Here is a 121,896-nt window from a genome sequence, read left to right as displayed (position 1 = left end):
CAAAGATGTGTTACGTTCGTTTGATTAAATGAAATTAACCTGGGGTCGGGAGGCTGCGTCTATAACCAGCTGACAGGAAGAGGTATCAAGGAGGAGCAAGAAAGAGGAGGAAGAGGAGGAGGAGGAGGAGGAGGAGGAGGAGGAGGAGGAGGACTCCACAGGGCCAGGCACCCAGCTGCACAGCAAGCCACAGAGTGAGAAGTGAAGAAAGAAATACAGAAAAGAGAAAGGCAAAAGCCCAGAGGCCAAAGGGATCATTTTTAAAAAGCTGGCAAGAAATAAGCCAAGCTAAGGTCGGGCATTTAAAGTAATAATAATCCTCCATGTGTGATTTATTTGGGGGCTGGGTGGTGGAAAGAGCAAAGAGTAAGAGTAAAAAGAGTAAAAACAACCAACAACAATTTGTTAAATCACTGCTTACAAAATACCTAACCTGGCAGATGTTCATAAATGATTTCAAGCAACTTATTTAAACAACCCAGCACTATAACAGATGAAGACACAAGAAATGAATGCAAATAGTAGTCCATAGATGAGCAGGCAGCAAGAATTTTAAAAATGTATGTTTTGCCTACATGTATGTCTGTACACCATATGCATACAATGTCTGTGGAGGTCAAAAGAGGGTGTCAGATCGGAAACTAGAATTACAGACCGTTGTGAGTGCTGGGAATGGAATGGAACCGGGGTCCTCTGGAAGAGCAGTTAGTGTTCTTATCCACCGAGCCATCTCTCTAGCCTCTAAAATAAATTTATTTTTCAAGACAGGATTTCTCTGTGTAGCCTTGGCTGTCCTGGAACTAGACCAGGCTGGCCTGGAACTCAGAGATCCCTCTGCCTCAGCCTCCTGAGTGCTGGAATTAAAAGCATGCACCATGCTGCCAAGCTTCCCTAAAAGAATTTTTTCCCTAAAAGAAATTTTAAAAGCATGCATATATATATATTTAACCGAAATTCAAAAGTAAGGTTTATTGAAGCAGTTCAAGCTACGTGGCAGGGACCTCGTCAAGCCATCCAACACAATAGAGGCTGGAGGAGGTACCTGCCCCTCTGCAAGCTCAGTTTAAAGGCAAAAACCATAAGGTTACATCATTTAGGGTGCTAGTATGGGTACAATTCTGATTGGCTCAAGTTTTAGGGACTTTCCAGAATTTCTGTGTTATCTTACTATGTAGTTTAAAGTTGTTTGTCAAACTTTATAGACTACCTCCGGCACTGGGACATTCTGTGGTTAATCAATTGCTACCAGATAGTCCTTCAAACATCCTGACTTTGTACTTAAAAGTATATTTCTTTTAAAATTCTGCTTTGTTATTTGAATTATTAAGAATCTATTACTGCCAGACGGTGGTGGCACACGGCTTTAATCCCAGCACTCAGGAGGCAAAGACAGGCGGATCTCTGAGTTTGAGGCCAGCCTGGTCTACAGAGTGAGTGAGTTCCAGGACAGCCAGGGCTACACAGAGAAACCCTATGTCGGAAAAAAAAAATTACTAGGGTGAGGCAGAGTTCTTGTCTAGTGTACAAAGTTATGAGTTTGATCCCCAGTACCCCATAAATTGGGTTTGGGGATACAAGCCTGTAATTAGTAGGAAGGTAAGAAGATCCAGGTCTTCCTCTGTTTGGTTAACAAGAGACCTTATGTCCTGGACTGGAGAGATGGCTCAGCAGTTAGGGGCATTTGCTGCTCGCCACAGGACCAGAGTTCAGTTCCTAACATCCATGTAGATGTTTGAAACCGCTTGTAGCTCTAGCTCTGGGGGATCCGACGTCCTCGGCTGGCCTCCAAGGGCACCCGCGCACAGGTGGTACACACAAATGAAAAAATCTTTGCTATCGTATGTCTTAAATAAATAAATGGCCCGAGAGGGGCGTGGTGAGACACATGTAATCCCAAGCACTTCGGAGGCAGGAGCTTGAGGCTAGCTAGCCTGTCTACAAAGCAATACCGTCTCAGACACAAAAATTTAGGAAAAAAAAAATCCATCCGTGGTAAATTCAGAGGGCCCTAGGTACCCTCAAGAAAGGGATTAGGACCGGGAACGAAAGTGACGAAGTGTTTGTTTCTAGACGGGAAAGACCCGAACAGATTACATTTTTGTGTGGCGTGAGACAAGCACCACCAGCATCGGAGAAGCCAGGAACACCGGCAGACGACGCAGCGAAGCGGCTCCCGGCCCCGCGACCCCACATCACGAGCCACGAGGGGTGATGCAGTGCCTGCCGGTCAGAACAGTTTCCAAAGCACGTGGACCAGTAAACAGGAGAGGGACTGCGGGGCCCGTCAGAGAGCTGAGAAAAAGAGGAAGGCAGAGCGGACCTGACGCCCGGCACACTAGCGGAACCCCATAGCCCCGCCCCGGGGCGGGGCTGCGCCGGAAAAGGAACAGCCCACCGGAAAGGGAGGGGCCACGCGCTCCAAGTCCCTTGCGCCGCTCTCACGTCAGCAGTAGAGGGCGGAAGCGCAGACTACAGGATGCGGTTCCTGGTTGCGTTGCTCCTGCTGAATGTCGCAGTGGCGAGTAAGACCCCCCCCGTCCCTCCCCAAGCTCACCCCACTCTCTCCCTTAGGTTCCCCCGTCTTCCCCTGGGCGGGTCGCTACCGGAGCTGGCGTCCTCCTTGCCTGACCCGACTCTGGCCATCTCCGCTCTTCTCCCATTCGGCCATCACCACGGAGCTCTTCCAGCTCGGAGACGTCAAGCCCCCTTCTCTTCTCCCGGCCTTGTCTTCCGAGGACTTACTGCTTTTTCTGTTTCAGGAACTGACTCGCCGCCTGCTTCTACGACACGCGCCACCCCAAGTCAAGATAATCCTCCGGCTCAGCCTTCTATAGAAAAAGACTCCGGTCAGCCCCCCGCGTCCCCGCCGCCTGAGAAAAAAGCGTCTTCTAAGCAGGAAGAGCCTGGCGGGCAGACCGCGCAGGGGCAGACCGCGCAGGGGCAGACCGCGCAGGGGCAGACCGCGCAGGGGCAGTCGTCCGCTAACGGAGGCCCGGAGACTCCGGTGGAGCCGACTGCGGCAGCAGTTGCCAGTTCGGCGGGATCTGGACAGCAGGTCGCTGCAGCCGTTCCCCCCGCAAGAGAGCCGGTTGGTCCCAAAACTCAGCCCGAGAAAGCACAAACCAAGTCAACTGGGACTGCACAGCAGCCCCCGCCAGCCGACCCCAAACAGGAGGCGCCTGAGCAGAAGCCCGCAAAAGATGATCCCGAGAAGTCCACAAAAGCTAATTCGGACAAGCCCATCTCCAAACCCTCCTCAGATAAGGAGACTCCCAAGATTGACAAAACCGACCTAGCTGAACAAGGACAGAAACCGACGCTTACTTCCAAAACTGAATCTGGGGAGAGACCGGCAGGGGACTCCGACTTCTCTTTAAAGCCAGAGGTAGGAGACAAGTCTTCAGAGCCTACTGAAGATGTGGAAACCAAGGAGACTGATGAGGGTGATACAGAGCCAGAAGAGGGCTCACCACTTGAAGAAGAGAATGAAAAGGTGTTGGACCCTTCCTCCAGTGAGAACCGAGAGGGGACACTTACGGATTCTATGAATGGGGAGAAGGAGGACTCTTATAAGGACAATTCTGGAAACACCAGTGCAGAAAGCAGCCATTTCTTTGCATATCTGGTGACCGCAGCTGTTCTTGTTGCTGTCCTCTATATTGCTTACCACAACAAACGGAAGGTAAGAGGAGACTGGGATTTCCCTAACCCTGAGAGCTTGGCGCATGGGCAGCTGTCTGTCACTCATCGGCGTGTGAGCTCCAAGCATTTGAAGAGCGACTTCAGTTTTTCCTCAGACCCTGTTAGGGCTTACAAAACTCTAGTTTTGTAAGTCATGTGTTTTCATCATGTGACCTGTTTCCTGTGACTTCTGCTGTAAAGTGCCAAGTTGGACATGAATCATGACCTGACCTAATTGAGATTCTCCTCCCACAACTTGGAACTCAGATCTTTCACAGCCTTTGCGGACCTGAGTTCTTGATATGTAGACCTCTTCCCTTTTTCCCATGCTTGAGACAGTTACCACTTCTAGCTTCCATCCCAACTGTCTTCCATCTGTGGACAGAATGTTTTCAGTTACATGGGCTCTAATACCAGCAGCGGAAAGCCCACGGACAGCTCTTCTGCCAACCAACAAGAGTTGGAGGCAAACCTAGAAACTGCTTACATGTCTTTGAGGTTAAAGTGGCACCCATGTCCTTTAGAAACAACTCCGATGAGAAAATGATTGTATTTCCTAATGAGCCAAGAGATTTAGAAGATAATTCCAGTAACCTGATTTAATTAGGGAATTCAATTTGTGATGGCCATTGGGCGTATGGCTATAAAGAATGAGGGAAGACCATTAGTAAAAATGCATTCTTCATTCTCCATCCAAATGTTTATGATGAGTGCGGTAAATCAGAGTGAAGTTGTTGAAGCAACATGTAGGATAAAAACATGTATTTGTAGATAGGAAGCAATCGGTGATTATGAGCTTCCCCACCCCCACCCCCCCCACCCCCCCACCCCTCGCAAAGACCTGACCTAGAGCTCTTTGGCAAGGGGACTGACAGACCTTTGATTCTGTCCCTGCAGTTAAATCATACAGATGCCCATAGGCTACACCCTCCATCTGTTGATCCCTATTAAATAGTATAAAGGAGTTTCTTGTAACCGAGCTCCTTTTAAAATCTTTACAATTTTATTACTTTTGTGGTGCTGGAGGTTGAACTCAGGTATGTGCATGCTAGGCAAGCAATCTACTACAGTGCTATATCCTGTGCTTGATAAAGCATTTGCCTAGTATGCACAAGGCCTTATTTGAACTCCAGCACTGAAATGAGAGAGAGGGAGAATGCATAGACAATTTAAATAGGCCTCTTTGTGAATCTAGGTAGTTGCCTCTGATTTCAGGAACTGAAGAACATCATTACAGAGCCAAGTGTTCATTTGTTTTCTTTTTCCTTTCCTCAGATTATTGCTTTTGCCCTAGAAGGAAAAAGATCCAAAGTCACTCGGAGGCCAAAGGCCAGTGACTACCAGCGTTTGAACTTAAAGGTAAGGAAGGGGGAGCCAGGTCTAGGAGGGATGTGGAACTGGAGTTGGGCCAGTTCTGGGGATGCTGCTGTCAATGTCCCCAGCCCTTGGAGACTGCAAATAGGACCATCCATAGACTATATATTTATCTACAAATTTAGAGCTAGAAGAGGCCTTTCAGTACTTCTCACATTTGACAGATAAACAGATCTGCTTGGAAATGTGATTTTGTTTGTTTGTTTCTTTTATTTGTTTTTGTCCTGAGTTTCCACTCAGAGGCAACACCAGCACCTGATAGTAATTCCATATACTTTTAAACACTTTTGTACTAGTTTAGCTCTTGATACATGAGCATTGCAATAGACATTGAGCATTGTGATAAAAAGCCAAATCTGGAGCTGGAGGGATAGCTCAGAGGTTAAGAGCACTGGCTGCTCTTCCAGATGTTCTGAGTTCAATTCCCAGCACCCACATGGTGGCTCACAACCATCTGTAATAAGATTTGGTGCCCTCTTCTGGCCTGCAGGCAGAACACTGTAAACATAATAAATAAATCTTAAAAAAAGATCTGATTCACTAAGTGTGGGCTATGTCCTCATTTCTGGGGATCACCAGATGCTTCCAGACTACACTATGGGCAGCAAAGTCCCAGATCACAACTCTCTCAAAGCAGATGAGCCCAGAAGCACATAGACCTCACGTAACCCCACACGCAGGTCAACACTACAGGCTTCGCCTCCTTATTGTGGCCACTCTGTCTCTGCCAGGGAGAGGAGCCTTCCTTCCATCCCTCAGTAGCAGGAGCTGAGGAAGGTTCTCCCCACAGGTAACTGTATAGTCAGTCATATTAGCTGCTACCACAGGCACCTGCCCTGTTCTGTTAAGCAACAGGAAGGATATGGGCAAAGAAGAGTGGGTGACCCAGACAGGAACGATTCCGAGACTTCCTGCAGGGAACAGTTCACCTGTCCATTTCACAGCACCATAGACTAAGTCACTGCTCAGAGATCTGTCATAACTAGGTCAACTTCACAGGTAGCTCTAGCCTGCTACTTTCCTTGATAACTGACTTTTAAGGATTTTTCCTCCTGAATTTTGTTTTAGTTGGAAAGAAAACAATACACATGAAAATTACTCAGAACAATACAGGAGAGTATAAAGTAGAAGCCCTAATTCTACCTACCTGCCATCATTTGTTTCTTTATTAGCAGGTATTAATTACACAGTTTTACTACATGTTTTTGTGTGTGTGTGGTTTAGATAATATTTACCATCACCTTGTTACCCTTTCTTGTCCCCCTCTACATTTGTAACATTTTGGGGGTTTATTTGTTTCGCTTTATGTGTGTGTTTTGCCTGCGTGTATGTATATGTACCACAGGTGTGCCTGGTGCCAGTAGCAGTCATTGAATCCCCTGGAACTGGAATTAAGGATAGTTGTGAACTATTGTGTGGGTGCTAGGAAACAAACCCCACTCCTTGCAAGAGCAACATGTGCTCTTAACTGCTCAACTGTCTTTCCAGCACACTTTAAAAAAAAATTTATTTATTGGATATGAGTGACCTGTCTCCAGGCACACCAGAAGAGGTAATCAGATCCCATTACAGATGGTTTTGAGCCCCCATGTGGTTGCTGGGAATTGAACTCAGGACCTCTGGAAGAACGGCCAGTGCTCTTAACTACCGAGCCATTTCTTGAGCTCACAGTAGACTTTTTTAAAATGACCCAGTGAGTTTCCTTAGGAGTTGTTCACAGGAGCATGGGCACCTTACCAGTGGCTGCCCTGCTGAAGGAAGTATCTCTCATTCTCCTGTCAATCACTAGCTTATTTTGTTTTGTTTTTGTTTTTTAAGACAGTCTTTCACTGTATCTCAGGACTCATGATGTAATCTATGCTGGCCTCAAATTCATAATCCTTCTGCCTCAGCCTCCTAAGTGCTGGGATTACAGGTATGAGCCACCACATTAGCTAAATGTCTAACTTTCTAGTACATACTTTATTTCGAATTGATTTTAATATTCACTAATGTGACTCCTGTATTTTTATTCACTCTGTTTCGTGGTGGTGGATGAGTTTAATTCTGACATTTCGGGTTGGGGATTTAGCTCAGTGGTAGAGAAAGGCCCTGGGTTCGGTCCTCAGCTCCAGAAAAAGAAAAAAAAAAAGCCAATTCTGACATTTCACCTAAACCTCAGTTTCAAAATCATAACACTAGTATATTTCCCTGAAAAAGGTGAATGTTACCAATGGAATGTGTTGCTCTCATTTCAGCTTTGATTATTTTCTTGTCTGCAAGAACCTTGTCCTCCCTGCTGATTTGTTTCTGAATCAAGAGAATGAAAAGACTGACCTCCTCTGGGGTCTGGTGGCCAGTCTGGGCTGGCAGAGACGGGATTGCTTCAGGTGTTGCACCTGCACTTTGGTGACATTGTATTCTGGTGATGTTTTATTTACTTCTGTGTTCCCTTTTTGCTGATGTGTTCCATCATCCTTTCTTTCTGTGAGTGTGAGGAGGGAACATGTGGAAACGTGGCTGTGAACAAAGGAAGACCCCACCCTAGGCAGGCCACACGATGGACCACCCTCCCATAGCCTCTTTATCTTTGCAACTCTAGGAGGAAACTGCAGGGAGGTGCTTTCTAGACAAGGTGTAGAAGGTGGGATGCTTGTGGGCAGAGAGGGCTTTGAACACTTATTCTCTACAGAGGCCTCAGCTGCAAACCAGAGTAGCAAGTTTAAAGAGTGTTAAAGTCTGATCCATCTGACAGTCTGTATATTTTTCTGAAAGTTTGCACTCTTTGGTTGTACTAGCATAGAAGGGAACTTGGGGTTTCTGAAAGTAAAAACACTGTTCCATGGGCTTTCGTTTTGTTTTGCTTAATAAGGTGGTAATCATTGAACCAGTATGTTCTTGCATACAGTCACCCCAATAGGAAGGCACTCCTCGGAAAGGGGCAAGTTCCTGCTTTGTGGAAGGAAATACATAGAAGGGATTTGGTCTGCGTGAAAGAGAGTTTCCACAAACTCCATTTCCTTTATTGCCCACAGCAGATAGATAGATATTTAGGAACTACTACACTCTCCACATTTTTCCTTGCTCGGTTTAATGGTCCTCCCATCCAAGATGCCAAGTTAATGAGTAAAATCTTTTCTCTCCTGTGACACCTGGTCATGAAACTGTAAGAAACCAAGCAGGTTCCCTGACGTAACTGAGGATGTCTTGGATTATGCTGTCTGAAGTTTTATTCCAGTCTATATGGTCATGCCTAAAGAAAGAAGAGTCTCAGCTAATCTCAGGGATGTGGAAAGAATGGCAAGAGGGAAAATACGATGGGAGAAGTCAGTCTGAAGAAGAAACAGTCTGGAGTTCTTTCCCTGTGCTGACTGCAGCTTGTGCTTGAAGTAGAAGTTTGTATTCTTGGCAGGTTGCCTTCTGGAAATAAGATCATTGCTACCATTCTCTCAGCTGCGCACAAGTCTACTATTAACTTTCCAAGCTGAGGAAGCCTTTCTCAGTCTCCTTCAGCTTTCCCTAGCATCTCTTTAGCTCCCCTTTCCCGTTTTCTCTTCCTCTTTAGACCTGTTTGTACGCCTCGGCAGGCTTCCCTCCAGCCTGTCTGCACGCCCATACTTAATCCTGTCCTAGTTGCTCTTGCTTCCATCACTTGCTTCCTCCTCCTGACATTAGACTCGCCTTGGTCTGTTTTCCTCCTGTTTCTCAAGGTTACTCAGTTAACAGAGCTCCAAATTCAACAGCTCAGTCTCACCTTGTTCTTACACTTGGGAATAGTGGATGCTGGGGTCCATGCATGTTGACAGTTTGGGGGTGTCTCGCAAATTTGGCCTTATGGTGGGAAGGGAATAGGGTGCCCAAAGCCAGGTCTCTATTGCTTTGACTGTCTCCTCAACAAATCATCCATTTATCCTTTCTGACTCATCTTTATCTTTAGGATCTTAGGAAGCCTACTTCCCAAGAACCCACTTCTGCTATATGCTAAATAACTCAGCTACATTGTCTGGTTTTCACCCAACCAGAATTTCTCACTTGTACCTATGAAGTTCCTCTACCTATTGTTCAGTTTCTTTAATCATCTGAAAACTCCACACTGCAAACTAATAACATTTTTCTTATCACAGAAGTCCCTCCCCCCCCCTTTTTTTTAAAAAAGAAAGTATCTAAATATACTCTTCATTTTGTTCTCCTGACCTTTTCTCATGCCAGTTTTGGAAACATTGATCTTTCCAGAATGTGTGCCCTGGTCTGAAGCTTCTGTCTGAAGTTGTATTCTAGACTAGATTCTTTGGCTTCATCATTTAGGCCCACACTGCTTCTCTGCTTCTGCTCTCATCATTGCCTCTGTATTCCAGCTTCTCATGGTTGCTCTATGATTAGGCTTTCCCCTTCCTTTCAGCTTACCCAGGTCCTTGTGTTTTGAAGGACTCAGCTCACATGCCTATGTTCCTTCCTAGCTTCAACAGTGGATTGGCTTTTCTCATTCCACATTGATAGCTCTTTTTGTCTCCCTCATCTTGGAACTTCAACATGACTAGTTCTGATGTTGCTGTGGTCTCCCCAAGAAAACTAAGCCCTGAGAGACAGCCATTGTCTTTCTTGTATCTGTATAGTGTTGTGAAAACCCCCAGGGACTTAAGGGGTCAAATTTCTTTTTGGAGGTGTAACTGAAACCGGGGCTCACACAGCTCTTCCTGGCTACTGGTTCTGTGACCTTATACTTGTTGACTTTGCTTTTGAGAGGCAAGAAGATTGATTTTCAGGATCCAAGATTGCCAGCAAGTGGACATACACATGAAATATTGCCAGAGTCTACAAAGCCTCCCCCCTGGACTGCTGACAAATGTTTCTTGTGCTGACAGAGTACAGTGGAATTTGTTTCACTTGAAAAGCTCCACTGTAAGGAGATGGCTCCCACCAAAGAAAAGTCAGTTTCAGGACTGTTCTTTAAAGGTAGAATACTTGAAGCATATTTTCCTAGAGTGTGTAGCTGGTGATGGCCCAGCTGAGGCATCCATACCAGGGGCTGGGCTGGCATGTAGGAAGCCTCAAGCAGCACTCCTGTAGACTATTCTGAGCTTGCTCTCCTGCTCAGCTTTTGGCTGAAGGGCAATTTCTTAAGGGGAACCTGCTTGTCCTCGATGGTAATAGTTTATTTTCCTGCTATGGATTATAGAAGCCACTTCTGGACCAATCTAAGTGTGTTACTGTGTTGTTCCCTGACATAAACTCTTGCTAGGAAGGTTCAGTTTGGCATTGCCATAAGAAACCTGTGAGGAGTCAGGCGTGGTGAAGGAAGTCTTTAAACCTAGCACTCAGGAGGCAGAGGCAGGAGGATCACTGTGAGTTTGAGGCCAGCCTGGTCTAGAATAGCAAGTTCAAGGCAGCCAGAGTTATACACAGTGAGAGCCTGTCTCAAAAAACAAAAGAAAGCTGTAAAGAGATGTTGAGGTTTAATCTAGCTACATCAGGATGACTCGATTCCTTTAGTTCCCTGCTCAGATGTGACTCTCCTAAGTATTTTAGCTTAGAAACTCTGTAGTTTGAGAAACTCCTCAGCTTGCATAACATAGCAACCTAGCCATGAAGGTGGCCTCCTCACACTGTGATCGGAATTTAATTCAAACCACCATGTTAAGTAAATGAGTGACTGTTGAAATTATTTTCCTTGTTTTGTTTACTCATTAGTAGACTGCCACTGTTAGTCATGTTTTGTATTTTCACCTTTTTTGTAACTTAATGGTTTAATTTTATTTTTTTAAAGCTTATTGTGGTATAATAAGTATTTTTCAGTATATTTTACTGAGCTTCTGTAAATGGCATCTCAGTGTTTCATGTCATTATTGAGCAAAAACCAAAATAAACTTCAGATATCAAAGCATTGAAACATTACATGTATTAATTCTATATTTAAATGAACTAAAATTGGTACCTGTTTAACATAAGTGAAAGGTTTTACACTTTTACCCACTTTCCCATTTATTCATATAGTTGAGAATCCCTATTCTAAAATCCAAAGCAAGCTTTTTTAATAACATGAACTCATATGACAGGTCATAGAATGCTCATAAATTTTCAAAATATAAGATATCATGCCTGGTCTATGTATGTGAAACTAATGAAATTGAGGTTAGTCCTGGATCCCATTCCCCAAGTTATCGCATCAGTATGCAAATACTACAAAATCTTAAGGAATTCTGATTCCAAGCATTTTGGGAAACAATACTCGGTTTTTACTATATGCCAGCAACTACAAATGCCATCTCTAGGCTCTGTGCACATTGGGCTTCCTGTATTTGGGCCCAGTGTTTCCACTCTTGTCCCCTCCCTACCAGGCTGGCCATTCTCTAGTCAAAATCTCATTTTGTTGGTGCAGTGGTGTCTTTTGGTATGTCTTTGATTGGAACGCTCCTTCAGCCTGCTTCTATCAGAGGACAAAGCTTAAGGCTGAGAGCTTCTTGGCTCACTTTGAGAGAGCTGGCCCCCAAACCCATGCTAGTCATCCTTCCCATTGACAGACGGACAGCAGCATAACACTGTAGGAGCACAACAGGGTAGGAGCAAAAAACTTCAGGGAGGACTCGACCAATAGCCTACTGGACCTACTCTACCAGCCAACACCCTCAGGGGTTCTGGGAGCCTGACCCTTGCTCAGTGTTGTGTGCGGAAGGCATGGGAGCATTCTTCATCGTGAGACAATGCAGCCCACACTAGGCCTTCAGTAGAAACGAAAGGTGCAAAGGAGAAGAGCTACTAGTTTTTTTTAGTATTTGACATGGGATTGGATTTTTTTATATTGCATACAAATTATATATATTTATACAAATTTGAGATTGATTTTGTTAGAAAATGCTGTACATATATTTCTAATCTTGTGTAAGATATTGTACCTATACAGTTCATTTAACAGTGTAATGCAATTTGCTAATCCTTGAGTGATATTATTATCAACTACTAGGATATAAAGAAATGAAAGTTAGTTAGACATTACAATCAAACTTGTAGTAATATTAGGTGTGTTTACAAGGTTAAGCAGAGATATATTTTATGCAGCCCACACTAGGCCTTAAGTAGAAATGCAAGGTGCAAAGGTGAAGAACTCCATTTACAGCAGTTATAGAAACAAAGTGGTTTTGGGTATATGCACAAGGAAGTGCTGCAGGAGGACGCCACGAGAAAGGCGTTGGGGAAGGTGCCATTCCTCTGGCCTATCTCTGACTACTTCTTCTTCTTTTGTGCCCGGACCTTTGAGCCAAGAGCCCGCAGATCTGAGTACAAGTTCCGCTTCAGGATGGCGCTGCTGCACAGAATGGCCCCTTGTAGGGCCCCCATCAGCCCACAGGTGAAGATATCTTGGCCTAGAAGGCAAAAACGGTGACCCATGAAATGTCTACCCATATGAGGATAGAGCAAGGGTTCTTGTGTTCATCCCTCCACATCAAGGCCACCCAAAGAGAGACAGCTTCAGCACGACCCCAGGACTGTAGTCGGCCAAGGCAGCCCAGCTCCTGGCATGGGAGCTGAAGGGGACAAGGAGCCCTGAGGATGGGAACAGAAGACTGCCAGGGAAGCCCAGATTCTAGCAAAGTGAGGCACTGTACCTGTCAGGTAGAGGTTGGGGATGGGGGTTTGGGCTCTTAGGGAAGCCACTGCACGAGGATGCAGACGAGCCAGGTCGTGGTCAGCCCCATAGGTAGCACCTCGGGGAGCAGCCAGATAATACTGGTTGGTCAGTGGGGATCCTCCAGTCACACTGTCCACCTAAGGAGGCAAAAGAGCAGGGCAGAGTGAGCAAGGGAACTGCAGGGGCTGCGCCTTCCTTGGGACTCTTGTTACCTCAGGCTTTATCCCTGAACCCAAGAAAAGACAAAGCACTACCTTGCCCTCCAGCTGCGGGAACAGTTTCATGACCACGGACATAGAGGCTTCCAGGAAGGCGCTTTTGAGTGTCTCGTAGTCAGCACTCCGCTTGCCCTTCGGCTCCTCCTGCCACTCCTCAAACCACTCAAAGGCCATGGGTACCAGCATAGTCATTGTGGACCGGTCTGCAGGTGTAAGGCCATGTTACTGCAGCCTGGCCCTCCCTTGCCCCACACCCAACTCCCCCTGGACCTAGAGCCCTACCTGGGAATCGGTCCTCCCAGGTTGGGTCTTTGCTTGATGGGAAGGCAATGAAAATAAGGGGAATGTGTTCTGGAGCCTTTTCCTTGGGCATAGAGACATAGCGTTTCATCCTGTGGATGAGGGGGTGTGTGATTGCCAATCTCTAGGCCACCCCCCTACCCCACCCCTGCCCAAAGCCACCAGCACCACCTAAAAGATGGTTCATACTCCCCACGGGGTGAAACAGACACAGCTTTGGGATAAAAAGCCTTTCTAGGAGTAAACGGGGGACTGTGCACCTCCTCCCTCAACACATATCCTCCTGTTTATCCCTAGAACCGTGTCGAGGGTGGAAGCGGGGTGTTGTGGTTAAGGTCCAGTGCCATCAGTCCTCCCCAACCCCTCACATCTTACGCCTTGTCCATGTCTGTGTCAAAATAAACATAGTAGTTGGTGCACGGAAGCTTCAATTCCTCCTTGGTGCCTCTCAGGCAGACGAAAACGGAGAACATGCTCATGCCGGGCCGAACCATTGCCAGCTGCTTCTTCACATCTGGAGAGAGCCAGTGCGGATTGCACTGCAGGAGCTGTGGCCAGACCGCTACTCCCTGCCAGGACAGCCTTTATCCTTTAAAAGATGTTCCCTTTTCTGATCTGCAGCTTGCTACTCAGCTGCCAGCTAGGGTAGAGACCTAGCCATTTTTATAGCTATTTCTCCAGGGACCTGCTCTTCTGTCTCTTCCTGACCATGTCAAACAGAGCCTCAGACTCTTTCCACCTCTGCTCTGTGCACCTTTAGACATAGGTGCTGGCTCCCAGCACAGCTAACTCAGCACCTCTGGACAATCAGGCTGTCTCCATCCTCTTCTTTAGATGTTTAGATTTTTTCTTTTTTTTAATTGTAGGTGTGCATGGATAAGTGCATGTCTGGATGTGCAGGGTGAAGTCAGAGGACAACTTGGTTATCTTCTTCCACTCTTGAGGATCTAACTCAAATCACCAGACTTAGCAGAAAGTGCTTTTTTACCCTTTGAACCATCTCAATGGCCCTTGTTTTGTTTGTTGAGGCAGGGTCTCATGGAGCCAAGGATGACCTTGAATTTCCTATCTTCCTGCCTCCACTTTCAGGGTGCTGGGATTACAGCCAAATCCACCACCGCTGTCTTGCCTGGTTCTGGGGATCAAACCCAGGGCTTGATGCATGCTAGGCAAGCGCTCCTCAACTGAATTTCACCCCCAGCCCTCTTCCGCCCTTTAAGTGAGTCCCTTTCTGTTAAAATCCCAGTTTCTCAGGCAAAGGAAGGCAAATATACAGGCTTTGGTTTCTCAGCCTGAAGTATAGAGTCCAGACATTTGCATCTGACAGAACAGGGCCCTCAGAGCTCTGCCGTTGCCTCTGTGAAGGGCCTATTCCCCTGTGTGGTCCTGGGTTCCCCATATGTAAATGTTATGGTGCTGGTAACACAGACCAGAGATAGACAGTCAGAGAGGTGCCCAAGAAGAGTTATAACCCAGGCTGAGTTGTAAGCTCCACAGATGAAATGTCAGTTCGGAAGACCAGCCTCTTACCTGGCAGACAGCGGACACTCTCGGGCAGTAAGTGCTGGTAGGTGTTGAACAGTCCTGCACTGGAGATGACAATGGGACAGTGGATGTTCACCAGCTCGTGTCCCTTCTTCACGCTGACACCTGCAGGCACAAGAAGTTGGCTGAGCTGCTGGGAGTGCAAGAAGAAAAGGGCCTGCACCCTTCTCCAGATCTCTCTTAAGTGTTGTGGGATATTTGATCACACTATTGCGACTGCATTAATTAAATAAAATCAACTTTGGGTCAGGAGGCCGACTGAGCAACTAGCTGACAGAAAGTAATCACAGAGAGTCATAGGGTGTCTGTAAGATGATAAACGCACGGGAAGTAGTAGGAGGGGCTTAGTGTAGCATGGGTTCTCTTGTTTTGGTAGAGCAGAAGAATGCTCTCTTTTGGAGATGCCAGCAAAGAGAGGTCGGCTAGCTGCTACTCAACCTCTCTGAGCTTACCCCAGCCTTTGACCCCCAAGTCTCACTGATAAGTAGAACGATACAGACTTAGTTAAACGCTGTATTTAGTGGCAGCAACATAGCCAGTGTCTGCGGGAACAGAATTCCTGCCAGGCCGCGGTGTGAGTAGCTGGGCTGCTGCCAGAGAAGAGGGCCAGGAACTTCGGAGCCACGTTTGCTGGCTAAAACAGCGGCAGATTAAGCGCAGCCTCTGTGCCAATGGAAAAACACTTAAGGGCTGGGGATGTAGCTCAATGGTATAGCCCTTGTCTAGCATGTGTGAGGTCCTAGGTTCAGTGCACCCCTACCCCCCATAAAACAAATAAAATCCAGGAAAGCCTCAAATACATTTCTAAAAGGCTATAGTTGTAGTCATGGCATGGTGACATATGCCTGTAACGCTAACATTTAGGAGGTAGAAGCAGGACAATCAGGAGTTCTAAGGACAGCCTCAGCTAGCTAGTGAATCTGAGGCTAGCCTGGACCACATGAGACCCTGCCTCAAAAGATGAGTTCTGTCTATAGCCACACTATCCAGATGTCTCCTGGGGCAGACCCTACTTTCTCAGCCCTGGAAGTTCCACAGCAAAGCGGGCCTGGGCTCAGCTGCGTCTGTGCTCAACTTCTCCTCCAGCTCTTCCCGCCCACCCGTATGGACTTGCTTATCTTTAGCCAGGTCTTGCCGTCCCAAGAACACTGGTTCTATGGAGTCCCGGGCCTTCCTTCACTGCTGCCAAGTTCTATGTCCACAATACTCCCCAGATGACTCAACCTTCATGAAACACCAAAGTTTCTGTGATCTGCTGTAGCCTGTGTGTCCAGCGTCATCTCTGGCTATTCTCATAAAACCATTATGCCAAACCTGATCTTTTGTAAAAATTGTATTTTTCTTCCTTTATTTTGTGTGGGGGTGAGGTGCTGCAGTCCACATGTGGAGCTCAGAGGACAGCTGGCAGGGTCAGTTCCCTCCTTCCAACATGTAGACTGCAGGAATCAAACTGAGGTCATCAGGTCTAGTGGCTGGAACATTATCCACTGAGCTATCTCAGCAGCCTAGACTCCAGCCTCTTACCTTGTATGAACAGGCTGGCTCATCTATAGGGAGACCCCAAGTCTCCTTCACCCCAGCCCACGGACCCCATGGCCCAGTGCAGCTCTCTTACCACAGGCTCGCCCATCAGAGTCCAGCAGCACACTCTGTACAGTGGCATGGGTGAGGACTGCACCCCCGGCCCGCTGAATCACGGGGATGATATGGAAGGCAATCTCACTGGAACCTCCTCGGGGGTAATATGCCCCTTGTAGGTAGTGGTCAACCAGCAAAGCATGCAAGGAAAAGGTCGTGTGGCTGGGGGTTACTCCTACAGAAGGAAGAAGGAAAGCAAAGGTGAGCAGGCAAAAGCAGTCACTTGGCGCCATGCAGGAAGAAACAGGACTTCCTGTGAAGGGCCACCTGAGTCCATCCCAGGACCCAAATGCTCCCGAAGGCCCAGGGAAGATACACGTTTATTGGGAATATAAATAACACTCCCCGAAAACCACTACCCTGCCAAGACCAAGGAAGTCACTGACACTGTTGGCTAAAGAGACAAATTGCCCTGGAGCAGTGTGACAGTACATGCCTACAATCTCAACACTCAAAAGCTAAAATGGAAGGATCACTGATTCAAAGCCAGACTCGGCTACGGAGAGTTCCAGACCAGCCTGAACAAAGTCCGAACCTGTCTCAGAGGAGTGAGGGATGTGGGGGAGAAAATGTACTAGGAATGTAGCTCAATTAGCAGGATGCTTTCCTAGCATGCAGGAAGGTCTGATTTGATCTCCAGCACCACATAAACCAGGCATAGTGGCAAATACCTATAATCCTAGCACTAGCGAGGTGGAGGCAGAAGGATCAGGAATTTAAAGGCATCCTTGACTACAAGAATGCAAAGCTTGCCCAGAAGACAAAAAGGAAGAGAAAAAGGAAAAAGAAAAGGGAGAAGAAAAATCTACAAAGTAGAAAAAAGAGAATTTCTACCAGAGTCCAGCAGGGGTCAGACTTCTCAGCCCTTATCCACAAACTCCAGCAGACCTTAGTCTATTCTGGCTTGTCAGCTAGGCACATGGGAAAGAAAGACCAAACGTTGGGAGGGCAGCAGCTTAGAAGAGCCTGGGCCAGTAGCCACCCACCATAAGTGGGGAAGATGTAGCTGAGAACAGCCTGGAGCTCGGGGGAAGCCCCGAGCTGCTGCAGGACCTCGGCCAGGCTCTGGGTAGATGCTCGGCAGAAGGGAGAGAAACGAGTCAGCAGCCCAAGCTTGTTGAGGAGCTGAGTCAAGGTCAACGGGAGGAATTTCAGTAGGATGGCATGGAAGACTCCACGGGATACCACCTGGGGAAAAACGGGTAGAGTGAGTCTTCGAACCGCTGTACCTAGTGTGCCTAGCCACCACTCCAACAGCCAGCACTGCCTGCAGGCCCAGCAACACTTACTTGTGGCTGAATTTCTGGACTTAAAAAAATTTAAGCTGGGCAGGCATGGTGGCTCAGGCTTGTGATCCCAACAGTTGAGAGGCTAAGGCAGGAGGACTGCCATGAGTTCAAAGGCAACCAGAGCTACACACTGACACCCAAGCCAGGACTACATAGCAAGACTGTCTCCCTCCCCAAAAGCAATAACAGCAAATAAATGGACCCTAAATTTTTCTCATTCTTCACACTACAATGAGACTATATTTGCTCTTCCATTTCTTGCTCAAAAAAAAAAAAATGGTTTTTCACATGGAGTCCCATATATATCCCAGTGACCTTGAACTCCTAATCCTCCTGCTTCTGCCTCCTGAGTACTAGGATTACAGGATACACCACCAGGTCCAGTTTAAGGGGTGCTGGGGATCTACTTCAGAGTCCTGTACATGCTAATAAGCATGAGCCATTTCCAGCCCTCAAATTCCTTTCAAACATCCTGGTCCATGTGTGATTGATGGCATACACCCAGCAGAAGCAGGGGGATCTCTCTAAGTTCCAGGCCAGTGAGGGCTACATTGTGAGACTCTGTCTCAAAATTCACAAACAAGGAGTCTGGTTCATCTCAGGACTCCCTCAAAGCCTGACTTCCCAGGGGTACCATCTAGAGGCCAGAGTGAGGGTAGCAGCTGAAGAGTCTGGCAGGGTGCAGGCATATACAAGTCTACACTAGATTCAAGACAGACATGACTAGTCCTGCCTGCCTCCCCAACTCGGTCCCTCCCAACCAGTTACTTCACCAATGAAAAAGTCAGTCTTGTTGGACATAAACTGGGGATGCTGATCATGGTGCACGCTACCTTGACTAGCTCCATGTACTTGTCAATGACAGCTTCTTCCTTGGGGAACTTCTCCTTAAGGCCCTGGATGTATTCTTTCCTCCCACTGTACATGGGAAACTCCTTTCGGCCATCGGGCCCTTCTAGTATCATCATGTCAAAAGGGGAGGCCATGGGGGCCCAGTCCAGCTGCCCTTCAGTGATCTGGTCCAAGATAAAACGGCCAGGGTTGCCTTCCTGCATGTTTCCAATGTAATGGATTCCTGTTGGGAGGTGGAAAGAAAAGGAGGCACAGAGATAAGGGGGTCGGGCCCTGGAAATGTGCCAACCAAGGAAGAGGTTGCCCTGCCTGGCCAAGTTCATGCCCAGAGAGGGCTGCCCACCCTTTCTACAGGAATGTGCCAGAACATATACCACCCAATGCTTGCCAGGCCAGACAGAAATGGAGATGCCCAGAAAGAAGTTGGGACCTCCAAAACATAGAGGTGCCCCCATATTACTCCACAGTGCCCATTCCTAGCCTTCTAAAGACAGCCATGATCCCAACCCTTTTCCACATAAGCCTTACCAGTGTCAAATTCAAGGCCATTTTCCCCGAAGGTATGACAGCAGCCTCCTGCCTTGCTATGTTGTTCCAGTACAAGGACTCTTTTGCCAGCTTTAGCCAGAATCGCAGCTGAGGCCAGCCCCCCAATGCCACTGCCGATCACCACGGCATCGAGCTTCTCTGGTACTCGCTTGACTGAGAACGCTGTAGAACGGAGGAGACAGAGGTGGGCTTCTCAGATGAGAAGCCGGAGGGGACTTCTCTAGCTTGTACTATGTACAAGGCAAGCTGGGCATGGTGGTGCACTCCTGTGATGCCAGCACTTGGAAGGTGGATTAGGAGTTCAAGGTCATCCTGAGTTATACTGAACTGGAGGCCAGCCTGAGCTCATTAGACACAGTCTCAAAACAGGACAGACCCGTCTAGGGCAGTTCAGCACAGAATTCTTGGTTAAGATGTCTCAAAATACTTTATCAGGGAATACTCAGGACCAGGCAGGCAAAATAAACAGTGATGAGCTGGGTCTTAACCCCTACTATGTACTTGGGGATTTTTATGCCTTTCAAAGAAAGTAGGAATCAGCTAACTACTGTAGAACAAAACCAGAAAGATGGCACCAGTACACGCATTGTAATCTAAGTGGAGACATTTCTATGAATGCAAGCAAGGAGAGGAAACAACGGGTGTGCGTGCGTGCGTGCGTGTGTGCGTGCGTGCGTGCGTGCGTGCGTGCGTGCATGCCTGCGTGCATGCCTGCGTGCATGCCTGCGTGCATGCCTGCGTGCATGCCTGCGTGCATGCCTGCGTGCGTGCGTTGGTGGCTCAGGGAACTGAGTTTCTTTGGAAGAGGCAAGGTCAATGCATGCCAATGGAGGTGGGGCAGGCAGGGCTGCTCAGAGCTGTTATTCTGAGAAGTCACACAGCACCAGCCACAAAAGGAGGACCGCTGGTGTGGCAGGACACCGAACAGACCCAAACTGGGAAGCACATCCAACACAAGACTTGGTTTTTGTTGTCTTCTCCTGTTCTCTTCCTTCATTTCCCCCTTGATTTATTTTCTTTCCTTGATGTGGGTTTTTTGGAGACAGGGTTTCACTATGTAGCCCTAACTGGCCTGGAACTCCCTATGTAGAGATCCACCTGCCTCTCCTCCCCAGCACTGGGATTACAGGAATGTGCCACTATGTCCAGCAAAACCTGTTCATTAAAAATCACTGCCCAGTTACAATTGAAAAAAAAAATTAAAAAAAAAAAGAAGAAAGAATAAAGTCAGGCTGAATCGATGGCTCAGCCATTAAAAGCAACTGGCTGCTCTTCCAGAAGACTCGGGTTCAATTCCCAGCACCCACATTGCAACTCAAAACTGTCCGTAACTCTAGTTCCAGGGGATCCAACACCTCCACACCAATGTTCATAAAATAAAATTAAATAATTTTTTTTTTTTGGCTTTTTCAAGACAGGGATTCTCTGTGTAGCCTTGGCTGTCCTGGAACTCACTCTGTAGACCAGGCTAGCCTCATAGACTCGCAGAGATCTGCCTGCCTCTGCCTCCCAAGTGCTGGAATTAAAGATATTCACTGCCACCACCATGATAAATTAAATAAATTTTTAAAAATAAAAAAGTTCTTTCAGTGTTAAAAAAAAAAAAAATCACTGCCCAAGGCCAGGTATAGGGGCTCACAGCTTTAGTCCTAGCACTCAGGAGGCAGAGGAAGAAGAATCTCAGTGAATTCAAGGCCAGCCTGGTCTGTATAGCAAGTTCCAAGACAGCCAGGACTACATAGAGACACTGTCTCAAAAACAAAACAAAACAAAACAAAACAACAACAACAAAACCCAAAAAACACTGCTCAAGGCATGGTGGTTTATATCTGTAATCCCACCGTCTGTAATCTTGCTGATGGCAGGAGAATCACTATGAATTTGAGGTATGCTTGGCCTACGTAGCAAGTTCTACGCTAGCCTGGAATACAAGTATAAGATCTTCACCCCTCCCCAAATACACAAACAGTAACAATAAAATAACTGGGTGTGGTATGCCTTATGAAGTAGACACACAAGGACCAGGAGTTCAAGGTCAGTCCCCAGTAGTGAGTTGAGGCTAGCCTAGGCTAAAATTTACAAGCAAGAGGCCCCTGGAGGTCAAACAAGAGATCCTTGTTTGTTTTCTGAAGGCTTTACATTTGAGGTTTTTGGTTGTTTTTGGTGTAGAGACAGGTCTCATTGTATAGTTCAGGCTGGAATTAAAATGTTATACCACTTTTCCCAGCTCCAACATTTCCTTAAAACCCTGAAGGCCAGGCATGTTGATGCATGCTTGTGATCCCATTATCCTGTAGGCAAAAGCCAAAGGACTGCTCCGAGCCTGACCCTGGGCTTCATAGTGAGTTTGAAGCCAGCTCTGGTGCAAAAGGGAGCCCTGTCTCAAAAACACAAAAACCAAAAACCTTGGAAGCAACTCTACACGTGTTTTAATGATGGCTGGTTGACTGAAGGGTAAGATTCTTATCCCGAAGCAGTAGTGAAACACAGAAGTTTTATAGTCAAGTTTCAATCCTATTAACTGAGACTACTACACTTTTCCTGTCAAACCGCTTGCTGGGAAAATTTTCTGTGCTGCTCCTCAATACCCCCGAGCTTGCACAGGAGCATAGGAAAAAGTTGGTTCTAGAACCAAGTAGGGGAAAGGTGTCTTATTCTGTGTGAGCTGTTAGCTGAACAGATTCCAACGGGACGAGCTGGGACTAGGTTATGCCAACATCTTGGCGTGCCAAGGGTAATTAATGCCTGCACCCAAACCTTCAGGAGCAAAGAACACTGAGAAGTGGAGCCTCCGTGTGTGAGTTTTCCCCGTACTTTTTTTTTTTAATGGGGAGACGGAGGTCCGTGCCCTGCATGAGCAGAAGGCCCGAGAGCAGTCCTGGAACCCACAGTCCCTCCAGCTGACCTTGTTTGATAACCTTCTTCCTGGCCTCCTTGTCGGTCACCAGGGGTTCAGGTGGCCGCTTGACATCCTTGGCGAAGGGGTTCGGGGAGCTTCCGCCGAAGAGACCCACGTAAACTCTGCGGAGGGCCGCCAGCAGCAGCACGGCCAGCAGTAGTACGGCGACCCACATCTTGCTTCGTGGGCTCGGAAGAATGCGTCCTTTCCGTCTGAGCTCGGTTTTTATGACTGAAGCTCCGCCCCACTAGTTTGTTGTTGGAAGAACACCAAAGGAGGGTCCAGGAACTTTGACCAATGCCCTCGCAAAACTGATGAAGTTTGTCCATCCTGGCTCTTCATATGACGTTTGAGGCGCGGGATTTCCATTGCCTGCTGGGAAATGTAGTTCTAGCACGGGACAGGAGGCGCTGAGCGCCTGCGCGATGAGGCCCCGCAGGGGATGTGGGATCCCAACCGGAACGCTGGGGACGCGTCCGGTGAGCCAGGGCTGGGGTGAGGGAGATGAGGGTGAAGGGGACGATATGGGATGGAAATGGTCGCCGCGGAGACACACAAAGCTGAAAGTTGCAAGTCTGAGAGAGATCCCGCCTGGGAGGCGGAGAAGACCTGGGTCCTGGTGTCAGTTCTGCGATGGATTCGCTGAAACCTCGGAGGCAATTCATTGCTTTCCTCCACTTTCCCCTTACAAGCAGTGAGAAAGTTTCTGTCCCCAAGTCCCCACAGCCTCCGCCTGTCTGGGTTTTTTGATGAATTGAGACCCCTGTTGAGAACTGCGCAGGCGCTCTCCTGATTTTGTCTGTCACTACCCCAGGGCTGGCAGCCGAACACTGGTCCCTGAAGTTGCCCCTACCTGGATCCCCTAATCGCAAGCAGTTTGTAGGAGCCTCAAAGTACAGAGCCACCTAGGAACAAGCCTCAAGAAAGACCGTCAAGGATCATCATACCGATGTGTGCGTTTGCCTTTAAGGATAAACCAGCTTCTAAATCACCTCTTTAGGTTAGCTCCAGCGGACAGTCTAGATATCCTACCCTCTTAACGTTGCCCTTTGAAGAAAGTAGGTCTGAAATAAGTACTTGATTTGAGACTGATTTTTTTTTTTATAGGAAGTTCATTTCCTCAAATACCAACTATCAGGAAGAGTGACTTCATAACTTTGAGTATTTTGTCCCTTTTACAGGTCCCAGCAGGGCTCCAGTCGACTGTGTAAAGCAAGTCATGCTTCTGTGCTACTTGGTTTGTTTCCCACACAGTAAGAGGAAAGCCTTCCTGAGACTGCCGCTGTCCTACCTGCCTGTTACTCTGCCAGGTTAGCCGATGTGTGTGTTATCCTGTGCTGTCATCCAGGCCAAGATGGAGGAAAGGAAAAGAGAGGTAGATGCTGAGGTTCCAGGGAGAAAAAGCTAGTTCCTGGGGTGCTACAGGTAAAGGATTACCACATCCTTCCTAGATCACAGACAGTCAGGTGTCCAGCCCAAAAGTTGACAATGAGTCCAGTGTATTACTGGCAGTCAGTCCTTGGAGAATATAGATCATATTCCCCCAGTCGAGAGCTGACTCTGTGGAGATCCTGCCTTAGTCCTTTGAGCCTGTGAAGTATGATTTTTCAATTGTATGAAAACCCTCCACCCACACTTTCTTTCCCTCAGTATTAAGGGTTGAATCTAGTGTCCTGCCACTATACACCAATGCCAGCCTTTCCACCTGACTATTCGGGTGTGTGGGTGTGAGTATGCATGCCCATACAGAAACAGAAAGACCAGAGGAGGACTGCCAAATGCCCTGTTCTGTGCTTTATACCTTTGAAGTTGGGGCTCTGCTGGAACTAGGCCCAGAAACAGCAGTCATTTTATCTTCATCCCCCATAATGCTAGGGAGCCAAACTCAGGTCCTCACACCTGAAGCAAGCTCTCTTGCCCACTGAGCCATCTTTCCAGTCCCTTGTTTGGTTTTGTATTAATTTTATGTAGTAGGGGGTGAGTGGAATGGTGTGCACCATGGTGCATGTGTGGAGGTCAGAAGACAACTTGTTTCTCTTCTTCTACCATGTGGGTCCCTCTGGGGATTGAACCCAGGTCACCAAACTTGCTGGCAAGCACCTCTACCTATTGAGCCATTTCACCTGCCCTTATTTTGTTTTTTATTGAGACAAACTCTTGCTATGTAGCCTCAGCTGGCCTGGAACTCTAGGTAGATCAGGCTGCCCTCAAACTTAAAGTGATCCTCCTGCCTCTGCCTCCAGGGGCATACACTACCATATTGAAAATGATCTCTGATCTTCTTTTTCCTGCTTGCTTTTTCTTTTCTTTTCCTTTTTTTCTTCAGTGTTGGGAGTTGGACCCAGGACCTCACACATGATAAGTAATAGCTTTACTTCTGATCTAGATCCCAGGCCTCATGTTTTTATCTTGAGCCCCACATATCAATCCCTGCCACTAAGATCTTGGAAGCTCTTGTCCATGAGAAGACTGTCTCTGCTTGACACAAACATCTGGTGTGATAGGCATCCATGATGTCTAGTTCCCTCATGATTAAGATATGATCTTTGTCCCGCCCTAGTCCTGAGGCAGGCATGAGAGGAGGGTAGAGTTCTGAGCTTTTCCACAGCATTTCGTCCCAGCCCTTGAGAAGTAGAAGCAAGCCTTAGCTACATAGCAAGTATGAGGCCAGACTGAACTACGTCTATATCCTGTTCTGTTTATCTATATCCCTATCTCAGAGGTGGGGAGGGCTCATCAGTTAAGAACATTTGTTGCCCTTGCAGAGGAACAGGATTTGGTTCTCAGCACCTACATGGCAGCTTACAACCATCTATAACTCCAGCTCCAGGGGATCTAATACCCTGTGGACATCTGTACATACATGGCAGACACACACATCCACACGAATAAAAATAATATCTTTTTAATTGGGTGTGGTAGTGTGGGAGCACATACTTGTAATCCCAGCGTTAGGACAGTGGAGATAGGCAGATCTCTAAAGTTCACTGGCCTGCCAGCCCAGCCTGCTCATTGGGTTCCAGGCAAATCAGAGATCCTATCTCAAAAAACTAAGGTGACAGGATCCTGAGGAACAACAGCTGAGGTTGTCCTCTTAACCCTCTCACACAGACAGATGTACACCTACACACACACAGGAATGTGCATGTGTGTGCACACACATAAGTTGAGCTGGAGATGTAGCTCAGTGGTAGAACACTCACCTGACATGTATGAAGACCTGAATTTGATCCCCAGCACCACAACTACACACAGGTACACACACACACACACACACACACACACACAGGTATACATACACACACACACACACACATACACACACACAGAGTCTCACACACAGAGAGTTGACCATTTTGGTTTGGCAAGGTTAGGATATCATGCATTTTGAGTTTTTCTATCATTCTAGGAAGCAGGTTCAGGATCATAAGCCTCAGAGCTCCACCTATGTCTAAGATCTGAACAAAGCTAGAGCTCTTCAGTAAAGTGCAACCACCACTTAGCCTCACCCCTATAAGCCAGCTAGGTCTCAGTGACATCATGGCCAGAAACAGACCCCACTACTTAGAATAGACACTGACAGTCCACCCCTGCCCCCCAGTACCCTGTATGGCCCATCCAGTCCTGTGGTGTGGGCAGTAAACAGTAGACATCTGGCTAAGCATCTTGTTTATTTAGAATAGATTCACAGTTGATGAGAGATTTTTAAAGTCCTTTCCCCCTTGAATGGAGGCATAACTGACGAAGCCAGTTTTTTCTTCTTCTCCCCACCCTTCCCCCCATCTCTATTTTTCCAGAGTGAGGCTTCACAGTCCCCAGGGGCTCCTTTCAAGACTCACAGAAACCTGCACCTTGGTGATGGCACAAAGGGACTGTTTTCTTACTTGTAGCCTGAATGACTGCCAAAAAGGAAGGCAAAGGTAGAGCACTTGGGCCCGTGGCTCTCCTGGTAGCTGTGGACCTCAGCCCAGCATATCAAACCCTTCCAGAGCCCGAGGACACAGCTCATCGGAACCAGTGATCTGGAGTCATGAATGAAAAACCTTGCTCTTTCGGGACGGAGAGCGAACTCCAAGATGGACAGGTGAGGACTCCTACTTGGAAAAGAAGGTGTGGTTTGGGGCTCTACTGTTCATGAGCCAGAGAATGTGGGGTTTTAGAAATATTTAGGGAAAATGATCGTATATCTTTGTTGTAGGAGAGTCTGGGCTGAAGGTTCAGCAGGAAAGCACTTGCCTAGTGTGCCCACAGCTATAGTTCCATTCCCTGGATGAGACAGACAGACAGACAGGCAGAGACAGGACACACTAAGCCATCATGGGGGACAGCTGTGAACTTAACACTTAGGAGGTAGAGACAAAAGGATCAGGAATTCTTGGTCATCCTCAGCTACATACAGGTTCAAGGTCAGCCTGGGCTACAGAGACCCTGTCTGAAAAGCAGAAGATTCTGTCCAACTGTAGGTGGTAGCTTGTTTTCTGGGTGACTCAGAGAACCTTGTTTCCTTTTGCCTGGGTTGGGGGAGGTGGATGGTGTCTGAAATTCCCTAAGAAATCACTATTGCTTGGACTCACATCAATTAACTTACTATTTTCTTCCCTGTCGATCATTGGCTTTGGCTGACTGTCTTACTTAGCTTTTATTTATTTGTTTGTTTTATGTGCATTGGTGTTTTGCCTGCATGTATGTCTGTGTGTCAGATCTTGGAATTACAGACAGTTGTGAGCTGTCATGTGGGTGCTGGGAACTGAACCTGAGTCCTCTGGAAAAGCAGTCAGTGCTGTTAATTGCTGAACCCTCTCTTCATCCCCCTTACTTAGTTTTTTGTTGTTGTTGTTGTTGTTGTTGTTGTTTATTGCTGTGATAAACACCATGACCAAAAGCAACTTGGGGAGGAAAGGGTTTATTTCATCTTACAGCTTCCAGCCCATCCCTGAGGGAAGTCAAGGAAGAAACCTGGGGGCAGGAAAAGAACCATGGAGGGAACACTGCTCACTGACTTGCTCCTCAGGCTCACATTCAGCCCGATTTCTCATACCTGGTTCTTACACCAGGACCGCCTGACCAGGTGTGGCACTGCCCACAGTGGCTGGGCCCTCCCGCATCAGTTGTTAGTCAAGAAAATACCAGTCAGGCAGAGTAGCACACGTGTTTAATCCCAGCACTCAGGAGGCAGAGACAGGCAGATCTCTGTGAGTTCAAAGTCACCTGGGTCTGCATAGTGAATTCCAGACCAGCCGGGGATAGAAAGTGAGACCCTGTCTCAGAGCAGCAACAAAAGCAACAGACTTGTCCAAAGGCCAGTACGACTGAGGCATTTTCTCAGGGGAGGCATCTTTCCCCGATGACACCTGTTTTGTGTCAAGTTAACAGAAACATAAGCAGCACACTGACACCCTGAGCCCTCCTGGATCAACACAGTCACAGTGTGTGTCCGTGTGAGCCTGGCAGCTCACCTACTTTCTGGACCTTCCCCTCCGACTTGCTGGCCAGAAATGAGATTTAGGGGCCAGAGTAGAGACAAAGCATTTGCTGAGCTCTCCAGGGAGATTTCCTCATTCTCAGAAGAGGACAGACTGTTCTTCCAAAGGGAAGTCTCTGGAAGTCCCTGAAATGTAGACAGGGAAGAGTGAAGTGAATCTGGTTTTTTATATATAACACCAGGAATCACCAAATATTATTGAGATAGAATTTCAATAAAAATTATAGACGGATTTTGTGTCTTGTACTAGGCTGATGGTTGTGGAAAACGTCAGAGACGTATAAGAGGAGGTCTGGAGCCTTTTGCAGGGAAACTTGGGTTGCATGCAGGGGAGTCCTAAGACTGAAAGAGCAGGCTTAGAGAGATGGCTCGGTGGGGGACATCACTGGCTACTCCTCTAGGGGACCCGCGTCAGGCCCCTACCGCCCAGCGCTGTGTATTTTTTTTAAACAGTGGGAAAGAGGGGAGGAAAGAGAAGGAAGGAGAGAATGGTAAGGTCAGTGAAACAAATTGGTAGCATACGGTGACATTCCCCCACCTCACCAGACACAGTGGTACACATCTGTCACCTCAGCACTCAGGAGGAGGTAGAGGCAGAAGGATCACCGCACGTTATAAGCCAACCAGAGATACAAAATCAAACAAGATTCAAAACAAGCAATAGTGATGAAAAATAAATGTAAAAGCAAGAGAGGAGTCTCTTTTAAACCCAAAGAAAAGGAAAGCAAAGTTCCACAGGCCACGTGGAAAATAGTCTCTCAGGAGGACATGCAGTTGGCCCACAGATGGAGCGGTGTGGTACTCTGTAGTAACTCCCAGAGACTAGCGCTTCCTGGGGGTGGGGGTGGGGGTGGGGGGGCTGCATTTATCTCAATGAATGGACATACTTTAAGGTTTTGGGTTTGTTTACTTTTCTTTTTTTTTTTTTTTTAGTTTTTTGAAACAGGGTGTCTCTGTGTAACAGTCCTGGCTGTCCTGGAACTCTCTTTGTAGACCAGGCTGGCCTTGAACTCACAGAGCTCTGCCTGCCTCTGCCTCCCAAGTGCCCAGCTACCCTACATTCTTTAAGAAGACATTTACAGCATTAGAACATTTTTCTTGCAATTTTCTCTTTTTTTAATCACTTGATTGTGTGGTTCTTGAGTGTGAATTTTATAGATGACAGTATCTATTGCAAGGTCAAAAGGTTAGATATATTTGCATTTGGTGAGCTGTAACCCTTGACCCTCTAGTCAAAAAAAAAAACCAATTTTTTTTTTAATCACATTTTTTGACCTTTGGTAACCTAACAACTGAAACATTATCTCAGAATAATTCATACTTATCAGTCAGGGTTCTCTAGAGGACAGAACTGGGGTGTGTGTGTGTGTGTGTGGTCCTGCCAGTCTAACAGAAAGTCCAAGAATCCAGCAGTTGTTTAGTCCCTGAGGCTGAATGTCTCAGCTGGACTTCAGTCTACACCAGAATCCTGAGAAAGTGGGTCAAATGCCGTGAAGGGGTGGACTTGCCAACAAGGGCAAAGGTCAACAGGCAGGCAAAACCAAAGCTTCCTTCTTCCTGTCCTTTATGTAGGTTGCCAGCAGCTGCTGTGGGCCAGATTTAAGTGGGTCTTCCCCCTTCAGATGATATAGTCAAGAAAACGCCCTCATGTGTATCTAGCATCTTAGATTGTAGTTAATTCCAGGTGTGGTCAAGTTAAAAACCAAGAATAGTCTTCAATCTATGTTTTTTAAAAAAATGCTTGGGGCTGGAGGGATGGCTCAGCAGTTAAGAGTACTTACTGCACTTGAGAGGACCTGGGTTCAGTTCCCAGCACCTATGTCAGAGGGCTCTCCTGGCCTCACTGAGCACCTGCATACACATGGCAGACTCTCAGATACATAGAAAGACACACACACACAATAAAAGCAAGATAAAATGTGAAAATAATGTGCTTTTGAGCCAGGGAGATGGCTCAGTGGGTAAGACACCTGCTGTGCAGCATGAGGATGTGAACTTGGACTCTAGGAACCCATGGAACCAGATGTGGGATGTGGTGGCCTGTGCCTGTAGCCCCAATGGAGAGATGGGAGGTAGACGTGGAATCCCCTCAAGGGCCCAGCTAGCCTGGCACACCAGCAGGGAAGAAGAGACCCTGCCTCAAAGCAAGATGGGAAGTGAGGACAGATGCTTTAGGTTGGCTTCTGACTGTCACGCATGCGCATACACACACCTCACACTTCAGATTATTCAAACTAATAGTTCCTCTTGTGTAAATCATGCATTTTCTACTGGGTTTAGCTTTGCAATGTGTGTGTGTGTGTGTGTGTGTGTGTGTGTGTGTGTGTGTGTGTGCCTGCCCCAGTCTTGCTTTGTAGCCTAGGCTAGTCTCCAAAGCGACATCCTCCTGCCCGCCTCCTGTGTGCTGGGATTGCAAGGCTGTACTACCACTGTTGGCTTGTTTTGTTTGTTTGGTTTGTGGATATGGTTGAGTGGTTGGTTGGCTTGCGACAAAATTTCCTGTGTATGTTTTAAAATTCATTTTTATTAATTCTTTAAGAATTTTGACGGGGTGGTGGTGGAACATGCATTTAATCCCAACACTCAGGAGGCAGAGCCAGGTGGATCTCTGTGAGTTCGAGGCCAGCCTGGGCTACAGAGCGAGATCCAGGAAAGGCACAAAGCTACACAGAGAAACCCTGTCTCGGAAGAAAAAAAAAAAAAAAGAATTTTGTATATGTATACAATATATACATTTGATCATATTTGGCCCCTACTTCTGTCCCTAACTCTTCCCAGAGCCACTCCCAACCCCTCCCAAATCCATGACCTCCCCTTAATTAAAAAACAAAACAAAACAAAAACAAGTCCAGTTTGTTCTGCTCAGGTGTTTGTGGGTGTGGAGGGAGCCCCTGGGCACTGGGACCTTCCAGGCCACACATTTAGAGAAAACTGACTCTCCCTCCCTGTCACATGCTTGCTTGCTTTCTTTCTTTCTTTCTTTCTTTCTTTCTTTCTTTCTTTCATTCATTTATTTATTTTGGTTTTTTGATATAGGGTTTCTCTGTGTAGCCCTGGCTGTCCTGGAACTCACTCCATAGACCAGGCTGGCCTCAAACTCAGAGATCCGCCTGCCTCTGCCTCCAGAGTGCTGGGATTAAAGGCCTGTGCCACCACCGCCCAGCTGTTTTGTTGTTTTTTTGGGTTTTTTTTTTTAAACACTATTAGCGGAAAGGTTTGCTGAGGGAAAGGGCTGGGCAAAGTGCCTAAATGAACTTCACCGACACAAGTTCCAAGACTTGTAACAATAGAGAAACCGACGTAAGATTTCTCAGGGGCTGGTGAGATGGCTCAGCAGTAAAAGTGCTTGTGGCCAAGCCTAATGAACTGAGTTCAATTCCCCAGACTCACATGGTAGAAGGAGAGACCTAACTCCTACAAATTGCCTTCTGACTTACACACACATGCTGTGGCACAGTGTCCCTCATACATACATATATACAAGTGTATATACATACATACACACATATATATACAAGCATATATACATAAAGTGATTTCTTGAGTAACATCCAGTAATCCCTTTATAGTTTTTTCCTCCCCTCTTCTACCCTTATCCTCCCTTCCTTTCTCTTGTGGTGGTACCCTAGTCTATTCATGCTGCAGAGTGCTGTACCGGCTAGCTACGTGCTTATCTTAAGATCATATGAACCCAGTGTCTCAAGCAAAAGCCTGCATCACCACCCCCTCTGTGGGAGTTGAGGGTTGAGATAGGCTCTTCTGTAGCCCAGGCTGGCCTCAGACATCTTGATCCTCCTGCCTCTGCCTTCCAAGGACACCACCATGCCTAGTGGTTTGTCTTTATAGTTTTGTGTCTGATTTCTCTGAAGTTCATATCTTTGTGAATCTAGGAAAAGACAAGAAATTTAAACTATGGTCTGAGGGAGATTGCTGCAGGAAGTTGACCCTGGTCTGTCTGTCTGTCTGTCTGTCTGTCTTGCAGGGGGAAAGTGTCTCTGCTGGGCACTCTTCATTGTACACGGACAACGGTGCACTCATGGCTTTCAGAGGAATTCCTGTACGTATCACCCCCTCTTCAGAGCCTCTCCTGCCAACATAAACTTTAGTGTGCTGGGGACACAGGAGGGCATAGACTCCAGGGGTTCACATCTGGGAAAGCACACACCCGCCACACAAGTCTGCCTGATAAGCTCCTGCCACCCAGAGGGTGAGCATAGAGTGCACTAGGGATGCCAAGGGCACACCACGGTCTCAGAGGATTGTGGGCATTTGTGTCTATTTATCGCTCAACAAGGGCAGTCCTTTGTTCCGCATGTTAAAGACCTGCAACTTCACAGTCAAGGTTTTCCAGGAGCTCCACTTTAAGAATAACTTTTAGGCTGGAGGAGGTGGTGTAGGCCTGTAAGTCCCAGCATTTGAGAATCTGAGGCAGGAAGACAAGAGTTCAAGGCCTGCCTGTACTACATAACTATACTCTGTCTTGAACAAAAACAGGGTTGAATTTGGAACTGGGCTGTAGCTCGGTGTAGAATGAGTGCTTAGTATGCACTAGGCTCTGCGTTCAATCCCCAGCATTCGCTCACGTGAGTGAGTGTACACACACACAATTAGGATCGCGGAAATAGTCAGTAAAGTGGTTGTCTTGCCCACATGAGGACCTGGGCTTGATCCCTAGGAATGCACATAAAAGGCCAGGCATGGTGACATGTGCTTCTAATACTAGTGCTGTGGAGGTGGAGGCAGGAGGATCTTGGAGTTCACTGGGCAGCTAGTCTAGACAAAGCAGGGAGCCCCAGGTACTAGAGAGACTCTGTTACAAAAAGCAAAGTGGAAGTCTCCTGAGAAACAGCACCCAAGATTGACTTGTGGCCTACATGAGTGTGCCACACATACACACAAATTTTTAATCAGCCCATCAAAGCAGACTGTATTCTTCCAGCCTCTGATTTCCAGGATATTTTACATACAGTGGGTGGGAAGAGTTGTGTGTGGGGAGACAGAGAGTCTACCCTCACTCTAAAGGTCACGTGCCTCTGCAGATCTCAGAGCTGAAGAACCATGGCTTTCTCCAGGCCCTGACCACAGAAACCAATGGATGGCAGCCAGGTGGTAAGAACTCTGAGGGCCCTTAGGGTTTGAGTGGGACCCAGGTCAGAGCTGCAGAATTTTGTATATGTATCATTCCCCAACAAAAATTAGAAGCAACGCTGGGTTAGGAGCCAGTTTATTTGGTAGTGGTTTGCTGTGTGCTTCTGGGCAAGTCATGTAATAATGTCTGTTTACAGTGAACAAAAGTAATGCTCTTAGCTGATTTCCATTTACAGGATGACTAAATCAGTGCTAGTTGATGGTTAATAAGAGAGGCAAAATAGCCGGGCGGTGGTGGCGCACACCTTTAATCCCAGCACTCGGGAGGCAGAGGCAGGCGGATCTCTGTGAGTTCGAGGCCAGCCTGGTCTCCAAAGTGAGTTCCAGGAAAGGCGCAAAGCTACACAGAGAAACCCTGTCTCGAAAAAAAAAAAAAAAAAAAAAAAAAGAGAGAGAGAGGCAAAATAAAGAATTCAATTAAGTAGTAAAAGAAAAAAAAGAGAAAAATGTGAACTGCATGAGTTATCGTAAAGATTTTTGCTTCACACACACACACACACACACACACACACACACACACACACGTGCGCACTCCTGTGGGTTCCTATGTCAGGATCATCTTCAGAGCCAGGAGGCTTGGCCTGGCTGCAAGAGGACAGCGACAGTGCGTCCATGGTTTGGCTATCTCTCTCCAGATTTTAGGCACCAGCTGGATAAGGCTAGCTGAGATCTTGAACTTTCGGTTGCATAACGGTTGTAATGGTCAGTTCCCTTGCCCTCTGGCCAAGGTTTCTTCTGCTCCTGACTCACAGATGTGGTCAAATTGCTTGTAGGTGAGGGAGCATGGGGTGAGAGATAGGTCTATTAATGATAAAGATGCTTGGACGCCAGGGTCGAAGGTAGGAAGGCTGTGTTCAGCCCCACCACTTTTCCTGTGTTCCACACTCCTTGCTTGTTTTTATTTTCTGGTTGTTGAGACAAGGTCTTGTGTAGCCCTGTCTGTCCTAGAGCTCGCTCTGTAGCCCAGGCTGGCCTCGAACCTGCTGTGATCCCCTTGCCTCTGCCTCCCTAGTGCTGGGATTCTAAGAGTGCATCACCTGGCTTACACACTCTTTTTTTTTTTTTTTGGTTTTTCGAGACAGAGTTTCTCTGTGTAGTTTTGGCTCTGCCTCCTGAGTGCTGGGATTAAAGGCGTGTGCCACCACCGCCCAGCTTTCACACACTCTTTTTTAAAGAATTATTTTTTATGCCTACGTGTGTGTGTGTGTGTGTGTGTGTGTGTGAGTATTTGTGAATGTTACTGGGTGCCTGTGGAGGCCAGAAGAGGGTGTTGGATGCCTCGAAGCTAGAGTTACTGTCAGCTGTGAGCTCCAGTATGGGTGCTGAGAACCAAACTCAGGTCCTCTGGAAGAGCCACAAGTGCTCCTAACTGCTAAGCCATCTCTCCAGCCTGTCCTCTCTTGGAGGGGAGCTGAGGACCAAACCCATGGCCTTCCGCTTGCTAGGCAGATGCTCTGAGCCAAATCCCTAACCCCTCATTTGTCTCTTTGTTCAGCCCCTTTGCCCCTCATTTTTATCCCCCATAGTCTTGAATGCTGAAGGTTGTACTTCATTTTCTCTACTCATGCAAGACCAAGTCCTGTGGACATTGTATAGCTCAGTCATTCTGAGTCTCCGTGTCTGCCACCCCAAGTCTGGAAGTAGCAAGATGGAATTTCCTAGCAGTCCATTCCTTTGGACCCTGCATCATTCCCCCTGATCCCACTAACCTGCTGGCCTTAACCGTGGCTGTGTCAATAACAATAGTGAACATTTGTTAAACCCTTCCCTCTAGACTGCATACCCATGTAAGACGCTGGAGAGTTGCCTCATGCTTACAACAGTCTCATGAGAACTCGCACATGGTTAAGTAATTTGGCCAAAAAAAAAAAAATACAGTTAGTAAGCAGCAGCAATGAAGCCTGTCCTCTCCCAGCCGCTTTCTCCTCCGTTTTCATTAGCATCCGGTAGTGTTTTATTTCATCTGCAAGTCTCTTCTGCCAATGCATCCTTCATTACTACAACAAAGTACCAGAGGCTGGGTAATGTTATGTGGAATAGGGGTTTAAGCAGGCACCGTGGCACATGCCTGTATCTCCAGCACATGGGAAGTGGAGGTAGAAAGGCCAGAAGTTTAAAGGTTATTCTTGGATAGATTGTAAGTTCAAGATAGCCCAGGGCTACATGAGACCCTACCTAAAAACCAAAGAAGCAGACAACCTGAGGTTCACTGAAGTTCAGGAGGGGCTGTATCTGGTGTCCTACCTGCCGTTGGTGCAGGATATCCCACGACAATAGAGAGGTTACATACACAATGTCTCTTCTAGTTCCTGTCCTTCCTGTTTGGTTTTGAAACAGTCTAAGTAGACCAGGCTGGCCTCGAACTCAAAGAGATCCACCTGCCTCTGCCTTCTAAGTGCTGAGATTAAAGATTGCCGCACTGCTTGGCATTTTTTTAATTGCATGAATCATAATTTTCATCAAAGTCAAAATGAAGTCTTCTGGAGAGGACAAAAGATATACCCAAGCAGCAGACCCTGTTTGCACAAGGTCACTGAAAGTCGCGAACACACATGATAAACCAAAAGAAGTCTGACTCTGTGGCAGACTGAGCAATGGCTTGTTTAGTATTCTTTTCACTCTTTTTGTTATTAAAAATTTTCCCGCCGGGCGGTGGTGGCGCACACCTTTAATCCCAGCACTCGGGAGGCAGAGCCAGGAGGATCTCTGTGGGTTCGAGGCCAGCCTGGGCTACCAAGTGAGTTCCAGGACAGGCGCAAAGCTACACAGAGAAACCCTGTCTCGAAAAACAAAAACAAAAACAAAAAACAAAAAAAAAAACAATTTTCCCATCACTATTACTATTTTTAAGGCAAGGTCTCACCATAGCCCAGGCTAGCCCTAGACTCACAGCAGTCTTCCTAAGTGCTGGGGTTACAGACATGAACCCCCCATGCTTGGCTTCAGGTTGGTACCATACCTGTCTCACTTTTCTGTTATCCATGCTGCAATCCCCAGAATTAAAATACTTTTGCCCTCTCTGCAACTATTTCCTGAAAAAAATCTGACACACCAGACTTTTGTCCCAAATGAAGATACGTCACTTAATTTTTTTTTTTTTTTTTTGTTGAGGCTGGAGAGATGGCTCAGTGGTTAAGAGTGCTTGCTGCACCAGGCGGTGGTGGCACACGCCTTTAATCCCAGCACTCGGGAGGCAGAGCCAGGAGGATCTCTGTGAGTTCGAGGCCAGCCTGGGCTACAGAGTGAGATCCAGGACAGGCACCAAAACTACACAGAGAAACCCTGTCTCAAAAAAAACAAAAAATTAAAATTTAAATTTGAAAAAAAATGCTTGCTGCTATTTCAGAGCACTAGATTTCAGTTCTGCGCGCCCTGGGCAGGTGGCTCACAACTACCTATGATGCCAACTCCAGAGAATCCAACACCCGCTTTTGGCCATTACCGACACCTGCATGCACACACAGATATACACATAAATAAGTAATAAAGAAACAGCATATTTTTATTTGATTAGTTTTTTTGGTTTTTGGTTTTTGTTTTTTTTGTTTTTTTGTTTTTTTTTGGGTATTTTTTGGTTTTTTTGAGACAGGGTTTCTCTGTGTAGTTTTGTGCCTTTCCTGGATCTCGCTCTGTAGACCAGGCTGGCCTTGAACGCACAAAGATCCACCTGCCTCTGCCTCCCGAGTGCTGGGATTAAAGGCGTGCACCACCACCTCCCGGCTTTGATTAGTATTTTAAAGACAGGTCTCCTGTGTCCCCAGCTGCCTTCTGATTCCCTGCCTCTCACGTGCCTGGTGTGTGCAGTATTAGGACTGAACCAACGGCTTCGTGCGTGTTAGGCCAGCACTCTCCCAACTGAGCCATACCCCAGGCCAGAAACCTGACTTTCAAGATTGCTTCTTCAGCTTTCTCTGAGCTACTTGGTTTTCCGTTGCCCTTTGCTCCTGTGCTGAGGCCTCCCTGGGGATCCCTGTGGGCATGGTGCTCCCTATACCCTTTTTCTCTGGCTCTGCAGTGTCTGAGCACTTCCTTTTCCCTTCCTGGTCTCTCTAACGAAGCCACCAGGATTCAGACATGACCACCTCCTGAAGGCCGTCTGGCCAGAAGGACAGCTATGGTTTGGAGGGAAGGGCTGTGTGAGAGCGGCCTCACAGACCCCGACCTCACAGACCCCCTTTTCTCGCTGCTGCAGTTGTAAATCCGGAGGTGCTCAGAGCCGAGGAAGAGTGGGAAGTGGTGGACACCATCCATCCAGACACAGGTCGGTGTGGAGAGGGCGCCATCCAGCACAGCTGCCTGCAGAATCCATGTGCACAGCTGGTGCAGCTGTGACTGGGATTAGAAGCTTAGTTTTTAGTTATGGGACACAGTACAGTCTCCTCCACAGATCCGGAAATGACATCTACATGACGTAGGGAAGGAACACCACAGGGCAAGGCTGCCGATGCTACCCACCCTCCACCCAGTGCTGAGGGAAGATAAGAGAGCCTTGGTCCGAGTTAGCCCCGGAAGGGGACAGGGATGGAGGCAGGCAGTGAGGGCCCCTGTGGAAGCCATCTGCTGGCAGTCTCTGAAGGTTGGGGAGAATTGCCTCAAGTCCTTTTCTGACAGATTTAGATGGAGCTGGAGAAGGGTAGAGACCATCTGGGTCTCACCCAAGCTTCACCAAGCTCAGGAGAGATGTCACAGTGAGTGACAAGTTGGTAGCCAGTGCTCGGTTCAGAGGTGACAGCCAGCTGCCATCAGTGGGTGTTGGCTGTTAGGACAGCTACCTTCTCAACTCCTCAGGTGTCTTCTCTTTTCACCCAGAGAGTGGAGTCAGCTCCCAGCAGCCTGGCCAGCTTGTGTCCTTCAGTGAGGCCCTGCAGCACTTCCAGACCGTGGACCTCTCCTCCTTCAAGGTATGGCCGTAGGAAGGTATGGGCCTGCGGCATGCTCCTGCTTCCTAAACTTACAGGGCACTGGACCCTTCCTCACCTAAGAAAGCTTGGGCTACAGGATCTCAGGTAGCCAAAGAACCAGGTTTGTTGGCTCACACCTCCAATCCCAGCATGGAGACACTGAGGCAAGAGGGTTGCCTCATGCTTACAGCCAGCTCCAGTGTGTGCTCCAAACTAAGAACCCATGCCTGATTGACTGATTGACTGATGATTGGTTGATTATGTGTGTGCAGGTGCCTTGTGGTGGCCAGAGGCTGTTTGGTCCTCTGGAACAGGTAGTTGTGAGTCGCCTGATGTGATGTCGGAGCTGGGAACCGGACCTAGGTCTTTTAGAAGAATAAGTGTTCTTATTAACCCGTGAGCTGTCTCCCAGAACCGTGTAGGGCCCTGCCAGCCTTTGTGGGACTGGGCCTGAGGAGCTCTTGCAGTCCTGTGATTCAGAACGTGCAGATTCTCCTGACTTTTCCCTCTTCGAGGAGGAAGTGTGGAGTCAAAGACCAGGCAGCTCCTTGGGGAGGCAAGATAGACTGTCTAGGGAGCGGGGTACTAAAGATTCATGGCAAATGAAGGAAATTAATTCCCCATAGGAGCCAGGAGCTGTTTGGGAATTGAATTGATTCATTAATGTTTGAAGCAGAGTCTTGTTATGTAGCCCTGGCTGCACAGTACTCACTTTGTTACTGGGGCTGGTGATAAACACCAGGCAATCCTCCTTCCTCACCTCTCAAGTACTGGAGTTATAAGCATGTACCACCACACCCCAGTATAATTTAGAAATTTAGGAAAGATGCTGGGGGCTGGAGAGATAGATGAATTAGCAGTTGAGAGCACTTTTTTTTTTTGCAGAGGACTCGTGTTTGATTCTCAAAACGTGCATGTCAGCTCACAACCATCCATTACTTCAGGGCCAGGGGATTCGACACCCTCTTCTGACCACCTCAGGCACCAGGCACGCACGTGGTGCACAGACATACGTTCAAGCAAAACACTCGTACACATAAGATTAACTGTTAAAAAGGATGTTGTGATTCTAGCACTCAGGAGGCTGAGGCAGGAGATCACAAGTTCAAGGCCAGCCTGAGCTACCTAGAGAAACCGTGTCTCAAAAAACGTTGTATGGGAGCTGGGTGGTGGTTATGCATACCTTTAATCCCAGCACTTGGGAGGCAGAGGCAGGCGGATTTCTGTATTCTTTTTTTCCCCCCCGGACCTGAGGACCAAACTCAGGGCCTTGTGCTTGCTAGGCAAGCGCTCTACCACTGAGCTAAATCCCCAACCCCTGGCAGATTTCTGAGTTTGGGGTCAGCCTGATCTACATAGCGAGTTCCAGGATGGCCGGGGCTACACAGAGAAACCCTGTCTAGGAAAACACATAGTTGTGTGGGGCAGCAAGATGACTCGGTGGGTAAAGGCTCTTGCTGCACGAGCCGCATGGCCTAAGTTTGATCCCCAGAACCCATGGAAAGGTGGGAAGAGAGAACTGACCTCCACACACGAGTCATGACACGTGTGCCCCTCACACACATCATGCACACACACACACACTAAAAATAAAGTGGGGTGGGAAGGAGGATTGGGGGAGTAAGCACACTGAGGGGTTTGTGGGACCTGTAGTAAGTTTAGCAGAATGTGGTTTGGGTCAGCCTAAAGCCTGGATCCTGAGAGAGGCTAAAGAGACAGACGCTGGCCGGGCGGTGGTGGCGCACGCCTTTAATCCCAGCACTCGGGAGGCAGAGCCAGGCGGATCTCTGTGAGTTCGAGGCCAGCCTGGACTACCAAGTGAGTTCCAGGAAAGGCGCAAAGCTACACAGAGAAACCCTGTCTCGAAAAACCAAAAAAAAGAAAAAAAAAGAGACAGACGCTGACACAGATGTCAACCAGAGCCTTGTGAGGCACACCGCGGTGGCCCTGACTTTCAGGAGCCAGCATGATCTAGTTTAGAAGGGACATCTAACTCATGAATGCCCACTGGCCCTAGCATCATGGAAGCAGAGAAGGAACCGTATTTTGGAATTCATATCCTCAAAGAAACAGATTGCCGTATGAAAGGTAGATACAACCTTGCTAAGAATACTAGCCTGGCGTTTACCTGACCGTAGCTGAGATTCCATGTGGCCACAGCTCAGCCTCCCTGGTTGTCAATAACTAGTTCTGAAAAAGTCCAAGAGACCAAATGCAGAGGACTGGCCGGGACATCTTGTAGAGAATCTGGGAGCTGGACACGCTTGTCTCTGCCGTCTGACTGCTCCTCCTGGCCCAACACTAACTGGGGGAGAGCCCCTGCCTGACAGAAGGTTAGTAATTGTCTGTGCTTTTCTTCCCAGAAAAGAATCCAGCCAACTGTTCGAAGGACTGGACTCGCCGCTCTCCGGCATTGCCTCTTTGGGCCGCCAAAGCTGCACCAGGGCCTCCGGGAAGAAAGAGACCTGGTCCTCACCATTGCTCAGTGTGAGTGCCAGGGGCAGCCCCAGGGCACACGCGGAAGCTCCTGCCTGTTCAGATTGCCTTGAGACCAGGAGTGGTCGTAGCATGTCTTGATCATAGTCCAGTTTCCCATTCTCCAGGAAGCGCTGGTTTCTCCCTGGGGACGGCCTAGCAGAAAGTGTGTGTGTGTGTGTGTGTTTTGGGGCAGGCGGCCTGGACAGCCAAGACCCAATGCACGGCCGAGTGCTCCAGACCATCTACAAGAAGCTGACCGGCTCCAAGTTCGACTGTGCCCTTCATGGAGACCATTGGGAAGACCTGGGCTTCCAGGGTGAGAAAAAAGCGCCTGTTGTCTTGCTTTCCTGGTCTGATTGATTCCAGATTCCAGAGGGAGAGGCCGTCTTGAGTGAGGAGGAACATCCAGGAGGGGACAGAAGAGTCACGGGCCCTAGGGGAGCACACAGGAGTGTCAGCATGGCTGAGGGAAGAAGAGAGGGGCAGAGCACAGGCCGCTGGGAGCTCTGCTGTCTGTTAGGAAGCGCTGCTGTGCTGTGAGGTGGAGCATACGGAGTGACGTCATTGGAATCTGGTTTGCCTGTGTTCCTTCCTCTTTCTAAATGAGGATGGAAACAGTTATTGCACTTGCTTTGGGATTACACTTTTTTTTTGTTTGTTTGCTTTGTTTTTCATGACAGGGTTTCTCTGTGTAACAGCTGTAGCTGTCCTGGAACTCACTCTGTAGACCAGGCTGGCCTCGAACTCACAGAGATCCGCCTGCCTCTGTGAGTGCTGGGATTAAAGGTGTGCGCCACCACCGCCTGGCTTTTATTTTTTTGTTTGTTTGTTTTTGAGACAGGGTCTCTTATAGCCTAGCCTGGCCTGAATTTTGATCCTCCTGCTTCCCCCTCCCTAGCTGGTAGTCCCACCACACCCAGTTTATATAGTACTGGGCATCCAGCCCAGAGCCTTTTTGCATGCCAGATAAGCGGTCTATCCACTGCATCCTCCACCTATACTGTTTTTTCCTCGAATCCTATCACATTTGTAAAGAATAAGAAACTATATTGCAGGGCGCAATTCCAGCACCCAGGAGGCATAAGGAGGCAGATCTCTGTGAGTTTGAAGCCAGCCTGTTCTACATAGAGTTCCAGGCCAACTGGGATGCCGTAGTTTTCTATAGTTGCAGTAACAGATTTCTACTGACCAAGAGATGTGTAGTTCAGTTGTTAGAGTGTTCAATCCCCAGCACCCCATAAAATAACAGTTTCACAGGGCTGTGGTGGCGCACGCCTTTAATCCCAGCACTCAGGAGGCAGAGGCAGGCGGATCTCGGTGAGTTCGAGGCCAGCCTGGTCTACAGAGTGAGTCCCAGGACAGCTAGGGTTACACAGAGAAACCCTGTCTTGAAAAATAACAACAAGGGGCTGGAGAGATGGCTCAGAGGTTAAGAGCACCGGCTGCTGTTCCAGAGGCCCTGAGTTCAATTCCCAGCAACCACATGGTGGCTCACAACTATCTAGGACAAGGTTCCAAATTGAGGCGGAGGTTCCAAAGTCGTGCTGAGCTACATAGCAGGTTGGAGACCAGCCTGGACTCCACGGGACCCTGTCTCAGACATGAAGAGAGTGACCAGGAGGTCAGCAGTGCTGACTTCATTGTAAGGGACCTGGGGGAAAATCCATTTCCTTAACCTTTTGAGCTTCTAGAAACTTCCTGCAGACCTTATAGGCAGAAGGGCATCCCTGAGCTTGCTCCTACTGTGTTTCCGCCTCCTTCTGCCTTCATGGGCCCCTCTCCTCTGCACCCAGCCCACCAGATACCCCAAGACGCTCGCCTCTCTGCTGAGAGCAGCCTTGATTTTGCATGCATCTTTATCTCCTTGGCTGTGTAGTGTGTCCCTACATTCTGACGTTTAGAGTGTGGACGTCTTTGGAAGCGGGGATTGTTCTGACCACCAGAACAGCTTTCTTTTTTTTTTTTTTTTTTAAAGATTTATTTATTTATTATGTCTACAGTGTTCTGTCTGCACATATCCCTGCAAGCCAGAAGAGGGCACCAGATCTCATTACAGATGGTTGTGAGCCACCATGTGGTTGCTGGGAATTGAACTCAGGACCTTTGGAAGAACAAGCAGTGCTCTTAACCTCTGAGCCATCTCTCCAGCCCCAGAACAGCTTTCTAATCTCTCGGGTACTTGGAGCATCTGCCTTACCTCAGGCGTTGTTCAGGTTGAGATTATCCTTGTTCTTGCTACAGTGCATGTTCAGTCGTACCCTGGGCATTCTGGCCATTACGTTCTCAGTCTCTGGGTCTTGTTTATCTCTTCTCTTCCAGCAGGCCTCCTCCGGTACTGGGGTCAGGGAGTAAGGACCGACATCATTCACTGTAATGCGTTCAGCTTCGATAACAGGACTCTGTTATCATCCCCCCCCCCCCCCCCGTGTCCCCTCCACTGGAGGATGGGGACGGGGGTCCTTAACACTAGACAGGGTAAATGCCGAGCTCCACATTTGGCTTTCTCTAATGCGGCTAAGACCTGCCTGGTTCAGTCAGACAACCTGGGCCCTCACTGGGCCTTTGCCGAGAAAGAGGAGGAGGCGGCAGTGTGGGGCCACATGGATCTCTATAGTGTTTGCTTGGAGTAGGTTAGATGTTATCTAAATTGGATCTGTCTTCCTGGCTGCCCTTCTCCTATCCCTTTGGCTAAAGAGCCAGCTTTTCTGGGGCCTTTTTGATCTGCTCTTAGTCTATTGTCTGTTGCTATCACAACAGGGTAATGTGTAGAAATGAGAAGCTTACTTGGCTCCTGATTCTGATGTCTGTGAAGTCTAAGAGTATGACTCCAGAATCCTCTCGGTGTCTGTTGAGAGCCTTCTTACTGTGTCTTAACATGGTGGAGATACAGGAGAAAGGACAGGCCTGTGTCAGCTTGAGTCTTTCTTCCTCTTTTTCCCTTCCGGAGATGGTCTCTCTGCTGGCCTTGAACTTGCTATACAGACAAGGATGACCTTGACCGTCTTATCCTCCTGCTGGGATGACAGGCATGTTGACGCACATGCCCAGTTCACACCCTGCTGGAGATGGCGCCCAGAGCCTCGTGTATGGCCGGCAATCACTCTGCCTGCTAACTAAGCTCCACCCCAGCCCTATCTGTGTGAAGATCATGCCGGTAGTTGTGTGGGGAAATGACTACAGAAGGCTGTGGGAACGGAAGACTGCTGCCAGGGCAGTCCCGAGGGCCGAAGGATGGGCTTGTTTGGTCCCACAGAGCCCATCGGGGTGTGTCTGGAAGCGGGCTGTGCCTCGAATCCTCTTCTAGTCCAGCAGGGTCAGTCTCAGAGCAGTCTCCCAGCCAAGTCCTGGGAGCTCAGGGGATCCTCGCTTACTGTTGTCACACCCTGGTCTCTGGCACAGGAGCAAATCCAGCTACGGACCTGAGGGGGGCAGGCTTCCTGGCCCTGCTGCACCTGCTCTATCTGGTCATGGACTCGAAGACCTTGCTGATGGCCCAGGAGATCTTCCGCCTGTCTCATCACCACATCCAGGTAGGGTTCTGGTGGGAAGGCAGAGGGGAAGGCTACGGGATGAGGACCTGAGCAGCCAGGAGGACTGCGCAGCTGAGTGTCAGCATGGCTTCTCTGTCAGAGGCCTTAGAATCTGAGCGCCACCGTTCGTTAGCTGTGGGTCTTCAGCAAATCCCTCAGACACGGAGCCTTGATTTCCTCATGTGCTGGATGGAAATCCTGGAGACTTATTTTCTCTTCTCTGTCGCTGTGGTGAAGGTCTCTGGCAAGAGCTACTGAAGAAGGAAAGGGTGTTTGTTTGTTTGTTTGGTTGGTTGGTTGGTTGGTTGGTTGGTTGGTTTTTCAAGACAGGGTTTCTCTGTAGCCCTGGCTGTCCTGGAACACTCTCTGTAGAACAGGCTGGCCTCAAACGCACAGAGATCGGCCTGCCTCTGCCTGCTAAGGAAGGGTTTGTTTTTGCCCACAGTTTGATGTTAGTGTGTCAATGCCAGGGAGCCACAGCAGCAGGAGCTTCAGGGGGCAGCTGGTCACATTGTGTCACAGTCAAGAAACAACAGTAACTGCCAGAATGCTAGTGGACAGCTCACTTGGTCCGTTTCACGTGGTCTCAGATCCCCTGCCCAGGGGATGGTCCTGCCCACAATTAAGATATGTGTCTCCATGTCAACAACATAATCAAGGCCCATATCCCAGGTGACTCCAGACACTGCCATTTGTCGGCACTGACCATCATAACTGTTAGCTGCCCACTGGGAGTATTCGATTGTCTATGATCATATTCACTAGGCCCACAGAGGGGTTGCTGCTTCCGGTATTGGTAACCTCTTTCAACTCTGAAGGGACAGGGTTAGTTTTGGGGTGACCCATGGTCTTAACCATCAGCCCAGTGATGGCTTTGGTAGCCCCTTAGTATCTCCTGCCCTTCGGGGATAGGTCTGATGGTTTCCCATGTAGCGAAAGATAGTGTTCACCCCAAAAGAAGACAGATGCAGCCTGCTTCCTCCCATTTGTCCACCCAAATTTGTCCACCTGGGGCTAGAGATTACTTCATTCAGTGAACAAAAAACAAAGATCCCTTCCACATCCCCGCCCACCCCACTGGTTATTTCTCATGGTGCTTGGGATGTGTCAGAGAACAAACAGACGAAGCTCTTCAGCAGAGGTGACAGGATGATATTCTAAATGAACTCCAGAACTCATTCGAAAGTAAGGGGGCTGGTGAGGCAGGGACACGGTGTTGAGTGGAGGAGGCAGGTTAACCATGGGCTGGTTAGTGGGGACACGGTGTTGAGTGGAGGAGGCGGGGTTAACTCTGGACTGGTTAGTGGGGACACGGTGTTGAGTGGAGGAGGCGGGGTTAACTCTGGACTAGTTAGTGGGGACACAGTGTTGAGTGGAGGAGGTGGGGTTAACTCTGGACTAGTTAGTGGGGACATGGTGTTGAGTGGAGGAGGCAGGTTAACTCTGGGGCTGGTAAGGTGGGGACACGGTGTTGAGTGGAGGAGGCGGGGTTAACTCTGGACTGGTTAGTGGGGACATGGTGTTGAGTGGAGGAGGCGGGGTTAACTCTGGACTGGTTAGTGGGGACACGGTGTTGAGTGGAGGAGGCAGGGTTAACTCTGGGCTGGTTAGGTGGGACACGGTGTTGAGTGGAAGAGGCGGGGTTAACTCTGGACTGGTTAGGTGGGGACACGGTGTTGAGTGGAGGAGGCAGGTTAACTCTGGGCTGGTAAGGTGGGGACACGGTGTTGAGTGGAGGAGGCGGGGTTAACTCTCAGGGGATAAACTGAGTCTGGAAGGCTGTGGCATGGCAGCCAAGCCTGTGCCTAGGGTCCCTGGTGTTCCAGGCAGAGGGTACAACAGAGGCAAAGGTCACAAGAAACAGAGCATGCTGGGAGTGAGTAGAAGGAACAGGGCACACAGTGGGAGAAGAAGCCACCGAGGAAGCAGACCAGGCAGTAGGCCTCGTCAGTCACATGGTGGTTCCGGGTTTGTCCTCTGTTGCCTCAGGAATAACTGCAGAGCTGGAGCAGCACGGTGGCATGTACAGGGACCTCACCTGCTGCCAGGTAAACAGCAGTTTCTAGGGAGGTCCCTGTGGTCACCCCAGTTCGGGGAGGTAGGGGCTTGGAACAGGGACATTTCAGAGGAGGTGAATAAAATAAGACTCGTGTGTGCGTCTAAGAGAATAGAAGCATTGTGGGTGTTGATGGACTGGACAGAGGCTTAGGACTTAGGACAAGGAGGAAGTCAGTGATTTTTTTTTTTTTTTTAAACTAAGAAGAACTAAGGGGAAAAAAGAGGCATTGTGGCGCACGCCTTTAATCCCAGCACTCGGGAGGCAGAAGCAGGCAGATCTCTGTGAGTTTGAGGCCAGCCTGGTCTACAGAGCGAGATCCAGGTCAGCTAGAACCACATAGTTAGACCTTTTCTAAAAAAAAAAAAAAAAAAAAAAGTACCATAAAGAAAAAGCAGGAGTAGGACTGGAGAGTCGGCTCAGTGGTTAAGAACACTGACTGCACGGGGCGGTGGTGGCACAGGCCTTAAGCCCAACACAGGGGAGGCAGAGGCAGGGGAATCTCTGAGTCTGAGGCCAGCCTGGTCTACAGAAATTGTTCCAGAACAGCCAGGGCTACACAGAGGAACACTGACTGCTCTTTAGAAAGCCCGGGTTTGATTCCCAGCACCCATATGGTGGTTCACAATGGTCTGTCACTCCAGTTCTAGGGGATCTGACACTCTCCTGCCCTCCTCAAGCACCAGGCATGCATTCGGTGCACAGACATACATGCAAAACACCACACACATAAAAAAATAAATAAGAATAAGTGCACATTCTGAGCTCCGTGTGGTGACACACAACAGTAATCCCAGCACTCAAGAGGCTGAGGCACCAGTTCAAGGCCCCATGTTGCGACTTCCAGGGGTTGGAAATGTAGCTATGAAAGAGCACTTACCTAGCAGGCTCAGGGTGCAGGCTCAGTCCCCAGCACTACCATAAAATAAATACCTGTAGTGAGTTGCACATAGCCTGGGCTACATACCAAGTTCAAGGCAAGCCTGGGCTATCTAGCTAGAAAGAAAAGAGAGAGAGGAGAAGGGAGGGAATGAAGGAGAGGGAGGAGAAGGATGATGATGGGGGGACGGCAGCCATTCCAGTACCCCTCCCAGACCCTCTGTGGGTCCTAGAAGCCTGTGTTGTAAGAAGCTCTGCAAGCAATTCTGAAAATTCGTCAGTGGTAGAGGCCATGCTTTCAGTCATGGAGGTGGAGTGAGATGCCCTGGGACTGAGTGACAGTGCTTCCAATGTTACATGAGTAGGAGCCCAGGAGACAGAGCACCTGGGAAGTCACTGGAAGGAGGATGCAGCGTTGGCCTTGGCCTGGGGTCAGATGGTGCTGGCTGGTAAGACCTAAGGATTGCCAGGCTGTCACTGGGAACGAAAATAGGAGGTTTTCAGTGGATATAAGAGACAAAGAGCCTTGGCTTGGATTAAGTTTAAAAGGGAGTAGAGTGGGAGGAATGAATTTGAGACGGTAAATGTAGACTCAGTTTTCAGAGGATTTCGTGGCAAAGAGAAGCCAAGAAGGGTGTGTGTGTGTGTGTGTGTGTGTGTGTGTTTTCTTGTTTTTCAGTTTGCTTTTTTGTTTTTAAGATTTTATTTTTATTTATGTGTATTTGTGTGTATGTGTGTATGTGCACATAAGTGCAGTGCCCGTGGAGGCCCGAAGAGGGCGCTGGATCCCCAGGAGCTGGAGTTACAGGAGGTTGTGAGCTGCCTGACATGGGTGCTGGGAACCTTCGAGAGCAACCAGTGCCTTAACCACTGAGCCACTTCTCCAGCCCCTTATTTTGTTCTGTTTTGTTCTTAGTTTTTGAGTCAGCATTTCACTCTGTTGTCCGGGCTGTCCTGGAACTCACTGTGTAGCCCAGATTGTCCTTAAATACATAGTGATCCTCCTGCTTCAGCATTCCAAGGGCTAGGATTACAGGTGTGAGCCCCCATCCATGACAAGTGGTTATTTTCATGAAATTTCAAGTGTACAGAAAAGTTGTAAGTGGGTAATATTATCTAATAACGTAGAAAAAAAATCAAAGTTAGAGCCTGGGGATGCAGCTCAGTTGGTAGAGTGCTTGCCTGGGGTACACAGAGCCTTGGGTTCAGTTCTGTTCTATCCAGAGGACGGTGTATGACAGCCATATTTTCCGTTTTGAATGAGTGAGTTTATTAACCATATAGTAAGCAAAAGTAAAAGAATAACTATCAGACTGGAGAGATGACATAGCATTAAGAGAACTGACTGATCTTCCAGAGGTCCCGAGTTCAATTCCTAGCACCACATGGTGACTCACAACCGTCTATGGTGGGATCTGATGCCCTCTTCTGCAGACAGTGCACTCATATAAGTAAACAAACAAACAAACAAATAAATAAATAAATGGTTTTTTTTTTTTAAAAGAATAAATATCAAGTAACAGATAAGAATGTTCATCAAATCAGGCAGTTACCACATCCAGCAGAAACGATGGGAAAGACCCTGCTCAAACACTCGTGCTGAAGTGCCTGACTGAGAGAGTTCTGGGCAAAGCAGGGTGGTCTCCATGGAGGAGCTTCCAGCTTCTTGGTCCCGCTGCAGGCAGTTGAATGCCATGGGCTAAACAATAGTAACCCCTGTTGGAAATGGTTTGCCTTCTAGCTGGTCTCAGAGGTGCAATGTCTTTAATGCCCTCAGCTCTTTGCTGCTCTCCTCCCTTCCCCCCACCCCCCACAGGGCTGGGACATCAGCCTGCCTCAGGACAAGGAGTCTCAGAGGACACTTGAAATAAACAGGCTTGAGTCTGAGACAAGGAGACTCTTGTCCTCAAGAGTCAGCTCTCAACATGCACAAACAGCACGTGACAATTTACCAATATAATATGTATTACAGGTCCCCAGGACCTGGCATGTTAGGGCACTCCTGTAAAATCAAGGTCATCCTAAGCTGCATAGCAAGTTCAAGGCCAGCCTGGGTTCCAAGACACCCTGTTTAAGAAGAAAGGAATAAAAAAAAATTTTTTTTTTATGTGAGTGTGGTAGCTCACACCTTTAATCCCAGTGCTCTAGGAGTCAGAGGCAGATGGATCTGTTGTGAGTTCAAGGCCAGCCTGGTCTACATAGAGAGTTCCAGGTCAGCCAGGGCTACACAGTAGAACCCTGTCTCAAAAGTGGGGCAGGGGCTGGGAAGGTGGCTTCATTGGTAGAGTGCCTGCTTTGTATCCACAGGCCTCGTGTTCAATCGTCAGCACAAAGCAGGCTTTGTGGTGCACACCTGTAACTCCAGCACTCGGAGGTAGTCAGGACAGTCACAAGTCAGCGCCATCCTCAGCTACATGATGACTTAGAAGGCAGTAGGGAAAAATGGGGAGGATGATTTAAAAGCGGGCTGCACCACCCTTCCACATACACACATACTCTGGCCCCAGGGATAGGAAATGGCCATTGGTGCTTCACAGCGCTGCCTGGAAACTATGTCCCCAGCAGAGGGCCAGGTCCACAAATAGAGCGAGTATTTATTTATTCACAGGAACATTTGCTGTAATTGGATGCTTATCATCGTCCTATGCGCATCACACATTGAGTACGACAGCTGTGCCAGGAGCACAGTGGCACATTTGGGAAGTAGGGGAAAGGTAAAAGATAGGCACAGACCAAGGGTTACACAGAGCTTGTTTGGGGTGGAGTGCAGGAAGCCAGTCACAGCCCTGGAGTCTGGCAAAGGGGGTCCTGCAACCACATGAAAAGGTGCAAAGAACAAATAAAGCTAGGTGAGATCAGCATCCATCAAGTGGTGGAGGCAGGAAAATCGGTAGTTCAAGGTCACCCTCCGTTACAGAGTACGTTCCAGGCCAGCCTGGGCTACATGAGACCCCATTTCAAAAAGGCAAAACACACAAACAGAACCAAATGAGATTGGCCCTGGTATTTTCAAGATAATAAGTGGAGGTGTATTAGTTACCTTTCTGTTGCTAGACAGACTACTTCCCAAAAGCAGCTGAAGGGAGGGAGGGTGTAAGTGACCCAGATGGGCAGTCACATGGCATCCACGATGGTCAGTCACATGGCATCCACAGTCACAAGCAGAAAACAGTGAATGCTGCTGCTTGCCTGGCTTTTTATTCAGTCCAGGACACCAGCCCAACACCAGTATTTAGGGTGGCTTTCCCACCTCAGTTAACTAATCGAGAGAATCCCTCACCGACCTGCCCAGAGGCTTGTCTCTGGGGAGTCTAGACCCTGTCAAGTTGACAGTCAAGAGTAAATATCAACTCTCCTCACTTCTGCTCACACAGCACTCCTAATTAAATGCAGTGGATACAAGAAAAGACGGGGAAGTAGGAAGGGGCTTGCTAGAGAGAATGTGGTAAGGTAGGGTGTTGAGGGGGATGTGATCAAAGTACAGTGTGTGGTGTGTGTGTGTAATTGTGAAAAGTTAAATAAAAACTCCTAAAAGTGAACCACCACACAGAACAAAGAGCCAAGTTTAGGATGAAAGGAAGGGCAGGTGGTTGGGACCCTGCCTCCACCCTATCACGGGGCCAGATTGACTTGGATCATCATTGGCTTGGATCAATGCACTTTTTAAAAATTACGTTATTTTTTATTTTTATGTGTGTGGATGTTTGCCTGTATGTATGTCTGTGTGCCCAAGGAGGCCAGAAGAGGGCATCAGCTCCCCTGGAAATGTAGTTACAGAGGTTGTGAGCCCCCATGTGGGTGCTGGGAGTCACACTCGTGTTCTGGAAGAGCAACCACCACTCCCGACCACGAGCCGTCTCTCTAGCCCCTACCTTATTTTACATTCTTTGTATACACGTGTGTCTGTGTGCAGGTATGTTCACGTGAGTGCAGGTGCCTGTGGAGGCCAGAATAGGGCTCATGATCCCATGACGGAGAATGTGATTGTGAGCCTCCTCATGTGGGTGCTGAGAACCAATGTGAGAACAGTAGTGTGTGTGTGTGTGTGTGTGTGTGTGTGTGTGTGTGTGCACACGTGCGTGCGTGCGTGTGTGTGTGTGTGTGTGTGTGTGTGTGTACATGCTTGTGTGCATGCACAAGTACACCAGAAGAGGACATCTTGTAGGAGTTCGTTCTCTCGGGGGCTGAAGAGATGGCTCAGAGGTTAAGAGCACTGGCTGCTCTTCCAAAGGTCCTGAGTTCAATTCCCAGCAACCACATTGTGGCTCACAACCACCTGTAGTAAGATCTGATGCCCTTTAAAAAAAAAAAAAGAAAAGAAAAAGAAAAAAAAAAAAAAAAGAAAGAAAGGAGTTCGTTCTCTCCTCTTGCCATGTGGGTCCTGGGGATCAATTCAGGTCTTCCGGTTTGGCGGCAAACCGGCTGAGACATCTCACCAGCTCCATTATAGGCTTTCTGGTAGAGAGACTGGCCTCAAACTCACTCTGTAGCCAGCACTAGCCGAGAATTCCTGATCCTCCTGCTTCTGCTTCCTGACCAATGCACTTTAACATTTTATTTTGTAATGATTTTTGAAGGGGACTCCCACACAGTGGGGGCTCCCTTCCAGACCCCGTATTAGGCACAAACCACACCCAAACACCTGTTTTCACAGAGAGATCCTTTATTAAGTGGGGAAGAAAAGTTAAAGTGGCTGCTTCCTGACTCAGGCAGAAAAACAGCAGCCAATGACCTTGCAGGTGTCATTCTCAAGAGGGGAAGAAGGGGAGGCCTGTGTTAGAATGGGCTAGGATGGGGTGGGAAAGGAGATGGGGACAGGAAAAGGGGCAGGGGTATTTGTCCCCGAGGGACAAAGAACTGTCTCTGGATAGAAAGGAGACAGATGTGGCCCATAGGAAAATGGCCGTCTATAAAGGTAAAGGGGAAACCCAGTGTTAGGATGACGTGTTTAATTTTGATTGATCACGTTAATTAGGTGAACCAAAGGGGACTTTCGATTGCTGGACTTTGGTAGTCAGCCTCCGGAGGAGGAAGCGGCCAAATAAGGGACTAGACCTTGGTGGCTAGTTTCAGGAGTGTAATCTAATGGTAAGCGAGGCAGAGGGAAGGGCAAGGCCTGCCAGAGCCACGTGCTCTAGGGGGCTCGTGTCCCTTCAACTTTAAAGTTACAGAAAACTTGCCAAAGGACGTCAGAGAGAGCAGCATCTGCCGTTCCTTCCACTTCCCCAGCAATCTTCCCTCTGCCTGTTATGCAAACAGTGACTGCCAGTGCACATCTGGAGACCTTTGCTCTGGTCTCCTTCATTTTCTGCTGTCCCTCTTTTGCACGTGGATCATTGCATCTTGTCTCGTCTCCTTGTCTCCTCCAGCCTGTAGGAGTCTTTGTCTTTCACAACCTTGACACATTAAAGGACCCGTGCTCAGTTCTTTTGTAGACTATCCCTCAGTTTAGGTTTGTCTCTCTTTTTTTTAAATTCAGCTGGAGGTTTGCATTTGGGGCACAGTGGCTCCATGTATGTAACGTGTTTTCCTGGGTGCCTGGTACCAAGGCGCACACACTGTCTTCTGTGTGTCATTCCTGTGGTGTTAGCTTTGGTTAAGATAGTGTCCTCTGGTCCATGTCCATTTAAATAAGGTTTCCATTTCCCCCTTACAATCAATAACCATCTTACCAAAAAATACTTTGAAATTATGCAAATGTCCTGTTTACCCTCAAATTTTTACCCATCCACTTTTTAAGACGAGATTTATTTTTAAAATAATGCATATAAGTATGTGTGCATGTGAGTGTGTGTGCCTGCAGAGCTAGAGACTTCAGATCCCCTGGCACTAAAGTTAAGGTGGCTGTGAGCCACCTGATGCCTCCTAGGCTTCAGTGACCCTCCACTGCCTCCCAGGCTGTTAGCAAGTGTATACCACCACCCCTGACTATAATCCCAGTGTTTCAGGGTGAAACCTGCACGGTGGGAGGCTGCAGAGTTCAAGGCCAGCTGGGCTACACAGTAAGACCTGGCCTCAAAACAAGAAACAATGTGAAGTTTGTTTGTTTTGTTTTGTTTTGTTTTGTTTTGTTTTGTTTTGTTTTGTTTCGAGACAGGGTTTCTCTGTATAGTTTTGGTGCCTGTCCTGGATCTTGCTCTGTAGACCAGGCTGGCCTCAAACTCACAGAGATCCACCTGGCTCTGCCTTCCGAGTGCAGGGATTAAAGGCATGTGCCACCACTGCCCGCCACCATGTGAAGTTTGACCTCCAAAACATGGAGTTTTCCAGATGCAGTCTCTGTGACATGTCGAACCAGAAGCCATGTCTGTTTCCTCCTAAAAAGATGGCTGAGGGCCATGGAGATGGCTCAGCAGATAAAGGCCCTTGCTGCCCAGGAACCACGCAGTTGAAAGAAAACTGATTCCTACAAATTGTTCTCTGACCTTGACACATGGGCCGCTGCGTGTGCACCTGCCACACAAAAGTAAATGAGTATAATCAAGAAAACCTATTATGGGATAGAGCGATGACTCAGCAGTGAAGAGCACTGGCTGCCCCTCCAGAGGACCCGGGCTGGTTCCCAGCACCCACACGGCGCTTGCAGCTGTCTGTAGCTCCAGTCCCAGGAGATTGGCGCCTTCTCTTGACCTGCCAGGCACACGTGGGACACAGACATACATACAGGCAACATGCCCATACACGTAAAGTTAAAAATATTTTTTAAAAAAGAAAGGACTTAAGAGAGAGCTTAAGTTTCAGGTGCCTGTCATGCCTCCTGCTGAAAGAGAATCGACTCAAGCAGGGTGGTGGTGGCACACATCTTTAATCCCAGCACTCAGGAGGCAGAGGCAGATCTCTGAGTTCGAGGCCAGCCTGGTCTATAGAGTGAGATCCAGGACAGCCAAGGTTATACAGAGAGGGGGGGGGGGGGGGGGGAGAGAGAATTGACTCAAGCCTCCAGATGCTGAGAGACCCCAGCCTCCGTGCATCCCAAGGCTTTTAGCACTTTGTCCCAAAAAGCAGCGCTGTCCCGAGAGAAGTGGGACATGCCAGTCTCCTTTATTGAGGCACCTTGTAGCTATGCTGACAGTGATTGACCAGCTTTCCAGGAGGCGTCTCTTCAGCACTGTGTGTGCAGTTCTGAGAGGTCCAGCATTATGCACAGAGCAGGCATTCAGAAGCGGTAGGGCTGGGCCTAGAGTCCACATCAGTGGTCCCAGTCAGCACCTCACTCCAGAATCACCTGGGATGTGGTACCCATGTCACACCCCAGAATCTTCAGGAGTGAGGCCAGCTGAGCCTCAAAAGATGCTTGGATCACCCTGCTTTGGTATTCAGAAATATTCAAGCCCAAAAGAAAAACATGGGTGCAAATGAAAATGCAAAAAGATGCCCAGGAGGAACACAAGTTCGAGGCCAGCCTGGTCTACATCGCAGGTGCCAACACAGCCCGAGCTGCATAGTGAGACCCTGTGTCAAAACACGAAAGTGATGGGATGTAGTAGAGTTGGTTGAATGCTTGCTTAGCCTTCACGAGGCCCTGGGTTCGATCCCCAGCCCCACACAATAGGCATGGTGGCACATGACTGTAATCCCAGTATTCGGCAGGTGGATGGAAGTTCAAGAACAAGAGTTGGAGAGATGATGGCTCCATGGTTAAGAGTACTGGCTGTTCTTCCAAAGGACTAGGGTTCAATCCCCAGCACCCACATGGCAGGCCACAACCATCTATAATTCCAGTTCCAGGGGTCCAACACCCTCTTCTAGCCTCCTCAGGCACTAGGTACACACATGGTACACAGACATTCATGCAGACAAAAGAGTCATATCATACACATTAAATAAGTAATTAAAAAGTTCAAGGTCGACCTTGGCTACAAAGAGTTTATGTCAAGCATGCGATCTGTGAAACCCGGTCCAATGTGAAAAAAGAGGGAATTGGATGCAGATCTAGTTTGGACTAACCTCATATGGAGTCCTAGATTCCAGCCTTAAGTTACCGTTAAGGATTTTGGTATGTAAGGTGGAAAGCAGGGCCAGTAACAGCGGCAGCCGCTCCTGCCAGCCACATGCGGCAGAAGCAGCACATAAGGCAGAGCCGGCCGCCACTGACCTTCGTTCCTCCATTCCAGCAATTCCCTTTCTGTGTGATGTCTGTGAACATCACCCGCATTGCCATCCAGGCCCTGAGGGAAGAGTGTCTCTCCAGGTGAGTCCCTGTCAGATCAGAGTGACCCGGCAGAGCCTGGTCCATTCCCATCCACGCCTCATTCTCCACGGCTCTGCTGGGTCTCAGATCTGGGCACGTCCCCATGCACCAGCCACCTCGCTTCCCTAAGCTGACCAAACGCCAGGCTGCTTGGGGAGTGGTGGGGTGGGGCACCCTGACTGGGTGGGCACTGGAGTCAGGTTCATCTGCGGCTGAGCAGGTCACCTCTGTCCTGCAGGGAATGTAACCGGCGGCAGAAGGTCATCCCGGTGGTGAACAGCTTCTACGCGGCCACTTTCCTTCATCTGGCGAGGGAGTGGAGGACCCAGCAGAGGACCATCTCAGACTCGGGCTTTGTCCTCAAAGGTGCGCACTTTCTCCTGTGGACTACTGCCTTTCCCTCCCCCCTCCTCCCCTCCCCTCCCCCAGAACCCCTGGGGCCTGCTGTCTCTCCTTCTCTGCCGCCATGCCCCTCCCGTCTGTCTGTCCATGCACTTCCGTCCCCTTTCCTGTTATCTGTTTGCGTGTCTGAGCAGGGTCTCCCTATAAGGCCCTGGCCAACCTGGAACTTGCTGCGTAGACCAGAATGGCCTTGAATTTGTGGCAGTCCATCTGCCTCTGCTTCCTGACTGCAAAGATTACAGATGTCCAGCCTGCTCTTCAGAGGGAGTTCCGGGACTGTAGTCCTGGACTCAGAGAAACCCTGTCTCAAAGAAGAAAAAAAAAAAAGATTACGGTGTGCTTGGTGGGCCGGCCGTATGTCTGATGACTGGTCGTTGTTATTTTTGTTTAGATTTTTGAGATAGTCTCACCCTGTAGCCAGGCCACAGTCCTGATCCATTCCCCTGTGTTGGGATTACAGTCTTGACCATTCGTGGTTCTTCATGATCACATCACACAACAACAAAAACCCACATCTTCTGAACCAAAAATTTGAAGCTCAACAGGCAGATCTCTGTGAAGTCAAGGCCAGCCTGGTCTGCATGTGAGTTTCAGGCAGTTCTCTGTGAGGTCAAGGCCAGCCTGGTCTACATGTGAGTTTCAGGCAGTTCTCTGTGAAGTCAAGGCCAGCCTGGTCTGCATGTGAGTTTCAGGCAGTTCTCTGTGAGTTCAAGGCCAGCCTGGGCTACATGTGAGTTTCAGGCAGTTCTCTTTGAGTTCAAGGCCAGCCTGGTCTACATGTGAGTTTCAGGCAGTTCTCTGTGAAGTCAAGGCCAGCCTGGTCTGCATGTGAGTTTCAGGCAGTTCTCTGTGAGTTCAAGGCCAGCCTGGGCTACATGTGAGTTTCAGGCAGTTCTCTTTGAGTTCAAGGCCAGCCTGGTCTACATGTGAGTTTCAGGCAGTTCTCTGTGAGGTCAAGGCCAGCCTGTCTGCATGTGAGTTTCAGGCAAGCCAGAGCTACATAGTAACAAACAACAAAACAGGACCGACAAAATGGCTTAGTGGTTAGAGGGCCTACTGCTCTTGCAGAGAACCCATTTGGTTCCCAGCACCCACGCTGGGCAGCTCACCTCTGCTGTAACTCCAGCTCTGGAGAGATACTGACCTCTGACCTCTGAGGCACTCACACTCACGTGCACATATCCACACTCAGACTTATATGCATATCTTGAAAAATAATAAGTCTTGAAAACACACAGTCAATAAAAGTTGGGGCTGGGATGTGGTGCTGTTGTTAAAGCTCCTGCCTGGCATGTGGGAGCCCTGGGTTCAATTCCCGGAGCCGCACAAGCCGTGTGGTGGCTCAAGCCTGTAATCTCGGCACTTAATAGGTGGAGACAGGAAGGTAAGAAGTTCCAGGTCTACAGGAGCCCTGTCTCAAACGAACAGAACAAAACAAGAAAACCGTGAAAGCCAGGGCTGGAGGGATGGCTCAGCGCTTGAGAGAGAGCACTGGCTGCTCCTCCACAGGACTGGCCTCTAACCCAGCACCCACATGGGGCTCACCACTCCAGTTCCAGGGGATCTGGCGCCCGCTTCTGACCTCCTCAGGCATCAAGCACACGTGGTACACACACATACATTCAAGCAAAACTCCATACATATAAGATAAAATAAAAAATTTTAAACTAAAGCATGTGAGGTCTAGCAGTTAGCTCGATTCTCCAGAGTTGAGATCTCTGTCACAAGGAAGAAGCAGTCCCTGGGCTCGGTCAGGTTTTGCCATCTTTGATGACTTTTTTACTCTTGTCTCTAAAGGACAGGGTTGGACGTGTTCACAGGGCCACTGGACTTGAGGCCTTGTGTCCCCCAGACCCCCTCAGCCCTCAGTTCCCAATCTCCTCTGTTCCAGACTTGGAAGTATTGGCCAAGAAGAGCCCCAAACGGCTGCTCAAGACTCTGGACGCCTACCTAGCCCGGGTGTCAAAGGGACAGGCCTCCTTGTTGGGGGCACAGAAGTGCTCTGGATCACAGGGGCCTCACTCCAAGGATCTCACCTTCACAGGCGTGTGTGACCTGCAGTCTCACTCACTGGAGAGTGCCGGGTTGATCTGACCCACCCCGGGGACCATTCCTAGAAAGGCAAGCATTCAGAGCCCTTCCTGCCTCTGCAGCTGAGATTAGGAAGATCCCACGTGGGCGTAGTGAAGCCCATTCAGGCAGCTAGAATTTACCTCCTCGCCGCTTTTGAAGCAAGGAGAGGAGTTTTCTGTCGTTCCCCGCTGCGCTCCAGTTCACAGGGTTAGGCTCCCGATACCTCAGTGGAAGTGAACAGACCACAAAGTAGGACAGCGGCGTCTGAACAGTCTACCCATCCGCACCTAGAGGAAGAGTTCCTGGAAGCTGCCCCTCGGAGTCCAACCCAGCCGCTGCCCGCAGAGTCTGAGGTTGGAATTGGAGAGGCAGAGGCAACAATACCTTCGGCCAGCAGGGGGCAGCACAGCACAGTTAAAAGCGACTGACTGATGGGCAGGCCTCTCCTTCAACCACCACGATTTTCAGGACACTTATCTCCACCTTTCTCCCCCTACCCCTAGCTCCTTGCCCACCATGATTTGTGAGCTAGAAATGGGCACTGGGCTAGCTAGACTAGTTATCGTGGCGCCCGATCCCCACCGCCCACAGGCTGGGGGCTCCTAGGGAGACCGCGCACCAGGTTAACTGGTTATCTGGCCTGGCTGAGAAGCTCTGGGAACTCGCTCACCCACCAGCAGTTTTAGAATAAAGGAACTGTTGTAGTCTCTAGTGTTTTCTTCCAAGACAGTTCAGGACCTTCCTGCGCCCCGTTGTCTGGGCACCAGATTGAGCTGGGCAGGTTAGCGCCTAGGGTGCAGGTGGGGCTGCAGGCAGACGCCTTAGAGCCCCGGATGGAGAGGCTTCCTGCGCCCGGGCTCCCTGCTACCTCAGTTCCCCTGCCTGCACCTGCAGGCCCGGGGACGTCGTATTTATTATTGTTTGTGTGCATGATATGGGATGTGGGGCACACCCGACATGACATGTGGGGATCAGAAGACAGCTTTGTGAAGTTCTCTCTCTCCACCTTTAGGTTCTGGAGATTAAAACCAGGTCGTCTGGCTTTTGTGGCAAGCTCCTTACCCATCTGGCCCACCCAGGCCAGGAGACGCCTTGCAAGCTCTAGCCAGTGAGCACGGTGGCTCTTGTTAGAGTTGACTAGTGTGGTGTCCACCCCAGGCTGTTCCTGCATTTGCTTCGGGGCCTGGCTGTTCTCCCTCGCCCCAGCCCTCACCTAACACCCGAGAGCCTCAGGCCCTGCGCGTCTCTGGCTTCCCAAGTGAAGCTGTAGAAGCTGTCATCTCTGCTTGTGTTTCAGGCCACTCCAAATCTGGCCCAGAGATGGCACCAACAGAGGCTTCCCAGGGTGCTATGCCCTGCAGTTGGCCCTGTCGGATTCACAGGGTCTCAGAATGTTTGTTACCAGGCCTCTTCCTCCCGAAGACAGGTCACAGAGGTTACAGGGCTAGGAGAGATCAGTCTGGGTGCTTCCTTCCTTCCTTCCTGTCCCCTTCCCTTGCTCTGAGCCTGCAAGGCTGACTCGGCAGCATCCACTGGAAGCACGGGATCCCAGCATGTCAGGCCACATGGGCCCTAGGAGGGTCTGGCTGGAAGGGAGCCAGCACCCCCAGCAGGGAGGGGACCTTCATCCAGACCAGGGTGTGCACAGCTCCAGGTAACCCAGGAATCTGTTCTGGTGGGGTGGAGGTGGAGAGAGGAGGCCGCTGAGAGCTGGGAGCTGCATTTTCCTTGGAGGTAGGGAGGACTGCCTTCCCACAGGAGGACCGCCTTCCCACGGGAGACCTTAAAGTCTCCATAAGTCTAAAACGGGCAGAATCACTGGGTGTGTCTTCCTCTCTCCCGGCATGTGCTCCTCTGTGGAAGTCTCATGCAAAACTGAGGGGAGGGTCCACAGAGGAGCTCACCTTCCTTTGCTTCTTGGCACAACACCAAAAAGATGAACTTGTCAGACTTTCTGGCTTTGTGTGGGACAGAAGAATCAGTGTGTCACAGCTCAGAAGCCACAATAACCCTTAGGACACAGGATGGGTGGCTTGGGGTGGCTGCCACTAGGCCTCTCAGCCTCTGGTCCAGGCTCACCAAGACACCACCCTCTTGCTACACCTTCAGGGTGGGGGCCTCTTTGTGACACGCTCCTTCACGCTCTCTAGCTTGTTTTGAGATAGGGTCTCATATAGCCTAGGTTGACCTTGAACTCACTATGTAGCAAAGGCTAAACTCATGATCCTCCTGCCTCTACCTCCTAAGTGTGTCAGGATTACAGGCTTACACCTCTGTACCTGGCTCAGCTTCTCTCTTCTCCCCAGCACACGCTCTCTGCCCTCCTCAATATTCCATACTGTGTCATTAACAAGAAATAGAACTAGGCCTGTGACCAGGGAGAACACCAGTTATCAGAAGCAGGGCCTCTGTACTGTAGACTGTGCTTTACACACACACCCCACAGGCAACCAAGGATCAGAAGCAGGGCCTCTGTACTGTAGACTGTGCTTCACACACACACACACACACACACACACACACACACACACACACACCACAGGCAACCAAGGATCAGAAGCAGGGCCTCTGTACTGTAGACTGTGCTTCACACACACACACACACACACACACACACACACACACCCCACAGGCAACCAAGGATCAGAAGCAGGGCCTCTGTACTGTAGACTGTGCTACACACACACACACACACACACACACACACACACACACACCCCACAGGCAACCAAGGATCAGAAGCAGGGCCTCTGTACTGTAGACTGTGCTACACACACACACACACACACACACACACACACACACCCCACAGGCAACCAAGGATCAGAAGCAGGGCCTCTGTACTGTAGACTGTGCTTTACACACACACCCCACAGGCAACCAAGGATCAGAAGCAGGGCCTCTGTACTGTAGACTGTGCTTTACAAACACACACACACACACACACACACACACACACACACACACACACACACACACAGACCACTGGTCCTGGGCTGATGAGCCAACACGAAATCCAGTGGAATAAGAGAGAACAGCGGGCCTACTCAAGGGCTGTGGCACATTCTGTTGCTGGGTGAGTGTAATCATTTAAAACGGCCTTCTGGGTGCTTACTGGGGCAGCTGAGGAAATACTGGTTTGAACAGGAATCTATCCACAGCCACAGCCACAGCCTTCTCCCAGCTGGGAATGTGAGACTTGAACGAAACCCTGGCCTGAAAGCAATGCCAAGGCCTGGCACTGTGCCACCTCCCTATTGGGTTCTGGGCATGGTGGGGGTTGGATAGCAGCTCCACTGGGAGTCCTGGCCATGCAGAGCCAGTGCTGGGCTCCTGGAAGCCATGGAATTATCATCTGTGTCCTGCTCAGCCCCCAGAATGGGCATGAGCCCAAGTGAGTAGGTGGGACAAAGTCAGCCCAGGGCGAGCACACCGGGAGAGAGCTGGGAACGGGAATGTGTCTCTTTTATTGAGCATCCAGAGGGCACCTCGGTGCTGACTCAGCAGCCAGAGGCGGAACAAGCAGGCAGGTGGCGGCAGGCAGGAGAGTAGAGCTGGGCACACCCACCCTCACTTCCAGTCCTTGAAGAATTGCTTGAAGATGGGACTCTCTCGGCCCTGGGGCAGAATCTCCACCTGCAGTGGGAGAAAAGCTTGGCTCACGGGCTGCCCACCTCTGCTGCTGAGGAGGACAAGGGATACCCTGACGGGTCAGCAGAGTTGGGTAGGACATAACCAAGGCAAATGGCAGCTGTGCCTTGCCAGCCGTGTCCCTGAGAGAATGTTCCTTTCCGGTTAAATCTTGTCATGGCCCTACAGTTAGGTTGTCTCGCTACGTCAGGGCCTGAGGTGCAAGGGCATGTCATCGACCGAAAGGCTTGCATCTTCAAGTGACACATGATCACTAATATCACCTGAACTGTAGTATTAGCCCCACACACATATACACACTTTTGTGGGGTTTTCTAGAGGATTATGGGAAGAAATACTCTAAAGGAATATCTGGTCCATCGTGAGTTAGGAGGGAAAAGGACCACTTTATCCCATGAATATACCACCCACCTCACAAATATTCATAAAATTGTCTTCAGTATCCACAATGCAGAACCCAGGGCCAGCTCCCCACCATGGGGGCAGGGCACTCCAGCCTCTTTGGACTGTTTCTTTGTGTGAATTTGCTGAATAAACTTTAGCTCAGACTGCCTGTCTTTTGACTAAATTCTTTCATTCAAGAAGACAAAGGGCCTGTAACACCAGGCGAGAGGCCGCAAACAGTCTAAGCCAGTCCTGAGAAGACGAGGGCAAGTTACAGGGTGGACACAGGCTGAGGGAACGCTCCTTCAAGGATTGGGCACTCAGTTTGGCAGATGCCACCAGTTAGACGTCAGCTGTACCAGATTTTCTATGTCAGAACTTCTGAGCAGGGCACGGTGACTCACACCTGTAATCTCAGCACGTGAGAGGCTGAGGCAGGAGAATCGCTGTGATTTCAGGCCAGCTGGGGATACACAGTGAGTTCTAAGTTAATCTGAGCAACAGAGTGAGACACTGTCCTGAAAGGGGGAAGAGAGAGCTGAGGATCAAGCCCAACTGGTAGAGGGCGTGCTAGCCACACACAAAGCCCTGGGTTCAATTCCCAGCACCACTTAAACCAGGTGTGACCCACACCTATAATCCTAGAAATTGGGAAGTAGAGGCCAGAAGATCAGAAGTTCAAGGTCATCCTTAACTACATAGACAGTCTGAGGCCAGCCTGGGCTACATGAGACCCATATGGAGAGAGACAAGATGAGAATATCTTGTGTAGCCACCGTGCTGGGACTAAAAGGGGTACCAGTGGCTGGGGACAGACACAGCCCCCCAGTGACATGCCCTGTCCCTCAGGCTCCCAGGATTCTCTTTGAAAATAAGTTTGGAGTTTTTGTTGTTGTTTTTCGTGCTGAAGGACTGAAAAGGCTTTTCCACCTAACTGGTCTGAGGCAGGCAAGTCTGCTCCCAACTCCTGAGCTGCCCTGTTCTCGTCCGGTCTCGGGGTAGGGAGCCACAGGAAGGTGCCAGGAGGAGGTGGGGGACATGGTTTTGTCCTCACCTGAGTGTTTGGGGAATATCTCATCCGAGAGATGAAGCCATCGGCCACCTGGAGGGCTGCCTGCTTCTCCTTCTCATTAGCTTTTCGCCCTGGAACACAGGAACAAAATTTCAGAAGGAGAAGAGGATGGGGTGCGGCCTCGGAAGAGGGCTCGCCCTCCCAGGTGTGTGAAGCTCCGCCTTCTGTCCCTAACACCACAGAAGACCACCTGGAAGCCCCGCATTGGGGAAGTGGAGGCACGAGGCTCCGAACCGTCTTCATGTCTTCAGCTACATAGGGAGTTCACAGTCAGCCTGGGCTGCGTGGGACACTGGAAGGGGCAGAGAGTCTCCAGTCTCTACCCCATTTCTTGAGGAAATTTTAGGGGTCCACAGAATGCCTGACAGTATTGTTTTTTTTTTTTAAACAAATGTACTCAGCGTACCCAAGAATACTGAGGGCCCCTTAGAGTATGAAGTCATGCCCTTAATTCTTTTTCCAGAAAGCTGGCAGCTCTAAGCTAAGATTTAATTAATTAATTAATTAATTGATTGATTGATTAATTAATTAATTAAAGCTTCTGCCTGGATCAGCAGAATCTTTTGGCCCTGACCAAGCCATCTTTTAGGAAGAAAAAGCTTCCTCCTAAACATCAAACTGTAAGGCCAGTGGGCCGGGGCAATGGCTCGGCGGTTAGAGCACTTGGTTCTCTTGCAGAGGACCTGAGTTCAATTCCCAGCATCCACTTGGCACTCACAACCATCTGGAATTCCAGTTCCAGGGGATCCAATGCTGCCTTCTGGCTTCTGAGGACACTGCACACACATGATTCTCAGACATACATGCAAGAAAAAGACACATAAAATACAAAAGAAACTCTGTGGCCAGGGCCTCACCCTTCCCCGGAGCCCCTCACCTCCTGTGTGTACAGTGTTCCAGATAACACCATTCTGTTATCAAAAGTTTTTTTTGTGAAACTAAACAGGATGCAGAGTAAAATTTCTTACAGAGGCAAACGGACTCCCACAAGGCCAAAAGCCAACATGCTTGCTGATGAAGTGTTCAAAAGGCTGAAGATCACCCAGAATCCACAATATAGACAATGTAGGCAATCGTTTGTGTAGGCCTTTATGTTGGCAATCACTGGGACACAAACTGTGATTCAAGCTGAAGGCATTTTGACAAGGAAACAGAGCCAAGCGTGGTGGTTGGCTCTCGGGCCGATGTTAAAATCTTGTGAACTATGGAGTGTCTGTGTCCTTCCTCCGTAACTGACTCACTGTTCCGGCATCCATGGGCACTTGTCTCCCGCCTCCCAAGCTTCCTGTCCCGCGACTTCTTTTCCTATAATGATTCCTTTCTTGGGGACTACAGACTCTAGAGTCTCAGCATTGGCTCTATGGTATATGGCGCCTCTGCAGGAAGGAAAAGACAGCCCCAGGGCAAGACTATTTACCCAGCATGCCCTGGGTTCTAACCCCAGCACCAGAGAAAATCAGGCATGGTAGTGCATGCCTGTAATCCCAGCACTCGGGAGATGGAGGCATGAGGACCAGGAGTTCAAGGTCATCCTTGGCTACATAACAAGTCAGAGGCCAGCCTGGGCTATATGAGACCTTATCTCAAAAAAGAAAGGGAAAGGGCTGGAAGGGCTCAGTGGTTAAGAGCACTTGCTACTTTTGCAAAGGACCAGAGTTCAGTTCCCAGCACCCATATCAGGAGGCTCATAACTGTTTTTAACTTCAGCTCCAAGGGATCTGATGCCCTCTGGCCCCCTTGGGTACCCATAGGCATGTGGCAACGGGGGTCGGGGGGAGGAAAGGAGAAGAGAGGAAAAGAAAAAAAGAAAGAAGGAAAGCCAGGCAGCTGTGGCACACACAAAAGCAAGCAACCTTTCTCTCTCCAGCAGACACAATCTCTTGACAAAGCACGGCCCACAAGTTTACCACACACTACATAAAGTGCTACTAAGCCCATCTAAGATTTACCTCAAGGTCAGGCACCCCAGAGCCCTGAAGGCCTGGAGACTGCCGAGAGAGTTCTCAAAGTGTGGTCCCTGGAGCCCCACAGGCCTGCCCTGGGAACATGTTAAACACATACCCGCTCAGGCTCCAACCTGGACCTGGTCACTCTGACTCTCTGGGATGGACCCAGCAAAGTACTGAAGAGGCCGTTGGAGTTCTGAGGCCCGCTGAGATTTTCAAAATGGCTGAGCTTGCTGGATTCAGGGATGCTGCAGGGCCCTCATGGCAGCTGCAGGGCCCTCAGGTTCACACTGAAGAGCCTGCTGCAGGGCCCCCATGGCAGCTGCAGGGCCCCCATGGCAGCTGCAGGGCCCCCATGGCAGCTGCAGGGCCCCCATGGCAGCTGCAGGGCCCCCATGGCAGCTGCAGGGCCCTCATGCTCACACCGAGGAGCACCTACCCTTCCAGATGTAGATTTTGCCACAGAGTCCATTGTCCAGAACAAAGCAGTCATCAGGAATCAGCAGTGCAGAGGCAAAGGGGCTGGAATCGGCTACCTTGGTCAGGTTCATCTGTCCAGTGGCATCAGAGACCTGGGGAGGAAGGACAGCCGCCAGTGTCTCTCACACACACACACACACACACACACACACACTCACACACACACACTCACACACTCACACTGGCCCTCACTGTGAATGAAGTTACCCAGTTGCCTCTCCCAACAGTTCCAAGAAACAGGCAGAAAGAGGGCTCCCCAAAGGCTAACTTCAGACAGCCTCTCTGTTATCTGTCAGCTGCAGTTCAGAAGCCACAGCTCCCTTAGGGAAAGAGGTGACCTCACATTACAAGTAACTGCCCAGGGTTCAAACCAAGGCAAGCTTAGCATTAGCTTTCAACCTTCACCAACGAGCCGGAAGTGAATACTATTTACCTCCTCAGAGGGCTGCCCATCTGTCCACTTCCCACCCATCTCTCCTCCAACCCCTACAAACCTACCTGATTCCCGGCCCAGCCTTCCCACAGCCGCCTCCTCCCTTCAGCTCCATGTCCCTGACACCAGCAGATGCCTAGTTAGTCCCCAGCAGGCCTGAAGTGCCCACCTTATACAGGGCCGCAGCCTGGGCGTTGGCCTGGTCAGCTGTGAGGTCTTCCTCAGGGTTGCCCTCCTTCAGAGCAGGCTTGGGGCCCAGAACCTGCGGAGCCAGACAGGATTACTGGGGCTTCTGCACCCAAATTTTCCAAGTCACCACGTGCAGGGCCACCTGTGTCCTACACTAAGATAAGACTTGGTAAAGCAACGGGTCCAGCCCACCCGCCAGACAGCCTCTTGCCCCAAGGCTGTACCCAATCAGAGGAACCCCTTATCCCCATCACACAAAGGTACCCCATGAGCGATCACAGGCCTGAGTAGGGCCCCAGATAGCCCCCGTCACCCTCTATCAGCCACCGTCATAATCCCGGCTTATCACTGTCTGTCTGGGCTGCATCTCCCCGCTGCCCACCCCAGTGTCCCCGACCTGAATCATCTCGGCTGGTTCCTCTCCATCGGTGATAATCTCCACTTGGGCCTTGCCCTGCCGCTCGCTGTCCCTGATGGCCAGGGCCAGGTCCCTCGCCTTGTTCCGTTCCAGGATGTTGGACTTCCCACCGCACCAGGTGAAGATGTTCTGCAGAGAACCAGACAGACCCATCACAGCCGTTTGCCTGTGTCATACCCCCACTGAAAAACTGTCCCCACAGGCAGGGCAAGCAAGAAGGCAGTGCCAGTGTGGGGTGTGGGGTGTGGTGGCACACGCCTTTGATCCTAGTGCTCAAGAGGCAGAGGCAGGCAGATGTCTGTATATGTGGGACAGGGTCTACATAGTGAGTTCCAGGACAGCCAGGGCCACACTGAGACTCTAGCTTTAAAAAAAAAATTAAATTAAATTAAACGAACAAAACCCAAGAAGTCAGGGCCACTCTCCAGAGGCCTCTGAGAAAGGCAAGAACAATGCCCTGCAAGAGTGCTTCCTCTGCTGGAGAGATGGCTCAGGGGCTAAGAGCACTGACTGCTCTTCCGAGGACCCGGGTTCAATTCCCAGCACCCCACAGGGTGGCTAGCAACCATTCCTAACTGCAGTTTCAGTGGTTCCAGTGTCCTCTTCTGACTTTCAAGGGCACTGGGTGCAATGGCACACGTATATCCATGCAGGCAAAACACTCATACAGATAAAATGAATCTAAAAGAAAATTTATTACTATTATTATTATTATTATTTTCTCAGACAGGGTCTCTCTCTGTAGCCCTGGCTATCCTGGAACTTTATTATAGACCAGGCTGGCCTCGAACTTGGAGATCCTCCCACCTCTGCCTCTCAGGTGTTGGACTGCCCAGTTTTAAAGAAAAGAATTTTTTAAAGAGTACTTCTTGCCTATATGCCATCTCCACATATCATCATATATTTAAGCATTTTTTTTTAATCTTGTATATAAATTATCTCCTGGAGCTGGAGAGATGGCTCAGTGGCCAAGTGTGTGTGTGTGTGTGTGTGTGTGTGTGTGTGTGTGTGTGTGTGTGTGTGTATTCTCTTCCAGGGGACCTACGTTCTAAGCACCCACAATGGGCACCTCACAACTGCCTGTAACTCCAACTCCAATGCCCTCTCCCGGCCTCTGCTGGTATCTGCAGTCTCTTATACATGCCCCCCACACAGACACAGACATAATTTTTTTTAAAAAATGTAATCAAATTACAAAAAAAATTCAAAAAAAACTAAACTTGTTTGAAGACAGTTTAAAGCTCTCCGTTGAGCCCCATTTACATATCATGGAATATATGCAGCCAATGGCCATCGATTGGACATGCCTGGAACTGGACGGGAGGAAGCACGTGAGTTATGTACAGGTACTGTATTTATGAGGTTGGAGCATCTGAGGACAGTGGAGTCTGTGTGCTGCTGGGAAATAATCCCTGTGGGTCCCTAAGGGCTGGCCGGGGATGTCTTCTCACGGATGGAACAGTTCACAGGAACAGTTCACCAGAACACGGGGTCTACCTTCTCACTCCTCCATCTCCCCGGCCTCCCAGCCTGTCTTAAGGCACGGTGCTGGCACACTGCGCAGTCTCAGCCACCTACCCACCTGACCCAGGTCCAGGATGAAGCAGTCCCCGGTGTTGAAGCTGTCCCAGCTCAGCGCCCTCTCGGTGGCACGGATGTTCTTCTTCCCCTTGACCTGGTAGAGCTTTTTGATGGCTGCTGGGGTGGCCCCCGAGGTTGTCTTGTGAAATGCCGACTCCACACCACCTTCCTGCAGCCGAGAAAACCGGCCTGAGTGGCCCCATAGGCACCCGGAGCCTTCCGCACTCCATCGCACTAGGAGATGAAGGGAGGTGGAAACCGATCCCCGAGTGCGCCCAGGCCTTGCGAAGGATAAGAACAGCCAGAAACAGGAACCGACCCCGAGAAAAGCCCTGGGAATGAGGGCCTGGAGGTGGTTCTCACCTGGTACTTGAGGCCACGTGGGAAGTAGCTCATGAAGAGGTCGGACTCATTCCCTTGAACCTCACGGTGCTGCACGGGCCGCTCCCCAAGCAGAGTGTTGAGGTGCACGGCCAGCACGGCACAGGCCCCCTGCTCGTCCCGGGATGATTGTTGGCCTAGGATGAATGTGGGGTGACAGGCAAGGTCCCTGAGACCCACTGCAACCTCCATCCCTCGCCGTGGCCAAACCCGCGCAGACACCATTCCAACCCCTTTACCTATCCACAGGTGCAAATGGGAGGCCTCTTCCGGGCCATTGTGAAGCACCAGGTAGGAATCCCCAGAGAAGAAGATGCCATGGTTCTCTCGTGCTATGGGCACCGGCTTCAGCTTCTCCACACGCCAGATGTGTAGACCTGGGTCTTGGACCGAGGCTGGGAATGGAGAGCCACTGTGGGAAGAGATGGTTGGTAGTGGACTCCGTGGGGAGGGGGGTCGAGCACAGACACTTGGGCAGGCCTGGAGACTGAGGTCTGGGTACAGTGAGAGCAGTGAGTGAGGAAGGAAGAGAAAAGACGGTGGGGAGCACTGCCTACCTCTGAGGGATGGGTGTGTACATGCTGTTTGCAGACCTGAAAAGAGAAGCCATGATTACCACAAGGGTCACAACAACCAGCTCTCTCACTGGTCCGGGGGAGCCTTCCAGTTGGCCAAGCATTCTCCCTTTGGATTGTGGATGTGCAGTCTTAGGTAGCCTGGGTTGTCCTCACAGCCCGCAAGTAGCTGAGGATGACCTGGGGCTGAGGTGATGCTCGATGGCTAAAGCCTTGCATGGCAAGTGTGAGCAGCAGAGTTCGAATCCTCAGAATCCACATAAATGTTGGGTGGGCTGTCCGCTTGCAGTTCTAGCCTCAGAGGACAGAGACAGAGGATCCCCAAAGCAACCTGAAGAGCAAAACTAGCCACATCGGCAAGCTCTGGGTTTGATTAAGAGACCCTGCCTCAATGAATAAGACCAGGAATGACGTAGGAAGAGCCCTGACATCGACCCTGGGCCTCCACATGCATATCCACACACACACGCTATTGGACCTACACACACGCGCAAACGTGCACAAGCAACACACACACACACACATACAAACACACACAGAAAAAGAAAATATTTACAAAATAAAATTTTTTAATTAAAAAATACAAAACTTAGTGACCAAATGATGTTTATGTTGTGGATGTAAAGTTAGTCCAACATTCGAACTTAACCAATATAATATACCCCATTAACAAATATATGTGATTAATATATATTTAATATATCCATATGGATATTTGTGTCAATACAATATACCCCAGTAACAAGTATATGTGATATTAATATTTTGTGGACATTCATATCAATATAATACACCCCATTAACAAGTATATATGGGGCTGGAGAGATGGCTCAGCGGTTAAGAGCACTGACTACTCTTCCAGAGGTCCTGAGTTCAATTCCCAGCAACCACATGGTGGCTCACAACCATCTGTAATGAGATCTGGTGCCCTCTTCTGGCTTGCTGTCATATATGCTGTATACATAATAAAAAATATAAAAAAATATTAAAAAAAACAAGTATATATGATATTAATATATCCATATGGATATTTGTATCAATATAATATACCACATTAACAAGTATATGTGATATTAGTGTATCCTTATGGATATTCATATCAATGTGTATACAGGAAGTGCTTAGCAAAACTTTACATCCATTTGTGATTTAGAATAAACAAACAAAATAATAAGCCAGCTGGTGCTGCAGAGATGGCCTGGCAGTTAAGACCTCTTGTTACTCTTCCAGAGGACCTGAGTTCAGTTCCCAGCAGCCAACAACCATCCAGGCTCCACTTCTGGGGGCTAAACACCCCCTTCTGGCCTCCAGGGGTACTACATGCTCATGGTGCACACACGTACATGCAGGCAAAACTACCCATACACATTAAAATAAAAATAAATACATCTTTTTAAAAGTAAGCCAAACATGCCAGCTCAGGCTTGCAATCTCAGCACGTGGGAGACCAGGCCAGGGGGATCATGAGTTTTAGGCCAACCTGGGCTGCACAAGGAGACCCTGCCTCAAAAACTAAAAGAAAAAAAGAGAAAGAAAAGGAAATGCCAACTATGACAGCAGACACAACTGTAATCCCAGCAATGGGAAGGGGCAGGCAGAAAGTTCAGACACTCAGGGACCTTCTGGTTCCAAGCTAGCCTGGGCTACGTGAAATTGTCTTAAAACAACAACAGAAAATGCCTGGTGTAACAGTGCACACCAGCCAAACTGACATTCCAGGAGCAGGAGAGTCAGAAGTTCAAGGCCATCCTTGGCTACCTAGTGAATTCAACCCCAACCTGTGCTACAAGACACCACGTGGAAAAAGAAAAAGAAAGGAGGGGAAAAAACAAGGGGCCTGTGACACACTGTGCTGTGTGATGTTTTGATTGTGTTCTGACAAATAGAGCTTGCCTGGAGATCAGAGGGCAGAGCTAGCCACTAGTTAACCATGGAGGCCAGGCAGTGGTGGCACACAACTTTAATCCCAGCACTTGGGAGGAGGAAGCGGGAAGGTCAGGAGTTCAAGGCTGCCCTGGGCTACATGAGATGGAACCAGTCTAAAAGAGAAACAGAGCCGGGGGTGGTGGTGGTGCATGTCTTTAATCCCAGCACTAGGGAGGTGGAGACAGGAATATAAAGCAGGTGGAGGCAGGGTCTCGGCCCGCTTGACACAGGATCCCCCGTTCAATCTGAGATTTCGTAGAGGTAAGATGTCTAGTGGCTGCTGCTCTGCTTCTCTGATTTTTCAGCTTTCACCCTCGATATCTGACCCTTCGCTTTTATATTTAAGAATAATTAGGATTGTGCTTCAACAGCTAGGTGGGTAAAAGTACCTATGACACAGCCCGGTGGGTAAAGGCGCCCAGTCACAGCCCGGTGGGTAAGGCGCTGGTGCACAAGTCTGATGAACTGAGTTTGATCTCAGAACCCAAGTGAAGGTGGAGGAGGAAACAGACGCCCAGAGGCTGCCCTCTGACCTCCACGTTTACACCATGCACAAATGCACACAGATAGACTCAGACCAACAACGATTGTATTTGTTAATCTAATATCTAAAGAAATAGAGAAACAATAGAGAAAGGACTGGAGATGTGGCTTCATTGGCAGAGTACTTGCCTAGCATGCATGAAGTCCTGGGTTCAAATGCCCAGCAGTTTATAAACTGGGCATGATACAGTTTATAAACTGTAACCCCAGCACTGGAGGGAGGGTGGAGGCAAGAGTTCAAGATCATCCTCAAAGTATTTGAGGTCAGCTTGGGATCCATGGGACCCTGTGAGAAAAGAGAGATCTGGGCGAGGTGGAACAGCACTCAGAAGCAGAGGCAGGTGGATCTCTGTAAATTCAAGGCCAGCCTGGTCTACATAGTGGGTTCCAAGCCAGCCAGGGAGAAGGAGAGAGAAGTGTGTGTGTGTGTGTGTGTGGGGAGTCCTTAAGCAGAGTTTTTACTCTTTAAATCTACTAAAAACAAAACCTTCTTGGGACTTTATCCCTCCTAGGCAACTCTCTCCCAGGAGAACTGTACTCATCCTCGGTGTTAGCTAGCCCTTCTATGTTCCCAGCATCTTCCAGTTCCAGAATAATGAACACCATCTTTGTTTGGTAAGTCAGTGGAGAAAATATTTCTTGGACAAAAGAAATTGTAGTATAGGGAGAATGCAAAAGGCAAGCTGTTGTTGTTGTTGTTGTTAATATACCCCATATTTTTTTAATTTCAGAAAAATACAGTCATAACAACTTCACCCACTCTTTTATTTCTTTCCGTCAGTGGCTGGTGTCTTTTTTGACCTCCACATATATACTGTGGCACATGCACATGTGTGCTCGAGTGTACATGTACACACACTAAGTAAGTAAATAAGTGTGACAAAAGAATTGGCTTTCCCTTCCGCCATGTGAGTTCTGGGGATCAAACTCAGGCAGTCAGCCCTGACAGCAAGTGCTCCCTACCCACAGAGCCATGTCTCAGGCAGTCAGCCCTGGCAGCAAGTGCTCCCTACCCACTGAGCCACATCTCAGGCAGTCAGCCCTGGCAGCAAGTGCTCCCCTACCCACTGAGCCACATCTCAGGCAGTCAGCCCTGGCAGCAAGTGCTCCCTACCCAGTGAGCCACGTCTCAGGCAGCCCTAGCAGCATGTGCTCCCTGCCCACTGAGCCATGCCTCGGGCAGTCATCCCTGGCAGCATGTGCTCCCTACCCACTGAGCCACATCTCAGGCCTAAGGTTTTCTGTTTGCTTGCTTGTTTGTTTTAAGGCTTTTAAAAGAAGAGAGCGTGGCCGGGCGGTGGTGGCTCATGCCTTTAATCCCAGCACTCGGGAGGCAGAGCCAGGTGGATCTCTGTGAGTTCGAGGCCAGCCTGGGCTACCAAGTGAGTTCCAGGAAAGGCGCAAAGCTACACAGAGAAACCCTGTCTCGAAAAACCAAAAAAAAAAAAAAAAAAAAGAAGAAGAGAGCGTATGTCACCACCACTTAATTCAACGCATGCTTCCACCTGGTGAGTTGTTGGAAGAGGTGCCCTGTGGGACATGGAGGGCGAGGGCAGCAAGCAGGCCCTGCAGCCTGGGGTTGCAGGAGGGCGGAGGAGACTCTCTGAAGGGTGGCTGGGTCAGCGGTGAGGGTTGAGGGTTGAGTCTGCTCAGGAAGCAGAGCCGTGGTGAGACATGTGAATTGCCAGCCGAGTTACCACTGGCCTTTTCATTACCAACCTCCCAAACAGAGGAAGGCATTTTTTTCATCATGACACTTCCCCCATAGTCCATGGGGTGTGACCACATCCCCTGCTGTGGGCAGCCCAGCCTGTGAGTCAGTAGGAACTAATGCGTCTGCCACAAACCCAAGCTCAGGAATGAGCTAGACTGAGCCCACAACATCATTGCTTTTAGTTCTGTGTTACCAAAATGAGAAATTGGGCCGTAGCTCAATCAAGTGCCCTCCACTCCAAGTCACTGCCGGGTTCTGAGGAGGGGGTCGGTTCGGCTGTCTGCTCCTTCACGATCCTAGAGGTTCATTACAACTACCTCCTCAGGACTGGCAGGATGGCTCAGTGGTAAGGGTGCTTGCTGACAAGTATAACGTCTTTAGTTCCATCCGCAGGAACCACAGGATGGAGGAGGGCAGCAACTTCCTAGAGTTGTCCTCTGACCTCTGCATGCATGCCATGGCACATGCACACATACATATACACACAAATAAATCATAAATGTAAAAAAAAATAACCAGGCACCTTACAGAAATGCAAAGACTCTGGCTAAACTCCATTACTCCATCTGAACCTTCTAGACCTTTCTATGTACTTACTTCCTTGCAAAATCCAGTTTCTGCCAGAGATGCCTGAAACATCAGTTTAGCTGCAAGTCCCCATAATCCTTTATCTAGATCTTGTTCCACAACCTGCACCATCCCCCCCATGGTGTCTGATCATCCAGGCTATCTTCACAAGAATCCTGTTAGGTAAGTTCGACAGAACCTCCCTCCCTGCAGGCGCTTCCTTTTAGTAATTTTCCATGCACTGACCCTTACCTAGCTCCTTGACTATGAAAGTCTTGTTTGCTCACCCTGCAGTGTGTGTTGAGACTAGTCTTTCTCCCACACTGCAAGGCCTTGGCGCTGTGGCTCCTGTACTTACAGTGACAGTCCCGTTAAAGCCTTCCTTACCGTATCAAGTATCAGGGAACAAGTTTTTTCCTTTTTTCTCTTAGGATAGGGTCTCTTGTAGCTCAATCTGGTCTTGAATTCACTAGGTAGCCAAGGGTGACCTTGCACTTCTGATCCTCCTGCCTCCACCTCCCCAGTGCTGGGTTGTAGGGGTGGTTGTTGGTGCCCTGAAGCACCACCCCTGGTGAGGCAGCAGGTAACTGCTACGTACCTGCCCTCTCCCCTGGGGTGTGGCCCAGATGAGGACGACCTGGGACAATATATGAGTGCTTGCTCTCTTCGCTACCTCGTGGTCTTGGATGCTGGTGTGGATCAGGGCAGAGCTCTCCAGAGAGCAGCGCCAGACCGTACCTCAATCCCTATTTTCTGATCTGTGAGCTTCCTGTATTGTGAGTTAATCCCCCAAGAAATTCCTACAATCATTAAGCTATTTCTGTAGACTGGTAGTGATTTAATTGCATTACTGGATCACCAGCATGTACGACTACCAGGCTCGGTTTATGCAGAGCTAGGGAATCGAACCCACGTCTGTGTGCATGTCTACATGCCCAATGAGGCATGTAGAACTCCACCAGCAGCTGCATCCCCAGCCCCTAAGTTTTCTTTAACAGCATCAGTGCATAGGCCAGGAGACTCTGCCTCCACAATCTGGAAGCGTTTCCAATAGATGTTCCAAGTGATCTTCCTAGTGTGGGAGGTCTGGGAGAAGAGCATAACTTAACACCTGCTGCACGAGAGCTTCAAAGGAGAGGAAGACTTTTAAAACTCCTGACAGCCGGTGTGGTGGTGCACACCTTCAGACCTACCACAGAAGACAGAGGCAGGCAGATCTCTGTGAGTTCAAGGCCAGCCTGCTCTACAGAGAGAGTTCCAGGCCAGCCAGCTCTGTTACACAGAGAAACCTTGTCTCGAAAAAAAACAAAATAAAACAAACAAACAAAAAAAAAACCCAACAACCTCCTGACAAAGCTAGGCAGGCTGGTACAAGCCTAGAATTCCAACTAGTTGGTAAACTGAGGCAGACGTATTAGAAGTTTAAGACCAGACAATACAGAGTGTGTTCAAGTCCCGCCTGTGCAACATAATGAGGCCAATCTCAAGACAAAAAGTAGAAAGAGGGCTGGGGTACAGCTCCGTGGTACAGTGCTTGCCAAGCATGCAGAGGTTCTAAGTTCAATTCCCACTCCTAAGGGTAGGGAAGTGGGGTGCATGAGGGACGCTGGGGTAGCTGAAACCAGCCTGCATGGGTGGGGGCTGGGTGGCAGAGAGAGAAGGCCCCCATCAGCTCCTGGGGCTCCCACTGATGAAGCTCCCACTGCCCCTTATCAGCTCCTGGTTTTGCCTTGTGTTCAGGCTTCCCTGGGGATGGGGCTTCCCCGGCAAACAGCCTTCCATCCCTGTCTCCTGCTTTTGGACCTTTGTTTGACTCGGTCCCATGGCTCCTCAAGCTTCCTCGTGCACGTGTCTCAGCCCTGCATCCCTATGGGCACGCATCAACCCTAGCTATCTGAGGGATGATCCGGCACCTTAGCTCCTGCGGGAGTTTTCCCAGCCCCTCAGGCTTAGAGCACACCCCACCTTCTTCCCGGGCCAACAACAGCAGGGGCACACCTGATACCCCATCCCTCAAGCATCCATGACAGTCTATTCACTTCCATTCATCCGAGATCTGTGCTGGGGGCTCAGCACTGGGCAGGCTGCAGGAGGGGAGGCAAGAGACGAAGAACAGTCTGCCTTGTGGCCTAGCTAGAGGGCTCAGGGAAGTGTGGAGCCATCACATCCAATGAAACCACAGACCAACTTCCGCCATGCAAGACGGTCACATAATCACAGACCAGCATTAGAAGGAGCATTAGTGCTTAGATAGACCTCATAGCACATAGTACAGACACCTCTTCTAGGGCACCCTTCGTCGTCGTCCTCGTCTTGAATGCTTCTGGTGGTGGGGAACTCACCACTTCACAGGCAGCCTCTTTTATATCTCCCAACTTTGGGAGTGGCAGGAACGCTGGGAACCAAACCCAAGGTCAGGGGGCACAGCTAGAAAAAAAACGCTCTACCACTGAGCTACACCATAGCCGGTCACCTCTGCTGAAGACTCCTTTTCCCGTACGTACTAGGCCGCAGTGTGATGAGTTTTAGGGACTGGCTCTCTCCCTGAGGCTATAAAGCACCTTTGGAGCAGGAAGTAGTTTGCCTAAGGACCTTTGGGCACACTTGGTCCTGTCCAAAGGATGTGTTCAATTGCCTTGATTTGTTGATCCTGTTATGGGACTAGATAAACCAGAGGAATAGCCTAGGATCTCAACATTGGGGGCACTAGTTAAACCAGAGGGATAGCCTAGGATCTCAACATTGGGGGCACTAGTTAAACCAGAGGGATAGCCTAGGATCTCAACATTGGGGGCACTAGTTAAACCAGAGGGATAGCCTAGGATCTCAACATTGGGGGCACTAGTTAAACCAGAGGGATAGCCTAGGATCTCAACATTGGGGGCACTAGTTAAACCAGAGGGATAGCCTAGGATCTCAACATTGGGGGCACTAGATAAACCAGAGGGATAGCCTAGGATCTCAACATTGGGGGACTGCCTGGAGCCGCCTAAGGCAGAAAGGCAGAGGGCAAAGGGACCCATCAGACTGTCCTGGGTGGCAGGAGAGGATGTGTACCCTGCTGGCTAATCCTTGGAGTATCTTTAAGGACACACTGGGGGATTACTCCTACCTTCAACATGCTTGACCCTATCAGTGACCTAATTGTGCACCAGTGACCCAGTACTGAGGAAAACCAGGGCCACTTTTGTCCCCCTTGGACTCTGATTCTCAACAGGTCACTTCCCCTCACAGTCCCTATCTGCGCCGTTAACTGTGAACTGAAACAGCAGCAGCCCTAGGGAGGGAGTGACCTGTCCATTTGAGAAAGCACGGGACTTTCTGGACTGTGGCCCATGCTCCTTAGAAGTCGGGACAGCAGTGGCTCTGGACACCCAGGACAATGCTCTTTCCCACACAACAAAGCAGAACCCACTCCCCACATCTCCGATTCTACCTTCATCTTTCTCCATACCGTTCCCCGGATGACCCTCGGCGGGGGGCTGTCTGAACGCCCCTCAAGTAGCTGGACCTACCCTGCTTCTTCCCAAGGCCCTCCAGTCCAGTTGTCTAGACCTAGGACAGTACTATCTTGGGGACAGGCACTGCCAGACCTGAATTCACCTCCTGACAGGCCTTTGGGGATCTCTCGGGTCTGACAGCACCTCCTACAGACCAGGATGAGCCCAGACCTCCTGGGTCCTCCCCTGCAGCTGGAACACATCCCTGCAGCTGGAACACATCCCTGCAGCTGGAACACATGCCAGCCTCTGCAGCTACAGAACTGCATCAGATAATGATCGAAGCCTGACTTATGCCTGGGGACATCATTCCTGACTGTTCCCAGACCCTAGCAGCCAGCCCTCCCTATCCACCCAAGAGGGTCCAGCTAGCCCATCTGTAGAAGCCCCAACCACGTTTACCTCTCCACAGGCCTCTTCTCAAACTCTTCTCCGGCCCCTCCACCCAAGTTTCTCACTTCCCTCTTCTCCACTGGCTTGTCCCACCCACCCGCCCCACCCAAGGTAAGGCTCAGTGCTCTGAGGTCCAAGGACTCAGGAGAGCAAGCCAAAGCTGTTCCTCAGCTACTGGGAGGCTAGGCCCCACCACAGTCTCATCACTGCGGCCTCAGGCAAAGCAAGTTCTGAACACTCTCAAGTCAGACCAACAAGGAAAGCCCCGTTCCACTCACCAGTCGGTGCGCAGGCAAGGAAAGCCCGGTTCCACTGCCCAGACAGAAGCTGCACACCCTCTGCACACCCCGGTGGCTGCTTAGTCACATTTCCTGGGTTGGGTCACTGGCTCTGTACTTCTTTTTCCTCCTCCCCCTGACTAATTAGTCTCATCACCCTGAGTACATGTGATTTTTTTTTTTAATTTTTTTTTTTTCTTTTTTGAAGCGAAGTTCCAAGAGAGTGGTTTGGGGACCTGACACATTCTGGTTGGTTTGGAAGTGTGTATGTTTTCATTTTGATATTTCGTTTTATTTTTGAGATGTAGCCAAGGCTAGCCTCTAAATGACGATGCAGCTCAAGCTGGCCTTGAACTGATTCTCTTGTCTCCTGAGTGCTGGGATTACAGGTGTGCGCCACCATGCCCACCTGTTTGTTTGGTTGTTGTCTGTGTGTCTATCTGTTTGTTTGTTACTGAGACAGTCTTACTTTGGAGCCCAGGCTGTTATGAAACTCAATATGTAGCCCAGGTTGGCCTCAAATTTATGACAACCTTCCTGTCTCTGCTTCCCGAGCACTAGGATTCCCTGGACCGAAGTATCATGCCAGGTACCTTGACACATTTAAAGTGGTCTCTCGGTGCCCGGAATACTCAAAGACTACCCCCTCAGCTGGTCGTGGTGGCTCATGGCTTTGATCCCAGCATGCAGGAGGTAAAGGAGGTGGATCTCTGAGTTCAAGGCCAGCCAAAACTACGAATTGAGGTCCAGGACAGCCAGGACTACACAGAAAAACCGTCTCAAGAAACCAAAATAAATACATAAATAAATAATGAAAACATACACTACCTCTCAGTCTGCTGCTCATTTACCAAATGTCCACAGTCTCACAGTCTGGGCACTGGAGATCTAGGAGACATCAATAGAAATTAGCGTGGCCAGCCAGCGGGATGCGGTGGCACACACCTGTAAAACCAGCATTTGTGAGGCAGAGACTGGAGAATCAGAAGTTTGGCTACATAGAGAGTTCAAGGCCGGGCTGGAGAGATGGCTCAGAGGTTAAGAGCACTGGCTGCTGTTCCAGAGGTCCTGAGTTCAATTCCCAGCAACCACATGGTGGCTCACAACCATCTACAATAAGATCTGGTGCCCTCTTCTGGCATACATGCAGACAGAACACTATACATAAATAAATAAATACATTTAAAAAAAACAGAGAGAGAGTTCAAAGCCAGCCCAGGGTATATAAGACCTTGGAATCCCTGTGGACCTCCTAAAAATAAATAAATAAATAAATAAATAAATAAATAAATAAATAAGAAGCAAATAAGCATGATCAAGCCAGCCAGAATCACAGAACAAAACCATGTCTCAAAGAAAAAAGAACAGACAGCGGGCATAAGGTTTCAGGCTGAACCCAAGGCAACCATCTCCCCTTTCACCCAGTCACGGAAAGATAGTACATACTCAATCCGGTCTAATTGCTGGCTCCATGAAGGACCCTGGGTTATAGCTCGAAGCCACGAAGGAAGCAGGAGGCTGAGCCAAGGAGGCTGTGATTCCCTTTTGAGTCTCTAGAGCAGTGGTTCTCAACCTTCCCATTACTTCAGTCCTTTAATACAGCTCCTCATGTTGTGGTGACACACACACATCCACCATAATTTTTTTTTGTTTCTTGTTTTTTGTTTTGTTTTGTTTTGTTTTGTTTTTGAGACAAGGTTTCTCTGTGTAGTTTTGGTGCCTGTCCTGGATCTCACTCTATAGACCACGCTGGCCTTGAACTCACAGAGATCTGCCTGGCTCTGTCTCCTGAGTGCTGGGACTAAAGGCATGTGCCACCACTGCCTGGCCATAAAACTATTTTTGCTGTTACTTCATAACTGTAATTTTGCTACTGTTATGAATTGTAATGTAAATATTTTGGGGAGATAAGTTTGTCAAAGAGGTCATGACCCACAGGTTGAGAACCGTTTGCCCTAGAGGAAGGAAGAGCAGAGTCTGTGTGAAGTCCTGGAGAGTAAGCACCCAGTGGGCAGCCACACTTGGGTGGCTCAGTGCCCAGGGACTCTGGCAGGCCTGTCCTGGAAGAGTGTTGGTCAACAACCAGTCCAGGTAGGACTCAGCATTCAGAGTCAAGGCTCTGGCCTTGGTCATACAACAGGAGCAGAAGTAAGCCTTCCCAAGTATCCCACCACCAGACCAATCTAACGTAGGGCTGCTAGGGGGAAGCCTGGGGAAAACAGAGTACTGAGTGGATGTGGGGAGTTGGTATTTGCTTGTTTGTTTGAGACAGAGCCTCGATACATAGCCCAAGCTGGCCTCCAACTTTGGATCCTCCTGTCTCCATCTCCCCATCTTCTGAGTGCTGGGATTACAGGTGTGCACCACTATGCCATCCAGATGTGTGGCTTCTGTGTGACAAATACCACCAGAACAAGAATGAAACGTTTTCTCAAGACTTTAAGTGGAGTCAGTGGTATGTTTCAGTGGGTAAAAGCACTTGCTGATGACCAGAGTTCAATCCCCCAGAACCTACCAAGTAAAAGGACAGAATGGGGCTGTAGAGGTGGCTCGGTGGTTAAGAGGACTCAGTTTCCATTCCCAGCACCCACATGGAGGCTCACAACTATCTACAGCTCCAGTCCCAGGGGATGCACTAGGTATCCACAACTGTGTACAGACATACAGATAAAAATAAATAATAGTTTCAAGAAAAGAACACAGCTTATAGTTGGCACCTAGGGGTCTCCATGGCCAAATGACAGCCTTAAAAACAGGGTAGTCTGAGATGAGATCCCAGAACCACAGGCAGGGCAGAGACCTTGGCAGAAAGGTTAGTAGTGTGCCTTGAGGACTGGAGGTACAGCTCAGTTAGTAGAGTGTTCACACAGCGTCCATGAAGCCCTGAGATGGATCATAGCATGGGATAAAGATGATGACCAGGGAGACTGCACAGCTGGGAAAGACACTCGCCACCAAGCCTGAAGACCTGGGTCCGATTCCCAGGACCCACATGGTGGAAAGAGAGATCCCACTCCAGAAGTTGGAGCAGTGAGACATGCCAGCACTTGGAGGTAGAGGCTGGAAGATCAAAAGTTCAATCCTTGGCTACATACAAGTGTGTGTGTGTGTGTGTGTGTGTGTGTGTGTGTGTGTGTGGCACACTTTACAACTTACCAGCAGTACCTCCGTAGGTCAGATCCAACTTCTTGGAGCCTCCTCGTGTCCAATCTGTAAAGCGGGCACACAGATAAAAGTGAAGGTTAGCCGGGCGGTGGTGGCGCACGCCTTTAATCCCAGCACTCGGGAGGCAGAGGCAGGCAGATCTCTGTGAGTTCGAGGCCAGCCTGGGCTACCAAATGAGTCCCAGGAAAGGCGCAAAGCTACACAGAGAAACCCTGTCTCGAAAAACCAAAAAAAAAAAGTGAAGGTTAAACAAGATGCTACAATTAATGAGCAAATATTGAATGTTCACTAAATCTGGACTCTTTTTTTTAAATTACATTTATTTATTTATTTATTTAGGAGGTGGCATGTACATATTATGGCTTGAGGGTGTAGGTCAGAGGACACATTATGGGAGCTGGTTCTCTCCTGTCAGTGACTGTAAACACTGCTGACATGATTTACGGGGGCCCTGGTAAAAGTGGCCAGCACCCACTGTAGCAATCTCCATCCCTTCCCAAGCTGAGTGGGACGGCGCTGTGGAGAGAAAGCTAAGCCAGGGATCCCCTCCTGCTCACACCAACCCCCCAGGGAATGCCCAGATCTATGGGTCTCCGCGGCACTAGTGCAGAACCCAGCTGGCTCTTAGACTGAGACCCTATGTACACTTCAGGGGACAAAGATGAGTGACAATCACTGCTCACTACGCTGGAGCTAGGAGGTTCCTTTCACCACAGGAGGAAAGATATATTTTAAAAGGAAAGAAAAGAAAGAAAGAAAGAAAGAAAGAAAGAAAGAAAGAAAGAAAGAAAGAAAGAGAGAGAGAAAGAAAGAAAGAAAGAAAGAAAGAGAGAAAAAGGAAGAAAGAAAGAAAGAAAGAAAGAAAGAGAGAGAGAGAGAGAGAGAGAGAGAGAGAAAGAAAGAAAGAAAGAAAGAAAGAAAGAAAGAAAGAAAGAAAGAAAGAAAGAAAGAAAGAAAGTTAGTTACAGGGGCTGGAGCTGTGGTTCAGTGGTTAAGAGCGCTCACAGCCCTTCCAAGAGGATCCGATCTCAGTTCCCAGCACCCACATCAGGCCCCTCACAAGCACCCGTAACTGCAGCTCCAAGGGATCCGCTGCCCTTCTAACTTGGACACACAAACCCACACTCAAACAGAGCACACAAAACTTAATGACGTCGAGCCGGGCGGTGGTGGCGCACGCCTTTAATCCCAGCACTCGGGAGGCAGAGCCAGGCGGATCTCTGTGAGTTCGAGGCCAGCCTGGTCTACCAAGTGAGTTCCAGGAAAGGCGCAAAGCTACACAGAGAAACCCTGTCTTGAAAAACCAAAAAAAAAAAAAAAAAAAAAACTTAATGACGTCGAAAGAAAGACTTGCTGAGTGTGTTTAATTAAAGTGTGGTGGTTCACACCTGTAATCCCAGCACTTGGAAGATTACAAGAGAATCGGAGGTTTGACGTCATCTTTGGCTTTATGGGAGTTTAAGGAAGTCTGGGCTACAGGAGACACCGTTTCAAAAAAAAAAAAAAAAAACAAACCAACGAAGTTATAACAGAAAAACAAGGAATTTGTTCTTTTTAAAACTCAGGCTGGTACCCCCACCCTCACCCCCACCCCACTTCTGTTCCGCCCTACCCCCCACTTCCCTGCTTCAAGTTTGTCCCACATGAATGGGACAGTGCTTTGCCGGCTCCACCCGCCCAGTCTCGAAATCCAGCAGAGCTTCCTCCCCTAAGGAAGGTGTGGAGGTGATGGGTAGCCGGGCGCCCCGGGACCCACAGAGCCCCTCTGGACCCCAAAGTAGGAGCTTCGGGCCGCGGAGAACAGATCCCCGAGAGCGCGACTTACTTACCGAGGGGTTTGGTGGCTCTGGACACGGTCCTTTTGCTGGCGACCACGCCTCCACCCCCCTGGGAGAAGTGAGTCACCGTGAAGGGCTAAGTGGCTGGAGCTGCCTGGGGCGATCCTGGGCCAGGGGCTCTTCCCTTCCCTTCCCTTCTAGCAACTGAGTCCCTAGAGACCTAGCACTGGGGGCCTGGTAGGGACCCCAGGGCCAGGAAATCTGAGGTTCAGCATACTAGGGGAAAACTGAGGCCGAGGAGGGCAACTTTCACTTCCCATTCAACCCATAGGTCCCTGGTCTCCATCAGGGTTCCCACCTCCGCAGTTCCCTGGAGCACCCACCCACTTGGTGCCTTCAATGTGATCGCCTCCGGCCAGGGACGCAGCTCAGCTGATGGGGTGCTCGCCTAGCCTGCAGGGAGCCTTGGATCTGACCCCCAGGACCACAAACACCGAGCGGGCGTGGTAGTACATGCTTGTAATCCCAGCACTTGGAGGATCAGACACACACACAAGGAAATAAATAAATGTAATGTCCCTCCCGAATGATCCTCCATCTTCACTTAGATGAATTCTCAGGAGGCTTAGAGGGGAACCAGGATTGTAGCTGGCCTGGCCTGCATCAACGCAGCTCTCTTCCCTTCTCTAAATCACAGCCAAACAGACCAGCCAGTGTCTACATCAGTCTCTGCCTCGGCTGGCTCCAGAACATGGCACACAAACCCACCCACAGACTCAGTCGACAAAGCTGCCTTGTTTTCTGAGAAGCAGCTTTGCCAAGGCCAAGGAGAATTGGATTCTCTGAGGCCCACTGACTGGGTTTGAAAGCATGCACACTCTGACTTTGTTCCTGGCCAGCTGGGCAACTCAAGCAATCGTATCCCACTGAGGTCAGACGGACCTTTCTGGACCTGCAGATAGCTGGCTCCGTGCCAGACTTTTTTTTCTTTTTTTTGAGACAAGGTCTCACGATGTCTGCCTGGAACATTCTATGTAAACCATGGAGATCAGCCTGCCTCTGCCCTCTGAGGGCTGGGGTTACAGGCACACACCACTTAAGTTTTCTAGTTTTGACAGATGCAACACCCCTGTAACCCACATCCCTACCAAGACGCCAAACTCATTCACCGCAGAAGGTTCTGTCACTGTGGCCGGTTTTTTGTGTGTGTGCCTCCCTCACCAACCACACCGTTTGCACACGTGGGCCAGGAACCACGTCAAGTCTCCTCTGTAACGTCAGCACCCAGCATAGCACCCAAGAAGTAATAACACTGAAAAAAATTATAAATTCTGAGACAAATTCCTATATAGCTCAGGCTGACCCAAACTCCCCGTGCCTCGGTACATGACCTTGAACTTCTGATCTTCCTGCCTCACCTCCAGAATCCTGGGGTTACAGGCTGGTATCACCATGCATCACCATGCAGCTCTGGCGGGTCTCATTCATATATGCTAAGCAGGACCAACACCCCAAAAAGCAAAGTTTACTGAATGTCTTAACAGATGAGATCAAAACTCCCGTGTTGCAGAACCACCCCACTTGATAAGCATTGGGACAGCCTGCTCCCTCGTAAAGCAAGGACAGAAACCCTGACAGTTCTACCTAGGAGACTGGGACCCTGAGCCACAGGAGGATCTGTTTTGTGGGTTAATTTGTTGTTGTTGTTGTGTCTTTTCTTTCTTTATTTTTTTTCTCTGAACAAGGGAATTTTGTTGTTGTTGTTTGTTTTGTGTTTTTTCTTTTCTTTTTTTTTCTTTTTTTTTTTCTTTTTTTTTTTTTTTTTTGGTTTTTCGAGACAGGGTTTCTCTGTGTAGCTTTGCGCCTTTCCTGGAACTCACTTGGTAGCCCAGGCTGGCCTCGAACTCACAGAGATCCACCTGGCTCTGTCTCCCGAGTGCTGGGATGACAGTCTCTTCTCTAGATATTTTGGAAGAATATGTTTTGATTTTTACTTTGTGTGTATATGTGTGTTTATGTGTATGTTATACATGTTCATGTATGTGCAGGTGTGTGGGCGTGTGTATATGGAGGCCAAAGGTCAATGCCAGGTATCTTCTATTACTCTGTAACTTGTTTTTCAAAATTAGATTTTATTTATTTTATGTGTATGAGTGTTTTGCCTGTATGTATGCACAGACATACATGGTGCCTGAGGAGGTCAGAAGAGGACATCGGATCCCCTAGAATTGGAGTTACAGAAGCTATGAGCCAAGATGTGGGTGCTGGACACTGAACCCAGGTCCTCTGCAAGAGTAACAAATGCTCCTACCCACGGAGCCATCTCTCCCGTCTCCCCCTTAATTTTTGAGCCGCAGTATCGTGAGCCTGGAGCTCTGTTTCAGCTAGACTGGCTGGCCAGCAAACTGCTAGGAACAGCTGTCTCCACCTCTTCCCACAGCTCTGGAGTTACAAACATGGGCTGCTAAGCCCCCTGTTACGTGACTGCTAGGGCTCGAAATCATGTTTTCACGTTTGTGCAACAACCATTTTACCCACTGAGCCACTGGGCACACTCCCCTGTTTCTGCCATGTTTGAAGCAGAGCGTCCTATATAACCCAGGTTGGCCTTGAACTCTCTATGTAGCCGAGAACGACCTTGAACTCTTGATGCTTCTACCTCGACCTTCCAAGTGCTGGGATTGCAGCTAGGTACCACCACTCCAGATTCCTTTTTTAATTTTTATGTTATGTGTATAGGTGTTTTATATGCACATATATCTGTGCACCGCATGTGTACCCGGTGCCTGCGGAGGCCAGAAGAGGGCATCATATCCCCAAGGATTGGAGTTACAGACAGTTGTGAGCTGCCGTGGGTGATGGGACTCAAACTCGGGTCCTCTGCAAGAGCAGCCGGTGTTCTTAACTGCTGAGCATCCCTCCAGCCCCCTTTTGTGTAGTTTGATCTTTTGAAACAAGGTGTTGGACTATTACAGTAGCCCAGACAGACCTCAGACTCACTGCAATCCACCTGCCTCAGCCTCCCAAGTGCTAGGATTACAAACAGGAGCCACCACACCCAGCCTGACCTGTGGCCCTCTCTGAGCCTTCGTTCCTCATCCGTGGCATGAAGGCCTAGCTTAGTAGACAGGTGCTCTCCTGACTCCAATCCAGAGGTACAGTGCAGACTGTCTTTTCTCACTGAGGGCCTGACAGGGAAGACTTCAGTATCTAACAACTCTAATATGAACTCTCCCCCCATGGGGCTGGAGAGATGCCTCAGTCAAGAAAACACTTGCTTTGGAAGCATGAGGACCTGAGTTCCATCTCAGAACCCGCTTTTGTTTGTTTGTTTGTTTGTTTGTTTTTTGAGGGGGAAGTGGTTTGGTTTTTTTTGTTGTTGTTTTTGAGACAGGGTTTCTCTGTGTCGCCCTGGCTGTCCTGGAACTTGCTCTGTAGACCAGGCTGGCTTCGAACTCACAGAGACCTGCCTGCCTCTGCCTCTTGAATGCTGGAATTAAAGGCGTGCGCCACCACCGACTGGACAGAACCCATGTTTTAAAAGCATTCAGATATGGCACCTTGTAATCCCATTGCTGCGGATGAGGTAGACAAGCACAGGGAATCATTTAGCAAATTAGGACTCCTCATTGTTTGGGCTATGTGCACACCCCTCTTCTCTCACAATGTACTTGGAAGCCAGAGACCCTTACCTGCAGATAATAAGTACTCCCCTTGCCAAACATTGTACCTGGCAACCTCTTGGCAACCTAGGACCCCTACCAGCATCAAGCTATATACATACCACACTCTGATTTGGGTGTGAACACCTCACATACAGTTTATTAAATATCCTCAACCCCAACCTCAACACAAATCCATTTATTTGGTTCTCAAAGCAAACTGTGGGGACTAGGGAGATGGTCTATTCCATAAAGTGCTTAGCGCACGAACATGATGAACCGAGCTCAATCCCCAGCGATCACATAAAAAGCTGGTGCCAGTAAGTGCCTACATCCTAGTGCTTGGGGAGAGAACAAGAGTCTAGTGAACTGATGAGCTCATTTCAATAAGAAATCCTACCTGGAAAGGTGGATAAATGAAGAAGAAGGAGGAGGAGGAGGAGGAGGAGGAGGAGGAGGAGAAGAAGAAGAAGAAGACATTAATATGGCCTTCAAAAATGCATACAACACACACACAAATGTGTTTGCACACACGAGTGTTAATTCCAAAGATGGGAAGAGAAAGACCACCAACCCAAATCACCATGGGCAAATTAATCAAAGTAAGCAATTAATTAAAGCAAGCTTTTTTATTCGTGTACACAGGCTGCCTCCCACTAAGGCAGGGTTCAAGAGGTCAGCATTGGACCTGAGGAAGACAAGGTCTTTATAGCTCAGGGGTAGGGAGTTTTCAAATGGGGGATTTGGCCAGCAAAATAGGTGGGGTTATAGGAGCAGAACATAAATGTAACAAGTTAGTCATAACGACCTCCTGAAATGAAGATATGATTGCAAGGTGGTCCTAACAACAGGTAGTCAATCATAACAAGGTAGCCATAACAACGTTTTAGAAACAAAGGTAGGGTTGCAAGATGGTTATTAAGTTTTTAAAACAAAGACATGATTGCCAGTTCCTGGAATAGGCAATCCAGAAACATTTGTAGTTAAGCTCACAGGTGGGGCACAGCCTAATCCTTGAGAGACAGAGGTTTAATCATAAACAGGAATGAACCTAGTTTGTCTTTATTATAAGATGGCTTTTAAGCCTAAGATGGAGGCAGAATGGTTCTTCAAGAGCAATGTGTGTCTCGCCAATTTCTTGGTGATTAAAGCCTTCCTTGGTGAAGTAGTTAGCAAATTCATGAAATTAATATTTATCAATCAATCCTAAAAGATAATGAACTTGTGTATACAACCAGTCCTGGGCAGGATTGTTCATTATTTCGGGATACCATTACCACAGAACAGAAAAGACACAGGGCCCTTGGCCTAATTCATTTTTGCCAGGCAGTATCTCCAGGATAAGCCTTACTGGAGAAGGGATGGACCCTGCCAGAGAATGCCCCTCCTACTGCTTCTCCCGCCTGGAGTCTGGTCCCTTAGTTTGCCCAGGATCACAAACAGGAAGGCCCCACTGTTGTCCAGGGAGAAAGGCTGCAAACTACAAGTCCCAGCAGGCAGTGGGCTGCAGGGCAGGACCTATGCTGCCTCAACCAAACCCAGGTCGAGGGCGCCCCTCGGGTGAAGTCAGACAAACACACTACACACTCACGCACATGCGCCAGCCCCGACGCCGCCACCAACTACAAATCCCAGCAGGTAGCGGGATGCTGGGTGGGGCCTAGAGCCCGTGTTTTCCTCCGGAAGTGGAGTCGGGCCGGTGGGGTGGCGATCCTTTCGGGGAGGGGCGGCTGGGTTCAGACTACAGACTGTTGGTTGGTGCAGGCTGTGATGGGTGCTGGCGAGGGCCGATAGTAGGCACACAGTGCGCCTCCTTAGCTCTGACTGCATTGCCCGGGCTAACTCCCTGTACAGGAGGGAGGGTCCGCCCGGACCCTGCAGCGGCTCGGAGCTTGTGAGGGCCCGTGTATGGATTGCAAGTCTCTGGAGAGACCCAGGAAAGACCTGGCTCCTCCTTGTCTCCTAAATGTAGGTCCCAGAGATTTGAGGTCCTGACCCTGGGCATCAGGATGAGAGGCTACTTTGGGGGCAATAACCAAGACACTCGTAAGCACCCCCTCTCTCAAAGGCCTCTGCCCACAACCCATGTGTCACAGCTCTTGTCCCAACTTCCCAGGTTGCCCCAAAGAGCCTCTGAGATGCTGGAGAAGGGACTTACCCAGACCCTTCAAGTGCAAACCGAGCTAGACGGGATGAGCGGAGCTGAGGCCCCCCACTTCCTCCACCTCCGCCTGGGGCTTCTCTCTCCTGGAGTCTCTTCTCAGCTGATTTCTGGCTCCCCAGTGGGGACTCAGGTTACACCTGTATTGGGAGCAGAGACACCGCAGTGGCCAGGAACACCTGGACTTTCTGTCTCCGACCCCGTTTTCAGTTTTTACACTTCCTGTACAGCTACATGCCTGATGGTCAGTGTAGATCCAGAAGTCACACAGGCTCTGAAGGTGTGGCCGTGACCCTGTTGAGAAAGATCTCACTCCTGCTGCTGCTAGGGTGAGAGCAGCTACTTCCTGGATATACTCCAGCTAGTCGTGAAGCAATTAGAATCGACTCCAGGAAGAACTCAGAGTTGATTGCCCACATTCTCCTGTAGCAAGGTGAAATTCGTATTGATTTGGTCCCGGTGGTCTTCACGCATGTCCATCTGGGCCTGGAAATTTCTCAGAGACTTCTTAGAGTTCTGAGTCTTTTTGTTAAGACAATCAACATTTGGGAAGCTGAGGCAGAAGGGTCCTGAGTTCAGGTCCAGCTTGGGCTACATGATGAGACTGTTGTCCTGTCCCCCACCCCCAACCCCACCCCCGCCAAAAAAAAAAAAAGCAAAGCAAAACAAAAAGCCATCATTTTAAATAGACTTTTGCCACTAGAGGTGAGAGGTAAATGATATAAAAGTTTGGGGACAGCCATTGCTCCAGTCCCTAGCTTTGAAGGGCCCATTCTCCCACTATTGGAATTTATTTTTATTACTAATTTTTTATTGGAGGGAGGTTATTGTTAGGATTTGGTCCTTATTTACGTCCTTTAATTACGTCATCAGCCTTCACCGGCTTCCCAGCCTAAAAAAGCGGTTGAGCCCTCTGTGGGCTCTCTCTCTCTCTCTGTTCCCTCTCCTTTCCGCTCCTTCCCCCCTCCCCGTCGGTCCCCCTCTCTCCCTCTCCCCCCATCTCTCTCTCTCTCTCTCTCTCTCCCTCTCTCTGTGTCTTTTTCTGTCTCTCCCCCCCCCAATAAAGCTCTAAAAAGGTAACCATGGCTATGATTCTTTTAATCAGCATGCTCCTCCACCGGCATGGCCACCGCGGGCGGTGACCAGCCACGAGGGGCAGCGCCGCCGGCATAACCAACATTGGTGCCGTGACTCGGATACACCACCGAACACCGAGGACCTGCTGACTGCTGCTGCTTGCCGCCTCTTCCCCCATCCAGCGAGACCGCGAGCGCGCGCGCGTCCCTCGCCGCCTCCGCTGGACCCCCACACCGCTACCACCATGATTCTTCACCACAGTAAGTCCGAGGTTCTCACGGCGTAGTCCGAGCTATATTCTTTGCGACGGACATCCCGGGGGTCGTCCTCGAGTTGCACCAACAACGGCACATTTTCGTTTCTGACGAGAAAGTAAATGGTGTCTTGGTCTACCGGGTGGATCAAGTTGGTGCAGCGGCAGCCCTTCGCATCCCTTGACGAAGAGGATGGCGAACTTGAGCTGATTCATGGATCTCTCTCCACTCTTTGGGGACGCCCAAGATTGTAGTCTGATCCCAGTTTGTTATTTTACTTTTTTATTTTTTCTCTCGGCTACAGCCATGGGACAAAAGGGCGGATACATTGGCGGATAGGGGCGGGCACTGGTAAACCTGGCCTCATAACAGAGTCGCGGGAACTTCTGCCAAAAACGGGCAAATAAGAGTTACTTTATCTCCAAGATTTCTGCTAAAGTTTTAAACCCTTCTCCTTCCCCACTTTTGCGTCTCCACGTGCAACCTTTTCTGTCTGACTTCCGCCGGCAGTGGGCGGGCTCAAGTGGGCGGGCTTAGGCGGCTTCTACGACTCACCCTAACTCACCTTAACTCCACCCACTCATTCTCAAACTGCCTTGAGAAGCACAGACAGGTCCGGAAGCGGCTAAGATCCATACAAATAAGTTTACAGTAGTCAGGATGGCTCAGCCAAAAATATTCAGCTTATAGCCTCAGACAAGTCTTCCGGAAAGTATCGGTTTATAGTCTGCCTCCTGGCAGATCTTCCAAAAGCTGTCCTTAAGCCATCGATCAGCAGGAAAAAAAAAAAATTCAGGACATAGAGTAAAATCCGTCTCTTGTTCCCCAGACCTCCCCGACTAAAACTTAAACATCTGGAGAGCAAGGCTCCTGACCCCACAGGCAAAAGAGTCATCTGTGGCATTTAAGATGTGCCAGGGAAGAGATAAAAGTCCAAAAACAAAATTGCACTCGCTGACTCTAAAAGCTGTTGGGTCCCTGTTTTAAGTGAGGAAAACACCACGGGCTAGCGAATGCCCTGCCAGGCCATCAACAGCCTTGTTAAAAAGTGCCGCCTAGAAAGACAAAGAGTCAGCTGACTGCCCCCAGGCACCAAGATGCATGGGTACATCAAGCTAAGACCTCCAGCCGACCTAGGCTTGGCTACAGACATGGCAGGGAACCCAGAACTCGGCAGGGAAGCGATCCAATTCTTTCCTTCTGGACACCAGAGCCACTGACTCAGTCCTGGGAGTTTTGGGATGCCACCTCTCCTTTATTGTCGGGTACAGAGGACAGCCTTACCACCTCACCAGATTTAATTACACTTTCAAAGTTACTTAATGAAAATAGATTTCCACCTAAAATAAGAGCTCATTGCTTCACTCCAGATCCACTGCCTGTGTTTCTCATGTGCATACAGACAGGGCCCTGATCTTTGCCTTGTCCCTAATTCCAAAGGGGGAAAAAAATTTCTCATGTACCACAAGCTTTTCTCTTCCCAGTTCCCTGTTCTAACTCACTGTTCAGCTAATGGTACAGGACCACCACAGAACCAGAGTCCAGAGATCATCAAATAAGATTGTAACAGCTAAAAGGTATTTACACCCCCAGACCCAAAAGCGTCTGGGCGCTACAAAGACTTTAATGTAAACATCTATTACTATGAGATGCTTTTAACAATTGATCACCTGTCTCCTAGATGCTGAACCAGTAAAGGAAATAGGTGCTTTAAAATAATCTGTCTCTGATAATGTTTCAAAGTCCATAGGGACAGGCCAGATCTACCTCAGATAAATGCCAACATAAAATAATAATGATTCTTTTTATCTCTCTAAGTTTTTTCTGTGTCACCAGCATCTTGTCAAACAGAAAGTTCCCAGCCACAGCCAAGAGGGATACATGTCTCCAGAGCAAACGGATGACAGACAGCATCCCACAACGCCTGTCGACCTCGGAAGACTCCCCTTCTCCATTCCCCCCAGAGCCAACCAACGTCCAAAAGTCAGCTGGAAGCAGTTTTTGAGAGGAACAACGCCCCTAGTCCCATCTACCTGCTTTTTTTATAATAAGGGAAAGTCTGGGATGTTAGGATTTGGTCCTTATTTACGTCCTTTAATTATGTCATCAGCCTTCGCCGGCTTCCCAGCCTAAAAAAGCGGTTGAGCCCTCTGTGGGCTCTCTCTCTCTCTCTGTTCCCTCTCCTTTCCGCTCCTCCCCCCCCCCGTCGGTCCCCCTCTCTCCCTCTCCCCCCATCTCTCTCTCTCTCTCTCTCTCTCTCTCTCTCTCTCTCTCTCTCCCTCTCTCTGTGTCTTTCTCTGTCTCTCCCCCCCCCCAATAAAGCTCTAAAAAGGTAACCATGGCTATGATTCTTTTAATCAGCATGCTCCTCCGCCGGCATGGCCACCGCGGGTGGTGACCAGCCACGAGGGGCAGCGCCGCCGGCATAACCAACAGTTATTGTAGTTGTTTTATTTTGGGCTGTCACAGAAATGTTTCAGTCAGTCAGGCCTGTAATCCCAGTTTCTCAGGAGGCTGAGCCAAGAAGATTGCAAGTTTAAGGCCTGCCTGGAACACTTCGTGAAACCCTGTCTCAAAGTCAGACATGCAAAGAGGATGGTGGATGAAAAAAAGAACTGAAAAGGAACGACATGCCACTCCTAGGTGTGGTGGAGGAGAAGGTTTACTGTAGATACGAAGGAGAAAACGGGCAGAGACATCTGGAAAGCCCAGAGTGAACAACGACCCTGAGCCCGACCGCGTGAGAAGTGGGGGAGGGGAGAGCCAGGAGACCAAGACACCTAAAGGGCAAAAAAGGACTGGGGTAGCCAAAATGGCTCCATTACATAGGGAAGAGCAGGGGAAGATTCTGGGTAGAGGGCAGGGTATGCCAGCCCAGAGGACCCGGGGACAGGTGAGGACTGAGGGATGCTGAGAGAACCTGGCTGCCACCTCAGTTATCCGTTTGTCCTGGGCTTGAGAACTGACAGATGGGCTGCAGCTCAGGGGCAGAGTGCTCACCTCGCATATGTGAAACCCCGGGTTCAATCCCCAGTACCACACGGAGGGTGGAAGGCGAGAGGGAGAACCAAGCAGAAATCATAGCTCTGAATTCTCGCAAGATTATGAAGAAACACAAAGTAGCCTTCTAAAAGCACCCCAGATTAAATCAAAAGCATTATCAAAATAAAATGCTCATGACATAAAGAATCCTTTAGTGGGCTGGAGAGATGGCTCTTAGAGGACCTGAGTTTGTTTCTGAGCAGCCCTGTTGAACTCCGGCTCCTGGGTGATTGCACACCCTCTTCTGGCCCCGTGGGCACCTGCACACCACCTCTCACAGACTACACATGCGAAGAATAAAACATCTTAAAAGCATTCCTTTAGGGTTTTACACTTTTTCATCACTTGGTTTTTATCACTGAAATGTGTATATAGTTCACTTTGTTGTTTCTTTAGCCAGGCTCTCACTCTGCGGCCCGGGGTGTCTGAACGTCATGTAATTCAGGCTGACCTCTCCTCAGCCTTGCCTAGGCCAGGCTAGCCGGATCATGCTTCCAAATTCTCCTTGTCTCTGCCTCCTGCCTTGCCATAGAAACAGTAGAATTACTCACCTATGGTACCACACCCAGCTTTTTTTTTTTTTCCCAGTCTCTCTTGTCACCCTGGCTGTCTGGAACTATATAGACCATTTGGCCTCAAACTCACAGAGATCTATCTGCCTCTGCCTCCCAGGTGTTGGGACTAAAGGTGTGTATGTCAGGCATGTCTGACCACATCCAGTTTTATATGAATTCTGGGGGATTCAAACTCAGGCCTTCATACTTGTACAGCAAGTGCTGTACCCACTAAGTCATTTCGTGTGTGTGTGTGTGTGTGTGTGTGTGTGTGTGTGTGCACGCGCGCGCGCGCGCGCGCGCGTGCGCGCGCTGTGGCACCTGTCTATGTAGAGGTCAGAGGATAACTATAGGAATTAATCCTCCTTCAGCCATGTGGGTCCAGGGAATCAAACTCAGGCCATTAGGCTTGGGGACAAATACCTTTATCCACTCAGCCATCTCAAACACTTATAAAAAGTTTTAAAGCTATAAGGTAACATAAAAACTTAAAAAAAAAAAAAAAGAACCACAAACCAGGCATGGTGGTACATGCCTGTCATCCTAGAACTTGGGGAGTTGGAGGCAGAAGAATCAGGAGATTCAAGGTCACCTTTGATAATATAGTGAGTTCAAGGCCAGCCTAACATGAAACCCTGTCCAAAAATAAAAGGAACCCAGGCATCCATTATTTGACTAGCATAGTCTACCTTCTCTCCATTTTATGTAGTTTCTTCATTTTGAAATTATAAATTCATGAGAAAAGAACAATTTTATTACGTTATGAATTCACCAGCTGTGGTGGTACATGCCTGCAATTTCAGCACTCAGGAAGCTGAGGCAGGAGGATCTTGCACTCAAGGCCTCCTTGGGCTAAGAGACTGTTGGAAGGAGGAGAAGGAAGAAGGAACAGGAGCTGGGGTGGGGGCTGTAGCTCCAGCTTGGGAGTGACAAGTTATACTCAATTAAAAAAAAAGTTAAAACTAGCCCGGAGTGGTGGTGCACGCCTTTAATCCCAGCACTTGGGAGGCAGAGGCGGGTGGATCTCTGTGAGTTCGAGGCCAGCCTGGTCTACAAGGAAGTTTCAGGACAGTCAGAGCTGTTACACAGAGAAACCCTGTCTCGAAAAACGCAACAAAACAAAACAAAAACCCAAAACCAATTAAAACTAGGCCATTGAACTCATCTCTGTCTCCCAAGTGCTGGGATTACGGTTGTGCACCACCATGCTTGGCTAGAGAAATATTTTCTTTATGTTAGGAGGCACACATTTATCATTTGGTACAAGAAGGCATTCCTGGGGAGCTGCATTTCAAAGAATCAGATCTGGACTCCCCAATCGATGACTTTGGGGTGGAGCGCCGCCTAGCGGGCTACTGTGGAAGCACGGCCCGGCGCTCGCTTGGAACCCTGAGGTCTTGGTGACCCAGAAGTCTTATTAGAATGCAAGCTTCTGCATTCTGATAGGGCTTAGCACCTGATTCCTGAATCGTAAAAGCTTGTGTGGCTTGCCAGGTGCCAAAAAACCATTTGATAATGACTGTGTTTGTTTCCTAAAGATCCATTCTTTAGGGTTCAATTAAAACCACAGGGCAGTGTTATTAAGCCATTATGGGGAGCATGACTGAGGACAAGGTTTGAGGAGAGAGAGTTCCCCTGCTAAGGGACTTTCCTCTATTTACATTCTTGATAATTAAGGCCGCAGGTTCGGATGACCTACTTCCTCCGTCAGCCTCTGGGTCCTGTGAATTGAGCTACAGACTGTCGTTCTTTTCATCCCCACCAGGAGGCGCCCTCTCCCGTGGAACAACTCAAATGCCGATGGCCGCGCGGGACACAAGCAAGGGGACTGTGGGCTTTGGCCTAAGGCCCAGCATCCATGTTCGCTGGTCTCGGTTTTTCCTTTAGTAACAGGTAGGCAGGTGATTTCAGGGCCCTCAACGCTTGTGGCGGAAGGTGTGGGTTGGAGAAGCACCTTGACCCACCGTGTGTGGGGTCTCCTAAGGGGAAGGAAGAAAGTCCGGCCAGTGTAGTTTAGGGATTCCTCTCCCCTATGGTAGAACCTAGAAAGAGGGAACAAGAAGGTCGGGACAAGATGCTCGGCTGACAGGTTCTGAACTGCAGATTCCTAAACAGGGTCATATAATTAATACCTGTGGGACAATCGGAGAATGTGTGTGTGTTTGGGGGGGGGGGGCGCTGGACACTGTGCAGTGCCTGAAAAGTGTAGAAGGGAGAATATTAGCCCCCTCTGGAAGATAAACGGGAGGTGGGGTGTCAAGCGGAGTGAGAGGGGTTGGTTAAAGTTATCCAGAAAGACAGTCTTCAGTTCTCCGTGTTTGCCAAGGGAACTGTTGTCCACAGATAAACAGAATGGCAGAGAGGACTCGGTGCCTTCCGTTAGGCCTAGTGCTTGGTGATGGGCAGGAGAGGAGCAAGATGTGGGCCTTTCAGAGAGACCAGGGCTTTCCACACAGTGAGTAAGAGCTAGCTGTGTCACTACAAGAGATGACAGTCGGGATCCTGCCATGTGCCGAGCTGGGAGCCAGGTGCTGGGGTTTGGCTGTGAACTCTACAGAAACCAGGGCTGCCGTTTTTAGAGCTTACAGCACCCTGGAGGCGGTACAGTCTAGCTCTGGAACAAGCCTGTGAGCTTAATTGCCATGGAAGCGTTGAGGGTAGGGCTCGGGGGCTGCTGAGGAAAAGTTCTTCTAAGCTGTGGCCTGCAGGAAGAGAGGACAAAGAGAGGGTGGCCGGGGAAAGACTAGGCAGAGGGAAGGCCCAGGTGAGGCGACTTGGACCACCACCCGCAGCCTCACCCAGGCTTCCTGAATACTGGGCCATTTCCTGTCTGAGCAGAAGCTATGGGCCAGTGTGGTGGCACTCACGTGGAATTCCAGCACTTGGGAGGCAAAGGCCAAAGGAAGATTGGGGCCAGCCTGGGCTACATGAGACTTTGTCTCCAACACACACACACACACACACACACACACACACACACACACACACACCACACACCACACACACCACACACACCCTCCAAACCAAGAAAACCAAACAAAAAGAGTCATGTTTTAAGTATGAATAGCTCCGGAAAAGCGTTGAAGTGGAGGGGAGAGGGGGAGGGCTGAGTTCTGGGGGGAGGGTCATTCATTTGAAAAGAGACAGGTCCTTTTTTTTTTTTAAGATTAAAAACATGCTTATATATGTTTGTGTGTGGGGCATGTGTGTGTGACTATATGTGTGTCGCAGTGTCACAGCACACATGTGGAGGTCAGAGGACAACTTGCTAAAGTCAGTTCTCTCTTTCTTCTCCATGGGTCCCGGGGACCCGACTTGGATCACCAGCAAATACCTTTACTCACTGGTCCAAGATTTTTCTTAAAGGTTTATTTGTATTATTTTAAAGTGTGTGTGTGTGTGTGGGGGGTCTGTACACACTCAAGTACCGACCTGCCAAAGCCTGGGGTCTTAGATGTCCGTGGAGCTGGAGTAACAGGCAGTTGTGAGCTACCTGATGTGGGTACCTGGACTCCAACTCAGGTCCTCTGGAAGAACAGTGTGTGCTCTTAAGCACGAAGCCATGTTCCTAGTCCCTCCAACATTTTTTCAAGTGTGATGTGTGTAAACAAGAGGCTTCCTCCTTTTCTCCCCTTTAGGGGAAGGGGCAGGAGAGTTGAGACTTTTTTTTTCTCTCCAAGACAGGGTTTCTCTGTGTAACAGCTCTGCCTGTCCTGGAACTCACTATGTAGACCCAGCTGGCCACGAACTCACAGAGATCTGCCTGCCTCTGCCTCCTGAGTGCTGGGATTAAAGGCGTGTGCCACCCCTGTCTGGTGACTTGAGACATTCTTATGTAGCTCTTGTAGGGCCCTGGTCTCCTCCCATATTGAGTAAAGCCATTGCCTGCTTGCCGACCTTGACCAGATGTCCTCCCTATGCTAATTCCCTGCCGGTATCCACCCTCCTGAATGCTTTAGGGAAGTTCCTTGTTTGTGTACCCTGCATATTGGGCGTTAACAGCTTAGATGCAAGATTGTAAAACATTCAGTAGTGAACTTCTGCCCTCTGGGGTTCTCCCACTGTGCTGTAAGCCTGTATTTAAGACCTCCTCCCTCTTTCAATAAACGGCATGACCCGCTGTCTTCTGTCTCTGTTTTTCGATCCACAGCCCCTCGCTCGGACATGGTGAACGGGTGGTGGTAGCACGGGTGTTATCGCTACAAGCTCTGGCTGGCTTCAACATTCTATGTAGCCAAGGTTGGCCTGGAATTCCCGAATCTCCTGCCTCTACCACTGCCAAGTGCCAATGACAGCTGTGGACTACATGCCTCAGCCTGTCTTCTTACGGGTTTGTTGTTTTTTGTTTGTTTGTTTGTTTGTTTCTTTTTTTTTGAGGCAGGGTCTCATGTAACCCCGGCTGGCCTAAAACTCATTATGTAGCTAAGAAAACCTTGAATTTATAGACCTGCTTTTATATGATGCTGGGAATCAAACCCAGAGCTTCAAGCATGGTAGCACTCTACAAGCTGAGCTACATCTCAATCCCCTACATTTTCCCGTATCTTAAGAACGCCTTCTCCAAGCCAGGCAGTGTTGGCACACACCTTCAATCCCAGCACTCGGGAGGCAGAAGCAGGTGGATCTCTGTGAGTTCAAGGCCAGCTTGGTCTACAGAGTGAATTTCAGGACAGCTAGGGCTGTTACACAGAGAAACCCTGTCTCAAAAAAACAAAAACAAAACAAAACACAAAGGCAGTGAAGGAACTGGAGAGATGAGCTGGCAGTTAACAAGAGTCTGCTCTGTTCCTGCAGGGGACCTGCGTTCAGCTTCACCCACATGAGTTGACTCACAGCTGCCTGGAACTCCAGCTCAGGTTATCCTGGGTGCCTCCAAAGGCAGCTAAAACATGTTCACATACACACATGGACACACACGAACACACATACATAAGTCTTTTTAAAGATGTATTTTCTTTTTATGTGTATGCGTGTTTTGCCCACATGTATGTAAGTGTTTACATGTGCGCAGGGCTGGAGGTCGGAAGAGGGTGTTGGGCCCCTGGAACTGTAATCACAGATGGTTGTGAGCCACCATGTGAGTGTTGGGAACAGAACCTGGATCCTCTGAAAGAGCAGCACATTTTCTTAACTTTCTGCTCCATCTCTCGAGCCCCCAAATAAATCTTTTTAAAACTTGAGTAAGCAAAGTCAAGAGTAATGGAGGAAGACACCAGATGTCAGCTTCAGCTCTCCATATGCATGTGGACATGTGCTGCAGCACACACATGCAAAGCACATACGCAGGAGCACACACACACCCATGCAAAGCACATACACAGGCACACACACACATGCAAAGCACATACGCAGGCACACACACACATGCAAAGCACATACACAGGCACACACACACACACACACACACACACACACGCAGGCACACACACATGCATGCAAAGCACACACGCAGGCACACACACACATGCAAAGCACACACGCAGGCACACACACACATGCAAAGCACACACGCAGGCACACACACATGCAAAGCACACACGCAGGCACACACACATGCAAAGCACATACGCAGGCACACACACACATGCAAAGCACACATGCAGGCACACACACACACACACACACACCCTATGTTCCTTTGGGTTTTTATTGTTGTTGTTGTATGCTTCCAAGCCTTACTGACGTTCTCAGTCTTTCCTAACTTAAATTTCTGAAGGCGTTCTGAGAACACGGGAAGCCTAGTGTTGAAGAGCCACTGAGGAACAATGAAGGGGCGAAGAGTGAAGGTCCCACTCTTAGAAGGCTGTGAGAAACACGTGGTGTCCACCAGAGGAGCGGTGAGGAGTCACTCTGGGCTTCAGGCACAGCTGGGACACGGCCAGCTCTGCTGAGGGTGACACAGGGCAGGGCAGGAGAGTAACACAGATGTAGCGCCTTGCCAGGCAGAGGCCAGCAGGGCGATGACACTGCACTATAATCCAGAGACCCAAACCTCGACTCTGGGAAATCTGACCGACACAGAGAACTGGCCTGGAAAGAGCTGAGCAGACAAACTCGTTGTACCCCAAGCCTCCTGTCCACTGTTGGGGGAAGTGGAGGCAAGGTTTGCCACCAACCTCTGAGGCCACAGTGACAAATGATCGTGTGCCAGGGAGAAGCAGGGAACACAGACTCCCTAGGGAGTTGTCTCTTTGTCTGTGGACCATCAAATACCTCATTAAAGTCAGCTGAGTCACAGGCCTGGGAGGACAACGGTGTGGGAGGGAAAGGCCTCCGGCCGCTTGTGATAAACCGGCCGCTTGACCCATCAGTGCTGGCCCCTTTCCTCTCCTTGATGCAGACCACATCCCTCTGGGACTGTCCCTGGCATCAGCCTGAACCCAGGGGAAGACAGAGTTCAATGGGACACCGTGCCTCCTCTGGGACACTTGGACTCCGGCTTGATCGACAGTTTTGGTGTTGGCTCCTCACCCCGTGGTCTGGCCTCGGGCCTGGCTCCCCACTCCCGGGCCCTGCCTTCTCCTAGAGCGTTGGTTTCTTTACATTGGAAATCCACATCACCTCTTCCTCATCGCCTACATTTTATTTTTCTGTCTTTATTGATTGACTTCTGTTTTGTTTTGAGACACTGTCTCATGTAGCCCATGCTGACCTTGAACTTGCTATGTTGCGGAGGGTAGTCTTGAACCTCCTGCCTCCATTTACCTCTGGGGTTGCGGAGGTATACCGTTATGCTTTACTGACTGACTTTGACTTAAAAAAAAAAAAAAAAAAGCAGTTAAGTGAGGTAGCACTCGCCTTTAATCCTGACATTCAGGAGGCAGAGGCAGGCAGATCTCGTGAGTTCAAGACCAGCCTGGTCTACACAGTGAGTTCCAGGCCATCCAGGGCTACACAGTGAGATCCTATGACCATAAATACAGCTGAGCTGAGCCAGCAGGGATAAGGGGGACTGAGGCGTCAAACGGGAGGCCTAGGGATGAGAAATACCAGACAAAAGCCACAGCGGGGTCAGGAGGTCTCCCACAAGCTGCTGACTTATGCCAAGCGACTTTATTACTATTTGCAGGGAGAGAACAGGGCCAAGGTCAGCAGAGAGGGAAGTCAGACAATGTTGGCAAAGAGAGCCCAGGATACCTCAGACGCAGCTGTCTTAGGACCGATAACCACAGCCGAGGGGGAAGAGTTGGGTCCTCAGAAGCTGCAACCTTGACTCCTTCGAGGCACTGGCTCCTCCTCTAGACGGGCCTTACCAAGTCCACGGCCAGACAAGGACACAGAACTAGAGTTCCCTTTGTTCCTTCATCAGGACCCCTGAGAAAGTCTCGGGTCAGTGTGACTCCCCACAAATAAAAACAACAACAACAACAACAAAAGCAGAGTGAGCATAGTTTTATTAAGAAAAAGTGAGAAAGAACACCTAATAGTGGGAGGGGCCCCAGGGGAGGGATATTCACTGATTGACTCTTGTTGTTTGAAGCAAGGTCTCACTCTGTAGCCCTAGCTGTCCTGGAACTTGCTGTGTAGCCCAGACTAGCCTGGAACTCACATACCTGCCTGCCTCTGCCGTAGTCTCTGAAGTGCTGAGATTAAGGGCATGAGCTACCATGCCCAGCTTGATTGACTTACAAAATGTTTATTTTATTATTTTAGACTCGTGTGTGTGTGTGTGTGTGTGTGTGTGTGTGTGTGTGTGTGTGTGTGTGATGTATCCCCATCCAGAAGAGGGCATTGGATCCTGCTGGGGCTGGAGGGATGGCTCAGCAGTTAAGAGCACTGGCTACTCTTCCAGAGGCCCTGAGTTCAAATCCCAGCACCCACGTGGTGGCTCACAGCATCTATAACTGTAGTCCCATCAGGCAGTGGTAGAGCATGCCTTTAATCCTTTAATCAGGAAGTAGAAGCAGGTGGAGCTCTGTGAGTTCGAGGCCAGCCTGGTCTACAGAGCGAGTTCCAGGACAGCCAAAGCTATGCGTGAAACCCTGTCTCAAACAAACAAAAATAAATAAATAAATAAATAAATAATAATTATAGTCCCATGGGGTCCAATATCCTTTTCTGGTGGGCCAATGTTCATGCAGACAAAAACACCCACATACATAAAATACACAAATAATTTTTTTTTTTTAAAGTGGTTGTGAGCCATCTGGTGAGGGTGCTGGAAACCAAACTCAGGTCCTCTGGAAGAGCAGTATCCACTTTACCTGATGGACTGTCTCTCCAGCCTGACGGTGGGTGTGTGTGTGTGTGTGTGTGTGTGTGTGTGTGTGTGTGTGTGTGTTCCTGCCAGAGAGCACATGGAGGTCAGAGGATAACTTGAGGAAGTTATTTCTCTCCTTTCTTCATGTGGGTCCCAGGTATGGAACAGGTTATCAAAGATTACTTTATCTGATGGGCCATCTCAACAACCCTGTTTTGGGATAGGTTCTCATGTTCAAGGCTGGCCTTGAACTAAGTAGCCTAGGATGATGACCCTTATTCCTGATCTTCTGATTCCTCTTCTGAAATTCTAGGGTTACAGGTGTGCATTACTGCCTCAGGCTGGTTTTGTTTGGTTTTGTTTTGTTTGGTTTTTTTGTTTTTGTTTTGTTTTGTTTTTTTGATTTTCGAGACAGGGTTTCTCTGTGTAGCTTTGCGCCTTTCCTGGAACTCGCTTTGGAGACCAGGCTGGCCTCGAACTCACAGAGATCCACCTGGCTCTGCCTCCCGAGTGCTGGGATTAAAGGCGTGCGCCACCACGGCCCGGCTTGGTTTGTTTTTTGAGAGAAGGTCTCAGGTAGCCCAGGCTGGTCTCATGTTTTGAAGCAGCAAGTTCAGGACACTGTATTCAGAATATTGGAGGGCAAAAATATTCTATAGCGCCGCAAGCCGGGCGGTGGTGGCACATGCCTTTAATCCCAGCACCCGGGAGGCAGAGCCAGGCAGATCTTTGTGAGTTTGAGGCCAGCCTGGTCTACAGAGTGAGACCCAGGAAAGGCACCAAAACTACCCGGAGAAACCCTGTCTCAAAAAACAAAAAACAAAACAACAACAAAAAAATCTATAGCTCACAGCATCTCCAGGAAGACCAAAGAACCTTCCAGAAACAATGTGCCAAAGGTCCTGGCCAAGCTGACCTGGCAGAGGCATGCTGGGTGCAGACACTTTTTGCCAGCACTGCCCATCTGACCTCACTCTCTCAGCTCTAGAAGCCTCTGGAGAGAGTCCATCTGTCACTACGCTGTCTTAGGGCCCACTCCACTGCCTGGGGACATTTCTCTTAGGGCCCACTCCACTGCCTGGGGACATTTCTCTTAGGGCCCACTCCACTGCCTGGGGACATTTCTCTTAGGGCCCACTCCACTGCCTGGGGACATTTCTCTTAGGGCCCATTACACTGCCTGGGGGACATTTCTCTTAGGGCCCACTCCACTGCCTGGGGACATTTCTCTTAGAGCCCACTCCACTGCCTGGGGACATTTCTCTTAGGACCCGCATCTGGCTTAAGGCCTGTCGTGAGGCATCCTGCTGTCACAATACTAGCACCTGTGTGTGTAGCAAGCTTGGAAGGACTTCTGTGAATGGGAGGGAAAATTATTAGCGTGAGTACTGCACCCCTAAAGACAACGGCGTGCCCAATAGATTGGCTTCTGTTCCTTCAGTCTTCCGGGAGCCCAGACACCCGAACCTCAGAGGCTCTTGTTCCACACACTGCACTCCCCGAGACCTTGGGCCACAGTCTGCTCACTTGTCTTCCTTCAGGTCCACAGAAGCCACTCCAGACCCTCACATGCTTCCTTCCCTCTGCTGACACCAGGGACCTCAACCCAACCTAGCCACCTCCTCCATTTTGGGGCAACTACAACTTCAACTATGGTGTCCTGAGTTCAGGTGAGCTAACCCATGTCATTAGCTAACTGAACCCCCAGAAAGCCTTGTCAATGAAGGATGTCTTTTGGGCTGTTGTTTGTTTTGAGATATAATCTCTCACATTGTATGTAGTACAGGCTGTTGTGAACTCACCATCTAGGGCAGGCAGATCTGGAATTCTCCGTGATCATCCTGCTTCAGCCTGGGATTGCAGTCATGAGCCCCCACCGCACCTTGTGAATTCTTCTGTTAATGTTCCCATCCATCCAAAGGGAAACCGAAGTTCAGAGAAGCTAGCCATTTCTCTGCTCTCTCCATCACTCAAGCAGCCCCAGGGGCTGGGCTGTGCCATTCGACCTCTGCAGGGGAGCCCTGTACTAGCAGGAGCTAAGGGCTACAGGTGATACCGAAATGACCGACGAGAAGCCGTACTCAGGTCTTCTTCTACTGAGCAACACTCCTCAGACCTGACTTCGGATGAGATGTCTATACTACAGATGGTGTAGCCCCCTAGCCCTTGCCTCGGGCATCTAATTCTTGTAGTCTTGGAGAGGATGGGGGACCTAAGATTTTTTAATAAGCTCTCCAGTGACAGGGCAAGTGGAGGAACCGGCTTTCTGTTCCCTAAGGGTTAGCTGACTACCCTGGCCTGAATTCTGGACTGTTCACACTGGGGGTCAGTAGCTAAGACGTCAGAAACCTGAGGAATCACTTTGTGCTCTGAAAACACCGTGAAATGGACACTCAGGTGCTGCCACACAGTGAGGGAGTCAGCCTTCAGAATGTGAGCCCTTGCAACCCGCCCCCACCCCACTCCCGCCCCCAGTCTAGGAATTCATCCAGAGGGGCTATGGTGGCGTGCACAAAGTGATCCCAGTCAGAGAAAGGGGGCATTCAAATCCACCATCCGACAGGCCTCCCCCTTCACCTCTGTGCAGCTGGTATCCGCGTGGAGACAACACAGACCCTGTCCTCCCTGGGGCCCTTTCCTGCTCCCGGGCCTTGCAATTTGCCTATGCAAAGGGTTGAGCAGGAAGGGGTAGCTGAGAGGAGGGTGGGAGAGGGGTACCACTGGGAAATTCTATCACCAGCTTGGGGCGGGGTGGTATCTAGAATGTTCCATTCAGTCTGACCTGTAGACTTTGATCCCATCATCAGTGGTTCCAGACCTTGCTCTCCTCTTGTATAAGCAACAGGCTCCCTTGGGTGAGAAAGTTGCCCTTTGACTCTTGGTCCAAACAGAAGAACATTGAGCCAGGGGTGGGGTTGATCCTCCATCTTCTCCATTCCCCCCACTTTCCCACGGTACCACCTGGGCTCCCTATTGAGTTACCCTAGTGGCTTTTCAAGGCTTAAAAAAAAAAAAAAAAATCTGTTTTTTGTTTATTTATTGAGACAGGGTCTCAAGCAGCTCAAGTTGGCTTGAATGTGCTATGCAGGGGAGGGTGGCCTTGAATTCAAATTCTCCTGCTGGGATTACAGGTGGGCACCACCACCACACTCAGATCAAACTCAGGGCTCCGTGTATGCCAGTCAAGTGCTCTATCAACTGAGCTATGCCCCCAGCCCAGGAAACTTAACGCAGTTTCTCAGAGCCTCAGTATTATGGACTGAATGGAGAATCCCCTCCTCCACAACCCGTATGTCGAACCTCTAGTCCTAGAGCCTGTAGAAAGGCAATTAAGATTAAATGGGGTCATAAGAGGAAGGCCCTGATCCTATAGTCTTCTGTCTTTATAAGAAGGAATAATGCCCAGCTCAGCCTCCCTCTGTGCCCACAGGCATGAGACCATGTGAAGACACACAGAGGTGGTGGAATCCAAGCCAGAAACAGAGGCCACCCAGAAACAAACCCCAGTCTTGGCCTTCTATCCTCCTGAGCTCGGAAGAAATAAAAAATCTCAGTTGTTTAAGCCACTCAGTGTTGTGGCATTGCTCCATCAGTGAGAGCTGACTAAGAGACGCAGCATCTTCATCTGAAAGTGAACGGAAAACTGGTCCTTGCGTCAGGAGGTTATTTTGAGAGTCCAATGAGGAAATGACACATGAAAGGCTTGCCTGGTTTCTGTAGCTCCTCACTGTCTGGAACAGTGTCTAGTGTGTAGTAGATGTTTGATAAATAGATTTTTGTTGTTGTTTGGTTGATTGGTTATCTATCTATCTATCTATCTATCTATCTATCTATCTATCTATTTATTTATTGAGACAGGGTCTTTCTGTGTAGATCTGGCTGTCCTGGAACTCAATCTGTAGACCAGGTTAGCCTTAAACTCACAGAGATCTGCCTGCCTCTGCCTCCCAAGAGCTGGTATTAAAGGTATGCACCACTACGCCCAGCTTGATAAATAAATGATTGATAAACACCGCTATGAAAGAACAAGGCAGTCACATGAAATATGAGAGCTTCTGGATTTTCCCTAACCTTTAACTTCTCTGATTGGCGGTTACCACCCACCAACAAGTGATAACAGGAGTAAAGGATCAGGAAAAGTGACCGCAAGGGATCTGTCCATTCCTGTAACCCATACAGGTCTGCAAAGGTGACGCTATCAGAGGGCTGAACCTGGTCGGTCTTTGGTCTTTCTTCTAGCTGGGCAGAAGGGCTGGAGACCACAGCCATGAGAGGGAGAGTGGGGTCCTGGGAGTGTCCTGGATAAAGTCCATTTGGGGCGAGAGACCACAGGTAGGGGCGGACACCGTCCTAATACTTAGACTATGCAAATAACAGAAACAATAGGGCCCTGTCCCCTCAGGACATTTGTGGCACCTCCTAGGCTCTGGAGAGGCAAAAGGACTCAGCTCATCTACCGTGCCATGGTGAGGCTTGGTCTCAGAGGAGCCTGGGCACCTCACCTGTTCAGACTCTTGGAGATGCAGGGCTCTGGGCAGGGGGCGTCCCAGCTGTACTGACCACTCCCTCTACTCCCCTTCTGCCTCCTTCTAGGACAGGTACAGTGGCAGCAAGGCCCGGTGAGTACTCCTTCGCTTTCTCCTGCTCTTCCCCTGGTCTTCACCGACCTCCTCTTTCCCTGCAGCAGCCGTTATTTCTACCCCATGTGTGCCAGCTGTGTGCCTCTACTCTGTCAGCACTGTGGCCAGCTTCCCTAGGGTACCAACTCATCCCGCGGTGCACCAAAGGCCGCCAGTTCTGCCCCCCCCCCACCAGTCTTTGCTTTCTGTTGCTGGGATCTCAGGTCCACCATGTCACGCGGCTTCTGCAGGGAGCATTCACAGTTATAGGTGTGACTAGTCTAGAGTGCAATGTCACCCAGACACAGCGGAGGGTCCCCTTGGGCAGAGCTGAGCAGAGTCTGCTTACAGGTTGGGGCCACCACTGCCACCTGCCAGATGTGTAGGTAAGTGACCCAGTGGGTCATGGGGCCCCAGCACACCAGGATCCCCCACAGTTGGATCTCCCTGAGTGACTCTAGATAACCTGTCCTACCAATTGTCCAGTGAGGCTTAGCACTCAGGCCTGATTCTCTTACCTGCCTTTGGTGTAGGGTCAGGAACTACTGCTAGGTAGAACAGGCATCTACAGGAGTCCCCATGTTTCGACACACCTGTCTCATTGCCTCTGCTGCTAGAAATGTCCATTTTGATGGGTTCCTCTAGGTGCAGGGTTGCAGCCCATAGTTAAGGGCAGATGGTTTATTATTTACCAGAGAGGGAGTAAAGCCTCGTGCTAGAAGTGGGTGGGATGGAGCAAAACCAGTCTATCCACCCAGATACCCCACTTCGGAGAGAAAATGCACCAAGCCTGTCTTTCCTGCCTGGCCCAGAGACTTGGAGACACAGGGTAAGGCCAGTTGCTGAGGCTGGGGGCTGGGCGGAGAGAGGGGGCTGACTTGTTCCATCCTCCATCTTCCCTGGGCCCCCAGCATCCCTTCTTGAAGGCTCAGGAGGAGGTCGAAGAGGAGGATAAATATGAGCTGCCCCCCTGCGAGGTTCCACCCCTCAGTCTGGCCCCCGCACAGTCTCTTGGCTCTAAGGAGGACTCCTTGTATCTGGGTGAGGGCTGAGGAGGGAGAGGCTGGGAGGTTGGGTCAGGACAAGAGGGTCCAACAAAGGAGGAGTCCAGGAGGGGCGAGCTCTCCTCCCCCTGCCTGAGCTGGGGTGGGAAGGGCCTCAACTGGCTGCCACTGTGGCCTCTTGGCTGGGCAGAAAAGGCCAGAGGGATGAAGGAAAGGAGGGAGAGAAAAAACTGGGAAGAAGGAGAATGGGAAGGAGGAGGAGGGAGGGCGAGGTAACTACGGCAACATCGACAAAGCAGGAAGCCCGACCCAGTCCCCAGGGCCTTGCGTTCCCCCCTCTGAAATCGCACATCTTTCCAGCCAGGGTGGGAGTTCCCTGAGAGGCCCCCACCACTGGCATCTCTCACCCACTGGGCTCAGCCAGGTGGGGGCAGGGAAGCTGACTGCCTCCAGTTGCCATGGAGACGGGGCTGTCAAGAAGCCAATAAGTAGAGGGGACAGGAGGAGGGAGGGAGGGAGAGATGGGGGCTAGGTGGGGAGCCGTGAAAACTGGGAACAGACTAGGGAGGAACTCCCTCCCTCTCCACAGTTCACAAAGCACAGGTTCTTTTGCAGATCGTCCTGGGCCCCTGGGTCCATCCAAACCGTCAGCACCCCTGCCTCAGCCCACCATGGCCAGAGGACTCCCCACAAATCCTTCCTTCCCTACCCGCCCTGCCTCTGGCTACCACTTCCCGGTGAGTGAATCTTACAGACATCTCGTATGCAAGCCCCCTCCCCCCAACACACGTTTCTATTCTAGGAGTCCTGAAACCCCTGTGCCAGGTGCATCTAAAGCCAGAGTCAAATAAACAATAGTGGCTCCTCCCACTTGCCTAGAGGGTCCTCCCTTCCTCCCATATCCAACCTGCTTGACAGGACACTCCTCCTCTCTTCCATGATGGTGGCTGACCTTCCAGAGGGGTCAGCCACCATCACTCCCGGCTCCCACTGTGATCTGGTTATCCATTTTGAGAAGTATCCCTTTGCTTTTGTATTTTATAGAATAAACACAAATAAATAAATAAACAGGGGAAAATTCACAGTAAAGAAAGGGACCCCAATAGAGGCTGAGAGAAGCGTTGCCCTTCTCCTGCACCTCTCTTGTTGAATGTTTTATAGTCGTCTGTTTGGATGGTTTTTCTGGGGGAGGGCGCAGTTGAGAGAGGGTCTCACAGAGCCCAGGCTGCCCTTGAACCCCTGCTCCTCCTGCCTCCACTTGAAAGCAGCACATAGCTCTCCCTGCTCACACCCGCCCCAGCTTCCTTGCTCCTCAAGTGCCTGCGGTTCCCTCCTCCCTCACTCACCCCATCGTGCCCACAGCTGAAGACAGCGATGAGTCTGCAGCCTGCAACCCCAAAGCCGGGGCCTGTTTCTGGAAGGCGAGGTAAAGCCGAGTGTCTGTCCCCTCTTTCCCTGGCTCCCCATGGGGAGGGGAGTCCTCTCCTCCACAGGCTAGAGTTTTGGGTTCGCCTGACCTGGGCTCCTCCTCCCAGCCACCATCCTTTCCGCTTGCCGAGCCCCAAGGCAGTCAGTCCAGGTATCATTATCAGCAGTGAAAGAGTTCGGAGACAGGCTCAGAGACATGAACTGTGTGCCCTAGACAGTTCAAAAGCACAGGCCTGACCTCCAGGCCCTGTCTTCAGCCGCCGTGATCTCTGGATCAGGTGAGGGGCACCCGAGAATGAAGAGGTCAAACCTAAGACCCTTCCTACCGAAACCTATGACTATTATCCTTCATCACTGGGGGCCCCCTGGGGCCGCCACTCTGATTCTATCCATGCCACGGTAGATCCAGAGACTGGCCCCTATGGTCAGTGCCTTGAGGCCTGTGACCCCAGAACCCTAGGCTGTCAGGACAGGAATGGACGCTTTTAGCCATTCCTGTCTAAAACAGGCTGCAGGAGAGTGCATTTTTCTGCCCCAGGTCAAACAGCTCACTTGAGGTGCAATCCATCTTATTCTCCTCATATGCTGGAAAACCTTCATGACCTTGAGGGTGGCTATATTGGTTTGGCTTTTTCCTTTTGTTTTTTCTTTTCCCACCATGAAGTTATCTGGAGCCAAGCCTAGCAAATTCAGTGAGAGATCAAGCCTGGGGACATTTCAGGGTTTCAAAGAGAGAGGATGAGCAAATGAAGTGTGTTCTCCTGGGTCTTCAAAGCTGACTCCGAGGAGCACTGTGACTGAGAGTGTCCATGCCTCCTCTTCACCAATGCTCATGAGTGCTCTGAGGAGCACTGTGACTGAGAGTGTCCATGCCCCCTCCTCACCAATGCTCATGAGTGCTCTGAGGAGCACTGTGACTGAGAGTGTCCATGCCCCCTCTTCACCAATGCTCATGAGTGCTCTGAGGAGCACTGTGACTAGGGTGCCCAGGCCTCTCCTCAATGATTCTTATGAGTGCTGGTTCTCCTTTTTCCTTACAGGGCAAGGTGCACCTGCTAGAGTGGTGAGCTCCCTCCTTCTCTATCCTGTAGTCTAGGGATTTTTCTAGAAAGCTGATAAGAGAGGAATGGGCACCTGAGTAGCCTGGGGGAAAGGTCTTCCGTCTCCCACAGGTGTAGGCCAGTGGTCCTGAGGGTGTCACCCAGAGTCTCTTCTCCACTCTGTGGGCACTCCTAAAAGCGAAATCGCTGAGGAGAGGCCCCTCCTGTGTAGATAAGGAGTGCAATGCCTTGAGCCATGCCCCTGTCAATCAGCGGCTTCTTCCATGTCCCCTTTTCTCACTAATCAAGGCACAGCCTTCTTATTCCTAAAAGGGACCACAGGTCTAGTCAAGCCCATGGTCCCACACCTTAGGTAACAGACCTTGCAAAGAAAAATGATGAGGACATCTACCTGGAGTGTGAGCCGGATCCACGTGAGCGAGCACCTGCCCTATCCCATCCCTGAAGCCCTCAGCTGTCCATGAACACACTCTCTTCTGGCCCCGTTTCTGTCCCCTCCAAACCCCACCTGGCTGCCTTCATTTCTGCCTTTAGCCCAGGTAGACCCACACTGTCCCTACAAGGAGGTGATGCCCTCAGAGCAAGGGCTGGGGGAGCCTCTCATCTGATGCAGCCAGGCCAGCAAGCTGGTATCTCCCTATGGAGAGCCCCGGTCAAAGGGGGCAGTGATAGACCCCTAGACTGTTCCGAGCCACTTCTGGTCAGCCTAGACTTCCCTGCCCGGTCCCCGGCCAAACCCTGCGTGCCCTCTCTGTTGTAGTCCCAGCCTTGACTAGGACTACAAGCTCCAAAGCCCGGATCCCCCCAGTCCCTCTGCCAAGAACATCTGGATTGCCCAGGTAAGCGACAGCAGTAGGAACAACCTGAGACACCATGTTCACTAATAACGGAAACTCCAGAGGCCAGACATGGTAGCAAACACCTTCTTTAATCCCAGCATTTGGGCAGCAGAGGCAGGCAGATCTCTGTGAGTTCAAGGCCAGTCTGGTTTACATAGAGAGTTCTGGGTCATCTGATGCTGCATAGTGAGACCCTGTCTCAAAAAAATTTTTTTTTTAAAAATTAAAAAAATAAAAATAAGGTGCTGGAGAGATGGCTCAGCAGTTAAGAGCACTGGCTGCTCCTCCAGAGGTCTGGAGTTCAATTCCCAGCACCCACATGGCAGCTAACAACTGTCTGTGACTCCAAGATCTGACACCCTCACACAGACATACATGCAGGCAAAACACCAATGTATATAAAAGAATAATAAATAAATTTTTAAAAAAAGAAAAAGAAAAAAGAAATCGTCTGAGCTCTGCTTCCCACTTTATTCTGCACAGGCCCATGCTTGGTCACCAGGAGGCTCGGAATGTAAGAGGCTAGTGCTCAGGAGGAAATGAGCCCGGAGGGGTGGGAGGGAGGCCCAGGGTGGGACTTCAGGTTGTGGGTAGCAGCCTGGAAGGCCAGCTCTCATCTGACCAGACCTCCTGTGTCCCAGGGAGCAGTGGACACCACAGTGAAAGGTGAGCACGGACATCTCCAGCCCGAATGGGACTGTTCTCCTAAGATCCCACTCCCTGCCCCCAGCCCTGCAGACAACAGATTACCACCCCCTGCCCCCGGGATCTCAGACCCCACTTCACTTCATCAAGGGGGTCCTTGCAGCTCTGACTTCTGACAAGATCAGGCCTGAGAGGACCCTCTTGGCCATTTCCCAGGGTCTGCACTAAACTGGGGGGCTGCCAGTGTGTGTCCCAAGATCAGTTCTCATTTGGAAATCATGCAAGGACTGTCTGGTGGGTCCTCCCAGGGTGCTGGGCCTGGGGACAGAGGGAGCACCGGATGCCCTACGTCGGGCTTTAGACATACTGGCATGCCTCCCTCGACGCCGCACCCACCCGTGAAGCCTTCTTCCCCAGCCCCTTCCTGGCTCCAGCTCTCTTCTCTGCATCTTTCAGCAGGCCGGAGACTGTCTGCTCCCTCTATAGCCCCTGCCCTGAGCACCTCTGCTGCTGAGGTGAGCACAAGCTGGGGACAGACTGTGGGTGAGGCCTGTGGGGAGCAAAGTCCTTGCCCAGGAGCCCTCCTGGCCTGGGGCCTGTACCACCACAAGGAGCCTGCACGGAGCACAGTGTACAGCTCCTCCATGCTGCGTGTGCTCCAGGCACAGACACTCCTTGGTTTTGCTTGCAGGGCTCAGTCTGGGGCTGGCAGATGTAAACACAAATAATTGTACACCAGGGTTCTCGGCTCTCCATGCCCACCGGAGTGCTTGAAGACATCTCTGAGTAGCTCTGTGTGTTGTATAGGATGGAAGCCTTCTGGGTCAGCCTTGGTACTCAGGGAACTGTGACCGTCAAGCTGCCGAGCGAGCCCTGCTTCACTTCCAAAAGGTGGGCGTTTGTAGACTCCTGGCCTTCTCTGAAATCCCTTCTCCTCACTGCCTGTGGCTGATTAAGCTGGCAGCAGGAGGAGGGCCAGGGAGGCATTCGACGTGATTGGTCAGCTGGGCATTAGGAGCCGAAGTTCATGGCGGGGTCTCCTCCACAGGACGGAGCCTATACTGTGCGCCTCAGCTCCGGGCCTCACAGTTCCCAGCCCTTCACCCTGGCTGTGCTCCTCAGAGGCCGAGTCTTCAACATCCCCATCCGGCAACTGGATGGCGGGCACCACTATGCCCTGGGCCGGGAGGGCAGGAATCATGAGGAGGTGGGTGCTGGAGGAGTCATGGGCCAAACCAGCAAGGAGGCTCACAGTGCAGCACCCAGGACCTGGCCAAGTGCTTGTGTGTGTCTGGGGAAAACACACAGTTTGCTTCTGGTCCCCACCCTGGGTTGAGTTGAAATGACAGAGGGTGGGGGCCTCTGAGATAGTTCTGTCTATAAGCCTTGCAATATAAGTATCTAGTTTGACCCCCCCAGAACCCATGTAAAATAAATCAAGTGTGGTGGCTTGGGTTTATCATCTTGGTGCTGGGGAGGTAGAGAAAGGGGTATCCAGACCTTGGACTCACTGGCCATCCAGCCTCCACAGTGAGCTCCAAGCCAGTGAGAGGCCTTGTTTCAAAAAACAAGGTGGGGGCTGGAGGATGGCTCAGTGGTTAGATATACTTACTGGTTTAGACCCGAGTTAAGCTCCCAGTACCCACATGGCAGGGTACAATTGTATATAACCCCAGTTCTGAGGGATTCACTGCCCTCTTCTGGCCTCTGCAGGCACCGCATGCATGGGATGCATAACTATCCATCCATGTAGGCAAAACACTCATACACATAAAAAAATAAGTTAAAAAAAAAATCTTAACAAAACAAGGTAGCTGGGCATGGTGGCACACACCTTTAATCCTAGCACTTGGGAGGCAGAAGCAGATGGATCTCTTTCTTTAGTTTCAGGCCAGCTAGAGCTACACAGTGAGACCCTGTTTAAAAACAAAATAAAGCTGGGTGGTGGTGGCGCACACTTTCAATCCCAGCACGGGGGAGGCAGAGGTGGGTGGTTTCTCTGTGAGTTTGAGGCCAGCCTGGTCTACAGAGCAAGCAGTCAGAAGGTAGAGACTGGCACTGTGAAAAGAGACCCACCCTGATGGTTCAATCCCCTTCCTCCTCCTCCTCCTCCTCCTCCTCCTCCTCCTCTTCCTCTTCTTCTTCTTCTTCTTCTTCTTCTTCTTCTTCTTCTTCTTCTTCTTCTTCTTCTTCTTCTCCTTCTCCTTCTCCTCCTTCTCCTCCTTCTTCCTTTTCTTCCTCTCCTCTTCCTCCTCCTCCTCCTTTTCTTCTTCTTCTTCTTCTTCTTCTTCTTCTTCTTCTTCTTCTTCTTCTTCTTCTTCTTCTTCTTCTTCTTCTTCTTCTTCTTTTTTGGAGACAGGGTTTCTCTGTGTAAAAGTCTTGGCTGTCCAGTAACTCACTTTGTAGATCAGGCTGGCCTCAAACGAGATCCTCCTGCCTCCGCCTCCCAAGGGCTGGGGTTAAAGGCCAACGCTACCACCCACCAGCAACCATGGTTCAATCTTCATAGGGTGAAGGTGAGGGCAATGTCTGGGGGGAGGGCAGAAGTCTCCAAGGACTTTCTCCCCAGCAACTGGTAGGATTCAGACTGTCAGGGGCAGAGGCCTAGACCTAAAGCAATCTTTACCTAGCTCTGGAATCCTGAGGCTGGCCAACGGCAAGGCATGCCGGTGCAGTTTCAGGCTTGAAACCAGACCGCAAAAATGGCACTGCAATTTCACGGCACACTGGGGGAAAACATCTAGAAAAATGTCAGCCAGCTCCCCTGCCAGGCCCCACAGCTGCCTTAGGAAGCTGTTGGCAGAGTAAGGCTCAGGAGAGCACAGACGCCCTGCCTCCTTCCGCAGCTCTTCACCTCCGTGGCCGCCATGGTCCAGCACTACATGAAGCACCCGCTGCCGCTGGTGGACAGACACAGTGGCAGCCGGGGGTTCACCTGCCTGCTCTTCCCCACCAAGCCCTGAAGAAACGGTGACGCACATCCACCGTGGGCACCTGTGTGCCCCCTCGGTTTCCTCTCCCACTTTGGCCTCTTTGTACCCCCTGCCAGCCCTCCACTCCAAAGTCCCCGCAGGTTTGAAATGAGAGGCCTTGAGCTGGGCTGCCCCGGGGTGGGGAGGTTGCCTCTCCTTAGACAGACAAGGGAATAGGTGCACTGACTTCTCTCGGGGATCAACACACTCTGGGTGGGGCTAGTTTACCAGCACACGGTGTATTTCAATAAACATTTATTGTCTGAATTAATTCTTTTTTAATATCTTTATTTTCCAATTACGAGTATTACAGGAGGTGTGTCTGTGTGTAGGTTACGTGCATGTGAGTGCCTGTGTCCTCAGAAGAGAGGCATCAGATACCCTGGAGCTGGAGTTAGGCGGGAAGGGGTGTGAGCCACCAGATGTAGATGCTGGGAAGAGCAGTTTGCACTGTGAACCGCTGAGCTATCCCCTTCAGCCCCGTGGATGAATTCTGGAACGTGCTGAGAAATCAAAGGTCTTCCCCGGAAGGCCTCACAGTTCCTAAGAGGAATGGAGTGCGTGATGTCGCTGTGTGGGCCCACTGGAAGGGCTAGGCGGCAGAGGGAAGGACCCCATTTCTACCAGGTTCAGGCTTTTGTCCTTCTAGAAGGAGGAGGGCCGGGCCAATAAACCGATGTTTGTTTATGCTGGCCGGCCTTGGCCAAAAAAGGGAGCGAGGCTCAAGGCCGACTCGACCACCCTGTGAAGTGATGGAATGGAGACTGAGGATTTGTCTACAGGGTTTCTGGAGACATGAGAAGTCTGATGGCGAGCACTTGACAGGCGTCAGAGGACCCCAGGAGACAATCCCGGATGAAACACCAGGGAAGGCGGAACAGAGCAGCTGGGAGTCTGGGGCGGTGGACGCTGGCGGCTCTGCGACCCGGAGCGGAGCTGCTTGGCAGGCCGTGGGCCCGGCAGGGATAAGGGGCTCGGGCTTGGGCTGGCAGCCAGCAACCCACAGGCTGGCCCAGAGCGGGGGCGTCTCCGGGCCCTGGCGTGGAGCCTGGAACACCCCGTGCCGGAAGCGCCACGTGACCATGACTCCGCAGAAGTCTGGAGCAGCCGGGAAACAAAGGGCAGCTTAGCGGCCGCCTGGCGCGGGGAGGGGGCTGGCACGGAGGGCGCAGCTTCCCCTGGCGCCCACGCTGCACCCCAACACCTCTGGGCCGCCTCCGGGGGAACTGGGGTCTGGCGGTTCAGGGAGGTCCGTGTGATGTCCGGGCGGAAGCCAGGGCCTTGGGATCTGCAAATTCGAGGCGGGGGTGGGGCAGGCCACGTGGGCCGCAGGAACATTCACGATCGCCGTCGTTCGTCATCACCCTCTGGCAGATTACCCTCCCCGAGCTGTAATACAGGGGAAGATAATTGCCCCTGCACCATCATCGGCCTCCGGTTAGGAGGCTTAAGTGAGGGCCTTCCACGTAAGAAGTGCCTCATGGGCGGGCGGCACTCAGGCTCTCTTCTCCCAGCCTGCTCAGAATTCAGGTCAATTAACTGCCACCGACAAAGTCCCAGCCGGGAAGCAGCTTCAAGCTTGGAGGCTGATCAAGGACGCACCTGCCCTAGAGCTGAAGAAGGGGTGGGGTGGGGGGTTGTCGTCGCCCCCCCCCCCTGTCCCCGTCCCCCCAGCAGCTGGGCCTTTAAGCTGGCTGAGGAAGTGGGAGGGTAAGGGATTCTCTGCTGCCTGCCAGTCCTGTTAGCTCAGCATTGACTCCTAGGCCCCGCGCCATGGGAATGACTTTTTTCTCTCCTGTCTTTTTTCCAGCCACCTAGGGACTTCTTGGGGTGCGGGACATTGTCACTTTGGAGTGGATGTTAGGGGTTCCCTTATCTGCTTTGCAATTTCACTCCCCTGGGGGAGCCCCTACTTGCAGGACACAAAAGCCTTTTTATGCTTTTTTACTGAGTTCCAAATCCGTAAACTGGGAGAACATGGCTAAGAGCTCTTGTGTTACGGCCCCAGAGGTCCTCTAGCCTGGATTCAGCTGGGTATGGTGATGCACCCCTCAAATCCCAGCCCTCAAGAGGCTGAGGCAGGAGAATTGATAGTTGTTGGCTAGCCTGATTTATATAGCGAGTTCCAGTCCAGTCAGAACTACACAGTGGCACTGTCTCAAAACAAAACCCTGAACAGGAACCAAGCTAACTTTCCATTCCTTGTTCCAGCAAGAATGGAGGACCCAGTCCAGGTAGTAGGGACAGGACATAATTAGAACCCCGGGTGGCAGAAAAGAGCCTGGCCCTTAGGCCAGCAGGCCAGCAGGTGGCTCCGTGGGTGGAGTCACTTTCCTGCCAGGCCTGATGACTGTGGAACCCACAGGGTAGAAGGAGATAACCATCTTTGCTAAATTAACCTCTGACTTACACATGTGTGCTGCGGCAACAACACTCCCTGCTCCCACCAAATAAACCAAATGTGAAAGAGAAAAGAGCCTGGCCCAGAGCTGACCCAGCACCTCCTCAGCTGACAGATGTGTATCCAGATGTCCACGCTGGCCTTCTCCACTTCCTCTCCCTCCTAGCCTTGGCCCCAGGACCAACCTGCCATTCCTGCCCAATGCTGGGTAGTCAGGGCTCTGAATACGGTTGATCACACCGGTTTGTCACACCGGTGTGTTGAAAATTCACTAACTAAGCCTGTCTTAGTTAGTTCTTCTAAGTTCTTCTAAGCTGACAACCTGGACTTCTTTTTAAGATGAAAGTCCAAGCCAAGATTGTCTAATAAAAATCTATTTATTTTTTATTCAAAGAGAGTAATTTTATTAGATTTGGGGGTTTTTGTTTTTGTTTGAGACAGGGTCTCATGTTGCCCGGGTTGGCATCAAATTTGCTATGCAGCCAAGAGTGACCTTGAACTCCCGATTCTTCTGACTCTACCTCCGAGTGCTGAGATGACTTGACATGCCCAGGGTGTCCCGCACTGGGGACTGAACATAGGCCTTCATGAATGTTAGGCACGCTACCAACCGAGCTACATCACTAGCCAATAGTTAACTACTCTTGAGTAACGTAAGTGTATGTATGGATGGCAGGCAACCCTTATATTTTTTCCAGGCCTTTCGCCTTTCAAATGTGAAAGAGTAAATGATGGAAGAGAGAAGTCTGGAGGAGCTTGGGAAGTCTGCTAAGGAACGTGAGCACTGAGGGTGTGAGTAGGGGTAGGTGCAGGGATCGCACTCCCCTAGCCTCCTAGGGCAGTGATCAGTGAGCTAGCATGGATGCAGACAGAGAGAGCTGGAGGCTGCAGGTTCTGTAAGTCTAGTGAGGTGGTACCCCTTGACTTTGCCCTGTGTGGCCCTGTCAAGAAATCCAGCCATATTTCCTCCGGTGAACAGGCCAGACTAGAAAATTCCAGGCAGGGTCGTCACCCGAGAGAACAAGTCCTTGATAAATGCTGTATGTGACAGATATAAATTTCTCTGTCACTGAGGACCTGAAAGACAAGGGAAGCCCAGGAAGGGTGCAGTTGGGAAAGACATGACAGGTTCAGCCCAGCCCAGGCCAAACCCCATCTGCTGGGCTCCTGGTGCAATCCAGGTTAACATCCCAGGCTTGCAGCTGACTCACTGTGGCAGATGCAGCCTGACTTGAGAGAGAAGCATGAACAGAAGAATCCAAGTTTGATCCTGGCTGTGTTTACTTCTGTGTAGCCCTAACTACAGTCACACACACACACACACACACACACACACACACACACACACACACCTGCGCCTTTGCTTGTTCTAGGGATCAAACCTAGGGGCTTGTACGTGCTAAACAGGCATTCTAACACTGAGACCTGTTATTGATGAAATGAGTTCTTTTCTTTTCCCCCCCAAGACAGGGTTTCTCTGTATAGCCCTGGCTACCCTAGAACTTGCTCTATAGACCAGGCTGACCTTGAACTCACAGAGATCCACTTGCCTCTGCCTCCCAAGTGCTGGGATTAAAGAGCACACCACCACTGCCCTGCTGAGATGAGTTCTTGTTATATTGCCCAGGCTAGGTTTTGAATTTGCTCTTCTCCTGCCTGGTCCTCCCAAGCAGCTGAGATTTCCCAATTAGAGTCTAGATGATGTTGGTTTGTTTGTAGTTGGAGTTCTCTCCAGGTCCCACCAAGCCTTGGCAGTCCGACAGCCCACTTATAAAATAAATACACAGACGCTTATATTATTTAAACTGTTTGGCCTAATGGCTCAGGCTTCTAGCTATCTAATTCTTACATCTTAAACTAATCCATTTCCATAAATCTATACCTTGCCACGTGGCTTGTGGCTTACCGGTGTCTTCACATGCTGCTTGTCATTGGCTGGCAGTGTCTCCTTCACTCCACCTTCCACTTCCCAGAATTCTCTCTCTCCTTGTCCCACCTATACTTCCTGCCTGGCCACTGGCCAATCAGTGTTTTACTTATACCGAACGATATCCACAGCATTTGTTTGTTTGTTTGTTTGTTTGTTTGTTTGCCATGCAGTGGTAAGAAGACAACCCAAGCCGGGCGATGGTGGCACACGCCTTTAATCCCAGTACTCGGGAGGCAGAGGCAGGCGGATTGTGTGAGTTCGAGGCCAGCCTGGTCTACAAAGCGAGTTCCAGGAAAGGCTCCAAAGCTACACAGAGAAACCCTGTCTCGAAAAACCAAAAAAAAAAAAAAAAAAAAAAAAAAAAGAAGACAACCCAGGGCCTGATGCATGCTTAGGTAAACCCTGTACCACTGAGCTGTACTCTCAGCCCTCCTCATTTTGAAAACAGAGTCAGTGATGCTGTGTGTGGTGACACACACTTATGATTCCAGAGTTCAAAGGGCAGGAGGATCTTGAGTTTGAGGCCACCTTCAGTTTTATAGACTTTATCAGAGAGAGAGAGACAGAGACAGAGACAGAGAGACAGAGACAGAGAGACAGAGAGAGGAGTTAAAAAGAAGAGAAAGAAAACAGTGAATGCCTGTGTAGGGTTGTTATGAGAAGGAAAAAGGATGTATATACTATATGTACCTAACGTAGGCTGATACATGCTATCGGCGAAATCACTGGTACCTAGTAATAATCATAGCGGTGAACAAGCAAAGCTTTGTTGTGATCATCTGCGCACCCCATTTTCAGAGGCTCTGCTCCACTCATGACCCCACCAGCTTAATGCACCCACAAACACATGAAACCTTTAGGCATGGTAGATATGTAATACTTATTGTTTTCTTGGCCAATGTTATTGCCATTCTCTTCTTGGTAACTCAATACACATGTGCACACCACCACCACCACCACCACCACCACCACCACCACCACCACCTCCACCACCCACCACCCCACCACCACCTCCACCACCACCACCACCACCACCACCACCACCACCACCTCCACCACCACCACCACCACCACCACCACCACCACCACCACCACCACCACCTCCCTCTTTCCTCAGACACGGTTTCCTGTTGCTAAAGCTGGCCACAATCTACTTTCTCCATTATAAGACCTAGTATGTGAGGACTGGGAGATGTCTCAGTCTGTAAAGTGTCTGCTGTGTCAGCAGGAAGACCTGGGTTCAGAACCCCAGCACCCACATAAAAACTGGGGACAGTACCTATATGCATCTCTGATCCTAGTGTTGAGGAGGTAGAGACAGAAGCCAGCCAGCCAAAATACAGAGCTCTAGGTGCAATGAGAGACCCTATTAAAAACAAGCAAAATGGGGAGTGCTGATAAAGACACTTGACACTGTTCTTTGACCTCCACGTGTACATGGATGGATACCACACACACACACACACACACACACACACACACACACACACGGTGGTGCATGCCTATAACCACAGCACTTGGGAATCAGAAGCAGGTAGACCTCAGAGAGTTCAAGACAACCCTGGTCTACACGGTGAATTCCATAACAGCCAGAGCTATATGCTGGCCAGGACCAACGGATCTTACTAGACCCTTCTCTGAAATGGATACTGACGTTGAGAGAAAGCAGCTCTCTTTCCAAACCTGAGTTTGGGCTGCAAATGATCACGTTCTCCACCTTTCCCCACTATGTAGCTAGAGCCTGTCTGCAGACGTCAGAGACAAAGAGGGTCTTGGAGATGTTGGGTTCTGCTCTTGGGTACTTCTTCCTTAGTGCCCCTCCTAGATGTGAGCTACAGATTCCCATTAATTAATTCATTCATTCATTCATTCAATATTCCATTTATTATTTATTCCATTTATTCATCTATTGGAAAGAGAACTTAGGTGGTGAATACACAGGAGCTTGCCGGGAACTGCATCCTTTCGAAGGGTGGGGAGGGTCAGTGGAGAAAAGCCTGGAGCATCTCAGGCAGGAGGACAGAATGCTGTGGACAGAACTGGGTCAGAGCCTGAGGGTTTTGTAGGCCCTTCAGGTATTTCCATCAGGTATGTCCCCTAGAGGCCACTGCTGTGGGGTTGATGGGAAATGTTCCGTGCCCAAGCAGAGCCTGCTTCCAGATCCTTAGGTGATCTTCTGCTTCAGGGAGGAAGAGATCGAAAAGGAAACAGTGAGCAGATGTGCTTCCAAGTGCAGGAGACTTCTAGTGCTAGGAACAGGCTGAGCTCATCTGCCCCGGGCCTTGCATCAGCTGCAGGGCTGACTGCCAGGCCTGGGAAATTAAGGCAGAAATCTCCCACAAGCCTCCTAGCACCTCTTGCTCTCGGCGAGAGGGTAGCAGAAAGGAGCAGCTGAGTCAGGGGGCTCTTCAGCCACTCCATTTCCAAGACACTCCTCTGCCCAGCTCTCAGGGACCCAGGCAGCAAACAGCCTGTGTGATCACATTGGCCAAGGTCTCCATGCCGAAAGCCTTCCTAAAGCTGGTGATGCCTCCCAGGCTGAGCTGGGAACATTGGGGCCGGTTCCTCCCTAGCTCATGACACCACAAGTTTATCTTATTTTGTTGTTTGATAGCACTAAGTACTGGGCATGCAGCTTGGTGATAAAGTGCTTGCTCAGTACGCACAAGGCTCTGGGTTGAGTACCCAACACTACAAAAACCCCCAAACCCAGCCCAACCCAACAACAGTAACAAAACCTCAAAGGACAATGGCCAGTGCAGGAAATTATTCAGGGAGGATTCTGATACGGTTTATTACTGCTGCAACTCCGAGTTGGATGCACTGGGAGATTCACAGGGACATCTGCTTCCAGTTCTAGCCTACAACCAAGCAGTCAGTGGCCATGCCAACTTCCTTCTAACATCGGGATGGGGTCAGGTCTTCCTACTCTATCCAGTTCAGAAAGGACTCTACCCTCTCTCCCCAGCCACTTCTGAGTTTCTCTGAGTGGCCATATACCCACTTTCTTGGCTTCTCCCAGCATCCCTGGCTGTCCAGACCTGTGGGTAGTTGAATAGGAGCGTCCTGTTCTGGAGAGTACAACCTGTGCCAACCCCTCCCACCCTTCCTGAGCTTGGTGAGCTAGAGGTTCATTGGAAGGGCATCTAAAGAAAGTCCAGCCGGGCGGTGGTGGCGCACGCCTTTAATCCCAGCACTCGGGAGGCAGAGCCAGGCGGATTTCTGTGAGTTCGAGGCCAGCCTGGTCTCCAAAGCGAGTTCCAGGAAAGGCGCAAAGCTACACAGAGAGACCCTGTCTCGAAAAACCAAAAAAAAAAAAAAAAAAAAAAAAGTCCAATTGGCTGGGTAGTGGTGGTGGCGGTGGCGGCGGCGGCGGCGGCGGCGGCGGCGGCGGCGGCGGCGGCGGCGGCGCACGCCTTTAATCCCAGCACTCAGGAGGCAGAGGCAGGCGGATCTCTGTGAGTTCGAGGACAGCCAGGGCTACACAGAGAAACCTTGTCTCAAAAAGCCAACCAACCGGGCTCTGGAGAGGTGGCCCAGAGGCTAAGATCACTGGCTGCTCTCCCAGAGGTCCTGAGTTCAATTCCCAGCAACCACATGGTGGCTCACAACCATCTGTAATGAGATCTGATGCCCTCTTCTGGCATGCAGGCACACATGCAGTACAGAACATTGTATACATAATAAATAAATAAATCTTAAAAAAAAAAAAAAAAAAGCCAGGGGCTGGAGAGATGGCTCAGAGGTTAAGAACACTGACTGCTCTTCCAGAGGTTCTGAGTTCAATTCCCAGCACCCACATGGTGGCTCACAACCATCTATAATGAGATCTGGTGCCCTCTTCTGGCCTGCAGACATACATGCAGACAGAACATTGTATACATAATAATAAAAAAAAAAAATCTTTAAAAAAAAAAAAAAGCCAACCAAACAAAGGAAAGCCCAACTGTCTCTGCCTCAACCTTGAACCAACCCCTAGAACTGC

The 121,896-nt window shown here is 49.8% G+C and overlaps 5 protein-coding genes across 9 annotated transcripts; 3 read left to right on the top strand and 2 right to left on the bottom strand.

Moving 5' to 3' along the window:
- Positions 1-2,428: 2,428 nt before the first annotated feature.
- Positions 2,429-10,915, top strand: Tgoln2 (trans-golgi network protein 2). Its single transcript, XM_059257999.1, has 4 exons — positions 2,429-2,522; positions 2,760-3,682; positions 4,957-5,040; positions 7,293-10,915. Exons 1-4 carry the CDS (start codon positions 2,477-2,479, stop codon positions 7,296-7,298), a joined length of 1,059 nt encoding a protein of 352 aa, XP_059113982.1. The 5' UTR covers positions 2,429-2,476; the 3' UTR covers positions 7,299-10,915.
- Retsat (retinol saturase) lies at positions 10,908-22,247 on the bottom strand. Its single transcript, XM_059257997.1, has 11 exons — positions 21,955-22,247; positions 19,029-19,211; positions 18,482-18,723; positions 17,346-17,547; positions 16,337-16,534; positions 14,707-14,826; positions 13,552-13,690; positions 13,159-13,268; positions 12,913-13,079; positions 12,636-12,795; positions 10,908-12,392 (listed from the first exon to the last, which is right to left on the bottom strand). The coding sequence occupies exons 1-11, from the start codon at positions 22,121-22,123 to the stop codon at positions 12,253-12,255; spliced, it is 1,830 nt and encodes a 609-aa protein (XP_059113980.1). The 5' UTR covers positions 22,124-22,247; the 3' UTR covers positions 10,908-12,252.
- A 52-nt stretch (positions 22,248-22,299) lies between these two features.
- On the top strand, positions 22,300-57,136 carry Elmod3 (ELMO domain containing 3). Its single transcript, XM_059258000.1, has 13 exons — positions 22,300-22,427; positions 23,130-23,258; positions 25,746-26,032; positions 31,413-31,487; positions 32,470-32,539; positions 36,771-36,839; positions 37,388-37,479; positions 39,843-39,966; positions 40,151-40,273; positions 43,357-43,487; positions 54,537-54,613; positions 54,852-54,979; positions 56,907-57,136. Exons 3-13 carry the CDS (start codon positions 25,979-25,981, stop codon positions 57,107-57,109), a joined length of 1,146 nt encoding a protein of 381 aa, XP_059113983.1. The 5' UTR covers positions 22,300-22,427; positions 23,130-23,258; positions 25,746-25,978; the 3' UTR covers positions 57,110-57,136.
- Positions 57,137-60,535: 3,399 nt separating this feature from the next.
- Capg (capping actin protein, gelsolin like) lies at positions 60,536-88,229 on the bottom strand. 5 transcript variants are annotated; one of them, XM_059257994.1, is made up of 12 exons: positions 87,883-88,229; positions 80,276-80,329; positions 77,948-78,007; positions 68,181-68,216; positions 67,863-68,035; positions 67,606-67,760; positions 67,244-67,411; positions 65,641-65,790; positions 65,224-65,316; positions 64,581-64,713; positions 62,178-62,266; positions 60,536-60,724 (listed from the first exon to the last, which is right to left on the bottom strand). In XM_059257994.1, exons 4-12 carry the CDS (start codon positions 68,201-68,203, stop codon positions 60,659-60,661), a joined length of 1,050 nt encoding a protein of 349 aa, XP_059113977.1. In that variant the 5' UTR covers positions 68,204-68,216; positions 77,948-78,007; positions 80,276-80,329; positions 87,883-88,229; the 3' UTR covers positions 60,536-60,658. The 5 variants fall into 5 exon arrangements, with proteins under 5 accessions (XP_059113977.1, XP_059113975.1, XP_059113978.1 ...); XM_059257992.1 differs by lacking the exon at positions 87,883-88,229 and adding an exon at positions 82,114-82,338; XM_059257995.1 differs by lacking the exon at positions 77,948-78,007 and having other exon boundaries at positions 87,883-88,228.
- Positions 88,230-107,224: 18,995 nt separating this feature from the next.
- On the top strand, positions 107,225-113,687 carry Sh2d6 (SH2 domain containing 6). The gene is made up of 11 exons (XM_059256720.1): positions 107,225-107,372; positions 107,998-108,061; positions 109,104-109,126; positions 109,477-109,537; positions 109,885-109,963; positions 110,447-110,477; positions 110,605-110,629; positions 111,065-111,123; positions 111,416-111,499; positions 111,657-111,815; positions 113,455-113,687. Exons 1-11 carry the CDS (start codon positions 107,307-107,309, stop codon positions 113,569-113,571), a joined length of 768 nt encoding a protein of 255 aa, XP_059112703.1. The 5' UTR covers positions 107,225-107,306; the 3' UTR covers positions 113,572-113,687.
- The last annotated feature ends 8,209 nt before the right edge of the window (positions 113,688-121,896 follow it).

Source organism: Peromyscus eremicus, chromosome 3, assembly GCF_949786415.1.
Source record: "Peromyscus eremicus chromosome 3, PerEre_H2_v1, whole genome shotgun sequence".
Taxonomy (NCBI): domain Eukaryota; kingdom Metazoa; phylum Chordata; class Mammalia; order Rodentia; family Cricetidae; genus Peromyscus; species Peromyscus eremicus.
Note: the sequence above shows the minus strand (reverse complement) of the source record. Positions and strands in the feature narration are given on the sequence as shown.

Coding starts and splice junctions, on each gene's coding strand:
- Tgoln2 (XM_059257999.1), top strand. CDS start 2,477: ATGCGGTTCCTGGTTGCGTTGCTCCTGCTGAATGTCGCAGTGGCGA. Junction 2,523..2,759: donor GCTGAATGTCGCAGTGGCGA/GTAAGACCCCCC, acceptor TTTCTGTTTCAG/GAACTGACTCGCCGCCTGCT. Junction 3,683..4,956: donor CTTACCACAACAAACGGAAG/GTAAGAGGAGAC, acceptor TCCTTTCCTCAG/ATTATTGCTTTTGCCCTAGA.
- Retsat (XM_059257997.1), bottom strand. CDS start 22,123: ATGTGGGTCGCCGTACTACTGCTGGCCGTGCTGCTGCTGGCGGCCCTC. Junction 19,212..21,954: donor GAAGAAGGTTATCAAACAAG/GTCAGCTGGAGG, acceptor TCCGTTCTACAG/CGTTCTCAGTCAAGCGAGTA. Junction 13,691..14,706: donor GAGTGTCCGCTGTCTGCCAG/GTAAGAGGCTGG, acceptor GGCTCTCTCCAG/ATGTGAAGAAGCAGCTGGCA.
- Elmod3 (XM_059258000.1), top strand. CDS start 25,979: ATGAATGAAAAACCTTGCTCTTTCGGGACGGAGAGCGAACTCCAAGAT. Junction 37,480..39,842: donor TGGACCTCTCCTCCTTCAAG/GTATGGCCGTAG, acceptor TTTTCTTCCCAG/AAAAGAATCCAGCCAACTGT. Junction 43,488..54,536: donor TGTCTCATCACCACATCCAG/GTAGGGTTCTGG, acceptor CCTCCATTCCAG/CAATTCCCTTTCTGTGTGAT.
- Capg (XM_059257994.1), bottom strand. CDS start 68,203: ATGTACACACCCATCCCTCAGAG. Junction 64,714..65,223: donor AGGCTGCGGCCCTGTATAAG/GTGGGCACTTCA, acceptor CTTCCTCCCCAG/GTCTCTGATGCCACTGGACA. Junction 60,725..62,177: donor GATATTCCCCAAACACTCAG/GTGAGGACAAAA, acceptor CTCCCACTGCAG/GTGGAGATTCTGCCCCAGGG.
- Sh2d6 (XM_059256720.1), top strand. CDS start 107,307: ATGGCCAGAGGACTCCCCACAAATCCTTCCTTCCCTACCCGCCCTGCC. Junction 109,127..109,476: donor AAGGTGCACCTGCTAGAGTG/GTGAGCTCCCTC, acceptor CCCACACCTTAG/GTAACAGACCTTGCAAAGAA. Junction 111,500..111,656: donor CCCTGCTTCACTTCCAAAAG/GTGGGCGTTTGT, acceptor TCTCCTCCACAG/GACGGAGCCTATACTGTGCG.